General features: G+C 40.9%; 3 protein-coding genes across 4 annotated transcripts; 1 reads left to right on the forward strand and 2 right to left on the reverse strand.

Annotated features, from left to right (window-relative positions):
* Positions 1-14,831: 14,831 nt before the first annotated feature.
* Positions 14,832-17,920, reverse strand: SAT1 (spermidine/spermine N1-acetyltransferase 1). Its single transcript, XM_049871357.1, has 6 exons — positions 17,663-17,920; positions 17,381-17,432; positions 17,211-17,294; positions 15,624-15,725; positions 15,497-15,537; positions 14,832-15,363 (listed from the first exon to the last, which is right to left on the reverse strand). Exons 1-6 carry the CDS (start codon positions 17,726-17,728, stop codon positions 15,193-15,195), a joined length of 516 nt encoding a protein of 171 aa, XP_049727314.1. The 5' UTR covers positions 17,729-17,920; the 3' UTR covers positions 14,832-15,192.
* A 161-nt stretch (positions 17,921-18,081) lies between these two features.
* On the forward strand, positions 18,082-92,698 carry ACOT9 (acyl-CoA thioesterase 9). Of its 2 annotated transcripts, XM_049871351.1 has the most exons (18): positions 18,082-18,457; positions 20,389-20,603; positions 61,074-61,467; positions 66,803-66,900; positions 67,926-67,952; positions 68,596-68,641; positions 71,074-71,244; positions 71,479-71,516; positions 75,004-75,087; positions 75,475-75,578; positions 80,829-80,902; positions 87,801-87,868; positions 88,610-88,721; positions 88,871-88,961; positions 89,130-89,215; positions 89,663-89,750; positions 89,908-90,058; positions 90,512-92,698. In XM_049871351.1, the coding sequence occupies exons 3-18, from the start codon at positions 61,448-61,450 to the stop codon at positions 90,601-90,603; spliced, it is 1,350 nt and encodes a 449-aa protein (XP_049727308.1). In that variant the 5' UTR covers positions 18,082-18,457; positions 20,389-20,603; positions 61,074-61,447; the 3' UTR covers positions 90,604-92,698. The 2 variants fall into 2 exon arrangements, with proteins under 2 accessions (XP_049727308.1, XP_049727309.1); XM_049871352.1 differs by lacking the exons at positions 18,082-18,457; positions 20,389-20,603; positions 67,926-67,952 and having other exon boundaries at positions 61,094-61,467.
* Positions 92,699-107,277: 14,579 nt separating this feature from the next.
* Positions 107,278-121,874, reverse strand: PRDX4 (peroxiredoxin 4). The gene is made up of 7 exons (XM_049872714.1): positions 121,549-121,874; positions 116,620-116,737; positions 115,784-115,900; positions 113,420-113,542; positions 112,021-112,151; positions 111,012-111,046; positions 107,278-107,386 (listed from the first exon to the last, which is right to left on the reverse strand). The coding sequence occupies exons 1-7, from the start codon at positions 121,784-121,786 to the stop codon at positions 107,336-107,338; spliced, it is 813 nt and encodes a 270-aa protein (XP_049728671.1). The 5' UTR covers positions 121,787-121,874; the 3' UTR covers positions 107,278-107,335.
* Between the last annotated feature and the right edge of the window lie 22,305 nt (positions 121,875-144,179).

Below are 144,179 nucleotides of genomic sequence, written 5' to 3' on the forward strand. Positions count from 1 at the left end.
AGAGACTATAGCCACTACAGGATACAATATTTGGAATTATGTTCATTTGCTTCCCAGACAAAACTAAAAATCTGGACTGTTTCATACAAAACCAGAAGCTAAACAGCCTTGTATGTAGTTCCCCTGCAGTATTTACAGGATTCCGCATTACAGTTGTTGTCATTTCATCACCTATACAAACACCTTCAAAAATGTTCACTGTGTTGCTTATCTCTCTTCCCTGCCTCTCGGCACATTTTCTCTCTGACTTCTCACAGCTCCTTGTTTTCCTGCTCACTCTCCTTGCCCTGCCAGCAAGGCATGTGATTATATTTTTAAATGCTTTCTCTATTTCCTCATTTCCTTATCCTTTAGACTTTTCACCGTGTATTGTTTGGAACTTTTTAAAAAAGTAGAACACAATGAAAAACTTTCCTAAAAGTTGTTGGGATGTCGTATGCCACATAGACTGGGAAAATGTTACCCCTGGAGCCACCCCAGACTTCACTTGAAGAGTACAGATGGGAGCATGTAAACTGTAATGATAACATGATCCTGTTACGGAAGAAAGAAGTTAGGCATGAATCCAACAACATCAGCTAGAACATTTTCAGAATGAGGTCTTCTATATAAGTATTCTTATTAAAAGTTTTTTTTTTTTTTCAGCCAGGACAAATAATCCTCTTCTAAACTTTTAAATAGGAGCTCTGGTGGCTTTTAAATAAGCTTTTAAACAAACTTTTAAATAATCCTGAAAACATGTTTGATATACTGTTTTAGTTATCTAGTGCTGCTATAACAGAAATACCACAAGTGAATGGCTTTATCAAACAGAAGTTTATTCTCTCACAGTTTAGGAGGCTAGAAGTCTGAATAATTCAGGGTGCTAGCTCCAGGGGAAGGTTTTCTCTCTCTGTCATCTCTGGGGGAAGGTCCTTGTCATCAGTCTTCCCTTGAGTTTAGGAGTTTCTCAGCACAGGGACTCTGGGTCCAAAGGACACACCTACTCCCAGCTCTTCTTTCTTGGTGGTAGGTGGTCCCTCTTCTCTATGCTCGGTTTTCTCTTTTATATCTTAAAAGAGATTGACTCAAGGTACAACCTAATGCTGTAGATTGTGTCCTGCTTCATTAACATAACTGCCTCTAATCCTGCCTCATTAATATCATTGATGTTAAGATTTATAACACATAGGATTATCAGATCACAAAATGGTGGACAATCACACGATACTGGGAATCATGGCCTAGACAAGTTGACAAACATTTTTGGAGGAACACAATTCAATCCATAACATATAAAAAAAAAAAATACTATTCCCAAAATATGCGTAAATGTGTCCTAGCTTCTTTTTTGTTTATTTTCAGTACTCAAACAGTAAAGGGAAGGTTTATCTGCGTTTTGAACATACTGTTTCCTTAACAGGAAATGAAACTGCTAGTGTTCCACAAAGCAAAGTGCCTAATTTGATGAAGAAATCATGCTGATTCACCAGAAGACAACCATCTTCCGTGTAATCAACAGAACATTTGTGTATGTTTTTAAAATCAAATTGCCTTTCAACAACAACAAAAGAAAGTTTTAAAAAAAGATCATAAAAAGTTTAATCCACAGTTTATTTGTAGGTCATATTTAAATTGAGATGTAATGTTTTCCAGAAATAAATTTTATTTTACAGTTCATCATAACATATTTTCTGTTTTTTATCTGAATGCAGAAGTTTCTTTGGCTTTCTTTATATATTGTTCGCATTCCACATGCAATATTTAATTCTATTAGGGTAATTTTTAAAATACATTAGAAAATAAAACAAACAGTATATTAAGAAAAAATCAAATTGACTTAAAAAAATCAAATCACCTTATAGACAAAGTCATGTAATGTGTGCTCCACAGTTTAAAATCTATTTTAAAAAGACTTTACCAAAAAAATGAAAAGACGGGCTACTGACTAGGAGAATATCTTGAGAAACCGTATATCCAACAAGAACCTAATAACCAAAATATATATAAAACTTTGACAACTTAACAACAAAAAGACAAGCAAATCATAAAATGAGCAAAGGACTTAAATAGACGTTTCACCAAAGAGGACATTCAGATGACCGCCAAACACATGAAAAGGTGCTCAGCATCATAGCCATCGGAGATTCAGATCAAAACTACAATGAGATACCATTTCACTCTCACTAAGATGGCTAAGATAAAAACAACAACAACAAACGTTGGCAAGGATGTGGGGAAATTGGAACCCTTACCCATTGCTGGTGGGAATGCAAAACGGTACAGCCCTTGTGGAAAACAGCGTGGGGGGTTCTTGAAAAAACGAAAAATAGAATTACCATAAAAACCAAAACCAAACCTGTTGCCCTAGAGTGGATTCCACTCATAGTGACCCAATAGGACAGAGTAGAACTGCCCCATAGGGTTTTCAAGGAGCAGCTCATGGATTCAAACTGCCAAGCTTTTAGTTAGCAGCCATAGCTCTTAACCACTGTGCCACCAGGGCTCCAAGACTACCACGTGTTGTTGTTAGGTGCTGTCGAGTCGGTTCCGACTCATAACAACCCTATAGAAATATCATATGAAATTCCAGGGCTCCAGAACTACCATATGACCCAGAAATTCCACTCCTAGGTACATACCCAAAAGACTTGAAAGCAGAGACTTGTACACCAGTGTTTATTGCAGCACATTCAAAATAGCCACAAGGTGGAAACAACCTAAATGCCCATCAACGGATGAATGGATAAACAAAATGTGGTACATGCATACAATGGAATATCACTAAGCCAGTAGGAGAAATGAAGTCTTGATACATGCTGTAATATATTTGGAGCTGGAAGACATTATCCTGAATGAAATAAGTCAGTCACAAAAGCACAAATATTATATGACCTCACTTATATAAAAAGATAAGAAAAGGCAAATGTATAGACAACAAAGTTTATTACTGGTTACCAGGGGCAGGAGGGAAGGGAAGGGGGGGGTAACAGTGATAGGAATATTATGTTGATTAAGGGTAGGGTTGCAAAGCCGATTATTGTAATTGCTGTCAATAAGTCATACGCCTGTAAAAAATTGAATTGGCAAAAGTTGTATGATAGATACAACAATCACCAAAAAAAAAAAAAAAAGTAGCTGCTGAGGCTGCTTATGTACAGCCAAAAACCTCATGGGATTTGGTTTCTTGGTTTGGAGGTTTTTGGGTTGTGGTTTCATGGAACATCCCAGTTAATTGGCCTAATAACATGTTTAATACTTGTGTTCTACCTCCTAGTTTGATGCATAGTGCCTGGAGTCTTAGAAGCTTGCAAGCAGCCATTCAAAGCACAACAGTTGGTCTCTATTCGCCTGACACAACAGAGGAAGAAGGAGAGTCAGGAATGGGGAGAGGATGTGGAAATATGTGGCTAATTGCCTCCATGAACAACTGCCTCCTTTGCCCTGAGACCAGAAGAACTGAATGGTGTCTGGCTGCCATTACTGAACATTTTGATCAAAGATTCCATAGAAGAATCTGATCAAAAGGGAAAATGCAGAACAGAATTTCAAATTCTCGTGGAATCCAGACTTCCTGGAGCCATGAAGGTTGGATGACCCCTTGAAACTATTGCCCTGAGATAGTCTTCAAACCTTAAACCAAAAATATCCCCTGAAGTCTTCTTAAAACCATAGTTTAGCTTAACTAGTTAAAAGGTCTGCCTTGAGCATTATACTCTTTTAAGAACTGTCTGTATGGGTTCAAATTGACAACAGGAACTCGAAAGATTAGATAGGAACCTTAGGGGGCAGTGAATTTATGTTAATGAGGGAGGAACAACTCAGAAAAGGAGGGTAAGAATGGTTGCACAACTGGAAGAATATAATCAGTGTCGCTAAATGGTATATGTAGAAACTTGAATTGGTGTTTTGCTGTGTATATTCTTAACAATAAAATAAAATTATATATGAAACATCTACTTAAAAATTATTTACATGTTGATTAGAAAACATGTGAGTCACAGTCATTTAACATTTTGATACAGTGCAGTTGGAGTTGGAAGTGGGAAGGGAAGTCATTGGAAAATTTTAAGAACAAAATAGCATCAGGCCATATATAATACTTTTTCTTTTTTGAAAGTCTTCATTTTTTTGTGAACTATTTTTTTATTTAACCCAGTTATAAAGATGCATAGTTTTACACAGTGTCAATTTTTTTTTTGTTTTGCTTTTGTAAATAACTACTTTGTTAGCTGATTATTTGGTTTACCTCTCAGTCTTACAAATTACTTTTTAAATTATAGCACGTATTTCTTGGCAATATGTGCTTTATTGCTTGCTCACTTTACACCCATGACTTGCTGTAGTGTAGAAACCAGAAAGCATAAATGCTATTATTCCCAGATTGCTTTGGAGCTAAGTGTTGCCATGTGAGATATTCTGGCTAATATAATATAGATGGAAGTGCTTGGAGATGGCTTTCTTCAGAACTAAAAAAAAAAAAAGCTGTGGTTTTTGCGCTCTACCTTCTTTCGTTCCTCTGCATAGAAAATGGAAACATTGCTTGGAAGTGCTGGAAGCAACATTTAAGCAGTGTTGAGGAAGAGTAGAGATTGATTAGGTGAGAGAACAGAGCTCAAAGAAGGATGGTACTGTGCCAAGAGATTATATTTAATAAAGAATTACTGAAGGACTGGATATCTGGACATTTTTATCTTTGAATCATTGAAAGCCTGATCAGTAGATGGAGCGGGGGTGGTATCTAGCTCCAGTGGACAGAACTAAAGCCACAATTGAGTGAATGGAAAGAACAGAGTGATAGCTTTCGACTCCAAGTTAGCTGAAATTTTAACAAATAGAGCTTTCCAACAATGTTTTGAGTTACCATATAGGAAGTAATTTCCCCATCACTGAATATAGTCAAAGAGATGCTGACCGACCCCCAACCAGGAACAGTAGAAATGGAAGTCCTGCATTAGTGCAGTGATGGTACTATTTCAGTTTTGTTCAAACGTTTTTGCTCACATGTGTCTTAAAATAATTTTGAACAACTGTGTACCCCCTCACATATTCTATCTTTTTCCTCACATATTTCATGTTGATGTCTAATTTTTATAAAATCATAGGTTAACTAGTTAGAATGTAATTTCTGGTGTACTGTACGTTATGCATATGCTTTAAGTATATTTTCGTTGCTTCGAAATTTTGGCACAGCTCATTTAGCTCATTCAGTTAATGGAAAGTGCTGGCCCTATAACCTAGTGGCAAAGCCAGTCCTCACCAGCAAACAATCCAGCTAACTTTTAATGAATTACGCAGAATGTTAGCCCCCTCCCTGCTTAGCAAACAGTGGTGGACCTAAAACTGACAAGATTCTTGCCCTCATGGAGTTTGTGGTCTAATGGGGGAGACCGATCTTAAAGAATTTCACAAATAAACAGGACATCACAAGTGGGAAAAGGGCAATGAAGGAGGCACGTGGTGTTAGTAGAAGGTATAATAGGAGGAGGTGGATGGGTGGCCAGGGAGGCCTGAAGAAGAGTAGGGGTTAATTGGGTGAAAGAGAATGGAGATCTTCAAGGAAAATCTGACTACATTTTTCAATTCAGATAAACATGACATCTGACAAGTTATGGTTTTCCCCAGCTGACTGACCGCTGATACCCTTTAACCAATTGTTCCTTTTTTGTGCCACTTACATGTCTACCAAGAGAGAAATCTTTGAATCCGTTTGCTCAGAAACTTCTCTCTTTGGGAGTTCAAAATAAAACCTTGGCACATGCTCCCCAGCCATCTGTCTGAGAAGCTGGCTTAACTCTTAGGGGACTCTTCCCTCAGGAGTTGTGCATTCTTGAATTATTCTTTGGTTTGGTGCCCAGAGATTCTTACATCTTGAGGTAGTGCACTCTGCTAAGATTCAGGGTACACACTTGTCTCAGCAAGTGGGAGAAGGGCAATTATGAAAGAGGCTGTGGACAAAAGGAGCTGGGTATGACCTCTTGTTAAGAGGAGCATTCTCAGGCAGGTCATTTCCAGAAAGTATATACGGATGTTGAGGTTTGGAAACTGAGTCCCTTAAAACTCAGTCCCCTGGAAAGTTCTTGTGTGCCTCAAGTGGCAAGTGTTTCCCAGTGTGAAGGCCCTAAATTAGATGACTCCTATATGCTTTAGGCCAGCCAAAAACCAAACCCAACCCAGTGTCCTCGAGTGATTTATCAGTGACAATGTCCAGTGATTCATTCTAAGTGCTTTGGATGGAGACCCCTGGGGCAGCATCCTACATCTTACCATCCCCAAAGCCTACACTTTTCAGTGGCTCCTTTGAGGACAGTGATTATTGCTCAGTGGTTATCGTTTGAGAAAGCTCATTTGGTGCTATTAAAAATAGCCTATAAATGGTAGGCTTTGATGAAGTAGAATAGAAAAAAAAAAAAAACTACTGTGAATTAGTCTCCTAGGTGTGGGAGTATACGAAATGTAGGGGTTTGTTTTTAATTTTGAACCAAAATGATTGTGTTTATTTCATCAGAAGAAAGACATATTCTTCAAAAGAATACTTTTGGTTTTGTCTTTTATCGCTTGCAAATGTCAGCTTTTAAATTCTCACTTCTTTCTGTGGTCCAGATCTTATGGAGATACTCTTTGCTACAAGTCATTGCCAAGAAATACCTAGGTTATAAAACCTACACTTTGCTTTTTCCCATTGAGTTGCAGTTAGAAAGAATAATAAACTTCTCGAAATTCAAACCTAGGACAATGTACCGGAAAAATACTAACACAATAACCTGGGTTGCAAAACTTGTTTAGCAGGTTTCAGCTGGAGGTTAATTAAAACCTGCTGGGAAACTTCTTAAAACATGCACTGGAATGTAAACCACACAAGCACTACCACCTAGAGTCTTTCCTCAGGGGCTTTCTCCTGACCACCTTCCTGGATTTTAGTGGGAACATTTTCCCCAGAGTTCGGTCTGGTCTGGCCAAGATCCTGGTGTCCTTGACATTGGTTCAACCCTTTTCCTCCACCCCATGAAAGGGGCAATAGGGCAGTGATCAGGCATCCTCTTCTTGGCAATTTTAACAAATCGCATGTCTACGTGGACTCCTAAGTATTTTAGCCCCTCTGGGAGCTGGGGTGGTATTGGGGTGGGGAGCCCCAGGGGATTGTAGGAATTTCCCCCAGTGTTCCATGTTTTAAGTCTGAATCAGCAGTTCTGTGACATTATTTTGGGTAAGACAAAAGAACACAAAGAGGTCAAAGACATAACAGGAAAAGATAGAAATGCTTTCTGACATTCGACTTGCCTGTAAGAGAATATTGAACTGGTTGAAAGTTCTGGAACATTAGCTGTATATTCTTTCAGAAGTTCCTCAGGGTTACCGCTATTACTTCTTTTGTCCAGGCTTGCTTAGAGTGATTGTCAACTAACAGCCCGTTGGTGGATAAGCATCTGCGAGATTTGCAGGAAACAAGGCCGGGGTATAATTACAACATAACGCTATAACAATATTGCACAAGACTGCCTCAGTACTGTATGCCAGAGTACATCATGACCATCTTGCTGACAGGCATTTGGATGGCAGTTACTCTTGGATCATGTCCAGGAATCAGGCTTGAAGCCAGAGAAACTGGAAAATGATTTTTGTTTTTCAATTCCTTGGAGGCCCATGTGGAAAGTTTAGGAGAGCAAATTGTTTGTTTCTAGTAACAGAACTCATAGATAATTCGATGAAGAGAAAACGCATCAAGATGATTCCTGAACCACTTGCCTTAACGGAGCAGAAAAGTCAAATTTTCTTGCAGAACTGGCTGAGAAGTGTTAAGGCAGGAAATGGTTGATAGGAAGCCCACAATCCCCCTGGCTTCTCAACACCTAATCTAAGCACAGGTAAGGCCTTTTCCAGGTTAAGAAGAAGAAACAGTCTTAGCCACCAAGCACCATCATTTTGCTTGACTAAAGGTCACCGTGGAGCCCTGGATGCCCAGTGGCTAAGAGCTCGGCTGCTAACCAGAATCACCAGCCACTCCTTGGAAACCCTATGGGGCAGTTCCACTCTGTCCTATAGGGTCACTATAAGTCAGAATCCACTCGACTTGTAATGGGTAAAGGCCACCATGTAAGGTTGAACTAGATAATGAGCTGTGGTTCCTGAGGCGGATCTAGAGCCCAGCTGCCCAGTTCACATCTCAACCCCATTGCCTTCTGGTTGTATAACACAAAATAAATTGCTACACATCCTAAAGCCAGTGGGTTTGGTGTTTTGGGTTTAGCGCTTGAAAGACTGGCTTGCCAAATTCTTGAATATTTAACAATAGGCTCTCACCCCCTACACCCTACCTTCTTTATGCACAAAAGGATGGCTTTGTTCTAACTATTGAATGACATAATCCATGTAAAGCACCTGGGATGTAAAAAGTTCTCTATAATTATTACCATTCTTTTTTTTTTTTTTTCGGTTAAATTGTGACTCTCAAAATGAGTGCTTGTTACAAGTCGGGAATGACATTACAGTTGATTTCTGTATCTCAGTTTCCCCTGAAAACTGGGACCGATTTATTCAATTCATTTAATAAATACTTGTTAAGTGCCCACTGTGTGCCACGCATGGAATGAGGCCCTGAAAATACAAAGATTATGGGACATGGCCCCTGCTCCCAAGATGCTTATAATCAAGGGAGGTAAACATTTTTTTTTCATAGTGTTATACCAAAGCATAAATAAATTCATTTGAGGTCAAATAGTATATAGATCAGTTGCTTACAGAAGTGGCAGGAGTCTGGTAGGGAAGCACACATTTGTAGAGGAGCACACCTGCACCCCTGCAGTGAATCCAAGTTGCTTAAAACCCAGCCCACTGTCGATTTCAACTCATAGCGACCCTATAAGCTTCTCTAAACCTCAACTTCTTCATATTTAAAATGGGCGTGATACAATGGTGTGTTGAAGCCGGCTCCTACTGGCTTGGGAAGAGCCTATTGTTAAATATTCAAGAATTTTGCAAGCCAGTCTTTAAAGCACTAAACCCAAAACACACCAAACCCACTGCCTTTAGGATAGAGTAGAACTGCCTCGTAGGGTTTCCAAGGAGTGGCTGGTGGATTTGAACTGCTGACCTTTTGGTTAGGAGCCAAACTATTAGCCACTGCTCCACCAGGGCTCCTTTAAAGGAGTGGTAGCTTTGGTAGCTTGAAATCGGCCCTGTTGGAATATTTACACCATGGAAATCAGCAAGCTATCAAACCAAGACTGCCCCCCACCTAACCCCCAAGCTGGTTTACCAGCATACTGCTGGAATACCTTACAGTATTATTATGGCAATTAATGAAAAAACAAAAGCACAGCATCTGGCACTTAGTAGATGCTCAACATAGGGTTACTATAAATATATCATACAGAATATATTAATGCATGTCCATATTCATAATCTCATTGAGTCCTCACAGCAGCTCTTTGGGGTGGTTTGTTTATTCCATAAATGAAATTTATTTTTATCCCCATAAATGAAAAAGAGCCAAGATCTAATTCTGTTTCTTTTGACTCCAAATCAAGTGTTTTTTTCACCAGACCCAACCAGCCTCTGGACCATTACCCCATCTTTATGTAAACAAAGAACACTGTTGTGGATTTAGCTGTTTTGAAAACACTTAAAAAAAAAAAGATTCACTAGATGAAAGCAGTCGGGTTAGCTCCCTTTGCAATGTAGGTGGAAGAAGGCAGCCCATGCCCACAGCTGGTGCCCAAGGGCCAGTAGAACCAATAGGCAGCTGCTTGGCACCATTCCTAAACTGAATCATGGGCCTGAAGCCAGAGATAAAAGCAAGGGCAGATTATCCAGTAAGCAAGTTACACCCGGACTTAATTGTGTTTACTTACTAATCTGTAGAGCACAATTTCACATGGGTTTCACCAGCTCGACGGCAGTGGGTTTTTAGTGGTTTTCACCAGCTTTGACGTGGTGAAAAACAGGTGAAATTGTGCACTACAGATTAGTAAGTAAGGATGAACAAGCCCGTGCATACCTTATTGGGTAGTCCACGCCTGGGTGCATGTCCCCATTTTCAGCCTCCTTATAAAAGGATCTCCCTGCTGTGCCCCTGTGGGTATCAAAACAGAGAGTTGTGTGTGAATACCGCCTGCTCCCAATGAATGTTGTACCCCCTGGGGCCCTCTGAAGCTCGGATTTGCCTAGCCATTGATGTCAGATCTTGAGTAGGAAATGTACAAGATGACCCTGGGACATCTTAAAAGCAAAGGAACTAAGGTTTCTGGGATTGTGTCCAAAGGACTCTGGAGCCAGCTTTAAGAAGCTCTTGTTGGATAAATAAGGGAAGCCTGAGCTTCAGTAGAATAATAATTGCAATGGATTGAAACACAGGAAATGTTCAAAGTCCATAAGTTAATAATGATCATTTAAAATGAAAAAAAAAAAAAAAAACTAACTGGAAGATGCTAGGGAACTCAATTCATTATTTTGAAAACTCGTTAATGAAAGGGAAGAAGCAAGCATTTATCCTATCTTTTCTGGGTGAACTGTACCTCAGGGTACCACCATTTCACAACTCATAATGAATTAATGGAGCCCTGGTGGTGCAGTGTTTAAGAGCTCAGCTGCTAACCAAAAAGTAGGCAGTTTGAATCCACCAATTGCTCCTTGGAAACCCTGTGGGGCAGTTCTGCTCTGTTGGAATTGACTTGATGGCAATGTTTTTTTTTCTTTTTTTTTGTTTAATGAATTAATGGAGCCCTGGTTGGACAGTGGTTAAGAGCTCAGCTGCTAACCAAAAGGTCAGCAGTTCCAATCCACCAGCCACTCCTTGGAAACCCTATGGGGTAGTTGTACTCTGTCCTTTAGGGTTATTATGAGTCAGAATTGAGTCATTGCTCGTTTTATTTTTGGTGAAAATATACACAGCAAAACCTGTCCCCATTCCAGTTTCTAGACATAATTGTCAGTGACAGTGTTTATATTCTTCACATTGTGTCAATATTCTCATTATTTCTGTTCTTGTTTCATTTCCATTTAAACTCCCTCCCCCCCAGTCTTCTCATCCATGTTTTAAAATAGCTGTTGACCCTTTGGTCTTATATAGATTTTTTTTTTAAAAAAAGCAATATTCAACAATGACAGTCTTTACTTTTTGAGCTAAACTGTTACTTAGTTTAAAGGTGACTTCAGGGGGTAGTTTCGATTCAAGGTTTGAAGACCAACTCAGGGCCATAGTCTGGGGGACTCTTCCAGCCTCAATAAGTCCAGTAAGTCTGGATTCTTTAAGAATTTGGAGTACTATTCCACATTTTTCTTCTTTTTTTAAATCAGGATTCATCTATTGTGTCCCTGATCAGAATGTTTAGTAGTGGTAGCCAGGCACCATCTAGTTCTTCTGGTCTCAAGGTGGAGGAGGCAGTGGTTCATGGGGACAATTAGCTCTGTAGTCTAGTTCCTTCTCTGATTTTTGGGTTTCCTTCTCTCTCTTTTTTTGTTTAAGTAGGAAATGTTTTTTTTTATTCATTTATTTATTGTGCTTTAGGTGAAAGTTTACGGAGCAAATTAGTTTCTCATTAAACAATACACATTGTTTTGTGACATTGGTTGCCAACCCTGTGACATGTCAACACTTTCCCCTTCTTGCCCTTGGGTTTCCCATTTCCATTTGTCCGGCTTTCCTGTCCCCTCCCACCTTCTTGTCCTTGCCCCTGGGCTGGTGTGCCCATAAACTGCTTGTTTCATATCTCAAAGGCGATTGGTGTAAAACACACCTATACTGATATGGCCCACTGACATAATAAAGTCCTATTCCCAAATGGGATTACATCCACAGGTATAGGGGTTTAGGATTTACAACACATATTTTTGGGGGGCACAATTCAATCCATAACAACGGTCTTGGGCTTTGATTTGGACAAAGACAGACCAATGACTCTGCTATGAGCCCTGTAACTGGGTCTGTAGCAGGATATCTTATACCTGTGCATGGGCAATCTCCAGCTACTTCCTGTTTTAATAGTATAAAAATTTTGATTTTATAAAAGTCTTTTAGGGACATAATAAACATAGCAAATAACATATCCTTATTTTAAAAAAACACAGAAAACTAAAAAATACCTTATGTAACAATTGGCAAAGGACCCCTGGTGGCGCAATGGTTAAACACTCAGCTACTAACCGAAAGGTTGGCAGTTTGAACCCACCAGTAGCTCTGCAGGAGAAAAGACCTGACCATCTGCTCCCCTAAGGATTACAACCTAGGTGAAAAGTTAGGGACTAGAAATAAAGATTTTGGAAACAATGGCAGATACATGATGTTTGGAGGGATGGATAAGATCTCAAGAAAGATAATTTGAAGAACAGGGAGAGGAAATCTAAGAATACAATCTTGAACAACACCAAAATGCAAGGTCCATGCACAGCACCACACAAGGCACTGAAATAAAGAAATTAAAACTGCAGTTAGATACTCTTGAAGACAACAGAGGAGACAGGCAAGTGAATAGACAGTTGTATAGTGTCATTATATGAAAAAGACCGTGATATAGGAGCTGTGAGGAGCTAAACTGAGGGGAGGAACATCTAATTTAGTGGAATCTTGAAAAGTTGATCAGTTACTTTCTAGTCGAGCTTTGACCAACCTTAAACAGGTGAGGAAAAATGAGTCTGTGGGGTTGAGTGTCTATGTGAGTGAGTGGTGGTGGTGGAGGGAGTTGAAGTAAGAGAAATGATATTTATAGACTCATGTGAGTAGAGAGGAGGGTGCATGTGGGGACCTACAAAGGTAGGAAAGAGAAATTAAAAATATTTAGGTCTACCTGTCTTCTATTCCTTAAGGCCAGAAGAATTGGATGGTGCCAGCTACCATTACTGAATGTTTTTATCTAAGATTCTGTATAATAATCCTCTTCAAAAGGGGGGGGGCGGGAATTACAAATTCTTAATGGAATCTAAAACTTCTGGAGCCAATAAAACAAAACAAGACTAAAGGGGCACACCAGCCCAGGGACAAGGACTAGAAGGCAGGAGGGGACAAACAAGAAAGCTGGTAATAGGGAACCCAGGGTTGAGAAGGGAGAGTGTTATTTAGTAAAACATTAATTTTAAAGTTATTTTTATGCAATGTTTCTTACCTGGACTTTTTTCTTTTCCAGGCTTATCATTGTTATTTCCTTTCATATAATGTCCCTGGAACACATTTTCTTACATGCCTGGGATTTCAGGCTTTACAGAATTGCTTTATAGTTAAGTCTTTAAAGAGGTGTCTTTGTAATTGAGTTCTGGAACATTCAGTGGACTGCAGCTGTAGTGATTTCACCTTCTAAATTTTAAATTTAAAGAACTTCTCTAAAGTGAATACAAAAACTTTCTAAAAGCTTTCGTCTTGACAATACTGGGCCTTTAAGGGAAGAAAACAAACTTGCTTGGTTAACTTATTCATATAATTAACCATTCAGCATGTAGTTGTTTTCCTCTAGGAGGCCCACTTTCCAAAACCCAATTTTCAAAATTTCTTATTTCCCCACAAGGCTCTTTGTGATTAAAAAAAAACAAAAACAAAAACACAAAACCAGTTGCCATCAAGTGCATTCAGACTCACGGTGATCCCATGTGTGTCAGAGTAGAACTGTGCTCCATAGAGTTTTCAATGGCTGATTTTCAGAAGATCACCAGGCCTTTCTTCTAAGATGCCTCTGGGTAGATTTGAACCACCAACCTTTCCATTAACAGCCAAGTGCATTAACTGTTTGCACTGCCCAGGGACTCCTTGTGTTTAGTTACCCTTGTATTTTTGCCAGTGTTTCTCACATAGCTACTTGCCTTTCTAGCAGGTCCCTGGGTGAGAACCAACTATAAGCCTGTTTTCATGACACGTTCTCTGGATCACCAGAAAATCCCAAAGCTCTCCTGTGTTGAATACAATAGAGGATCACATTTTTTTATATGGAGCCCTGTATTTCTTGGAGAACACAGAGAGCCAGTTTTTCAGGTATCTGAGTTCTTATGGAAATATGAATCTTGGAAGTCAGTACAGTGGTTCTTATGAACTGTTTTCATTACTGGGGAATTAATGGGCTTAGATATTTAGGTCAATATAATCAGCGGTTAAGAAAAGGAATCCTCTTATGTTAGAGAAATACTGTCTTTTCTACAGGTTTCTTCTAAGTTTCATTTTCAGTTCTTGAGAAAGTATTTTACTTCTTTCCTCCGGGTGGTTTTGAAGGCTTCGTTTCTCTACACAGAAGCCCATTGTGTTCAGTGTGGCAAACTTACTCTCCAAATAGGATGCTAATTTATTTGATTGGTGCCTGTGTCCACCCCATCAAGCCTAACAATTCCTTTGCTTTTGTTTCCAAATTTCCTGTAGAAATGCCTGGCGGGGGTGGGGGGGCTTGCTCCTGCCTAATTAGCGAAGCGATGCACTCTTCCTTCAAATAGCATTTGTGTGGGATGAGGTTTTTTGTGGTCAAGATTTTTTTTTCTGATTTTCAGTGTTTCATAATCCCACCTCTACCACTTTTTACTTGTAAAAACAATGGGCTTATTCATCGTGGGCCTCAGTTTCTAACCCTTAAAGTCATTTTTCAGCCCGTGTAAGGGAAAAAAATTGATGTCAGATGAAGCGTACAGTGTCATCACTGTAAAAGTCCTATTTTACATGCTGCTCTGCTACACATACAACCTTGGAATTCAGCTGGATTCTTTCCAGACCTTGATGGTACCAGCACAGCACAGCCAATGAGTAAAAAAACTTTGAATGAGGTTAAAAACAGCTTTTAAATGATTATAAAGTTACCGAGCTAGGTTTGTTGGCTTTTTTTCCTTGGACTCAACAGCAAGAAAAATGCATGAGATAAAGGATTAAGAAAAAGGCTTACACGGAACAATTAAATCAAAGGGCAGTTTATTAAAAAAAAAAAAGAATTAAAACAGAAACTCTAAGTACCAGTGTGTACATTGTACACATTTCAATGACTCACAAGAATGAAGTTTTTTTTTTCACATATAAAGATCATACCACCTTGTTTATCAAAAAAAAAAAATTCAAGGAAAAATCTGACTCCAATCTGAACACAAAATTGCCATTTTAAGTAGACTGCCTTTCAAACATGCAACAACGCCACTGGTAATAAAGCTTTGGAATGGGAGCTCTTTCTATTATTCCACTACAAACAGGTTAGAAAGCAAGAGAAGCTGAGAATTTTTCCTAAATAGAATGGAACTTGTCATTGTCTGCACTGGCGCTTCTCACTCCTCTGCTGCCATTTTTAGCAAGTACTCCTTGTCAATCTTGAAGAGTCTCCATCCCTCTTCGCTGGACAGATCAGAAGCACCTCTTCTTTTGTAGAAGTTGATAGATGGTTCGTTCCATTCTGCCACCAAGAAGTGCATGCTGCTGCAGCGACATTTCATAGCAACCTATTGTTAAGGGGGAGGAGGAAAACAAAACTCAGTGACATTTCACCTGCTTTCCCCAGACCTAAATTTGATTCAGTCATTAAAATAAATCCAGTAATCCTTACAAATTAAGAAGCCAAAGACTAAGACATACCTGGCTTAGATTCTTCAGAATTTCTGATCCTATGCCAAAGCCTAAAAGAGAAGTACAATTAAAAACATTTTAAGGATTTAACGCCCTATATTTCTCTTTAAACCCACTCCTCTGTACTCAGCCATACCTCTATAATCGCTCATCACAAAGAAGTCCTCAAGATACAACAGCTTGCCAATCCACGGGTCATATGTAAAATAGTACATGGCAAAACCAACAATGCTGTGTCCTGTAATAAGAGTATCACATGAGTTCTAGAGAAGAAAAATCCACAAAAGTTGTAGCTGCAAAACAGAAGCCTATCACAGGTTTTAAAAAAAACAGACATGCATATATTATAGAAACAAGTAGCCACTAAATTAAGACTGTCTCCTTTTATGATAGTGCAGCCCAGGCCACTGTTGGACAACCTCACTGTTTTCAGAACACTTATTTGCAAAAAGCACACATTAGAGCTAGTTGAAGCCAGGCTAGAACTGTGGGCTGGCCTCTCTTCAATCTGCTGGAGCTCACACTCAGGAAGCAAGAATGCTTTAATTACTTGCCAGAGCTAAACTGCTATGGTTTTTAAAGTAAACACACATATTATTCACATCCTACTGATATACTGGTATGCTGATTGGGGAATAAGTCAGGTTTACACGGCAGTTCAGAATATTAATTGTGTTGTCTGGAAACTCTGCTTCCTTAAGGTCAGATCAGGCTAAAGGTGCAACGTTTAATTTCAGAACTTGCCTTCCAATTCACACATATCCCAATTTGCTTTCCCCAGTTTTAAAGCCAGAAGCAGCAGCAGTAGCCACGAACAGCTATTATGTAACATCCATAAGTCTTAAAAAGCACCTCATTTCTTCTAGCTTGGGGAACCAACTTCAGAAAAAGCTTAAGAAATCTCCCACCCAAACAACTTCCCCTTTTAGCTCTTATCTTCTGACCAGTCAACAAGGACCAGCAAAAATATGAAAACTAAAACAAAAAAACCAAGCATCGGATTCTGTCTTAACAGGTATCCACAATTCCAAAGGGAGGCAAAGGTTTTAAATTAAACTTTCAAGCCATTTTATATTCCTTTGCAAACAAACAGGAAGCGAGTATAATGAAGTTTCTGATCTACCGTGTTTTAAGTGTGTGATAATAGGGCCTTACCTCATTTATCATGATCATCTACTTTATTGTGTAAAGGATCTTTTAGTTACCTCCCCGCCCATCCATGTACACGGAAGGGCCATGTACATGGCGAAGCTAGAGACTGTAACCTGAAGATTGGGACAAATTAAAGAAAAAAATGCAATTTAACACAATTACAAAAAAGGTTACGTTAGGGTCAAACAAGAACCATTTTATGAAACTGAATTACAACAAAAGACATTATACCTAACTTTTCTGGGTCTTCACAGCACTGATAATTAAACAGTTCTTTTCCTGCTTCCGTAAAGATTACAGCCGAAAAAACCCTAGGGGCAGTTCTACTGTCACATGACGTCTCCACGAGTCGGAAACGACTAGATGGCACCCAACAACATTAAGTGCGGCACATGTATTGTTTTTGTTTTTTCCTCCTCAGTAGTTTTCCACACTGGCTGGCTATTATTTCTGGCCAACTTCTCACTAAGTAACTTGGGCCTGGGTAGTTAGTGGTTCTACACAGCAGACACTACGTTTTACACAACACTCAGTCTCTCTGACCAGCTTCTGGAAGGGGAGGGGTGGCTACCTTCCGGAGTCCAGTGCTCCTTGGGCACTTCTGCAACCAGACAGTGGTAAAAGGGGTGCTCTCCGAAACCATCTTCTAACAGATCTGCAAGGAGGGACACAGTGTTGGCTTCGGGGTGGGTGAGAGGCACCGGACTCTTGTCCCTCCCCCCTGCCCCACTGTTGCGTTACCTTTCTCAGTTAACCTTACTTTCTCTTCCATGTATTCATATTTAGCCAGTTCCTGGGGCGAGGCACGCAGAAGAAAAAAGAGAGAACAGAAAACAAAGTGAGGCCACCGACAACTCAGAGGAAGGGGATGAGGCTCGGGAGGGGAGGGCGGCAGGAGAGGGCGGGGCAGGGGCAGGGGAACCGCCCCGGCTCTCCAGCAGCGACCCAGTCCCAGAGACCCACACTCTCCCCGGAAAGAGGCCGCCCCACCCTGGCCCAGGAGGCGCCCGAGCCGCCAGCTACCTTGATCAGCCGCAGGATATCACTGCAGTCGGCGGCGGTGGCTGGGCGGATCACGAATTTAGCCATTTTCGTCTTTTGCTTTTCTTCCCTTTGCGGACCAAGCCCCTGTACTTGAACAGCAGGAGGAGGTGGTTCCTCATTCGTCTCCCGGGAGCTTCCTTTTCTCAGTCAGGCTGGCACCATGACCCGGCGAACTTCGGCAAGCGACAAAAAACCCTCACCAGAGCGAAGACTAACGCTACGCGTAGAAGCTGCGGCCAGCGCCGCTTTTTTAGTGCGAAGGAGCCCCGCCCCGGGCCGTGAGGCGGAGGCATCTCGCCCAATGAGATCGCGGCCCTCCCCCCTGCCCCCACCCCTTTTCCCCCGGCTTCGCTCTCAATTCCGAGCCCGTGTGAGCTGAGCAGGCGCGAGCGGGGGCGGTGACCGAGAGTAGCCTGGGGCGCGGCGGCTTCGCGCAGCGGCGCTCTCTAGCGGCGCCCTCTTGCGGCGCCTCATGGAATATTCCCGGAAACCGCGCGCCCCAGTAATTTTTGCAAATAATGGAATTTCCCCTGTGTCCCCCAACCTGTGACCTTGCTGCCTTCTCCTTGGCCCGTCGGTGAACCAAATTCTGGAGACCTGGCATTGGACGGTCGGAGAAGGTCTAAGGCAGAACTATTTTCATAATAATAGTAACGTCATTTGACTTTTTAAATCTCGGAATTTTCCAAAGGTGACCCGTTGTGTGATGACGTCATCGCTCTGATGACTAAAGGACTGTGTTCGTGTATCTTGTGTTTTCTAGAACTTTCTAAGGTAAGCTGTTTAGGTTCTTCAGTTTCTTTTTCTTATTCTTGCAATTGTTTTTAGAGTTAGTGAAGTTTTTTCTTTGTTACGTATCCCCCGCCCCACTATTCCTTTTTAAATCTCTGACTTGTGGAAACTCTTTTCTTCTGCCTGAGGTACATTCTTCATAATTTCCTTCAGTGAAGGTTTGCTTTTGTCAAACTTTCTCAGTTTTGCTGAATATGTCTTCACTTCATCTTAAATTTCTTGAAGAATTTTTTTTCATTGCTTATAAAATTTGAGGTTGAAAATTATTTTCTCTTCTACATATTGATGTATTATTTGGCTATCTTTTGGCTTCCAGTGCTGTAGAAAAGTTAATTGTTTAGAAAGTTAATTGTTTAAAATTAATACATAATTTTTCCTCCAAATATTTTTGTATCTTTTATTAGTGTTTCGTGTTCTTCAGTTTCTCTTTGATGTGTCTTGGTATAGATTTTAAAAAATATTCATTCTTCTTTGGATTCATTACATTTCTTGAATCTCCTGGTTAATGTCTTTAATCAGTTTTGGAAAACTCTTAGCCAGTAATTCTTCCTATTTTATCTCCACCCTATTTTGTCTTTCCTGTCCTTCTGTAGCTGCAGTTAAACACATGTAATGCCTACTTGCTCCATCCTCTGTACTATTTTTATTTTTTTAAACTTTATTTTGAAATAAATTCACAGGATGTGTGATGACATCATTGTTTGGATGACTAGAGAAATGTGTGCTTGTGTTTTCTTATGTTTTCTAGAATTTTCTAAGATAAGCTCTTTAGGTTTCTCAATAATTTTTTAAATGTCCTGAGACCAAAATGAGAACAGCTGAATTAGAGTACTGTATAACTTCTTCCTGTTTGTACCCACTGGAAGAAGTATTCAGGCTTCTGCAGAATGAGTTTTTCTTTTACAACCACCTTCCCAGACAAACCTTGCTCCTCCAGCCTTGCCTAGGCTCAGGGTTAAGTCAAAAGATGATTTTCACAGTGAGAGAAAGCAAGAAAAGGGGCTTGCAGCATCTGCAGTCTGTGGAATGAGGAGTTGAACTATCACCAAATGACCACAGGGCTATCACCAAATGACATTCAACAGGAGTCCCTGGGTGGTACAAATGGTAAGCAAGCTCAACTGACAACCAAAGTTGGAGATTCCACTCCATCCAGAGGTGCCTAAGAAGAAAGGCCTGGCAATCTACTTCTGAAAAAAACAGCCTTTGAAAACTTTATGGAGCACAGTTTTGCTCTGACACAACATGAGGTCATCATGAGTCAGAATCCACTCAGAGGCAACTGGTTTTAACATTCAACACGTAATTCTCTGTCTTTGCTAGCAATAAACTGTATGTAAAAAAATCAAAAGTAGGTTCTCAGTTCTCCTTCCCACCCACCCAGGATTGCACACATAGTGAGTCACTGTGGAAATTTAAGAAACGTCTTTCTCAAAAAATCTGTCAAAATCAGGTTGCTTAATCTACTATGGGTAGTATCTTTCCTAACAGCATGAGCTACACCTCCTGAATGATCATTCAGAGGACCTTCCTTCCTCTGCTTTCTAAAATGAGAGAACTTAGGAAAGCTTGCTACAGATTTGGAGCCCTGATGGTGCAGTGGTTAGAGCTTGGCTGCTAATCAAAAGGTCAACAGTTTGAATCCACCAGCTGCTCCTTGGAAACCCTGTGGAGGATTTCTGTCCTATAGGGTTGCTGTGAGTTGGAATCAACTCGATGGCAACAGATTTTTTTCATTACAGATTTACTGATAATTTAGTCCTTCATGACTAAGAACTAATGGTAGCTGCCTAGTTAGAGCACGAACAAGGCCATTTCCTATTTGGGTTGCGTAGTTTTTTAGAATAGTGTTCTATTAGAATTATGACTTTTTGGTTATGAAAAATCATGATTTTTCTTCTCTGCTTTTCCAGTTTGTTTCATGCTCTCATGCTTCCCTTTGCCTTTGTGGACAAGAAGAGCGTGTTCTGAGATGGCCGCCGAGTCGATTCCAATTCGCGGTGACCCAATGTGTTAGAGAGTAGAACTGAACTCCGTTGTGTTTTCTTGGCTATGATCTTTATGGAAAGAGATCACCAGAACTGTCTTCCACAGTGCTGCTGTGTGGGTTCGAACCGCCAGCCTTCAGGTTAGTCGTCAAGTGCAAACCGTTTGTACCACCCAGGGACCTATTCTGAAAGATTCCACTGCTGTCAAGTGACTTCCAGCTCATAGCAATCCTACAGAACAAGCTAGAACTGCCCCACAGGGTTTCCAAGGCTTAAATCTTTACAAAAGCAGACTGCCACATCTTTCTGCCACAGAGCCGCTGGTGGGTTCGAACTGCCAACCTTTCAGTTAGCAGCCGAGCACTTAACCACTGTGCCACCAGAGTATAGGTGGCTAAAAAAAGCCTGTTGTGGTTGTGTATGTGTAGAAGCTTAGAACCCTAAGAAATTTGAGTTTTCTTCATGGCAGTGAATCGGGTTATGCTTTTGAAATTTTAGACTAATTCCATTTTAGATAGGTGCTATGGGTGAGCCATTACTCCCTCCTGATACTGGAGTTTGTATTGAATACTGCATAAAAGGAAACCCTGGTGGTGTAGTGGTTAAGTGCTACAGCTGCTAACCAAAAGGTCGGCAGTTCAAGTCCACCAGACGCCCCTTAGAAACTCTATGGGGCAGTTCTACTCTATCCTGTAGGGTTGCTGTGAGTTGGAATCAACTCAACGGCAGTGGGTTTTTTTTTTTTTTTTTAGTTTACTGCATAAAAAGGGGAGTAACTACCTAGCATTTGGAAAAGTTTTATTTGGTTAATGAGTCAACAAATCAACAAATACAATGAAACCTGTGAGAACCAGAACCCCTTGTTTTTCTGGTCTTGCACATTTTCTGCCCTTGACAGGGTGCAGTCTTACCACTTTTCTGTCCCTCTCTGTTAGTGGAAAATACTTAAATTTTCCTTTTCTGACAGGTTTCCGCCTTACACTGGTTCCACCTTTCACAGGGTTTTACTGTATTTATTAAGCACTTATCCAGCCTTGTGCGAGGTACTTGGAGTATAGAGGATAACTAAGTTTTGAAACCAGCCCTCACCATATACAGTTTACTTTTATAGATGTGTGTGCAGTTTACTACAACAGAATTTAATCTTTGTCAGAAAGAGAATTCCTGAAACTGAGGAGGACTGAGAAGGGGGAGAATGGGAGAAAGGGAAAACACCTAGGTGTTTTGCATTCATTGTCTCATTTAATCCTCACAGTTACTATCATGGGAAGTGGTAATATTACCTCCATTTTTACAGCTGAGAAAACCGAAGCTCAGAGGGATTAAGTGTTTTTTTTTAAGAAGTGGTAGAACTAGCAAAGAAGTTGATTTTGGTGCCAAAGTGAAGCTGTCCAATCTGCCCCATTAAACTCTAATGAAAGGTGTTTTTTTTTTCTTGCTTGTAAAAGCAGTGTACTTGTTGTTGTTGAGTACTATTGAGTCGATTCCAACTCATAGCTACCTCACGTGACGGAGTAGAACTGCCCCATAGGGTTTTCTAGGCTGTAGTCTTTACGGGGGAGCCCTGGTGGCCCGGTGTTAAAAGCTCGGCTGCTAACCAAAAGGTTGGCAGTTTGTATCCATCAGCCACTCCTTGGAAACCCTATGGGGCAGTTCTGTTCTGTCCTATAGGGTCGCTATGAGTTAGAATCGACTCAAAGGCAAAGGGTTAATCTTTACAGGAGCAGGTCACCAGGTCTCTCTCCTGAGGAGCCGAGGAGCGCTGGGTGGGTTCAAACTGCCAACCCTTCAGTTAGCAGCTGAGCATTTAACTGCTGTACCACCAGGGCTCCTTCATAAAAGTAATACATACTTATTAAGAAAAATTGAGAAATGCAGAAATACAAAAAGACAATACAAATAACCCCTATTAGCCAGCACCCACCGCCTGCAAAGTCGCACCATCACCTCCCTTGGTTGTAATTTTGGAATAGCCCCGTATAGTAGAAAAACCAGCTGCTGTGGAGTTTTGGAAATAGTGGTGAGGGCTGCACAACATGGTGAATGTAATTAATGTCATAGAATTGTATGCTTAAAAACGGTTAAAATGGCAAATGTTATATATCTTTTACTACAATAAAATTTAAAAAAATTCTTGTTAACGGGTTGATTTCCTTCTAGTCTTTTTTCTATCCATATATACATGCAGGACTGATACTCAGTTGGTTTATAGTGTGGTGGATTAAACCAAACCCAGTGCCGTCAAGTCGATTCCGACTCATAGCGACCCTATAGGACAGAGTAGAACTGCCCCATAGAGTTTCCAAGGAGCACCTGGCAGATTCGAACTGCCGACCCTTGGGTTACCAGCTGGAGCATTTAACCACTACACCACCAGGGTTTCTGGTGGATTAAAAATGGCCAAAAATTCATTGCCACTCCTCCCATCAAGAGGTGGAGTCTGTTCCCCCCACCCTTTACTCTGGACTGGCTTTGTGACTCACTTTGACCAATAGAATGCAGTAGAAGTGGGGTCATACAATTTCTGAGCAAGCCCTCAAAAGATCGTTCAACTCCTGCTCACATCCTCTTATAACACTGCTGCTGCCATATGAAGGAATTTGAATTAGCCTCTTTGAGGATGAAAGACCCTGTGGAGAGAGGGGTCCAGCTGATAAGAAAAAAAAAAGCCAGCACAAAATACCAGACATATAAGGGGACTATCCAATCCCAGGTGAGCTGTCAAGTGATTGCCGCCACCTGAATGACCCTAGGCAAGACGAGCAGAAGAACCACCCAGCTGATCACAGCCCCCATATCAACCCACAGAATCATGAGCCAATAAAACAGTTGCTTTAAGCCACTAAGTTTTGGGTGGTTTGTTGCACGGCAAAGGCTAACTAAAGCACACGGGGCTGGTCGTTTTGGTCATTTACATCTGGCTTCCATTTGTTCATAGTGTCCATTCTGACTGGTCTGTGCTTTGCTGTGCTTGTTTTTAATATCTGTGTGTGTGTGTGTATAATAGAAAATTGATATCACATCATATCTACAATTTGTATCCTGAAGAACAGTGTGGTTTATTGGCCACTACAAGTTCAGAATCAAACACTCCCAATCTGTGTGATATTTAACCTTACTAACTCACTATTTCTTCATATGTAATAAGGAGTAGGTAATAATAATACCAACCTCATACTGTTAATTGTTGTGAGGATTAAATGAGGTTATAATATAAAGTGCTCAGCATAGCACGTGGCATAATTATTAGCATTATTACTATGAACATTATAATATATCTTCCTGTGTCATTAAATATATTTAGAATTTTTTAAATATTAATGACTGCATAGAGTTCCATTGTGTGCAGTGTATTTTAGCATTCTATTGTTGAAGGTGGAGTTTTTCTTTCAGTGATAAATAATGCTTTGGTGAACATCTTTTCATCCAAGTTTTGGCCCAGCTTTCTGGTTGTTTCCTTAGGAGAGATTCCCAAAAGTGAAATTACTGGATCAGAGGTAATATTCTTGTTTGGAAGTGAGAGAAACACCCTAAACTCAAGTCTTCACTACATCAAGGCGATTGGAGCCGGCTCTCCAGATATGCGCACTCTAACTTGAATTTTTCCTTGTAGAATCATCCATGTGGTTTCTTCTACTTCCACTTCCTTTGGCAGTTGAACACACTTTTCTGCATTTCAAAGCACTGGAGATAATTGCCAGAGGTAAACGTTGCTATATTTTATTCTGAACGGTTCAAGCTATAAACTCTGAATTACTCATTACAACTATTAATGAGTGATTAATGCCACTTTTGAAACAAGTGGCATCCTCTTTATGCTCTGATCCTACCTTGATAACATCTATGTTCCATAGGTTGTAATACTTTGGAGGGACTAGTCATGTCTTTCTCTGAGGGTGGTTTGCTTGCTACGTGAGGTGACAACCTGTGAGGATGATCAATAAAAACAATTCCAAGAAAACACACCTTGTTTTGGGTTAGGATTTTGTTTATTTATTTTTTTAATTATACTTTAGGCTGTGGAAGCAAGATTCACCTTTAGGGATGAACCATCAAAAGTGTAAGATTTGTCTTTATTACATTACTTTAGGCAGCAATTAAAAGAGGTTGGTCACTAATAAATAGGGTATTAGTCAGGACTCTTGTATTTGTAAGTGACCCTACCCAACTAAAACTAGCTAGGCAAAAGGGGAATTCATCGCACACTGCAGGAAGCACAGGTATGACAGGAACTAGGGCCTTGTGATACAGTTTTATTGAGTAAGAGAAAAGGTCAGGGCTTGTAATGGACAGCTGTTTGTTTCTTAGAATAGCATCTTCTGCTTTTGGAAAATTATTTTCCCCCTGTTATTGTTGATGTTACCATCTAGTCAGCCCTGACTCATGGCAACATTATGTCTAACAGAACGAAGCATTGCCTGGTCCTGTGCCATCTTCATGGTCATTGGTATGTTTGAGTCCGTATTTTCTCCCTCCATCCAACTGTATGGTTCTCCTGTGGCTGGGATTGCCGATCGGAGTATGCCACCCTCTGCTCAAAATTGTGACCCAAGCCAGGCCAATCAGAGTCCTCACTGGCACCAAGAAAGTCCTTTCCTTCCTGCTGGCAAATCTGCTGGAAGATGAGAGGGTCTGAGAGAATGAATATGACCTGCCATAGAAGACTGACCACATTTGAGTTTCTGGCACTGCATAGCCACAGTTGTGATGGCTTTTATCTTTCCAACCACCACTGTTGCCTACTTTTGACCATCTCACCGTCCCCCAACAATCACCACACCACACACTCGTCAGGAAAAAGGGAGCTAGATGGTCAAAGTCTCACCACTCACCACAGAAAGAAGTGGAGATAAGAAGCTCCTTGGCTAGAGAGGGAAGTTGGGGTAGTAAATGGATGTTTGGAAGCATTCAGAAATAGGGGTGATTATGCTGTATTCCTTTCTGTTTGGACATGTCCAGCTTTGCTCATTTCTGACCCTCACTATAAGAAATGTCTATAACAAATGAAAGAATGAAAAGCTGTTCTGGTAGGCAGAGGCAGAAACATTCCCCACTTATAAGGAGGTACCTCAGACAGCCCTTACCTATTTATGAGATGAAACCTATTTGCCATCCTAGCCTAAATGTATCCCAGGCTGCATTCCACAGGACTTTTATCCAGGCTCATAAAAAGTTAGGGCCAACAGGGACCATAGAGACCATTCACTGGGGGAAACTGAACTTTAAGAGATATGAGCATGTCTTTTTTTTTTTCCTGTCTTATACTCTTTGTGAGAAGACCAGAGTCTCAGTTAGCTAGTGCTGTTGTAACAGAAATACCACAAGTGGGTGGCTTTAACAAACAAATTTATTCTCTCACATTTTAGGAGGCTAGACGTCCAAATTCAGGGTGCCAGCTCCAGAGGGAGGCTTTCCCTCTCTACTGGCTCTGGAGGAAGGTCCTTGTCTTCAATCTTCCCCTGGTCAAGGAGCTTCTTAGTGCAGGGACCCTGGGTCCAAAGGATGCATGCTCCTGGCTCTACTTTCTTGGTAGTATGAGGTCTCCATGTCTCTCTGCTTCCTTTTCTCTTTTATATCTCAAAAGAGATTGACTTAAGATACAACCCAGTCTTGTAGATTGTGTCCTGCCTCATTAACATAACTGCCGTTAATCTCATCTCATCGACATTATAGAGGTAGGATTTACAACATATAGGAAAATCACATCAGGTGACAAAATGGTGGACAATCACACAATACTGGGAATCATGGACTAGCCAAGTTGAAACACATTTTTTGGGGGGATACAATTCAATTCATAACATTCTACCCTTTGGCCCCCCAAAATTCATGTCCTTGCCACATGTAAAAAACATTCATTCTATCGTATCATAGCAAAAATCTTAAATTAACTCCCAAGTCCAAATTGCAGAAATTCCTCTTCATTTTTGAAATCCAGAATATAAGTTATCTGCTTCCAAATACAATGGTGGAACAGGTACAAGGTAGACATTTGCATTGAAAATGGGAGAAATTGGAGGGAAAGAAGGGATAACAGGCACCCAGCAAGTCGGCAGAACACATTACGTTAGTCCTCAAGGCTTGAAAATAATCCTCTGTTCCCTGAGAGCATTTAGACAATGGCCTTGCCCTCCAGGCTCTAGGTATTGGCCACACTCTCCGGATTCTGAGTAGAGACCCCTCAACCCAGGGCTTCAGCTCTGCCTTCCAGGCCCACTGGAATAGCAACTTGGAGACCCCAGAGGTCGTGGCCGTACTGTTTGAGACTGAGGCAGCTCTGCTGCTTGTGTTCCTTATCTCTTCAGCTTCTGCTTCTTGGTTCCTTGGCCTCTTCAGCTTCTGCCCGTGTCTGTCCTGCTGAAGCAAGTGTTCAAAGCTCTTTAGCTTCATCTATAGGTGCCCGTAGGCACCCCGCTCTGCCAAAAGGCACTCAGCTCTCTTGTTCCGTGGGTCAGCTCCAGCACTGTCTTGTGCTGGTCTCCTTGTTCTGCTGCTGCCGTTTCTCTGCTGCTCTTCTTGCCATCTGTGCTGTCTCCAATGTAACAGCTCTCTTCATTTCTTCCTGAGTCCTCACCAGAATTGTCTTCAATGTCTATAGTTCCACCAATCGTCTCTTCAAGATAATCTAAGCTTTTACTATTAGGCACTTTAAAGCTCTTCCAGCCTCTATCTATTCACAGTTTTAAAACCACTTCCACGTTTTAGGTATCTGTCAGAGCAGCACCCCACTCTCTTGGTACCAAATTCTGTCTTAGTTATCTAGTGCTGCTGTAACAGAAGTACCACAAGTGGATGGCTTTAACAAACAGAAATTTATTTGCTCACCGTTTAGGAGGCAAGAAGTCCAAATTCAGGGTGCCAGCTCCAGGGGAAGGGTTTCCCTCTCTGTTGGCTCTGGAGGAAGGTCCTGGTCATCAGTCTTCCCCTGGTCAAGGAGCTTCTCTGTGCAGGGACCCTGCGTCCAAAGGATGCATGCTCCTGGCTCTACTTTCTTGGTGGTATGAGGTCCCCATACCTCTCTGCTTTCTTTTATGTCTCAAAAGAGATTGATGTAAGATACAACCTAATCTTGTAGATTGAGTCCTGCCTCATTAACATAACTGCTGCTAACCCTACCTCATTAACATCATGGAAGTAGGATTTACAACACATGGGAAAATCACATCAGATGACAAAATGGTGGACAGTCACACAACACTGGGAATCATGGACTAGCCAAGTTGACACATTTTTGGGGGGAACCTCATACTATAAAATGGTGGACAATCACACAATTCTGAGAATCATGGCCCAGCCAAGTTCGCAGATATTTTGGGGAGACACAATTCAATCCATGACAGAAGGGATCCAGGCTCCTGGAGAAAGGACAGGGACAGTCAGAACTGAGGGGCAGATACACAGTATGTAACCCACTCAGTGTGACCTTCTGTCCTAGGTAGCCCTCCATTTCCCCCTCCAGAAGCCACGTCCATAGAAGACTGTGGAGGTTCAGGGATCAAGGCTTTAACTCCTCAAAAATACATAGGCAAACAAATGTACTGTCAACCATCCTTAGGCATCCTAAAGTATCAACTCTTTGAATCTGGGGATGGAGGTTACTCAGTGAGAACATCATAGAAAATAATTGCCTATTAGTGCACAGAGTATAAGACACCCCCTCTTTTCCCTATGGCCCCTGGGTATGTGCAATGGATTTTAAAGTTCCAAACCCAGGTTGCCAGTCTTTTGTACCATTCATAACCTGGCAATTAAATGTTAACAGGAATCCGGGAAAACAGAGGATACTTCAAAGAAGGAAATGTCAGGGATTAAACTCCATGCAAGCTGCCTCTGTTTGGCCTGAGGAACAAGGAACAGACTTGTGTTCTGGCTCTGGTTTGAGTGAATGTTTGGCCTAGTCTGTTAAAAAAAAAAAAAGACCACATATTACCCAAGAACTCATTCTGGGGGTGAAGTATACGGGCATGTGTCATTCTTTTTTGCGGGGGGTGATATAGGTAGGAGAAAGGTGAAAGAAGACCAAAGGTATGTTTGGGGACCCAGAACCCTAGGATTGAGAGAATTAGAATGTGTGTTAGGGTCATCCATATACTTTCACATTTCCATTTCAGAGCTTCAGGGAAAACTGGGAATGAAAGCAGCTATTTAAATAAAGCTGGCCTAGATGAATTTTTTTTTTTTTGGATGAATATAAATCTGGAAGAACAAGGGGTTTTCCTCAAAGCCCCCCAGCCTCTATTGTTGAGATTTTTGTCATCATGGAGGCAGAGAATGTTAGTGATTCTCTAGTCCAAATTCCTCATCTAATAGCTAAGAAAACTGAAGCCCAGAGAGTGTAAAGTACTTGGCCAAGGTCACACAGCTAGAAAGTGGCAGAGTCAGAAATACAACTGAAGTCTCTTGGCTTTCAATCAAGAGATCTTTTTACTATATCACTCTGCAATAGTGGCCCTCATACGTCTTCTGGCAAAAATGGTTATTCTGAACCTGAAATAACAACAGACATTGTTTCAAGTACTGTCTTAAAGCTGGAGTTCAAGCAAAAAACTAAGCAATCAAAACATTTGGTCCACTTCTCATAAGTTTAATGAGCAAATGCCTTGTTTTGATTGCAACAGGGCATGCTTGCTCTTGAAAGTCCCAGTCTTCCCAGCTGCTTCTTCCTATGCTTTCCTTCTCTGGGGTGTTTTTTTTTTTTAACCCCTCCCCTCCCGTCCCAAGAATGGGACTGATAATCAGGACTAGCAGTATAGGTCAGGAATACCTACAGCCAGAAAAAAAAAGTAAAAATAGCCTGCTTGCAGGGAGATTCCTGCTACCCTACGAGGCTCCATGAAGCTTCTCCCATCCAGATTCCTTCACAGAAGAATTCCAGAGTCCATGGGACTTTCTGCTCATGGGAGGTTCCTCTCTGAACACCCAGCCAGTGAATCTGGAGCATCACAGTATCATTCTTTCTGAACTGAGAGCTGTTCCAATGCTTTGAAAGTGGTCCACAGCTTTTCGTTTATGTTTTTGCCTTTTTTTTGTAGATAGAATACACACTCGTAATCTGGCAGGGAGAGCACATTTTCCTATCCAAGCAAGTGACTAACAGAAGGCCCACCTGTTGGCATGAGGTCAAAGGGTAGTTGACTCAGTAAGTATGTTTTGGAAGGCAGAGCTGAGTGCACTGGTGTGTCAGAAAAAGCTGGGCTTTTGGAGGTCAGACAGACCAAGATGCAAATCCCAGTGCTGCCAGTTATCGGCTGTATGATTTTGGATGAGGTCCTTGAATCTCAGTATGTTCATTTGTAAAATGGAGTTAACAATAATAGTTTTCTTCTCATACTGTGGCAAATATTAAATGATGCTGTAAAGCCCTTCTGTTTACTGCTTAGTAGGCACCCTCTAAGTGTTTGTTCCTTTCTATCTACCTGGTAATACAAGGATTACAACTATTTTTGGATTAAGAAGAGTAATAGTGAATGGCTCAGTGGGGAGAGAGAAGGATTGTTCCTAAACATGTTTTGTCCTGCCCATACTAAAAAAATGGCTTATTCTCTTATTCGTTGACCTTTGTCATGAAGCATTGATTTTCCTCAGGAATAATAAATGTGCAGTGATTCTTGCTAATATTTGCCAACCAGTGAGGCTCGCTCCAGTGGTCACAGGATCAGGAGTCATCCCAGAGGCTGGATAATCAGTATCATAATCCCTGTTGCACTTTGCCTGGAGTGTTTTATCTGCCTGACCAGACATCACATGAACAAGGTCCAATCCAGAATACATCACCTAAGATAAATTATTTACAACTCTGTCTCACTTTTGAAGTGGACCTGGTCTATGAGCTGATTAACTAGTAACTATAATCCACACTTGGAGGTTTTATTTTTTTAAAGAAGCAAGCTGGGGAAAAGATGAAAGTAGGAGAAAATGCTGAAAAGACCATGATGCAGAACTTATTAATTCATGTATTAATTTTTTCTTTCTCCTTTCTACAGATATTTTATAGCTATACCAGATAGGGGAAAATTATGTGGTGATAGTGCTTAGAATCTGGGCAGAACAGCAGACAGAAAAATTTCCCAAGCTAGGTTTCTTTCGGTATCTAGTCACTGAAGTCATTAAAGAGCTGTGAATAGTGGTTGAGTACCCTTCATTTGGCTTTAGCAATATATATGAATGAAACACAGTTCACAATTTTGTAATTCTCTTGTTCAGCTTTTAGAATGTTCCAAATTTCATTGAAAACTATAAACCAACATATCTGTGATGGTTAATTTTATGGGTCAGCTTGGCTAGGCTATGGCAAATCTGCTGCAAAAGACCTCTTTCAAGTGTTTAAAAGCAAAGATGTCACTTTAAGGACTAAGGTATGCCTGACACAAGCCATGGTGTTTTCAGTCACCTCATATGCATGTGAAACCTGGACAGTAAATAAAGAAGACTGAAGAAGAATTGATGCCTTTGAATTATGGTATTGGCAAAGAATACTGAATATACCACGGACTGCCAAAAGAACAGACAAATCTGTCTTGGAAGAAGTACAGCCGGAATGCTCCTCAGAAGCAAGGATGACAAGACTTTGTCTCATGTACTTTGGACGTGTTATCAGGAGCAACCAGTCCCTGGAGAAGGACATCATGCTTCGTAGAGTAGAGGGTCAGTGAAAAAGAGGAAAACCCTCAAGGAGATGGATTGACACAGGGGCTGCAACAGTGGGCTCAAGCATAACGATTGTGAGGATGGTGCAGGACTGGGCAGTGTTTCATTCTGTTGTACATGGGGTTGCTATGAGTCAGAACCAACTTGACGGCACCTAACAACAACAACAACTTGGTTCCCAGTGGTTTAGCCAAACACTAGACTAGTTGCTCTTTTATAATGTAATTTGATGCAATGTAATCACTTTCCATATCGTATCTAATTAATGTAATCAATCAATCCGTTTAAAGAGGTATTCCTTATGGTATGGTCTGCCTCCAGATTATAAATAGATATTTTGGCAGAACTCTTTGTCTCTCTCTGCTCTGCTGCAGTCTTCTGTCACCAGATCTATGGATCTTGGGATACAAGCCTGCAGAAGTCTCCAGTCTGCCTCCTGATTTATGAATTTTGGATGTGCCAGCCCCCCCGAGCCAATCACATGAGCCAATCCCTTGAAGTAAATCTATGTAAATATACATAGATCTCACTGGTTCTGTTTCTCTTGAGAACCCAAAGTTAGACAATATCCAAGAATCCAAATGAACTGCAAGCAGCATAAACACAAAGAAAACCACACAAGGTACTGCAGAATCAAATTTTTGAAAAACAATGATAAAGAGAAAAATCTTAAATATGAGACTTTTCACTGGTTTCTCATCAGAAACTGTCGGCCAGGAGACAGTGGAATGACATATGTAAAGCACTGAAAAAAAAATATTGTCAACCTAGAATTTTATATCTAGTGAAAATGTCCATTAAAAATGAAGACAGTTCAGATAAAGGAAAGCCAAAGAATACATCACTAGTAGGCCTGTACCACAGGGAATGCTAAAGGAAGTTCTTCAGCCTAGAGGAAAATAATATCAGATGAAAACTTGAATCTACACAAAGGAATAAAGAGTGTCAGAACTGGTAAATATGTGGGTACATATAAAAGATACTGTTCTTGTTTTTAATGTCTTTAAAAGATAATTGACTGTTTAAAGTAAAAATAATAATAATGTATTATGGAATTTGTAACATTTTAGAAGTAAAATATATGACCATAACAGAACAAAGGACAGGGTGTAGAAAGTGAAAGAATGGCATGGAAGTAGACTGTTGGAAGGTTCTCACGTTGTATGTGAAGCTGTGTAACATTTAAAAGTAGACTGATGAGGATGCATGTTGTAAAGTTTAGAGCAACCACTAAACAAAACAAAAAGAGGTATAGATAATAGGCCAATAAAGGCCAATAGAGGAGTTTAAATCGATTCATAAAAAATAATCCAGGAGAAGCCAGAAAACCAGGATAAAAGGAACAAAGAACAGACAGGACAAACAGAAGTGTAGGACTACTGTTGTTACTGATATACTTGTTGTTGTTAGGTGCTGTCGAGTCGGTTCTGACTCATAGCCACCCTATGAACAACAGAACGAAATGCTACACGGTCCTGAGCCATCCTTATAGTCGTTGTTATGCTTGAGCTCATTGTTGCAGCCACTGTGTCAGTCCACCTCGTTGAGGGTCTTCCTCTTTTCTGCTGACCCTGTACTTTCCTGAGCATGATGTCCTTTTCCAGGGACTGATCCCTCCTGACAACATGTCCAAAGTATGTAAGACACAGTCTCACCATCCTTGCTTCTAAGGAGCATTCTGTTTGTACTTCTTCTAAGACAGATTTGTTCGTTCTTTTGGCAGTCCATGGTATGTTCAATATTCTTTGCCAACACCACAATTCAAAGGCATCAATTCTTCTTCGGTTTCTTATTCATTGTCCAGCTTTCACATACATATGATGCGATTGAAACTACCATGGCTTGGGTCAGGTGCACCTTAGTCTTCAAGGTGACATCTTTGCTCTTCAACATTTTAAAGAGGTCCTTTGCAGCAGATTTACCCAGTGCAATATGTCGTTTGATTTCTTGACTGCTGCTTCCATGGCTGTTGATTGTGGATCCAAGTAAAATGAAATCTTTGACAACTTCAATCTTTTCTCCGTTTATCATGATGTTGCTCATTGGTTCAGTTGTGAAGATTTTTGTTTTCTTTATGTTGAGGTGCAATCTATACTGAAGGCTGTGGTCTTTGATCTTCATTAGTAAGTGCTTCAAGTCCTATTCACTTTCAGCAAGCAAGGTTGTGTCATCTGCATAACGCAGGTTGTTAATGAGTCTTCCTCCAATCCTGATGCCCCGTTCTTCTTCATATAGTCCAGTTTCTCGGATTATTTGCTCAGCATACAGACTGAATAGGTATAGTGAATGGATACAATCCTGATGCACACCTTTCCTGACTTTAAACCGATCAGCATCCCCTTGTTCTGTTCGAACAACTACTTCTTGATCTATGTAAAGGTTCCTCATGAGCACAATTAAGTGTTCTGGAATTCCCATTCTTCGCAGTGTTATCCACAATTTGTTATGATCCACGCAGTCTAATGCCTTTGCGTAGTCAATAAAACACAGGTAAACATCTTACTGGTATGCTTTGCTTTCAGCCAGAATCCATCTGACATCAGCAATGATATCCCCGGCTCCATGTCCTCTTCTGAAACCAGCCTGAATTTCTGACAGTTCCCTGTGGATATACTGCTGTAGCCATTTTTGAATGATCTTCAGCAAAATTTTCCTTGCGTGTGATATTAATGATATTGTTCTGTAATTTCCACAATTGGTTGGATCACCTTTCTTGGGAATAGGCATAAATATGGATCTCTTCCAGTCAGTTAGCCAGGAAGCTGTCTTCCATATTTTTTGCCATAGACAAGTGAGCACCTCCAGTGCTGCATCCCGTTGTTGAAACGTCTCAGTTGATATTCCATCAATTCCTGGAGCCTTGTTTTTCGCCAGTGCCTTCAGAGCAGCTTGGACTTCTTCCTTCAGTACCATCGGTTCCTGATCACATGCTACCTCTTGAAATGGTTGAACATCAACTAATTCTTTTTTTGTATAATGACCCTGTGTATTCCTTCCATCTTCTTTTGTTGCTTCCTGCGTCGTTTAATGTTTTCCCCATAGAACCCTTCACTATTGCAACTCGAGGCTTGAATTTTTTCTTCAGTTCTTTCACCTTGAGAAACACCGAGCGTGTTCTTCCCTTTTGGTTTTCCATCTCCAGCTCTTTGCACATGTCATTATAATACTTTACTTTGTCTTCTCAAGCTGCCCTTTGAAATCTTGAGTAGTTTTACTTCATTATTTCTTCCTTTTCCTTTAGCTGCTCAACATTTGTGAGCAAGTTTCAGAGTCTCCTCTGACGTCCATCTTGGTCTTTTCTTTCTTTCTTATCTTTTCAATGACCTCTTGCTTTCTTCATGTATGATGTCTTTATTGTCATTCTCCAACTCCTCTGGTCTTCGGTCACCAGTTAATACATCTATTATTCAGATTTATGCACCAATCACTAAGGCCAAGGATGAAGAAACAGAAGATTTTTATCAGCTGCTGCAGTCTGAAATTGATTGAACTTGCAATCAGGATCCATTGATAATTACTGGCGATTGGAATGTGAAAGTTGGAAACAAAGAAGAAGGATTGGTAGTTGGAAAATATGGCTTTGGTGATAGAAACAATGCCGGACATTGAACAATAGTATTTTGCAAGACCAACAACTTCTTCATTGCAAATACCTTCTTTCACCAACATAAACGGCGACTTACACATGGACCTTGACAGATGGAACACATAGAAATCAAATTGACTACATCTGTAGAACGAGACAATGGAAAAGCTCAATATCATCAGTCAGAACAAGGCCAGGTGTCGACTGTGGAACAGACCATCAATTGCTCACATGCAAGTTCAAGCTGAAACTGAAGAAACTCAGAGCAAGTCCATGAGAGCCAAAATATGACCTTGAATATATCCCACCTGAATTTAGAGACCATCTCAAGAATAGGTTTGATGCCTTGAACACTAATGACCAAAGACCAGACGAGTTGTGGAATAGCTTCAAGGACATCATACATGAAGAAAGCAGGAGGTCATTGAAAAGACACGAAAGAAAGAAAAGACCAAGACGGATGTCAGAGGAGACTCTGAAACTTGCTGGTGAACGTCAAGTGGTTAAAGCAAAAGGAAGACTGATGTACTTATCAGGTAAGAAATCACCAAGAGAAAAATGTAAGACATTTTGTACTTACCTTTCAAAATTGGAATGAGATAAAGAATTAGTACATGTGATAACTGGACTCCCACAAATGGAATTCTGTAGCTTTTGTTACGGATATCAGTTACATTGTGATTCATACTGCACTGAAACCAGTTCTGTTTATCATGATAAAAGAGATGATTTTAGGAATGGTGGTTGAGAAGTGCCTGCCAGCTGGCACAACTTGGAAAGATTTGAAAGAGATAACAAATCAGGCAAAGGAGGAGTGCTGGGAAAGGAGACTTCGGTGCTGTCACAGTTGGAGTCTTTGCATGATTTGGGTAGTGGAATTGGAAATGAGTGAAATTAGGGTGACCTGTGCAACTTAAGGAGCCCTGGTGGTGCAGTGGTTAAGAACTTGGCTGCTAACCAAAAGGTCGACAGTTCAAACCCTATGGGGCAGTTCAACTCTATCCCATAGGGTTGTTGTGAGTCAGAATCAACTTGACTGTGATGGGTTTTGGTTTTTGGTTTTGGTGCAAGTTAAACTTTAAAACCAATATTAAATGTGTCAAATAGAGATGTTGAAAATGTATCCTAGGTCAGTTACTATTTGACTGTAACCTGACTGAATACCTAAAGAAAGAAGGCATATCTCATAAGGAGCTTGATCTATCACTTAGGACTGCCTTTGACTACAACTGACAGAATACCCTACTTACATTAGGTAAAGCTATGAAAAAAAAAATTTTTTTTAACTCAAGAAGAAGCTGGGAGGTAGCCAGTTACAGCAATTAATCATGTTATCAAGGACCTGGACTTGTTAAACCCTTCCACTCTGCCAGCCATCTACATACAACTCATCTCATGAATTTAAGAGGACTGTTACAGCCCCAAGCATCATGTTCTCACTCAGGCATCCCAAGCAGGGAGGAAAGGCCAGGAGCAAAAATCTTTCTCCTGACGAGGCTGTCTTTTTATCTGGGAAGCTGAATCTTTCTCAGAATATCCCAGAAGCCTTCTCTTTATGTCTCACCAGGCAGAATGGGGTAATATGGCTATGGCTGCAAGGAGGCTGGGAAAATGAGTATCCGGCAAAGGGGAACAGAGATGCCATGTTTGGCCAAGACTAATTACGATTCCTTGTTTGAGGTTGGGCACATTGCTGCCCAAAACAAAATTGGGGTTCTATTAGCAAGAAATTAGAAGGGAATGGTTATAGGGTAGTCAACTAAAGATATCTACTAGGGCAAGTCATGGAAGCATAGAAAAAGAAGAATATCAGAGGCCAAAATTGGCACTGCCCAATCCAGTACTGTACTGGAGCAAGAATAACCTGATGTGAGAACTTCAATAGTTGAATCTTGAAATGATGTCATGGATTGAATCATGTCCCCAAAAAATGTGTTATCAACTTGGTTAGGCCATGATTCCTAGTATTGTGTGGTTGTCCTCCATTTTCTGATTGTAATTTTATGCTAAAGAGGATTAGGGTGGGATTGTAACACCCTTTCTAAGGTCACATCCCTGATCCAATGTAAAGGGAGTTTCCCTGGAGTGTGGCCTGTGCCACCTTTTGTCTTAAAAGAGATGAAAGGAAAGCAAGCAGAGAGTGGGGATCTCATACCACCAAGGAAGCAGTGCTGGGAGCAGAGTGTGTCCTTTGGATCCAGGGTTCTTGTGCAGAGAAGCTTCTAGTCCAGGGGAAGATTGACAACAAGAACTTACCTCCAGAGCCAACAGAGAGAAAGCCTTCCCCTGGATCTGATGCCCTGAACTTGGGCTTGTAGCCTACTAGAGTGTGAAAGAATAAACTACTCTTTGTTGAAGCCATCCACTTGCAGTATTTCTGTTAGAGGAATACTAGATGACTAAGACAGATGAGTTTATCTATTTTGTCGAGATGAGTGCATCAGTCTCTTTACTATTCATTTAGCAGTTTAAAAAAATTTTTATCAGGTGCTGTTATCATCTCTGAAATTACATCAGTGGAAAATCAGACAAAAAATCTTTCCCTCATGGCACTTACATTCTAGTGAATGTGTCTTAGCTAAATGCAACTGATTCTTTGTTCATCAATTAATCTTCTGATTATAATTGAGTTTCTCATGGCCTCCAAGCAGTCCCACCTCTCATTATGAATTAAGTTAATATCCTGATTTCATATATCAGTCTCTTGGTTGATGTGAGTCTCCCTAGAGACATAGATCCACCTTTAGTGAAATGACAAATCAAGTTTCTGACTTGCATAACTGAGGGCCAGCATCTGAACCGTGGTGAATTCAACAGGGCAGTTCAACCCTCTGAACCATCATGAGAAACAGAGTCACGAAGCTTTCTTCAGTTAATAACCCCATAGTACATCTGAACCTTTTCCCTATTTGCAATGTTTACCCTTTATATATATGTGTATATATGTGCGGAGCCCTGGTGGCACAGTGGTTGGGAACTTGGCTGCTAACCAAAAGATTGGCAGTTCAAATCCACCAGCTGCTCCTTGGAAACCCTGTGGGGCAGTTCTCTTCTGTCCTAGAGGGTTGCTATGAGTTGGAACTGACTCGAGGCACTTAATAAGAACAACAACATGTATATACGTATATACACACACAGAACATAAGAAGGAAATATTAAATTCTAAGCATTTGAAATCTTTCTGAGAAAGGACCTTGAAACACTGTGATTTGTATATTATGAACTAATTGGATTAAAAATGATTCCTCAAAGGATTCAAGGTTAAAAAAAAACTTTCTTTTGATGGACTTTTGGATTGTTTCCTTTTTTAAATTACCATTTCAAACAATGCTGTTATGCACATTCTTGTATATGTATGTGTGTTTTATAGGGCATTTACCTAGGACTGGAATGCTGGTTCGAAGGGGATGTATGCCATGTTCAACTATGAGATAGTGCCAAATCCCTCTCCAAAGTGATTATACCATCTTACTATTTCTATTAGTAATGAATAAGAATTCTTGGTGCTCAGTGTCCTCACCAACACTTGGTTTTTGCTTATCTGATAGGTATGGAATAGTATCTTACTGTGATTTGAATTTCATTAATGTGATGTTGATACCCTCATATGTTTATTGACCATTCATTTTTCTTCTGTAAATTGCCAGTCCCTGACTTCTGTCCATTTTTTTTTTTTTATAAATTGTGCTTTAGGTGTAAGTTTACAGCTCAAGTTAATTTCTCATACAAAAATTTATATACATATTGTTATGTGACCCTAGTTGCGATCCCTATAATGTGACAGCACATTCCCACTTCCCACCCCATGTTTCCTGTGTCCATTCAACCAGCTCCTATCACTTTCTGCCTTCTCATCCCACCTCCAGACTGGAGCTGTCCATTTAGTCTCCTGTTTTTTATCTATTTGAACTAAGAAGCATACTCTTCATGAGTATTATTTTGTGTTTTATAGTCTAGTCTAATCTTTGTCTGAAGAGTTGGCTTCAGGAATGGTTTTAGTTCTGGGTTAACAGAGAGTCCGAGGGCCATGTCTTTGGGGTTTCCTCTAGTCTTAGTCAGACCATTAAGTCTGGACTTTTTACATGAATTTGAGTTCTGCATCCCACTTTTCTCCTGCTCCGTCAGGGACTCTCTGCTTTGTTCCCTGTCAGGGTGCTCATTGGTGGTAGGTGGGTACCATCTAGTTCTGGTCTCAGGCTGATGGAGTCTGGTTTATGTGGCCCTTTTGTCTCTTGGCTAACATTTTCCTTGGGTCTTTGGTGTTCTTCATTCTCCTTTGCTCTAGACTTCTGCCCAGTTTTTGTTGGTTTGTTTGTTTCTTATTCATTTACAGTGGCCCTTTTATGTAATTCATGATTCTGATCTCCCTTCTCCTTTTTTTTAAAATTAATTTTTATTGTGCTTTAAGTGGAAGTTTACAAATCAGGTCAGCCTCTCATAGAAGAATTTACATACACCTTGCCATATACTCCTAATTGATCTCCCTCCAATGAGACAGCACAGTTCTTCCCTCCACTTTCTGTCCTTGTGTCCATTCAGGTAGCTCCTGGCCCCCTCTGCCCTCTCATCCCCATTCAAGGCAACAGGTGCCAACATAGTCTTATGTGTCCACTTGATCCCAGAAGCTTGTTCTTCACCAATATCATTTTCCATCACCTGTTCCAGTCCAATCCCTTTCTGAAGAGTTAGCTTTGGGAATGGTTCCTGTCCTGGGCTAACAGAAGGTCTGGGGACTGTGGCCTCCGGGGTCCTTCCAGTCCAAGTCTGACCATTAACTCTGGTCTTTTTATGAGAATTTGGGGTCTGCATCCCACTGCTCTCCTGCTCCCTCAGAGTTTCTCTGTTGAGTTCCCTCTCAGGGCAGTCATTGGTTGTGGCCGGGCACCATCTAGTTCTTCTGATCTCAGGCTGATGTAGTCTCTGGTTTATGTAGTCTTTTCTGTCTCTTAGGCTCATAATTATCTCGTCTGTGGTGTTCTTCATTCTTCCTTGCCCCAGGTGGGTTGAGACCAGTTGATGCATCTTAGATGGCTGCTTGCTAGCATTTAAGACCCCAGACTCCACTCTCCAAAGTGAGAGGCAGAATGTTTTCTTAATAGATTTTATTATGCCAATTGACTTAGATATCCCCTGAAACCATGGTCCTCAAACCCCTGCCCTGCTACGCTGGCCTTTGAAGCATTCAGTTTATTCAGGAAACATCTTTGCTTTTGGTTTAGTCCATTTGTGTTGACCTCTCCTGTATTGTGTATTGTCTTTCCCTTTACCTAAAATAAAACTTATCTACTATTTAATTAGTGAATACCCCTGTCCCTCCATCCCTCCCTCCCCCCTCTTGTAACCATCAGAGAATATTTTCTTCTCTGTTTAAACTGTTTCTCCAGTTCTTATAATAGTGGTCTTATACAATATTTGGCATTTTGTGATTGACTAATTTCACTTGGCATAATGTCTTCCAGGTTTCTCCCATGTTATGAAATGTTTCATGGATTCAACATTGTTCTTTATCGATGCGTAGTATTCCATTGTGTGAATGTACCATAGTTTATTTATCCATTCATCTTTTGATGGGCACCTTGGTTGCTTCCAACTTTTTGCTATTGTAAATAGTGCTGCAGTAAGCACGGGTGGGCATATATCTGTTTGTGTAAAGGCTCTTACTTCTCTAGGATATATTCCAAGGAGTGGGATTGCTGGATCGTATGGTAGTTCTATTTCTAGTTTTTTAAGGAAGCACCAAATTGATTTCCAAAGTGGTTGTACCATTTTACATTCCCACCAGCAGTGTATAAGTGTTCCAGTCTCTCCACAGCCTCTCCAACATTTATTATTTTGTGTTTTTTGGATTAATGCAAGCCTTGTTGGAGTGAGATGAAATCTCATGGTAGTTTTGATTTGCATTTCTCTAATGGCTAATGATCGTGAGCATTTCCTCATGTATCTGTTAGCGGCCTAAATGTCTTCTTTAGTGAAATGCCTGTTCATATCCTTTGCCTGTTTTTTAATTGGGTTATTTGTCTTTTTGTGGTTGAGTTTTAGCAGAATCATGTAGATTTTAGAGATCAGGTGCTGATTGGAAATGTCATAGCTAAAAAGTTTTTCCTAGTCTACAGGTAGTCATTTTACTCTTTTGGTGAAGTCTTTGGATGAGCATAGGTGTTTTATTTTTAGGAGCTCCCAGTTACCTGGTTTCTCTTCGGCATTTTTAGTAATGTTTTGTATTCTGTTTATGCCAGGTATTAGGGCTTCTAACGTTGTCCCTATTTTTTCTTCTGTGATCTTTATCATTTTAGACTTTACGTTTAGGGCTTTGATCCATTTTGAGCTCGTTTTTGTGCGTGGTGTGAGGTATGGGTCTTGTTTCATTTTTTTGCAGATGGTTATCCAGTTATACCAGCACCATTTGTTAAAAAGACTGTCTTTACAATTAACTGACTTTGGGCCTTTGTCAAATATCAGCTGCTCATATGTGGATGAATTTATGTCTGGATTCTCAATTTTGGTCCATTGGTCTGTGTGTCTGTTGTTGTACCAGTACCAGGCTGTTTTGACTACTGTGGTGGTATAACAGGTTCTAAAATCAGGTAAAGTAAGGCCTCCCACTTTGTTCTTCTTTTTCAGTAATGCTTTACTTATCCAGGGCCTCTTTCCCTTCCATATGAAGTTGGTGATTTGTTTCTCCATCTCATTAAAAAATGTCGTTGGAATTTGGATTGGAATTGCATTTTATCTATAGATGGCTTTTGGTAGAATAGACATTTTTACAATGTTAAGTCTTCCTATCCATGAGCAAGGTATGTTTTTCCACTTATGTAGGTCTCTTTTGGTTTCTTGCGGTAGTGCCTTGCAGTTTTCTTTATATAGGTCTTTTACGTCTCTGGTAAGATTTATTCCTAAGTATTTTATCTTCTTGGGGGCTACTGTAAATGGCATTGATTTGGTGATTTCCTCTTCATGTTCTTTTTGTTGGTGTAGAGGAATCCAACTGATTTTTGTATGTTTATCTTGTATCCTGATACTCTGCTGAGCTCTTCTATTAGTTTCAGTAGTTTTCTGGAGAATTCTTTAGGGTTTTCTGTATATAAGATCGTGTCGTCTGCAAATAGAGGTACTTTGGCTTCTTCATTACCAATCTGGATGCCCTTTATTTCTTTATCTAGCCTAATTGCTCTGGCTAGGTCCCTCCTCCTTTTTTAAAATTATTTTCCTTGCACACATATGCTAAATCTGTGGCTTAGATTTTTTTCTTCGTCAGTGTCTTCGATCATGCAGAAGTTTTCCAATTTAAAGTAATCAAATTCATCAGTCTATTTGTAACTATGTATTAGGTATAAACAAGTTCAGAATTTTTATATTTTTATGGTGAATTTTTCCTTTTATCATTATTAACATTTTATCATGTTTCTACCTCTTTATCCTTATAGTGGTTTTTTAAAGTCCTTTTTAATGAAATGAATATAGCTAATACAGCCATATTTTTATAAGTATCTGATACATCTTTTTTCCTAATCTTTATTTTCAACCTTACATTGTCCTTATGTCAGGGCAGGGCAGTAGGAATGGTCAACCCTGGTTGCAGGCAATAAGGCGGTGCATTGACAGCTGTTTTTCATTTTTACTGTGCACAGGCAAGTCTAAGCAATGTTAAATCCGTTGCTGTCGAGTAGATTATGACTCACAGCGACCCTATAGGACAGACTAAAACTGCCCCATAGGGTTTCCAAGGAGTGACTGGTGGATTCAAACAGCTGACCTTTTGGTTCGCAGCCATAACTCTTAACCACTGCACCTCCAGGGCTCCAAGAAATGTTAGTGATAAAATATTCTTCAATCTAATGTGCGCACCGAGTGACATCTCTACTCATTTTTAAAAAATACAAGAAGTATCTATACTCACTCTTTAAAAAATCACACTTTTCTTTTATTGCTTTCCAGTAATTTAGTTCTCCTTTGTTTTCAAATATAAGCCCTGGTGGTGCAGTGGTTATGTGCTTGGCTACTAACTGAAAAGTCAGCAGTTTGAATCTTCCAGCTATTCCAAGGGAGAATGTGGCAGTCTGCTTCCATGAAGATTTACAGCCTTGGAAATACTATGGGGCAGTTCTGCTTTGTCATAGGGGTGCTATGAGCTGGAATTGACTTGATTGCAATGGGTTTGGTTTTTGGTTATTTTTGTTTTCACATGCCCCAAATGACGTACCTTTTTTTTAGTCGTCACTCGTTTAAATTTACTCACCTGTTTATGAAATTTTTTTCTACTCTTGCTTTTCGTATATCATTCTTTTCTTTTTGGTTCATTTTCCTTCCATCTGGATTGCATCCTTTAGTAGGTTTTTCGCAAAGGATTTGTTGTAGCAAACTCTTAGTTTCTGTTTTTCTGTAAATGTCTATTTTATGCTTACTCTTGCTTTTTTTTTTTTTCTTGCATGATGGCATTTAGTTTAATAGCTGTTTTCTCTCAGTACTTTGAGTTTTACTTTTGTCTGACTTCTTTTGTTGGTTGAGAGGTTATCTTTTCTCCTTTAGATGTCCTGCCTTGCAGTGTCTGCTTTAGCTCTCTTGGGGCCCTGCTGCCTTGAAGATAAGAAACCATGGGAAGAGAAGGACCACATGAAGAGAGAGGACTAAAATTTGTGCGAGGCACAGGCTTATGAGTACATATCTCAGGGGAGTTCTTCCCCTAGCTTTTTAGTTTAAAAAAAAACTCAAATTTACAGAAAAGTTTGAAGGTTAGATTCACAAATTGTTTAATGTTTTCCCAGTTTCTTTCTACTCTTTCTCTTTCCATATGCATATATATGTATAATATTTATATAGTTTTCAGAAGGAACCCCTGTGGGCACAGTGGTTAAGCACTTGGCTGTTAACCTAAAGGTCGGTGGTTCAAACCCACCAGATGGTCTGTAGAAGAAAGATGTGGAAGTCTGGTTCTGTAAGGATTACAGCCTTGGAAACCCGGGGCAGTTCTACTCTGTAGTGTAGGGTCGCTATGAGTTGGAATTGACTGTATTTATTTTTGTTTGTTTGGTTTTTTTTTTTTTGGTTGTATGCTTTTCATCCCCATTTGAAAATAAGTTGTAAACATCATTATATTTCTTCTCTTAATATTTCAGCATACATTGCCTAAGAATGACAGTCTCCTACCAACCATACTAATATCCTAGCAACTGAGAAATTAATAGTTCCATAATATCCAGTATGCAGTCTGTGTTTAAATATCCTTTGGGTTATTGTTCTCTGAAATGCATTTTATGGTCATTTTTTAAAATACAGGATTTGATTACAGTTGTGCATTATGTTTGGTTATGTCTCTCTAGTCTTTTTAAATCTAGAACAGTCCTCTCCACCTAGTCATTTTTTGTTTTTCATGACATTGACTTTTTTGAAAGTCCAGATCAGCTGCCTTACAGAACGTTCTACATCTGAATGTGCTTGATTGTTTCCTCATGGTGTTTTTACTTTTTTCCTTATCCTCCAGGGACACTATATTTCCTACCCAGAACCCAGGCCAAGACAAACAAGGTTCTTGTAATTTCCTTAGGTTGGTGCAGATTAAAAGAAATTCATCTTTCCACTGTGGCCACTGTGTGTGTGTGTGTGTGTTTGGTGTCCATGGCCTTATCTTTTGCCCCATATGGGTATTAATTAAATCCCTGGTCTCTAGATTAACACTGTTCAATAGAGCTTTTTATGATGATGGAAAGGTTTGTATCTATCTGCACTGCCCAATAAGGTGGGTAATTAGTCACATGTGGCTACTGTGCACTTAAAATGTGGCTAGTGCAACTTGAGACTATGTTCACATTTCCTCCCTGGAGGGGAGATGAGATGGTAGAGGGGGTTAGAAGCTGGTGAAATGGACACGAAAAGAGAGAATGGAGGGAGGGAGCAGGCTGTCTCACTAGGGGGAGAGCAATTGGGAGTATGTAGCAAGGTGTATGTAAGTTTTTGTGTGAGAGACTGACTTGATTTGTAAACTTTCACTTAAAGCACAGTAAAAATTAAAAAAAAATGTGGCTAATGCAACCGAGGAACTGAATTTTAAATTTTATTTTAATTAATTTAAATTTAAATAGCCACATGTGGCTAATGACTACCATACTGGCTAGCATAGCTCTAGGTTATTTGAGACTGATAACCCCCTGAATCTCCCTTCTCCTCTAGCCCTAGCATCAGCTCACATGCTTACTACCCTGGTTTTGAATTTCATCCTTGCTTCTGTCCCCTCATCATGCATTGTTTCCATGGTGAACAGGACCAAGGGATGGGTAAGGATGATACATATGTAAGGATCTGGCCAATAAAATGGACACATTCAGATCCACTTGAAAGGACCCAATGAAACAGCAATGAGAAGTTCTTAATCTATTTTTGCCAAAACACGGGAGAAAGAAGTAGAAATAGAATTACCTTATTTATTGGATTGAGATAGAAAAGAATCCTAGGTTAGGAAAATTAATATGTAGACATAGAGTTCTGAAATGACAGTTTTCAAGATATTTTGTTTACGATGTATTGGGGAGCCATTTGATGATAACCCATCAATTAAGCTAGAGCCATTTATCATTATTTCATAATCTACTAACCCAAAAACCGAGAAAAAATAAATATAAAATACATTTGGCCATATGGGGAAACAAACCGAAAAGGGGGAAATAATTGTTGAAGACCTGGAAAATGCTGAATATGTATATGAGAGGGGAACTTGAGGATCAAAATTTAAGGTCCCATAATTATTTAGGTTTCTAGATAGTTTCTCACTTCCCATTTTGGTTCCCTTGACTCAGTTACTTCTGGCAGCGATTGCTGTTATAGATGACTGGGATCGTGAGCCGACTTTCCCCAGATGTCCTTCGTCAGTTTTTCTGGGCAAGCCTAGAGTGGAAGACTGCGCCCTCTGGTGGCGAAGGATACAACTTACTGCACATTTGGTAATACCTATTTGGGAAATGCAACCGTTTGGGAAAAATCAGACTTGTGGTAGGCCATGCTTGGGTAATTAAAATGCAACCATTTGGGAAAAATCAGACTTGTGGTAGGCCATGCTTGGGTAATTAAAATAGAGTCCCCCTACTTCTTATGACTATATGTATTTACATTGATAGTCCTCAGTGGACTTGGTTCACTAGCCAAGCTTGGGACTCTTGGAGTCCTGTTCATTGCAGGTTTCATTGCAGTGCCCTGCATTGTTTTAAAAGACAGTGGAGTACCTCTTTGGACCGTTCCTTTCTGGTGGAAAAGACTACAGTTTCACACTGATAAAGTAATTCTGTATGTAATTCAATTAAACCAACTAATGCTACTGTCACTGCCTTGTGTAAAGGCCACTGCATTCAAGAATGCGGAAAGTCTAACTAGTGGCATAAATGGTGTCGTTTAGAAGGAGTATATGGGGTTCCAGTTTGAATTCACAAAGGCCAGGAATATCCACTCTGGACCTAGTGAGCTGACTTTGTAGTTTCTCTTAACTCAGCTTGTAGATTTCCTTAGTCTGAATCCAATTAAAGGAACTTAAGCTTTTTTTTTTTGTGCATCAGGTGAAACTTTTCAGAGCAGATTAGATTCCTATCCGATTGTACATAAAGTATTTCATGGCCTTAGCGTCATTCCCCACAATGTGTCAGCACTCTCCCAGTTTCCACCCTAGATTCCCCATTTCTTTTCATCTTGATTTTCTACCCCTTCCTGCCTTCTCATTTTTGCTTTTGGGCAAATATTGCCTTTTGATCTCTCATAATTGATTGTTTTAAGGAGCACGTTCATCTCAGGTGTTATTGTTTATTTTATGGGCTGATCTGTTTGGCTGGAAGGTGGTCTCCAGGAACAGCTTTAGTTCAGGTCAGAAGGGTATCTTAGGGACAGGGTCTCAGAGATCCTCCATTCTCTGTCACACCAGTAAGTCTGGTCTTGTTTGTGACTTTCATCTTTTATTCTACATTTTACTCCTGCTCTGTATGGGACCCTCTTGTAATCCCAGTAACAGCAGTAGGTAGTAGTAGCCAGGCACCATCTAGTTCTTCTGGTCTTGGGGTCGTGTAGGCTGTGGTTCATGTGGTCCATTAGTCCTTTGAACTCATTGCTCCCTTGAGTCTTTGGTTTTTCTCACTCTGCTTTGCTCCAGACTGGAAGAGACCAATAGCTGTATCTCAGATGGCCGCTCATAAGCTTTTAAGATCCTAGACACTATTCACCAAAGTAGGATGTAGAGCATTGTCTTTAAGAACTATGTTGTGCCATTTCATGTAGATTAAAGGGATTTAATGTTATTTATTACCCCCCCCCCAAAAAAAGAGTTTAGCAAGTTGGAAAGACACAGGCTGGTGACTAATTTGAGATTACCGAATGGTGATCTCTTGTCTTGAGTGGCGTCTGGGGTCTTAAACGCTAGCAAGCAGCCGTCTAAGATGCATCAATTGGTCTCATCCCATCTGGATCAAAGGAGAATGAGGAACACCAAGGACACAAGGTGATTACGAGCCCAAGAGACAGAAAGGGCCACGTGAACCAGAGACTACATCATCCTAAGACCAGAAGAACTAGATGGTGCCCGGCTACAACTGATGACTGCCCTGACAGGGAACACAACAGAGAACTCCTGAGGGAGCAGGAGAGCTGTGCGATGCAGACCCCAAATTCTCATAAGACCAGACTTAATGGTCTGACTGAGACTGGAAGGACCCCGGTGGTCCTGGCCCCCAGACCTTTTGTTGGCCCAGTCAGGAACCATTCCCAAAGCCAACTCTTCAGACATGGACTGGACTGGACAATGGGTTGGAGAGGGATGCTGGTGAGGAGTGAGCTTCTTGGATCAGGTGGACACTTGAGACTATGTTGGCATCTCTTGCCTGGAGGGGAGATGAGAGGGTAGAGGGGGTTAGAAGCTGGCGAAAAGCACACGAAAAGAGAGAGTGGAGGGAGAGAGCGGGCTGTCTCATTAGAGGGAGAGTAATTGGGAGTGTGTAGCAAGGTGTATATGGGTTTTTGTGTGAGAGACTGACTTGATTCGTAAACTTTCACTGAAAGCACAATAAAAATTACCAAAAAAAATAGAACTACTTACAGAGGTGTGGTCAGGGCTGAGGGAACAAAGAAGTGATGATGAGGCACAAAGAAACTTCAACAGCAGGAAGCCATTACCAACCGTAAGTGTGAAGAGACAAGAGGAAGAAACTGTATGTTACCAGAGGCCAGCAGGAGCTGGAATAATGGAGGTGGGGTGGATTGGCAGCAGCTTAGATTGGGAAGACTGGAGCTACTATTTTAGGTTTATATTTGAAATGGCAGTTGGGGTGTGTGTGTGTGTGTGTATTTGCATATTTATATTTATAGAATTTTTTTGGTGGGTGTGGTAAGCAGAATAACGTTGCCTTAGTCATCTAGTGCTGCTGTAACAGAAATACTACAAGTGTATGGCTTTAACAAAGAGAAATTTATTTTCTCACAGTCTAGTAACTAGAAGTCCAGATTCAGGGCATCAGCTCTAGGGGAAGGCTTTCTCTGTTGGCTCTGGAGGAAGGTCTTTGTCATCAATCTTCCCCTGGACTAGGAGCTTCTCCATGCCAGAACCCTGGGTTCAAAAGATGCGCTCTGCTCCCGGCACTGCTTTCTTCGTGGTGTGAGGTCCCTCTGTCTCTTCGCTCTCTTCTTTTTTTGTATCTCAAGAGATTGCCTCAAGACACAATCCAATCTTGAAGATTGAGCCCTGCCTCACTAACACAACTGCTGTCCATCCTCCCTCAGTAACATCATAGAGGCAGGATTTACAACATATAGGAAAATCACACAATACCAGGAATCTTGGCCCAGCCAAATTGATATACACACTTTTTGGGGGACATAATTCAGTCCATGAAAAATGGTTTCTTAAAAATGTCCCCATCCTAATTTCCAGAACCTGTGAATATCTTAGTTTACATGGCAAAGGAGAATAGTGGTTGAAGATGGAATTAAGGTTGCCAATCAACTGACCTTGAAATAGATTATTGTGGATTATTTGGGTGAGGCCAATGTAATCACAAGGGTCCTTAAAAGTGGGAGAGTCAGAGAGTCACAGAAAGATGTGACTGCAGAAGAAAGGCACAGAGAGGTGCAGCCTAGCCAGCTTTGAAGATGGTGTAAGGGGGCCATGAGCCAAGGGATCTGGGTGGCCACTAGAAGCTGGAAAGAACAAGGAAATGGATTCTCCCCTAGAGCCTCTAGAAAAGATTGCAGTCCTCCTGATGCCTTGGTTTTTAACCCAGTAAAACCCCCACGTGTCTGTCAGTTTGTCGTACTGTGGGGGCTTGTGTGTTGCTGTGGTGCTGGAAGCTATGCCACCGGTATTCAGATACCAGCAGGGTCACCCATGGAGGACAGGTTTCAGCTGAGCTTCCAGACTAAGACAGACTAGGAAGAAGGACCCGGCAGTCTACTTCTGAAAAGCATTAGCCAGTGAAAACCTCATGAATAGCAGCGGAACATTGTCTGATATAGTGCTGGAAGATGAGCCCCCCAGGTTCGAAGACACTCAAAAGATGACTGGGGAAGAGCTGCCTCCTCAAAGTAGAGTTGACCTTAATGACGTGGATGGAGTAAAGCTTTCCGGAGCTTCATTTGCTGATGTGGCACTATTCGAAATGAGAAGAAACAGCTGCAAACATCCATTAATAATCAGAACCTGGAATGTACGAAGTATGAATCTAGGAAAATTGGAAATCATCCAAAATGAAATGGAACACATAAACATTGATATCCTAGGGATTAGTGAGCTGAAATGGACTGGTATTGGCCATTTAAATCAGAGAATCATATAGTTTACTATGCCGGGAATGACAATTTGAAGAGGAATGGTGTTGCATTCATCATCAAAAAGAACATTTCAAGATCTATCCTGAAGTACAACGCTGTCAGTGATAGGATAATATCCAGACGCCTACAAGGAAGACCAGTTAATACGACTATTATTCAAATTTACACACGAACCACTAGGGCCAAAGATGAAGAAACAGAAGATTTTTATCAGCTGTTGCAGTCTGAAATTGATCAAACATGCAATCAAGATGCATTGATAATTACTGGCGATTGGAATGTTAAAGTTGGAAACAGAGAAGAAGGATCGGCAGTTGGAAAATATGTCCTTGGTGATAGAAACAATGCCGGAGATCGAATGATATAATTTTGCAAGACCAACGACTCTTCATTGCAAGTACCTTCTTTCACCAACATAAACAGCGACTATACACATGGACCTCACCAGATGGAACACACAGAAATCAAATTGACTGCATCTGTGGAAAGAGATGATGGAAAAGCTCAATATCATCAGTCAGAACAAGGCCAGGGGCTGACTGTGAAACAGACCATCAATTGCTCATATGCTAGTTCAAGCTGAAGCTGAAGAAAATCAGAGCAAGTCCACGAGAGCCAAAATATGACCTTGAGTATATCCCACCTGAATTTAGAGACCATCTCAAGAATAGATTTGACACATTGAAAAGTAGTGACCGCAGACCAGACGAGTTGTGGAATGACATCAAGGACATCATCCATGAAGAAAGGAAGAAGTCACTGAAAAGACAGGAAAGAAAGAAAAGACCAAGATGGATATTAGAGGAGACTCTGAAACTTGCTTTTGAGCGTCGAGCAGCTAAAGCAAGAATTGATGAAGTAAAAGAACTGAACAGAAGATTTCAAGGGCATCTCAAGAAGACGAAGTAAAGTATTATAATGACATGTGCAAAGAGCTGGAGATGGAAAACCAAAAGGGAAGAACACGCTCGGCATTTCTCAAGCTGAAAGTACTGAAGAAAAAATTCAAGCCTCGAGTTGCAATAGTGAAGGATTCCATGGGGAAAATATTAAACGATGCAGGAAGCATCAAAAGAAGATGGAAGGAATACACAGAGTCATTATACCAAGAAGAATTAGTCAATATTCAACCATTTCAAGAGGTGGTATATGATCAGGAACTGATGGTACTGAAGGAAGAAGTCCAAGCTGCTCTGAAGGCACTGGCGAAAAACAAGGCTCCAGGAACTGATGGAATATCAATTGAGATGTTTCAACAAACAGATGCAGCTCTGGAGGTGCTCACTCGTCTATGCCAAGAAATATGGAAGACAGCTTCCTGGCCAACTGACTGGAAGAGATCCATATTTATGCCTATTCCCAAGAAAGGTAATCCAGCCAATTGTGGAAATTATAGAACAATATCATTAATATCACATGCAAGGAAAATTTTGCTGAAGATCATTCAAAAACGGCTGCAGCAGTATATCGACAGGGAACTCCCAGAAATTTAGGCCAGTTTCAGAAGAAGACATGGAACCAGGGATATCATTTCTGATGTCAGATGGATCCTGGCTGAAAGCAGAGAATACCATTTGGATGTTTACCTGTGTTTTATTGACTATGCAAAGGCATTGGACTGTGTGGATCATAACAAACTATGGATAACACTGTGAAGAATGGGAATTCCAGAACAGTTAATTGTACTCATGAGGAACCTTTACATAGATCAAGAGGCAGTTGTTCAGACAGAACAGGGGGATACTGATTGCTTTAAAGTCAGGAAAGGTATGCGTCAGGGTTGTATCCTTTCACCATACCTATTTAATCTGTATGCTGAACAAATAATCCGAGAAGCTGTACTATATGAAGAAGAACAGGGCATCAGGATTGGAGGAAGACTCATTAACAACCTGCATTATGCAGATGACACCACCTTGCTTGCTGAAAGTGAAGAGGACTTGAGGCACTTACTAATGAAGACCAAAGACCACAGCCTTCAGTATGGAAAAAAAAAAAGAAAACAAAAATCCTTACAACTGGACCAATGAGGAACATCATGATAAACGGAGAAAAGATTGAAGTTGTCAAGGATTTCATCTTACTTGGATCCACAATCAACAGCCATGGAAGCAGCAGTCAAGAAATCAAAAGATGCATTGCATTGGGCAAATCTGCAAAGGACCTCTTTAAAGTGTTGAAGAGCAAAGATGTCACCCTGAAGACTAAGGTGCACCTGATCCAAGCCATGGTATTTTCAATCACATCATATGTATGTGAAAGCTGGACAGTGAATAAGGAAGACCAAAGAAGAGTTGACGCCTTTGACTTGTGTTGGCGAAGAATATTGAATATACCATGGACTGCCAAAAGAACGAACAAATCTGTCTTGGAAGAAGTGTGGCCAGAATGTTCCTTAGAGGCAAGGATGGCGAGACTGAGTCTTACATACTTCAGACGTTGTCAGGAGGGATCAGTCCCTGGAGAAGGACATCATGCTTGGCAGAGTACAGGGTCAGCGGAAAAGAGGAAGACCCTCAACGAGGTGGATTGACACAGTGGCTACAACAATGAGCTCAAGCATAACGACGATTGTAAGGATGGCGCAGGACCGGGCAGTGTTTCGTTCTGTTGTGCATAGGGTCGCTATGAGTCAGAACAGGCTTGACGGCACCTAACAAGAACAACAATAAAAATCTGTGTGTCTGGGATTGAATTTTGTCCTCCCCCCGCCCCCCGCAAAAATATTTGTCAGCTTGGCTAGTCCGTGATTCCCAGTATTGTGATTGTCCACCATTTTGTCATCTGATGTGATTTTCCTATGTGTTGTAAATCCTCTCTCTGATGTTAATGAGATGGGATTATTGGCAGTTATGTAAACTCAGTCTACAAGATTAATCTACAGATTAAGCCAATCTCTTTTGAAATATAATAGAAATGAGCAGAGAGACAGGGGGACGTCATACCACCAAGAAAGCAGCACTGGGAGCAGAACGTGCCCTTTGGACCTGGGGTTCCTGTGCAGAGAAGCTCCTAGACCAAGGGAAGATTGATGACAAGGACCTTCCTCCAGAGCTGGCAGAGAAAGCCTTCCCCTGGAGCTGGTGCTCTGAATTCAGACTTCTAGCCTACTTAACTGTGAGAGAATTAACTTCTCTGTGTTAAAGCCATCCATTTGTGGTATTTCTGTTATGGCAGCACTAGATAACGAAGATACCATGTGAGACTTCTGACCTACAGAAGTGTAAGATAATAAATTTTTGTTGTTTTAAGCCACTAAATTTGTGGTAATTTGTTACAGCAGTGATTGAAAACTAATAGCAGTGGGTGAGAAAATAACTGTCCAAATGACAGTCTACCCTTGTTCTGTTTGGAGTACTTTGCATATTCCTGTATTAGAATTAAAGTTCTTAAATTATTTTGATTTGTGTATGTGTTCCTCCCTCCCTCCCTTAGGCTATATGCTCTTCATGGTCCAGGACTATGCCTTATTTGTCCCTGTAGTCAGTGACATCACTACTGGTGTCACTCCTTCATGCTAATTACCACAATATTGTTAAAACACAAGAAAATTTGATAGCATCAGTGACTATAAAAACACTGGCAGCGATGAAAACAGCAGTGCTTGCTTGTAGATCATACAGAAGAAACCACGTGATTCAAAGAGTCATTGTAATTGGGTAATAATGACAGCTCTGCCCGGAGTGCATTAGAAGGTTCAAAAAGTAAATTAGCAGAGTTTAGCCTTGTAGGTATATTGATACATGTAAGCTGGGGTTACGAAATATTTTTGTTGTTATAACTACAGGGATATTTTTATAAAAAAAAATTTCTACTGAAATGCTGCACAGAAATTTTAGACAGTCATTTTGGTGTCACCCCCTCCAACAGTGTCACATGGTGCAGTCTGCACCCCCCACACCCTGCTGACAACGCCACTGCTTTTAGTCTTAGTTCCTCAATTGTCACTGAATCTGTGTGTGCGTATGTGAAGGGAGAAGTGGGGAGGCATGTGGAGAAGAGACGTGATGGTGTCGGTGCCAGCATTTGGGAGGGGAACTCCAAGAACTGAGGTAGGCTGAACTCTGGCTGACGTCAGTTCCTGGCTGTATGGGTTAGCTGGGTTTGGAATGCAGAGAATCTGCAAGGTAGCTGTGGGTATGGAGAGGCAGCACCACAAGCACCTTGGTCCGCGGTGTGGGGCTCTTGGACCAGGAATGTTTCAAGAGAATTATGAACCTCCCAGAAATGCCCCATTGACAGTGAACCATCCTCTAACTCCTCTCCCCCCTCCCCACTCCCTCACCTGCCATCCAGAGTATTTCTAAACCCTTATAGTCCCAGACTGGAACCCACGCGCTTCAGTTAGAAACAAAGCAGCTTCAATCACTAAAGTATTCAGTTTGGACTCTCTGTAAGTGACACGTTTTCTCCAGTTTCCCAACACTAGACGTCAGTATCTTGAAGTGCCCTGAACGTGCCCTTTAATAACAAACACAACCTCTGACAGACTTGGCCTGAGATATTTATTCCAGTACATTAAAGTTAGTGTTGGGAAACTGGAGAAAACGTGTCACTCACAGAAAGTCCAAACTGAATACTTTAGTGGTTGAAGCTGCTTCGTTTCTAACTGAAGTCTGTTTTTTAAAGCTGATTGCTCTCTCTTCCTCTGTCTCTGTCTCTGTGCATCTATACAGACTTTAAAGCTTTCGGGACCTTAATTTGCTGATGTGGCACAATTCAAAATGAGAATAAAAAGCTGCAAACATCCATTAATAATCAGAATGTGGAATGTACTAATTATGAATCTAGGAATATTGGAAGTCGTCAAAAATGAAATGGAACACATAAAGATCGATATCCTAAGCATCAGTGAGCTGAAATGGACTGGCATTGGCCGTTTTTAATCAGACAATCATATGGTCTTCTATGCTGGGAATGACAAATTGAAGAGGAATGGCATCGTGTTCATTGTCAAAAAGAACATTTCAGGATCTGTCCTGAAGTACAACACAGTCAGTGATAGGATAATATCCATACACCTACAAGGAAGACCAGTTAATACAACTGTCTTAGTCATCTAGTACTGCTATAACAGAAACACCACAAGTGGATAGCTTTAGCAAAGAGAAGTTCATTCTCTCACAGTCCAATAGGCTACAAGTCCAAATTCAGGGCGCCGGCTCCAGGGGAAGGCTCTGTCCCTCTGTCGGCTCTGGAGGAAGGCCCTTGTCATCAGTCTTCTCTTGTTCTGGGAGCATCTCAGTGCAGGAAACTTAGATCCAAAGGATGTGTTCTGCTCCTGGCACTGCTTTCTTGGTGGTATGAGGTCCCCATATCTCTCTGCTCGCTTCTCTCTTTTATATCTCAAAAGAGATTGGTTTAAAACACTATATGATCTTGTAGACCTCATCAGTATAACTGCCACTAATCCATCTCATTAGTTTCATAGTGATAGGATTTACAACACAGGGAAATCACATTAGAAGATAAAATGGTAGACACCTATACAATCACATAAGGGAATCATAACCTAGCCAAGTTGACAGATATTTTGGGGGGACACGGTTCAATCCATGATGACTATTACTCAAATTTACACACCAACCACTACAGCATAGATGAAGAAATTGAAGATTTTTACCAACTTCTGCAGTCTGAAATTGATCAAACATGCAATCAAGATGCATTGATAATTACTGGCAATTGTAATTTGAAAATTGGAAACAAGGATTGGTAGTTGGAAAATATGGCCTTGATGAAAGAAACAATGCCAGAGATCATATGATAGAATTTTGCAAGACCAATGACTTCTTCGTTGCAAATACCTTTTTTCAACAACATAAACGGCGACTATACTTGTGGACCTTACCAGATGGAATACACAGGAATCAAATTGACTACATCTGTGGAAAGAGAAACATCTATGGAAAAGCTCAATATCATCAATCAGAACAAGGGCAGGAGCCAACTGTGGAGCAAACCATCAATTGCTCATAAGCAATTTCAAGTTGAAGAAAATTAGAACAAATCCATGAGAGCCAAAGTACGACCTTGAGTGTGTCCCACCTGAATTCAGAGACCATCTTAAGAATAGATTTGACACATTGAACACTAGTGACTGAAAATCAGAAGAGTTGTGGAATGACATTAAGGACATCATACATGAAGAAAGCAAGGAGTCATTAAAAATACAGGATAGAACCAAAAGATAGGGTGGACCAAAACGGATGTCAGAAGAGACTGTACAGTTACTCTTTAATGTAGAGTAGCTAAAGTGAAAGGAAGAAATTATGAAGTAAAAGAGCTGAACAGAAGATTTTAAAGGGTGGCTTGAAAGTAAAGTATTATAATGAAACGTGCAAAGATCTGGAGATAGAAAACCAAAAGGGAAGAACACACTTGGTGTTTCTCAAGCTGAAAGAACTGAAGAAAAATTTCAAGCCTTAAGTTGCAGTATTGAGGGATTCTACGGAGAAAATATTAAACAGCACAGGAATCACCAAAAGGAGATGGAAGGAATACACAGAATCACTGTATCAGAAAGAATGGATCGATGTTCAGCCATTTCAGGAGGTAGGATATGATCAAGAACCGATGGCACTGAAAGAAGAAATCCAAGCTGCATTGAAGGCATTGGCAAAAAAACAAGGCTCCAGGAATTGATGAAATACCAGCTGAGATGTTTCAACAAACAGATACAGTGCTGGAGGCGCTCACTTGTCTATGCCAAGAAATTTGGAAGACAGCTACCTGGCCAACCATCTGGAAGAGATCCATATTTGTACCCATTCCAAAGAAAGGAGATCCAACAGAATGCAGAAATTATAAAACAATTTCATTAATATCACACACAAGTAAAATTTTGCTGAAGATAATTCAAAAGGGGTTGCAGCAGCACATGGATAGGGAACTAACAGGAATTCAAGTCAGGTTTAGAAGAGGATGTGGAACCAGGGATATCATTGCTGATGTCAGATGTATCCTGGTTGAAAGCAGAGAATACCAGAAAGATGTTTACCTGTGTTTTATTGACTATGCAAAGGCATTCAACTGAGTGAATCATAACAAATTATGGCTAACATTGAGAAGAATGGGAATTCCAGAACATTTCATTGTGCTCATGAGGAACCTGTACATAGATCAAGAGGCAGTCATTCAAACAGAACAAGAGGATACTGTGTGGTTTAAAGTCAGGAAAGGTGTGCATCAGGGTTGTATACTTTCACCATACTTTTTCAGTATGTATGCTGAGCAAATAATCCGAGGCTGGACTATATGAAGAAGAACACAGCATCAGGATTGGAGGAAGACTCTTTAACAACCTGCATTACGCAGATGACACCACCTTGCTTGCTGAAAGTGAAGAGGACTTGAAGCACTTACTGATGAAGATCGAAGACCACGGCCTTCAGTGTGGATTATACCTCATCATAAAGAAAACAGAAATCCTTGCAACCGGACCAAGAAGCAACATCAGGATAAATGGAGAAAAGATTGATGTTGTCAAGGATCTCATTGTACTTGAATCCACAATCAACACCCATGGAAACAGCACTCAAGAAGACGTATATTGCATTGGGCAAATCTGCTGCAAAAGACCTCTTTCACGTATTTAAAAGCAAAGATGTTACTTTAAGGACTAAGGTGCGCCTGACCCAAGCCATGGTGTTTTTAATTGCCTCATATGCATATAAAAGCTGGACAGTGAATAAAGAAGACCAAAGAAAAATTGATGCCTTTGAATTACAGTGTTGGTGAAGAATATTGAATATAGCATGGATTGCCAGAAGAATGAACAACTGTCTTGGAAGAGGTACAGCCAGAATGCTCATTAAAAGCAGGGGTGACGAGACTTTGTCCCATATACTGTGGACATGTTATCAGGAGGGACTAGTCCCTGGAAAAGGACATCATGCTTAGTAAAATAGAGGGTCAGCAAAAAAGGAAGTCCTTCTTTGAGATGGATTGACACAGTGGCTAGGACAAAGGGCTCAAACATAGCAGTGCTTGTGAGGATGGCACAGGATCTGGCAGTGTTTCATTCTGCTGTACGTAGGGTTGCTGTGAGTCAAACTGACTCAATGGCACCTCGCAACTATATATATGTGTGTGTGTGTAATTTACATACGTATAAGCAAGAGGAAATCGTTCGGGGGAAAAAAGTATTTCTAAAGACAAGAATCTTTCAACACTTGTCTTTGATGAGCAAACCTAAAAGGAGTTGAGGAAAGGAAGGTGATTAACATCACTGCTGTTTCTGAATCACTTAGCCCGGGTTTTGTTTCCTGTTGGAGCAAGTGAGTTTAATACTGAGCATTTTCATGTAACAGGTCACTAGTCTTTCTGGTTTTTTCTTTAAGGATTGGGAAAAAAAATCACCTTTCTGTTGTTTACTTCCTCTCCCTCCAAGTCTGTTTTGGATTCTTGTATATAATCTCTGTAATCCAGGAAATAAACTAATTTTTAAAAAGTGATTTCTCTATCCCAATGAAATCATAACATGAATCAGTTTGTTTGAAAGTTGATGACATAGTTTTCCAAGAGCCCTTCCTTCGTAACTCAGATATCCAAAAGCATATATGGTTCAGCAGCCCCAGGCCAAGGCAGGATGGTTTCTAGGTACCATGTTTTTCACTCAATAATACTGGATTGAATTGATGACAGATAGTTAGGTTTTGTTACTTGATTTTAGTTTTCTACTTGTAATAATGATATTGATATTATGTGTCTGTTAATGCATGATTGCCTTTTATTTTAATTATACATTTGATATCATCTCTTCCCATGAGACCATATTACAATAGAACTAATGGAAAAGAAAAAAAGAAAGTTTTTTTAAAAAAAAATGGAACATGACAGGAAATAAAAAGGTAGAGTGGAAAATCTATTTTTTAAGGATAGTAATTCTCACCACTATACAATTGTTGCATAGTTCCTGATATGCTTTTGTGACCACTTTGTCTTGCATTCCTGCTATCCAAAATGTGGTATGGCATGTATGCTTTACACCACCACCACCACACACAGAGACATCAGGATTGGTAAACTGTTTTAAGAATTTCATGTATGCTGCCATTTGAAATAACTGTAGACACCTGGGATGAAAGCTGGGCTAGCTGGGTTTAGCAGGGCCTCCCCAAGGTTAGAGCTAACGTAGGTGGACTAAGTGATGAGGTTGTTTATTTTTTCTCTTTAACATCTCTAGTGGGCATCTCTGGGGTTGGTTGCTTGGTACTTCTTTTCTAAGAAGTGCTCCATATCCCCATTCATGTGGTTACTTTTGGAAGTAGCTGAGTTAGTAGATAGTGACCCCAATACCTAGGCAGGACCTGGGTAAGGGGGTACCTGGTAAGTCAGCTGGCCCAATCATATGATTTTTCCCAGTTGCCACAGTTGACTAGTGCAGGGATGTGGACCTGACCCTAATTGGGCCAATGAATCCTTTCTCAGGACTTTTTGGACTTGGGATGCAGAGGACACAAAATTTGGGTCAGTCTCTATGTGTGTGGCTGTGGTTGTAAGATGTAAAGTCCAGGAGCTTCTTTTGTCATGTGGAGAAAGCCACTGTACAGAGAGAAAGAAGAATGAAGCCAGTGTACAAAGGAAAGCAAAGATGAGGGTAGAAGGAAGGAATCATCGTGGTATTGACTCCCTGGCTGTATGTGTTGATGGAAGGTGACTTGATTGCACAAAAATCACAACCTATCCTTACCCATAGGTCCCTGGGTGGCGCAAATGGTTTGTGCTTGACTACAAACCTAAAGGTTGGCGGTTCAAACTTGTTTAGCAGTACCACAGAATAAAGGTCTGGTGATCTGCTTCCATAAAGATTACAGCCAAGAAAACCCTATGGAGCAGTTCTACTCTGTAACACATAGGGTCGCCATGAGTTGGAATGGACTCAACAGCAATGGTGTTTTAAAAAATTCTTATCCATTATTATACCGTATACATAACCTGAAAGATTCTCTTGAAGTTAATTGTTGTCCCAGAGCCTTCCATTGCTTCGACCAAAAGTTCAAGTAAAAACAAGAACAAAAATAGTATAATTTAATCAAATGTTTATTGCACTGTGTTAGGTGTGATAGAGTATAAAGAAATATAGTTGATAGAAAGCAAAACAAAACTATCACTGAAAAGGTCCAGACAATATGAACAAAAGTGAAGATGAGGTCTTAAACGCTAGCAAGCAGCCATCTAAGATGTATCCATGAGTCTCAACCCACCTGGATCAAAGGCGAATGAAGAACACCAAGGACACAAGGTAATTATGAGCCCAAGAGACAGAAAGGGCCACATAAACCAGAGACTACATCATCCTGGGACCAAAAGAACTAGGTGGTGCCTGGCTACAACCAATGACTGCCCTGACAGGGAACACAACAGAGAACCCCTGAGGGAGCAGGAGAACAGTGGGATGCAGACCCCAAATTCTCATAAAAAGACCAGACTTAATGGTCTGACTGAGACTAGAAGGACCCCAGTGGTCATGGCCCCCAGACCTTCTGTTGGCCCAGGACAGGAACCATTCCCGAAGCCAACTCTTCAGACATGGATTGGACTGGACAATGGGTTGGAGAGGGATGCTGGTTGAGGAGTGAGCTTCTTGGATCAGGTGGACACTTGAGACTATGCTGGCATCTCCTGCTTGGAGGGGAGATGAGAGGGTAGAGGGGTTTAGAAGCTGGCGAAATGGACACAAAAAAAAGAGTGGAGGAGGGGAGCAATTGGGAATATGTAGCAAGGTATATATAAGTTTTTGTGTGAGAGACTGACTTGATTTGTAAACTTTGACTTAAAAGCACAATAAAAATTATATATAAAAAAAAGTGAAGATGAGATCCCTGCAGGCCAAAAGGTGTCTTCTGGATATAGGACTGATGAAAGTAGGGAAGGTTAGGTAGAGAGGAAAGAGAAAGTCAAAGACCGTGCTCCATTTGTAACTCATAAGTGATTTAAAAAGCAAAAAAGCCAACTTAATTCAAATAAACATATTTTTACTAAGCATGGGGTATTCAGAAAATTTAGCATATGATGTGGCCCCTGCCTCCTGGGAATTTACCATCTTTTGGGGCAAAGCAAAACTTGTTTATATTCTTGTAAGACCCCATTCCATTACCCTGTTTTATTTCCTCTTTAGACGCTTTACCATGTTCGGAATTATTATTTGCTAACTTTTTTTGCTGATTTTTCTTTCCTTATATAGTAAGCCCCCTGAGAGTAGGGATTTTGGGCTATTTTTGTTGTATCCCCATCGTGTAAGATAGCATCTGGTACACTGCAAGCAGCTCAATAAAAATTCGTTGGACGAAATGAAGAAGGGAATGGAGAATCAGGCCAGAGGGTGAAATCATCTCGACTCTTTGGGCTTGAACCTCTCTGGGCCGGCACAAACTGTCAAACACAAGGGGCAGGCTGAGATTAGAAGACAAGTTTTCTCTCGTTAGGTCAGTCAGTGTCAACCTTTGCTTACGATAGCATCACCTGGGGGCGCCCTTTGGACATCCGGAAGCCCTGGCCGCACCCCAGGCCTCAGAATCTCAGGGGGAGCGGGCCCAGACATTTGTAAAGATGTAATGAGATTTTTTTTTTTTTTTGCAATGTTCAGCCAAGGATAAGAGCGACAGACTGGGAGCCAATGTGCGGCCTCAGGCAAGGCGGAACCGGGTCTCCTGGCGTCTACGTCACGCCCTGGCCGTGGTGCGTGGTGCACTTACTTAGCAACTAGAGCTAGATCGGTCTTCTTGCCAGCAACACGCCCAGAGCTGCTCAGGGACTGGAAAGCGCCGCCGTGGCAGGACTTCAGTTTCCCGCCAAGGAGTGAGCAGGGTTGCCAGGCACCGCCCCAGGCGACCTCGCTGGAGGGTGTGGTCCTGGGAGCGAGGGCCAGGTTCGAGCTCGCGCTCGCGTGTAGCCTCCGCTTCTCTCCGGACCCGCGCGCCGGCCTCGCTTCTCCGGACGCGTGCCCTGCGGCCCAGCACGATGAGGCGGGCAGCGCTGCGGTAGGTATCGGGGCGCGGCGCGGGCGAGGGCGCCCCTCGCCGGCCCTCCGCGCTCCTAGCGGGCCTGGGCGGAAGGAGCGGGCCGCCGCTGGGCTATGACTAACGCCGTGGGCATTTGGGGAGAAACGGGGGCCTGGCGGGGAAGGGCGCCCGCTCGGATGTAGGCACGCCGGCCTCTGGTGGGGGACTCCGCCCCCCACTTTAGTGTCTTCTGGAACGGAGTTAACGTGAAAAGCGAAGCAGCACTTTGAAGCGAGGAAGTTGCGTGTTCGCTGACTGACATTCCTTTCTCGTTGGTCATCAGGGGTGTGGTTGGAAACCGTTTTGGGGTAGCCTCTGGTCACAAAGCTAGTATCTGGAGTTCCAAGAGACCTCTCCAGCCTTTTGCCCTCTTTGGAGAATATTTTTAGGGTTAAATGCCTGGCCCACTTGACTCTGACTTAGGTGTGTTGTAACGGGGGCAGGGGACTTCTCGGGCTCTCAGGGAGGGATCTCAGAGCTGTGTGCTGATTTGAGCTTTACCTTTAATAAGAAGCAAGGCCCCTGTTTGGGGGTCGGGGGTTGGTTGGGCCACTTGGGTTAGGAGGATGCCTTTCCCCACACGGAATCTCCTCAGATGGCACAATTAAGGCCTAATGGCCTCAGACTCCAGGACCTGTCTGGCTCTCCCCCACCCCACTTCACCCCAACCCTCCAGCCCTTCCAAGTAGCTGGGCCCCAGGGGGCTCCCCTGCTCTGGCTTCTGAAGTCATCAGTGTGTGGCCCACAGTGGTGATTGACACTGATCTCATGAATTCTCTTGAGGGTGCTGGACCTCTCTCACTGTCCCTGCCGACCTTGTTGCTGCCTCTGCTGTCACTCTTACCAGTTGAAAAAAAGGTCTCTTGCTCTCTTTTTTGTGTACAGTACTTAAAAAAATAAAAGCTTTGTTACACTTTATTTGAAGACAAGTTGAAAGTCATTACAAGGTGGGCCACAATTGGCATTAGCTTGCATTGGCTGTGATATGAAAGAACTTCTACAAGTTCCGCAGTTTTGCTGTGTGTCTTCTCTTATGAAACCTTTCTTGATCCCCTCTGCCCTAGTTTGGAAGTCCTCTTTCTTGGCACTGAACTCCCACAACCCTGGGCTCCTTTTTAATGAATCTTATTGCTCCTTGGAAACTATGGGGCAGTTCTACTCTGTCCTATAGGGTCGCTATGAGTCAGAATCGACTTGACGGCACTGGGTTTTGTTTTGTTTTTTGGTTTATTGAACCTTAAGTGCGTATACTCTGTCAGTGTCTAGTGAGAGAAAGGATCCATCAATGAATACAGACTTATGTCTGAGATGATTAAGTTATTTGCCTGATGGGCAACATTTATAGCTTTTTTTTTTTTTAAAGACTCACAAAAGAGTCACTTTGTTTAACCTCTAAATTGAGGGATTTCAGAGTGGAGGACTTAATGAATGGCATTGCTTATTATTGAGCTGAAAACTCTTCCTTGCTTGGGACCCAGGACAGAGCCCAGACACTTCTATTCACACCTCTGGGTGACTTCTGTGTCTTCCCAGGCAAGCTATGGAGAGATTGGGCTCCTTGGTCTCCTTCGATTGGAAAGGTTCAATCAGGGTATCCTAGGGCCAGAGTGTCCCACAGGCCTCTTGACAGCTTCTTCTAAAGGTCTAAAGGTTTCGCTATGACTCCCGAGGTACCAAGGTGTTGGAGGGTAATGCTTAAATCATTCTCCCACCTCCTCCATCTCAGTGCTACATATATGAAAGGAAGCAGCCAGGGATTGTGAAAAGAGCCACTTGCCTGTGTGTGTGTGTGTTGGCGGGGGAGTGGGGGAGTGCCAGAAGAACTGGGTTCTATCTGGCTATGCCAGTGTGCCGGTTGACTGGCACTGGGGAAAAGTTATCTAATTTCTCTGGGCTTCAGTTTCTTCAGGAGGTTGGTTTGAATCAGAATTTTAAAATATAGGGACCCATGGAGGTATCAAAGGGGGTCTATGAGCCTTCTGAAATAGTATATACTAATTTGTGTGTCAGTAAAATTGTTTTTCCCCTTTGTATCATGAGTCCACAGTTTTCAACAGATTATCAGTAGATAAAACCAAACTCATTGCCACTGAGTTGATTCTGACTCATAGCGACCATACTATATCAGTAGGTAGGATTCCAAATTGTAGTGAAAAGTTACCATTAGTTGAATCCTATGTTCACAGTATAATAGAGACTTATTATACCAGTATATGAAGGGTATAATCAACAATTTAAAAAAAAAGTGTTCAGATTATGCCTTTGTTGTGCTACAGGGATATATTTCCAAATTTCTTAAGGCAGCATACAGAGAACAAGGCTGTAGGACCACAGTTTTCCAAATAAATTGGCCCAAGTATTTCTCTATATTCATCACCTCCTTTCTTCAATATCTCCATTTGGTTTTACATTCAGAGATGGTCCATCATAGTGCCTGGTCTACCTTCTCTGAATTTCTGGTTCTTTTTGACCTTTAGGGAACACTTGGGAGAAGTTTCACTTTTTGGAATAATAATAGCTAATATTTTTTAGGACTTGTCAGTGTACTAGGAACTCTCCTAAGAATTTAACGTGTTAACTTCTTTATTCTTATGACAGTCTTATGGGATAGGTGCTAGTATTATCTCCATTTAACAAATAAGAAACGGAGGCGCAGACAAGTTCGGTAGCTTGCCTGAGTTGCTTAGCTAACAAACAGCATGGTTGGGCTCTTAATCTCTGTTTTATACGGCCTCTCCCACAGGCAGGGTGGGATGATTTTCATCACTCCTCAGAAAATGCTGCTGCTTAGGATCACAAAATAAAAATGCTTTTGTATATATGTATTTGCCCAAGTATATGAGGTTAGTTATATAGCTCCTGTTAGTTTATGATGAGTACTCCAAAATATTCAGCCATTCAGAGTCAGATCTCATTTCTTATATTGGATATATCTAATGTATCTATTCTAATTGCTAATTAACGTATTGAGGGCATGATTTATTTGGCCTTTCAGCTAATGGTAGTGATGGAAAAAATTAGCCTTTTTTCAGCGTGCTTTTTAAAACCAGATATATTTAATTCCAGAATGCTAGCTTCTGAGATGGCAGAATGAAGGAATAACATACCCCGCTTCCTTCAGTAAGGGGTTTGAACCTACAGAAGATAACATAAAACGAAATAGTGAAAAATAGAAGATTCAAATAAGGTTCTGAGAAAATACAAATTAGGAAGTCAACAACAAGAAGAAAAAAAAAGAAAAAAAAAATTTTTTTTTTTAGTATTAATCTACATACAAAAGTACAGAAATGTAAAATTTATTGTGGGGAAAAAAAGCCAAAATACATGAGGTAGAGGCTTGTTAGCTTTGTGATTGAAGAATAAACACAAAACTAAAACATAAAACGCTTCAGCAAGCATTTTGGTCTTAGTGGACCAGCAGTGATTGTATCGCAGCCAGTGAGATGACTGGATGGGTAAGGAGTTTAATTAGCCAGTGAGGACATGCTCATATTTATGTATTCTTTGCAGTTAGATTAGCTGGCTTGGTGATAGAAAAAGGATTTGTTCTAGCAGCACAAGTGTTAAAACTACATGTGGACTTTACAAAATATTTTTACTCAGAGACTATGCTTGAATGCCATCATCCAGAAGAGTAACCTGTAGTGACTTGGGCTCTAAAAACATACCTTTGTTTTTTTTTTCGTTAGTCATTACTTGTCCTGACATTGGGTAGTGAAAATTTGCTAGGAACTTGAGATAGAATGAGATGACAGTATCTGGGATTCTTGACCTCATCAGTGCCTTGCCTTCAACTGAGCTCACAACCAAACCAAAACCAAACCTACTGCCTTCAAGTCGATTCCAACTCATAGTGACCCCATAGGGTTTCCAAAGCTGTAAATCCTTACGGAAGCAAACTGCCACATATTTCTCCCATTGAAGTCCAATAGTAGTGTTGTGTAGCCAATCTAGACAGTAGTTTGATCGTAATATTAATGAGGTGACGTACTTGGTTTCTGTCCCTCACAAATCTGTTTGCTTCTCTTATTTCTAGTCCAAGCCTGTAATAGCATCGAGATGACAGCCTTTGATCACTAGGATAAGCTACTGTTAACAGGCCAAATAGTTACCATTGCTGTTTACAGATGGGATCTTTATATATGAATTTTATAAAGCAAAGTTTAATATTTTTGTGTTTCCATGGTTAGGAGCCAATTCTTAAATAATAGTGAGCCAAAATCAAGTTAAACAACTTATTTTGGGAGAATAGGCAAATTTGGGGAAAGAGCTTTTATTTTATTCTGTTGAGGGTTTAGGAAATTTCTGTGTAAGTGCAGTAAATACTAAATACTCCCTTTGAGTCTGGAAAGGGTTAATTCAATTTTCAAAATTGATTAACTTATAATTGGAGTTAACTTATTTATTGAGGAAATATGGTGTGATAGTAAAGAGCAAAATAAATGTTCATAATCAATTTGCTCAGCTGTTTACCCAATGGATTCTGGGCTTCTAGAGCTAATGAAATAATAGAAAGAGCAATAATAAATCCATTAAACCTGGTTGCACCTTTTATCTGTTTTGTAGATAATTACCTTAACTGACCTTTGCTCTTAAGAAATGTTTACTCTAGTTGAAGAGATGATTTATGGAGTAGCCCCATATGGAAATACACATATACGTGTGAAACAACTACAGACCCTTAAAAGATAGTGTTTTAGTCATCTAGTGCTGCTGTAACAGCAATACCACAAGTGGATGACTTTAACAAAGAGAAATTTATTCTCTCATAGTCCAGTAGGTTAGAAGTCCGAATTCAGGGTGCCGGCTCCAGGGATGGCTTTCTCTTTCTGTTGGCTCTGGAGGACGGTCCTTGTCATCAGTCTTCCTTTGGTTTGGGAGCATCTCAGAGCGGGAACTTCAGGTCCAAAGGATGTGCTCTGCTCCCAGCGCTGCTTTCTTGGTGGTATGAGGTCCCCCTGTCTCTCTGCTCGCTTCTCTCTTTTATATCTCAAAAGAGATTGGCTTAAGACGCTATCTAATCTTTTAGACCTCATCAGTATAACTGCCATTAATCCATCTTATTACATCATAGTGATAGGATTTACAACACATAGGGAAGTCACATCAGAAGATAAAATGGTAGACAATCATACAAGGGAATCATGACCTTGCCAAGTTGACAGATATTTTGGGGGGACACAATTCAATCCATGACAGTATATACTAAGGGTGTGATATAGCCAAGTGCTCTGGGAAGAGGCACAGGTCTTTGGGGTTGCCAGGGAAGAACCCATGAAACCTACTCTTAAGTGTGTTTTATCTTGTTTTATAGGCTTTGTACCTTCAACAAGGGACTGCTTATCCCTGGCAGAGGACTGACTCAAGGATCCCAGGATCCCAAGGAACAAGGACCTCTCCATATTCATGAAGGCAAGGAAGGGTGTTTACCTTTTCTGCAAAAAAACAAAAAAATGTGGCAAAAATCCCTGGGAGGCTTCTAGCACAACAGTTTAGGGAAAACAAGGCATATTAAAGGTAGAGCTTTTACCAGCTTCTCATTTATAAATGACTAGGATAGCTGCCTAATAGCTTTGGGTAGAAATCACATTCAGAATTTCAGCTATTATTCCTGGAAGCCTTAGGGGCTGAACTCTTTTAGTTAAATGATCTCCACTTCCTGTGCGTTGACACTGAAAGGGGAGGCATGGACGAAAGAGACCTAACATGTAAGTAAGAGGGGCCCTTCAGTTGTACCAACTAAATGCTTCTAGTCCATAGTTTTGTTAGAGGGATGTTGTTAATCCATGCTTAATTGAAACTGATTTCTGTTACTGATCTGATTTGCAAACTATGGATTATCTTTATCAGTTTAGGAATATTCATTATAGTTAAAATTGTGGCTTCTTTAAAGGGCCCAAGTAAATATGTATGTATATATTTCATTTAAAATTTTACTTGCCTTCTTGGCTCTCAGCATCTGCCTCTCTTCTTACACGGACTGAACTAGTACTAATCATTTTATGTCAGTGAGCATCAGTAGCCTGTACTGTTTGTAGTGCTTTCTGAGCATCCTATTTTTCAAGGAAATGAGGAAAAAATCAGAATTAAGACTAATTTATTAATGGTTATTTTTTGCAGTTCTCTATGATTTTTTTTTTTATGATTTAATTGTAGTTGGAGCTTGCATCAAATGTATGGTATATACACAGTTGTTTGGTGGAAAAATCAACTAATTTTACATGTTAATCTAACCATATTTGGCTTTGATCAGTTAAAAGTTATTGAATGAACAAGGATTGCTATTGTTAATAGCAATATATGTATTGCTATAACTGGAATATGTATTTTGAAATGCTAGGAAAAAACAGATGAACTCAACACATTTGAAATACTGTAGATTTATTTTTTAGTTTTGTGTTAATACTGGTTATCTAATTTGTTTTTCCTTCATATAGCAAGTTCACCTATACATGTGAATCATGGTGTGTGGTAATTAGTATCATCTTTTTTAAAGCACTTACTTTTTTTTTGCATTAATTCATGCTTGCATTTTTGGGCTGTGGGCATTAACTAAAATTAAATTGCGTACTTTGCCTTACATTCGTTTCTTTGCTCATTTCTCTGGCTTAAACTTTCTAACAGTCTAACAATCAGGATAGTACAAATAGAGGGAAATACATTTTCATGAGGCACAGATTTGATTATTTTGGTGGCCAAGTATTAGTTCCTGAACTAAGTTATTTGACCTAACACTGTCCTGTAAGAAGATAGGTGTGGATCCTGTTCATAATATCTCCATCATAAGAGGACACATCTAGTGACACTGGTACAGCCCCATTGGATGAGTAATTGGAGTTACCCTATTTCATTTTATATAAACCCCAGTGATTGGCACAAGGCCTTTTATTTTTTGCACTGAGGAATAGGTCAGTAGTAATTTCAGGTTTTCAGGGATCAGAGGCCTGATTCCTTCCCTGAGCTCTTTGTTGTGGCATTAAATGGAAATCCATGGAACTTTAAAGCTTTTGGGCGCATGAATCACTTTTATAGTTCTTCAGCTCATTGCCGTAATCACCTCCTCATATTTCTTTGTCTTATGGAGTGGCCTCTTTATTTTTGTTTCAGTTCGAGTTAAGTTGCGGGAGATAGTAGGAGCGTCCACAAACTGGAGGTATGCAATCTTGTGTTCATTTATTCTTTCATTCTTGAAGTGTTGTGCTAGGCTGGATTTAGACTAGTTGATGGTCTTCTTCTAGGGATGGTGGACCCTATGCTTGAAGATGGGTTGAGAATTTTTTTACTTGTGGGAGATCAACATTTAAACATACTCTTTTTTTTTTCATCAGTTGATGTATCATTGTCATAAAATAATGTGATTTACAGTGTACTCTGTTTTTCATAGTGCATTCAAGTATATTACCTCACTGATTGTCATAACAAAACTTGTGAAATGCTTATGGCATATATGCCTATTCTTTTTTTTTTCTTTAACGCATGATGAAACTGAGTCTCAGAGAAATTGAATGATTAAGTATCAGAGTTTTTCTCTTATGTCATGTAGCCTGACTCCTTTATTGCTTCTTGTTGGTGTACAATTGACCAGGTCTTCCATACCTGGAAGACTTGGTCAGTCTTTCTCTTTCTCTTAGTATTTTCCTGCTGTAAAATAGGGAAATATATTTTTTCATGCACAGAATTTTGAGGCTAAAATGAGATAAAAAGAAAGAACATGAGTGATTGCTAGACATCTATTGTTGGTATGGAAATTGTTTAATAACTTCTTTTTAACTCTTTTATGAAGTTTTTCAAATATAATGAAAAGTAGAAAGAATGAACACCTGTGTACCCACCAACTGGATTCAGTAATGTTTAACATTTTGCCATTTATTTTGGCTGAGCCGTTTCTAAGTAAATTATAGACACCATTACATTTCAGCATGCGTCTCCAGTAAGTAAAGATATTTTCCTGCTTAACAAAATCAACAGTCATGGATCTCCAACAAACGAGACATTATTTTACACAGTAAAATAGTATACTACCTAGTCCATATTCAGATTTCCTCAGCTGTTCCCAAATGTCTTTTTTTAAAAAGCATCAAGATCCGATAAAGGATTACATAGTGAATTTGGTGCTTATGACTTTTTAGGTCCCTAATCTAGTTGCTCCCCTCCTTTTTCCCCACGAGCTTGACTTTAAAGAGGCCAAACCATTTGTCTTACAGAATGTTCTACATTCTGGATTTATCTGGTGCCATTTAACTTATTCCTCTATTTTTTGTAGACTGGAAATTACATCTAAAGGCTTGATTGGATTCATACTAAACATTCCTGGTGATAATACTTCATAAGTGAAGCTTAGAAAGGCATTTAGTAATATTGTCAACATTTTAGTTCTTCATCCCCTTGTCTGTCTTTTCTCTTACACTCTAACATTTTCTTCCATTTCTGTCTACTTTTTATGTTCTCTACCTCTTTACCTTTTGCTCTGCCTTCCATACTTCTTGCGGATATACTCTTATTTTTCTTCCTCTGTCTCTCTCTTCTGAAATTGAAAGCAGAGAGAAAAAGAGAACTGGAACCAAACCAAAAAAACCAAACCCACTGCCGTCGAGTCGATACCGACTCATAGCTGGAGCAGAGAGAAAATGAGAATAGAATAGTCAAGGTGAGATATGGGAATATGAAGTTCAGTGGCCATGTCATTCTTTAGCCCATATATATGCACCATTGTATCCAGCTCTGGGTATTTTTAATTTGATATCAAGTATTCTCTTCTTTGAAGCCGTGGTGGTGTAGTGGTTAAAAGCTTGGCTGCTAACCAAAAGGTCGGCAGTTCAAATCTACCAGCTGCTCCTTGGAAACCATATGGGGCAGTTCTATTCTGTCGGAACCAACTCGACGGCACTTAACAACAGCATCAGCAACATTCTATTCTTTAAAGGAGACTTGGTGGCACAGTGGTTAAGTGCTCGGCTGCTAACCGAAAGGTCAGCGATTTGAATCCGCCAGCTGCTCTGTGGGAGAAAAGTGTCTGCGATCTGCTCCTGTAAAGATTACAGCTTTGAAAACCTGATGGGGCAGTTATGCTCTGTCCTATAGAGTCTCTATGAGTCATTATTGATGGCGTATAACAATAACATTCTATTCTTTAAGTAAACTTTTTGATGAGGGTGAATATATGGTCCATTTGGGTATATATATCTATATTACTTTTGGAGCTCTGGTGCACAGTGGTTAAGAGCTTGACTGCTAACCAAAAGGTCAGCAGTTCAAATCCACCAGCCACTCCTTGGGAACCCTGTGGGGCAGGTCTACTCTGTTCTGTAGGGTTGCTGTGAGTCGGAATCGAGTCAGTGGCAATGGGTTTTGTTTTTTTACATTACTTTTAAGTATGTATTTTTTATCTACAAGCCTAAGAACTTTTACTAGAAATTTTCAATTTCACCATGTGGCAGGAGGGAAGGGAGGGATGGAAGAGGAGATGAAGTAGGTCTAGACCTTCTCGTTCCTCCTGTGATGATATTGACTGGCTTGTATTGTCACTAGAATTGTGTGATAGCATTGATGCTACATTTTTATGAAGTTTGCATCCTTTTTTCTCAGAGACCATGTGAAAGCAGTGGAGGAAAGAAAATTACTTCATAGTTTTTTGGCTAAGTCACAGAAAGGACTGCCACCTAGGAGAATGAAAGACAGTTATACTGAAGTTCTCTTGCCTTTGGGCGGTCAGCCTGAATTACGAGAGAAATATTTGACTGTTCAAAACACTGTAAGGTAATGTAACACTATTTTAATTTGTTTTTCTTTTATTTCCTTTTTAAATAACAATTTTGAGGTATAATTCACCACTTTAAAGTGTACAATTCAGTATCTTTAAATATATTCACTGAGTTGTGTAACTATCACAATAAATTTTAGAAAATTTTCATCACCCCAAAGTATGTTACTTGTTTTTAAAAGGAGATAATTATGATTCTCATTTAATTAACAGATTGCTTTATTTCACAGATTTGGCAGGATTCTTGAGGATCTTGACAGCTTAGGAGGTACTGGTATTACTTCTCTATTTCTAATAGATACACATTGAATCCTGTGGTTGAAAAGGACCTTTTCATTCTTTGACCTGCAGAGATGAGGATCTGTCGTATTTTGTCTTTCAGATAAAGCAGATAAAGAAGGGTGTCTACTACCTCTGAATTGGCACAATTATTTTCTGTAGACATAGATTCCTGTTTAATGGAGTTATATATCTGATTAACCCTTCTTTCTAATAACTTTTTAAAAACAATCTTAAACTTACAGAAAAATTGTAAGTACAGTACAAAAAACCTTTTTTCCCCCTTAAATCGTATGAGAGTAAGTTGGTGACATTATGCCATAGAAAAAAAAAGGAGCCGTTGCCATATCACCCCCAAATATTTTAATGTTTATTTCTTATAAACAAGGATATTCTCCTACATAGCAACAATTAGGAAATTAACACCGATACATTACACTGTCTAATCATCAGACCCCATTCAACTTTTGCCAGTCGTCCCAATAATGTCCTTTATAGCAGAAGGACCCAGTTCTGAATCACATGTTGCAGTGTCATGTCAGGAACAGTTCCTCAGTCCTTCCTTGACTTTCATGACTTTCACGCCAGTTCTTTTGTAGAATGTCCCTCAATTTGGGTTTGTCCGATGTCTCCTCATGATTAGATTCAGGTTGTGCATCTTTGCCAGAAACCTCTCAGAGGGATGCTGCATTCTTATTTCATCCTATCACATGGTGCATGGTTTTGTCTTATTACAGATGATGTTAACTTTGATTACTTGATTAAGGTGATGTCTGCCAGGCTTCTTCACTGTAAAGTTACTTTTTTCTCCTATGTAATTAATAAGTAGTTTGTGGCTGGGGGGGGCACTTTGAGACCATGAAAATATCTCATTCCTCATCAAACTTTCAATTTATAATTTTTGTAAATCAGTCTGGGCTCAGGGATTCCTATTTTATTGACTAGGATATAATCTGCTACTATCAGTTAGCTTTTTTTTTTAAGTACATTTTTATTGTGGTAAATATTTAAGTAATAGAACATTTACCATTTCAACAGTCTTTACATGTACAGTTCAGTGACATTAAATAGGCTCATCAGGTTCAGTCATCACCATTAGCTGTTCCTGAATTTTTTCATCACCCTTGACAGAAGCTCAGTATTCCTAAGCAGTGTATTGTCCTCCCCCAGCCCCCACACTATCATGTATCTTTTTTTAAAATTTATTTTATTTTTGTTCTTGTTGAGAATATGCACAGCAGAACATATTACAATTTAGTAACATTGATTACATTCTTCAAGTTGTGCACCCATTTTCATCCTCCTTTTCTGAATTATTCCCTCCCCATTAAGATAAACTGACGGCCTCCTAAGTTTTATTATCTATTTTGATGCTCAAATTGTCCCAGGACTGTTCGAGTCCCTTCAAGCTGACTTTTTTTTTTTTTTTTTGGTGGGAGTTTGTGGGCCCACTGTTCTTTAAGTACTTCTTCCCTTTCTGGCACAACAACATGTTCTAGACTCATCGTGTCCTTTCCCTGCTCCAGTGTTAGAATCAGCCAAATCTCCAAGGGGCCCTGGTTCTTTTTAATGGACAGAGCTGGGGAATATATGTATATACACGCGTTCACATCTGTCTTTATTTCTTAATCTGTTTATACGAAAACCATGGGTTCGCGCTGATATCACCAATTCAAGTGCAGCACTGCAGGGTTCGTTTTCATCTCCTCCCCTTCCATAGTTGTAATTCCTTTCACCAACTGGCTTCATTATCCTTAATATATTTACTTATTTGATCACTTCCCCTGTAGGTAACCAATTTTCTGTCACTGCCACCTCCAGCCCCTCACAGACACTTCTTCACGTCACTTGGGCTTCTGTACCCTGCACCAGGTCCCCCCTGCAGGGTGGCCCTCCTCATTGTGCTCAGGCTGTGACATACTTGGTCATCAGTCTCATTGCTCTTCTGCATGGACATCCTCCTCACCCTGCATGGGCTCTGACACCCCATGTCAGGTCGTTCTCCCATGCAGACACCCTCTTCACCTCCCCTGGGCTCTAACCCCCTGCTCTAGGCTACCTCACTTGCTCCCATTGAATGACTTTTGGCCTGAAATGTTGGGAAAGTGTTTGAGAAAAGGCTATAATAACTTTTAAAATAAGATCTAAGTCCATTGTTAGGCTTATCCCTATCTACTGTGTTCCCTAGATTAAGTAAACCTAGTTAAAACTTCTTACTGGCCTTTAGATTTACATATGTATATTTAACTTTGGTTTACTTAGATGTCCCTGTATTCACAAACTCCCTTGCCACTGCCCGTTTTTTCCTCAGTACCTCGTCTTGATGACCAATCCCTATTACCTGCTCACTCAATCATATTCCTTCAGTTTCTTCAAGGAACTTACCCCTTAGCATTCTCCCTCATATCTCAAGCCTGTCCTCAACTTCATTTTTCCTTCACCTTATAAACATATTCAAGGCTCTTCCATCTTTAAATGCAAGATAGATAAAACTCCCTTCCCTTATAACACTCTCAAACTGTCTTGCTCACTTTATGGCTAACTTTCTGGAAAGAATTGGAAAAAAAAATCATTTGCTCTCATTGCCTCTACTTCCACACCTCCTGTTACTTCTCAGTCTATTGTGCCCTGGCTTCAGTCCCTATGTGCTACTGGATCTGTTCTTGCCAAGCTCATGATTGACCCCTTATCACACAATCTAAAAGATACTTTCCACAAAGGCTTCGAATCTGAGTTTCTTGCCTTTAACTTCCCATTCTTGTAGTATGCTGTCTAGCAGATGCGTGGAAGGAAGGATTTATTGTCACTCAACAAACAAACATTGAACACAGACCCTGTGGTGAGGGTTGGTGATAAAAGTTTGAATGAATTATGGGAGAAGCAGGGGGACAAACACATATTTATAATACAGTTTTGACTGAGTTGATATTTATAAGGTGTATAGAACAATGCTTGGCACATACAGATGCTTGTTAAGCTGGGACAAGTATACAGATAACCACAGGGTGGTGTAGGAGCTGAGAATGTTATGGGGGAGAAGGGATAACTGAGCAAGATAATTGTTTCATGGTTAGGAAAGAGTCCGGAGGAAAATAGGTAGCTGAATTCTAGTGATTTGTTTCTCTTTTCTGAAGATGTTTGTTTGATTCTGTCAGACTCAGGTGCTGGATTCTTACTCTGATTTAGGAACCGTGTCTCTGTGGAGAGGTGACAAGCCACTTGGTTGGTGGTCCTGGGCTTTGGGCTTGGGTTTCGTTTCCTCACATCAAAAATTAAGGGAGCAGTTGGATTAGAGGATTTTCAGATCTCTTCAGTTTATAAAAGTCTTTGATCATAGAGTAAGATCACTGGTGGAGTGTGGGGAATTAGGTCTTCAAAATAAGACAAGAATTTTTATAGATTTCAGGGAGTAAATTGTAAATGTTGAGAAATAATTTTGTGTTTCCTCTTTTTGATATTCTCCTGTTTTTCTATAGTTCTTATTTGCTACAAGCACAGCAAAATTCAAGCAGCTCAGAGATCTCCTTTATCCATAGTTACAGCCCTGGTGGACAAGATTGGTAGGCAATATTATTTTCTATGTGTACTTAGAATTCTGAGTAAGTAGAAGATATTCTTAAGATTAGGGGAAATAGTCTCTTTTTGTGGGAAATTTTTATGGTGTATATGTGTATGAAAATGTCTACAATGCTATATACCAAAATAGTTTTTAAATTATTTTTGGGTAGAAGAGTTTTACGTGATTCCAGTTTTATTTTTAATAGATTTTTTAAATAAAGGATATTTTTATAAAAGAGTATTTATTTCTTTTGTGTGTCAAAAAAGTTAGTTTTGAAGACAAGAAAGATATGTAGTGGAATTTGCCAGAATTTCAAGCGAAACTGTCCATGTATAGTACAGAAAATTTCTAATATGATTTGGGTACATATTGATTTCCTGTTTTGCAGATATGTGTAAGAAAAGCATAAGCCCAGAACAGGACATTAAGTTCAGTGGCCATGTTAGCTGGGTTGGAAAGACATCCATGGAAGTGAAGATGCAGATGCTCCAGGTGTGTATGTTCATTGAGGGAAAAGCTTCTTTACCTATCTATCCACAGATAGGTATAAAGCTTACCACTTCTAGAAAAACAATCGCAAATCCATGTTATATAGATGGTGGGCTATTAATATCCTTCTCCTGGGCAAAGACTGGCACTTTATTTGGCATTTATAGTCGATGTTTATTTTTTCCAAATCACGTACAGCTCCATATTAAGGTGCTTGTTTCTGGTTTTGCCTAGGAGAATTTCACAAAAGTCTGAGTTATGTTAGGCATGACTGAAAATGTCACATAGACGACTACAGCAGTTATGAGCAAAACTCAAATTATTATAAAGAAATGAAGAAATTTGACAGGAAAAAGTACCCCAAAGAGGATAATAGCACAGAAGTTGCATAGTTCAGAGTATGTTTAAGAGGTTTATATATATATATATGTATATATAGTTGTTGAAAATATACACAACAAAATACACCAACAATTTCTATGTGTACAATACAGTGACATTGAGTACAGTCCAAATTGTGCTGCCATTCTCACCCTCCTTTTCTGATTTGTGCCTCCCCTAATACATAAACTCATTTCCCTCTAAGCTTCTTGTATAACCTTTTGAGTTGATGTTAACAATTTGATCCTGTATAGTAAGTATTTTAAAGGAGCACAAAGCTCATGGCAGATATTCTTTACTAATTAAGCTAGATTGTTGTTTGGTTTAAAGAAAGCTTCAGGGGGATATTTTTTGGTTCGTGTTTTCGGGGTTAAAGATCATTTCAGGGCCTCAGTCTTGGGGGTTTATCCAGCCTCACTGGCTCCAGAAAGTCTGGATTCCATGAGAATTGAAATTATGTCCACATTTTTCCCCCTTTTGATCAGGATTCTCCTGTATAACCTTTGATGAAAATGTTCAGTAATGGTAGCCGGGCACCATCCAGTTCTTCTGGCCTCATGGCAAAGGAGGCAGTTGTTCACAGAGGCAATTAGCCACACATTCCATATCCTCCTCCTATTCCTGACTCTCCTCCTTCCTCTCTTGCACCAGATGAATAGGGACCAATTGTTGTTCCTTGGATGGCTGCTTTCAAGCATGTCCAAGGTTTTTAAGGTGATAATAAAGTTGCTGGAGATGCTGCTGTGATATGTGCATCTTCTTTTTTAATCTTCGTGGTTGATTCATGGCCTGCTCAGTGCCATGCACAGTGGATTCCTGGCATAAGACCTACTTTCTAGGGAATCTTGACAATTTGAATCTTGGAAAAGAGATACAGAAATTATTGGGAGGAGAGAGCCAATGAAAATCAATATCAGATAGACAAGTAAAAACTTGTTTTAAATTTACATTTCTCTTTGACCATTTTGACTAATAGCTCATGACTTGAGTGACCTATTATATTCCAGAGAGGTAGCTGGAAGACAAGTGCTTTGCCTCTGGTGTTGGGCAGACCTACATTTGAATCCCATCTCTGCTGCTTTTTAGTCATATGACTGGGTGAATTCGAACTAGATTTAAATTACTTACCTTCTCTGAGCCAATGTTTTCTCAAGTGTAGCATGAGAATAATAATACCATATTTTATGCAAATAATGCGTGCCTTCTATGTTTGCTTGCCAACTGTGTCCTGCCGCCATGAGATATTTTCATAAGTGCTGCTATGCGAATTTTTTTTACATGTTGCTGTAAAAAAATTAGCATAGCATGCTTACGAAAATACCTTGCGGTGGAGGGAGTGGTTGACAAACACAGAAGGCGCACGTTCCTTGCGTAAAACAGTAGTACCATAGCATGTGGTTATGGTAAAGGTGAAGTGAAAAAAACATATGAAGTGCTTGGGACAAAGCCTGACACGCAGTTACCACTAATCAAATAAACATTAATTTATTATCATTTTTACTGAGACGGTCCCAAATCTGTTCTAGGCTTGACCTTCAGAACCACCTTTTTTGAGTGCCTCTTGTATTTCTCTACCTAGATGTGCTGTAGCTACCTCAAATTCAGTGCATTCCAAACTGAATGCATGAGTTTCCTTCCCAGTCCTGATCTTCCTCCAGTTTCTCCTTTGCCATCCTCCTATTTCCCCAGTTCCAAACCTTTGTGAGAGCTTTACCTTGTCCCTTTCCTATGCATCCTTTTGCCAAGTCTTACAAATTCATCACCACAGCAGCTCACCAGAGTCCTTTCTTTATCACCTCCTTGGTCCCTGTGTTTTATTCAAGCCCTCACTGCCTCTTGTGTGGGTGACTTAAATGTCTTTTAATTAGTTTGCCTCTCTCTAGTCTGCTTTCTTTCTGTTATTTTTACAGTTTTACCAGATAAGTCTTCCAAAGCTGTTCGTGAATCACAAATCTCAAAAACCTCCAGCGACAGTTATTTGTGGTTAAAGTCTAAACTCCTTTGATTGATTAGGATCCAAGGTGCTCCATAAACTAGCTCCAAGCTACCTTTGCAACTAGGTTTCCTCTTACCGTTACATACTTTCTTAATGCTCACTGCTGGACACTGAGCATCCTAAGAGTTGGGAGTTATTCATCTTTGTGTTCCTAATTCCTGGCACCTAGTAGGTGTTCATTATAATAAACAATAATTTAAATAGAAAGTGAATGAATATCATTGCTTATGCCTTTTCCTTTGTCTGACATTCCTTGTACTTTGACTCTGGGTATCCACATTCCACGTGGGCTTCAGGGTCACTTCATGCTCAGAGCCTTCCTTGATTTCTCCCTGCTCATAGGACTCCCGTAGTACCCTTTTTCTGACACTTTCTCCTGGCACCTGTACCCGCTGCCTAACACAGCTGTGTATGGACATCTGTTTTTTCTTCTACTAGACTATATGCTCCTCAATAACAGGATCTGGGTTTGAGTCGCCTAGCCCGCTTCTGGCATCCGTTTTTTTAACATTTGTTTAGCAAATATTTATTTATTGAGTGCCTAGTCCGTGCTAGGCACACAGCAGTGAGCAAAACAAAGTTCTTCTCTTGGAGTTTACATTTAGTTGTCATCTATGTCGGGTGCTGTTGAGTCGGTTCCAGCTCATAGCGGACCTATAGGACAGAGTAGAACGGCTCCATAGCGTTCCCAAAGAGCAGCTGGTGGATTTGAACTGCTGACCTTTTGGTTAGCAGCCCAGCTCTTAACCACTGTGCCATCAGGGCTCCTTACCTTTAGTAGTGCTTAATAATTACCTACCTCACTCATTCACTCATCAGTTAGCAAACTTTGGTTTGTTTGGGTATCTGCTATCTGTCAGTCTTTGTGCCAAGTGCTAGGGATACAAATGTGAATACAAACAGTCTTTGCCATCAGGGAGCTCATGGTGCAGTAGGAAGACAGCCATATAAATAGATAATTAAAATATATTCTGTAGTATTTCTCAACAGGGATGCTGTTGGCATTTGTGTGGGGAAAATCCTTTGTTCTGCAGGACTGTGCCTGCATTGAAAGGTGTTTAACTCTCTGGTACTCCCTTGTTAATGTTGTTAGGTGCCGTTGAGTCAGTGCTGACTCACAGTGACCCTACGTACAACAGAGCGAAACACTGCCCTGTCCTGCACCATCCTCACAGTTGTTGCTGTGTTTGAGCCCGTCATTGCAGGCACTGTGTCAGTCCTTTGTTGATAGTGCTCCTCCAAGTCATGTGATAAACAAAACCATCTACACATTTCCAAATGCCTCCTAAGGGGGTGGTATCTACCTCCCTTCCATTGAAACCACTGTCAAAGGGGACTTTTTTTCCATTAAGTTGGCAGAACAAAGGAAGGCAAGACTGACTTTGCTTGGGGAATAGGGATGGGGCAGGGGAGGGAAGCAGTGTCTTGAAGAGTGAGGCTGTGAGGAAGCCACAGGCAAAGCCACAGAGGGGAGGTGTTCAACAGCATGATACATTTCAGGACCTCTAAGTCATTAGCTGTGGGTAGGGGAAAAGGTACAGGTATGAGGGGAGTGTTTGGTGAATAACTGGAGAGGGCTCCTGGTCTCTCTCGTGGAGGGCTTTATATATAGTGCCGACGGGATCAGACCAGATGCTAGAAGAAAGGAGAAGCCACTGAAAGGTTTTGAACAGGGCAGAGGCACAGTAAGATTTGTGAGGCTGTGATAGATTATTGGAGGGGTAAGACTGTATCCACAGTTGAAGGCAATAGCAGTGAGGACTGGCTTGTATTGTCTGTTGATGAGTGAGCCTAATATATATCCTTAGTTTAAAAATAGCTTCTGTCATTACTTTAAGGAGGTTGGTGGAACAGTGGTTAAGCATTCAGCTGCCAACAGAAAGGTCGATGGTTTGAACCCACCAGCCACTTTGGGAGGAAGATGTGGCAACCTGCTTCCACTTCCTATAGGGCAGTTCTACTCTGTCCTGTGGGGTCGCTGTGAGTTAGCATTGCCTGCACAGCAGTGGATTTGGATCATTACTTTATGATATGACTTTCATGGAAGTACAGACTTCTAAGGATAAACACTTTAAAACCTCGAAGGCCCCTGCATTGGCAATATTTAGCTTAATCTACAGAATTATTACAGACCTTACCCCTTCTTGGGAGCCCCTGTGCTCAGCAAAGGAAACATAAACATGTACCGGTAGTCAGCACCCTAAAGCTCCCTGGGAACACTAATGTCTATGAAAGCCCTTGTGGCACAGTGGTTAAGCCCTCAGCTGCTAACGGAAAGGTTGGCGGTTCAAACCCACCAGCTGCTCCATGGGAGTAAAGTTCTGGTGATCTGCTCCCATAAAGATTATAGCCTAGCACACCCTACGGGGCAGTTCTGCTCTCTCCTATAGGATTGCTATGAGTTGGAATCAACTAGATGGCCCACGACAGCAACAACACCATGAAAACAGTGGGAGGTCCTCCTGGGTATGTGTGCCACTGGGAGGCCAAGTATGCCTGAAGATAGCCAGAATTCTGCATAATATGGGGAAGTTGAATGCCAAGTACGCAGAAGGTACCCTTTCCCTTGGGTCACAGTCATGCATAGCCCCAAACTCCATAGTCCATGCTCCTGTCCCAGCACTAACCACACAGTTCTCTGTTTGAGTTTTTAGGTATCTGTCTCCTGCACTAGACCACAGGCTCCTTGTCTAGTGGAGTCTGGTGCTGTGCCTGGCTCAGGGTAGGCAACTCAGCAGGTGGTGGTTAATAAACAAACGCATTTCCCTTTTTCTAATTTCAGACTTATTGAAAGCATGCAAGATACCTGTTAGAATTGTAGGTTATCCCAGTAAATGCATTTCTTACATCTGCATTTTCTTTGTTTTGTTCTTTAGTTACATGGCGATGAATATACTCCTGTTTTGGGTGCAACATTTGTAATGGTGGCCCGTGATTCTGAAAATAAAGGGTAATTGCTTCCCCCTCCCTCAATTCTTTATTTTGAAACATTTCAAAGATACATAAAACTGAAGAGAAGACTATAATGAATTTCCATGTACCCCTTGTAATTTACCCATTTAAAGTATACAATTTAATGGTTTTTAGTATATTCACAGAGTTGTACAACCTCTTAAGTATGTTTTAATCTAGAGCAGTTGTATGTCCCCTCTGCCCACTTATTATTTCATGTTATTAACTTCTCAAAAGGCTAGATCGGTTGTTCTATACAAGGCCCCACTTTCTGGATTTGTCTCATTGCTTCCTCATGGTGTTTTTGACTGGTTTCTCTATCCCTAGTGTTTTCTGTAAACTGAAGTTTGATCTAAAGCCTTGATTAGACTCAGGTTCAACATATTTGGCAAGCGTACTTCACAGGTGATGCTATATATCTCATATTGTATCTCTTATTGCATCACATCAGGAGGCACAAGTTGTCCCATTTACAGTGATGCTAAGATTAACCCGTGGGTTCAAATGGTGGCAGCCTGATCTCTTCATTGGGAGTCATCAACAGGGTGATACTTTGTCATCCTGTGAATAGCTAGATCCCCCCATCAGTCTCTCTCCACTGCTTTTGTGTTTACTGAGACTTTTTTTTAAATCTCAAATGCTTTTAACATCCATTGCTGATCATTGCTTTAATCATTTTCATTAACCCCCCCCCCCAAAAAAATTGTTTTCATTAGAAAGCGTAAAAGGATTTTCAGATTTCGTCATTGTCATTCCTTCTATACCCATTAGCCGGAATGCTATAAAGAAGAGCTTTCCCTTATCAACTAGGGCAATTTGGTTTGTAAAGGAAACTCAGGATCAGTGCTTCATTCCTGTCCTTTATTTACACATTTTTAGGATAAGGAGTTAGTTTACTAGCTAGTGATGGCATGGTTTTTCACTTTTTCCAGCTTGCTAAAAAAAGTGTTATTATGAATTCATGGATTTTTATATATTCAGTGTATTTCATAAATTACAGTCATTGTTCTTCTTGATGCTCAGAGTATTACCATTTTTGGCCATTGGGCACTCCTTTAAGCCAGCTCCAATGTCCTTTTGACTATCTCCCTTAGTCTTTGATGGCTTCCTTGTTCTGTGGCACAAGATATTTTGGGCTTATCTTATACATTTCCTACTCTGGACCTGGAATTAGCCATTTCTCCAAACATTCCTAGTTTCTTTTAGTGGGAACTGGTATTTAGAGACCAAAATCTGGACACTAGACTGTATATTGTTACTGGGTTGTCATCGTTTCTAGGCCTTTTCACTGGATAGAGCTAGGATGTATGTTAAAAGCCAACCAGATTAAAAAAAAAACTCACGAGTTTATACTGTTATTTTCAAGTTAAATTTAACCATACAGACTAACTTATTTGACTTTATCTTTTTTCTCTTACAGTGAATTCTTGGTTCCTAACGTTTAACAACAATAACAGTTGCTTTTTGCTTTATCCTATGGTATGCATAAAATGGTTTCACAATACTAATGCCAGTATTACCACTAATGAGTCTACTGAATAAAGTTTAAGATTTCTATTCAGTTCTTCTTGTCCTTAGACTACATTCCACTGAGGTTATATAGTCCAAAGACACTTGAAATATTTTTTCTCTGTGTGGCTGTGTTACCAACTTGGTGTACAGTTAAGGTCATTTGCATCTGTTTTCAGTTTTTAGAGGATGCTTTTTTCCTTTTTTGATTTAATTTTATCTTTTGAAAGTTTAAAATATTTACACAATTCAAAAGTCAAAACTATATAGCAGGGTGTATTTAGAGAAGCCTTGCTTCCATTCTTTTCTCTTGCACCCCGTTCTTTTTATCTACGTATAAACCCAAAAAAATGAAACCTGTTACCGTCAAGTCAATTCCGACTCATCGCAACCCTATAGGATGGAGCAGAGCTGCTCCAGAGGGTTTCCAAGGAGCACCTGGTGGATTCCGACTGCCGACCTTTTGGTTAGCAGCCTACGCCTATGCCACCAGAGAGTTTCTTTATCCTCCTGTACATAACTATTATTTTTGGTTTATCCTTTTAGCATTTCTGTATGTGTGCATATTTGTACCCCCTGCCATTTTACATGAAAGATAGCATGACATATATGTTGTACTTTGCTGCTTTTTAAAAACAAATTTGTCCGTATACCCAGAGATTACTCCATATCAGTGCATAAAAATCATCTTCGTTTTTTTTTTTTTACAGCTGTATACTACTCTATGGTAGAGATATACCACAGTTTATTTAACCAGTCTCCTATTGATGAACCTTTGGATTATTTTCATTCATTTGCTAATCCAAGTAATGCTACAGTGGATAATATGGTCATATTAAATTTTCCCCAGTGACTTTTTGGGCCAGAGCTCTAGAATTGGGATTGCCTTCACTGATTTGGCAAGTGTTGAGGTTGCACGTTGTTCCGCACCTTTTGTAATCTTATATCATTTGTTGACTGGCTCTCAGGCTTAAGAAATTTTCCATAAATCATTGAAAGTGTTGTTTTTTAATAGGAATGTTTTTTTAAAAAAGATTTGTCTATATCAAATTCTTTTTTAAGCTTTCCATTTTCCCCTTAGGTTTACATTATGCTGTCAGAAGGGCTGTAACCTTTTTGGTTGGTCTTTATTTGATTAACTCCCTTATCACTCTCCTTTCCTCCCCTCTGCCAGTAGGTTTATGATCTTTAGACTCTCAGAGTCACCTGAGGCACTCAAACTGAGAACAATGCTCTAGTTGTGGGGAACAGATGGGGGTAAGGTGGGGGGAGTGTTATAGGATTGCTGTTTGTACAGGATAGAGAATAGAGGCCTGTGATAAGTCTAATTAGTACCAGCAACTTGCTTTAGGAGTCTGCAATGAGAAATCTTATCTGCTGCATGGAAAGCTGACTTGGGAAATCAGGTTACGATTGAAAAATACTGTGGTGAATCTGTAGTCTGAGTAAGGAAAAACACCCATCCGCTCCTGCTCCCCTTACTAGCCCCAACTGACGTGCTGCTCCTAGTGGCTGCCTGGGGCTCCTTTGCCAGCACTGGGGGCATGGGTTAATGTTTCTCTCCCAGCTGACGCATTTCAATTTTCCAAGCTGCCATTTCAATTCTTTTGTATCCATTGTTGTTTCTATCAGACAGTTTTTTTTCCTTTTTCTCATAAGCATTTTTAAAAAATTTTTTATTGTGCTTTAAGTGAAAGTTTACAAATCGAGTCGGACTCTCATACAAAAATTTATAAACATCTTGCAATATACTCCTAATTGCTCTCCCCCTAATGAGACAAGCACACTCCTTCCGTCCACTCTCTCTTTTTGTGTTCATTTCGCCCAGCTTTTAACCCCCTCTACCCTCTCATCTCCCCTCCAGACAGGAGATGCCAACATAGTCTCATGTGTCTACTTGATCCAAGAAGCTCATTCTTCACCAGTATCATTTTCTATCCCATAGTCCAGTCCAATCCCTGTCTGAAAAGTTAGCTTTGGGAATGGTTCCTGTCTTGGGCTAACAGAAGGTCTGGGGACCATGACCTCCGGGGCCCTTCTAGTCTCAGTCAGACCATTAAGTCTGGTCTTTTTATGAGAATTTGGGGTCTGCATCCCACTGCTCTCCTGGGGTTCCCTCAGGGGTTCTCTGTTGTGTTCCCTGTCAGGAAAGTCATCGGTTGTAGCCGGGCACCATCTAGTTCTTCTGGTCTCAGGATGATGTAGTCTCTGGTTTATGTGGCCCTTTCTGTCTCTTGGGCTCATAATTACCTTGTGTCTTTGGTGTTCTTGATTCTCCTTTGCTCCAGGTAGGATGAGACCCATTGATGCATCTTAGATGGCCGCTTGCTAGTGTTTAAGACCCCAGGTGCCATCAGACTGCTTTTAATGATGGTAGACACTCTCCTCGAAACCACTTCTCTTTAATACCTTTGGGTTCTTATTAACATTTAAGAATGTCTTTCTGTATCCATTGCAATGGAGCACTATGCCTTTTTGCCCAATTTTTTATTTTGAAAAATTTGACCCCTGCAGAACAGCAGAAAGAATAATGCAATGAATATTCATATACCCTTCACCTAATTTGCCAATTAACATTTTACCACATTTGCCTACTTGCTTACTCTAACTTGCAGGTATACATGTACACATTTTTTCCTGACTCATTTTAGAGTACGTTTCAGATACTTCACCCGTAAATAGTTCAGCATATGTATCTCCTAAGAACAAGGTAACACTCCTATACAACCTCAATGCCTTTATTATATCCAGGGAATTTAACAATGGTAAAATAAATGTTAACTAACATTCAATTCATATTCACATATTTCCAGTTGTCCCTTTAATATCTTTTATAGCTTTATCCCCTGATTCAGAATCCAGTAAGGATTGTGTATTGCATTTGATTATTATGTTTCCTTAGACTCTAAAATAGTCCCCCTACTATTTTTGTCTTTCAAGATACTGACGTTTTTTTTCTGTGATTGATGTGTTTTTTGTGTTTTTTTAAAAGTTCCCTTAACTTCATTATTATTATTGTTTTTTATTGTGCTTTAGGTGAAAGTTTACAGTTCAAGTCAATTTCTCATTCAAAAATTTATACACGTATTGTTTTGTGACTATTAGTTACAGTCCCCACAATGTGACAGCACACTCCCCCTTTCCACCCTGGGTTCCCTTTGTGTCCATTCGACCAGTTCCTGTCCCTTCCTGCCTTCTCATCCTGCTTTTGGACAGGAGCTGCCCATTTGGTCTTGTATATCTGATTGAACTAAGAAGCACATTCCTCACATGTATTATTTTTTGTTTTATAGTTCTGTCTAATCTTTGTTTGAAGAGAGGGGTTCAGGAATGGTTTCAGTTCTGGGTTACCAGTGCGTCCAGGGGCCGTTGTTTTGGGGTTCCTCCAGTCTCTGGCAGACTTTTAAGTCTGGTCTTTTTTATGAGAATTTGAGTTCTGTTCTACGTTTTTCTCCTGCTCTGCCTGGGACTCTCACCTGTCAGGGTGGTCATTGCTGGTAGCTGGGCACCATCTAGTTCTGGTCTCAGGCTGGTGAAGTCTCTGGTTCATTTGGTCCTTTGGGCTAGTATTTTCCTTGTGTCTTTGGTTTTCTTCATTCTCCTTTGCACCGAGAGGTATGGGAGCAATTGCTATATCTTAGATGGCCGCTTGCAAGCTTTTAAGAGCTCAGATGCCACTCACCAAAGTGGGATGTAGAACATTTTCTTTTTAATTTTTCTTCTGCTTTAAGTGAAAGTTTACAAATCAAGTCAGTCTCTCACACAAAAACTTATATACACCTTGCTACATACTCCCAATTGCTCTCCCCCTAATGAGATAGCCCACTTCCTCCCTCCATTCTCTCTTTTCGTGTCCATTTCACCAGCTTCTAACCCCCTCTACCCTCTCATCTCCCTTCCAGGGAGGAGATGCCAACATAGTCTCACGTGTCCACCTGATCCAAGAAACTCACTCCTCGCCAGCATCCCTCTCCATCCCATTGTCCAGTCCAATCCCTGTCTGAAGAGCTCTGGCTTTGGGAATCCTTCCTGTCCTGGGCGAACAGAAGATCTGGGGGCCATGACCACCGGGGTCCTTCTAGCCTCAGTCAGACCATTAAGCTTGGTCTTTTTATGAGAATTTGTGGTCTGCATCCTACTGCTCTCCGGCTCCCTCAGGGGTTCTTTGTTGTGTTTCATGTCAGGGCAGTCATCGGTTATAGCCAGGCACCATCTAGCCTTTCCAGTCTCAGGCTGATGTAGTCTCTGGTTTATGTGGCCTTTTCTGTCTCTTGGGCTCGTAATTACCTTGTGTCCTTGGTGTTCTTCATTCTCCTTTGATCCAGGTAGGTTGAGACCCATTGATGCATCTTAGATGGCCGCTTGCTAGCATTTAAGACCCCCAGATGCCTCTCTGCAAGGTGGGATGCTAGAATGTTTTCTTAATAAACTATATTATGCCAATTGACCTAGATGTCCCCCGAAACTATGGTCCCCAGGCCCAGCCCAGCTACTTTGCCCCTCAAAGTGTCTGGATGTGTCCAGGAAACTGCTTTGCTTTTGCTTTGGTCCCGTTGTGCTGTCTTCCCCTGTAAGATACTGACGTTTTTGAAGAGTTCAGGCCATTTGTTTTGTCGAATGTTCCACAATCTATATTTGACTGTTTCCTCATGATTAGATTCATGTTAAACATTGACAAGAGGCAGTATCCTTTTTATAATGTGAGCTTTTTAGTGTATAGATAAGACCATAACCAAGAGAATCCCCTAATTGTTCCAGTATGTTTTGTGTGGAACAGTCAGTAAGCATTACCCAAAACAAATAGCTGAAGACATTAAAAGTAGTGGATAATTGTTCATCTTCACTTTTTAAACGGTTATTTTCTTTTTTAATAATTTATCTTATTTTTGTTGTTGTTGAGAATATACACAGCGTAACATATACCAGTTCAACAGTTTCTACATGCACAATTCTGTGACATTCTTCGAGCTGTGCTACCATTCTCACCCTCCTTTTCTGAGTTGTTCCTCCCCCATTAACATAAACTCACTGCCGCCTAAGTTTCCTACCTTATGTTTCGAGTTGCTGTTGTCAGTTTGACCCCATATAGATAGTTCTTAAAAGAGCACAATGCTCAAGACAGATCTTTTTTTTTTTTTGCTAGTGAAGCTAAACTTGTTTGGTTTTTAGATAACTTCAGGGGTTCATCCAGGCTCCGTGGCTCCAGAAATTCTGTTGTGCGTTTCCCCCCATTTGATCAGGATTCTTCTATAGAACCCTTGACCAAACTGTTCAGTAGTGGTAGCCAAGCACCATCCATTTCCCCTGGTCTCACAGCAAAGGAGACAGTTGTTTGTGGAGGCAATTAGCCACACCTAAACTATATTATTTTCTTTGTTTCTCTTTAGGCCAGCATTTGTAAATCCACTTCTCATTGAAAGCCCAGAGGAAGAAGAGCTCTTTGCACAAGGAGAATGTATGTTAATTTGTTTACAAGAAGATAACTTTAAAAAGTACATTAGCTATACTGCAAAAAATATTATATAAGATTATATGTGGACTCTTTATACATATAGTCAAAGGTCTTATTTATGCCAAGAATTTATTGAAATTATAAAATACCTTTTCCCTTTTTGCTCTGTAAACTAGACCTGTTACTGATGAGTCAATTCTGATTCATAGCAACCCTATAGGACAGTGTAGAGCTGCCCTATAGGGTTTCCGAGGCTGTAATCTTTACAGAAGCAGACTGCTACATCTTCCTCCCACAGAGCGGCTAGTGGGTTGGAACTGTCGACCTTTCGGTTAGCAGCCAAGCGCTTAACCGTTGTGCCACCAGGGCTCCTTTTTGCTATACAGGGTCCATATTTTGAAAAGAATTTGCTGATCAAACAATATTTATTAAGTGAAGTAATTTGTTTTCTCATTTGTAATGAAATGGGAAAATGAAATAACTGCCAGTCAGGGCTCTAGATCAGAATGGTAACAAGTAGGTCCATAATAAGCTGGTGTAATTTCCATTTAAAAGCAAAGAATCACTGCAAGTTTTATGTAGTCCATTCAGCCTTCTCTTGGGTATATGTACAGTTTCCAGTGGGCCTTTTGAAGTCCTGAAATACTACTGCCTTTGTAGGATCCAAGAGACCCCAGGTCAGGACTGCAGTACTGTAGTGAGACCCTCCTGACCACAGCTCCTTTTTATTCATCCATGTTCCAGTGAACAAGGGGAGAAGGATTGCCTTCAGCTCCACATCATTACTGAAAGTGGCTCCCAGTGCTGAGGAGAGGACCACCATACATGAGATGTTTCTGAACACACTGGATTCAAAGTAAGTTAGGATGGTGAGACTGCAGATTGAGAAAGCATTTAAACATTGGCTTTCTCCAGAGCTAAGCTTGGGAGTTGTTTTCAAATGTCTTACTTTTCAGCAGCAAAAACATGGCATTAACAGGGTTTAATAAATTTCCATTTGCACAGGACTATAAGTTTTCGAAGTCGAGTTTTGCCACCTAATGCAGTGTGGATGGAGGATTCAAAACTGAAGAGCTTGCTAGTTTGCCATCCTCAGGTATTGTAATTTAGCGAGAAATCTTCTGAGTAGGATAGCTTGCATTTGTGATACCCATCTAAGATTTGATGCAATTTTAAACTGAGTGCCATTCTGTGGCATTAATTCTTTTCTGCACATGAAGGTGCCCACGTTTGTATTTATTAGTATTTATTTTATGTCATACAGGAGCGGAACATTTTCAATCGGATCTTTGGTGGTTTCCTTATGAGGAAGGCGTATGAACTTGCATGGGCTACTGCTTGTAGCTTCGGGTGAGTTCTATTTAAGGCAGTCTAACTTCTGGGAGATCATTTATACCAACTCACTGAAATGAAACAGTTTGGACCAGCTTGGATGTGTTTGAGAATACGTTGTGTTTTTAAATAGTAAATACCATACTGACACCAGCTGGGTTTGATCTTCATTTTAGAGGGCTGTTGCTCTGACCTTGTAAGTTAGTACATTCACGACTAGTGAGAAAAGAAGGCGATATTACACATAAGGGAAAAGATACAGTGATTTTGGCACTAGTCTGGTCATAATGGCATCTGTTACCATTCCTATTGGTATGCTGTTATGATTTTACTCTTCTCTAAGTTTATTCTTCGTTCATATTTATTTTTCATAAGCTAGTTGTTAGGGAAAAAATAGAGACCATCTGAATTTTGCAGTGGGCAACCAACTAGTCCTTTACCCCAAATTCTGCCTTTCCCCAATAGTGGTTCCCGACCATTTGTGGTAGCAGTGGACGATATCATGTTTCAGAAACCTGTTGAAGTTGGATCATTGCTGTTTCTTTCTTCCCAGGTAGGTATATGATGAGAGATGGAATACTATTTTTTTTTTTTTGTCGTTTGGGCCTGGAAAAGAAGTTTCTATATCCTAAAGCCATTGTGTTTCTTATGATTGCCTTTTTTTCCCTTCCTAATGTGATTGACTGACTATCGTATCTATAATTTCTTAGGTTTGCTTTACTCAGGACAATTACATTCAAGTCAGAGTACACAGTGAAGTGGCCTCTCTTCAGAGTAAAGAGCATACGACCACCAATGTCTTTCATTTCACTTTCATGTCGGAAAAAGAGGTGCCTTTGGTTTTCCCTAAGACATACGGAGGTAAGCAGCAATTATTGCTTGTCCCTAACAAAGAGGAGAACTTAAAAATTTTATTCTCTTTTTAAGTTGTTGTAGAAAGTAAATGGATGCATGTCAGCACAAAGCATATCTTTAGGAGATTTTGCTTTTGAGTTTTCACAGCCCTGAAGGCCAAAGATACGTCATGGCCGACAGGCAGCTGTTGCTGCTCTGCCCAACTGGCTGTTGTCTGAAGGGCTGGTGCCAGCTGCAAGCAGCCATTGGTGGTCAAAGACTGGCCCAGCCAAGGGGAAGGGGTGGGAATTTTGGCCTGCTCCTTTTGGTACCCTGCACACTTCCTGGCCCAAGAGTGCATCCCTTTCTCTAGTTTTGTATTCTCATTGCTGTCCCAGTGTTCCCAAGTAGTCCTGGGTTTGCATGCTGATTTTCTAAGGTGCTGCAAGTTTCTCCAGGGTTATCTTTTTTATGTTTCAGAGTCCATGTTGTATTTAGATGGGAAGCGACATTTCAACTCCATGGGCGCCCCGGTGAACTTGATGACAAAGAACTACCTTGTAGAACCCTAGGAAAAACCTCACTCACTGAAAACCAGCAACCCACAGTAACAAGTGTTTAATGAAGGCCTGATGAAGTGTTTTGGCTTTAGTGTTATTCTCCTGCTGCGTAGAGGGAGAAGAATAATGTACTCAGTTAGAATGACCAGAAAAGCAGAATGAGGGAGTGGCTGGGTGGGGCAGAGGAGAGAAAAGAGTTATTAAACAATAAATTCTTCCAAAACAATTTAGTTGTGAACCTATCAGCTTGGCTCCCGTCTGCCAAACAAGGTAGGGCACAATACCTTTTTGCACAATTGGGCACATTCTTTTCTTACACATATATTGCAGCTACCAATATAGGAGGTTTACTGCCAAGGCTTTGGCATTCTTTAAACCTTATATTTGCTGCAATTCCCCTATGTCATCTAAAATTCCAGCAACTCTACATGATTCTTTTGTGTTTTGCCTCTGTATTTCTTAGCTTTTGTTGTTAGCAGAGGGTAGATGAAAAACTGGGGTAAAGGGATTCAACAAATGATATGTTGCATTTGTAAAGATTTATGGGAAACTTTAGATCTGAAGTCATACCACCAGGAAGTGCTTAGAGATGATCTAGATGAGGAAACGGAGGACCATTTGTTCTTCGTTCATTCACCTCTGCTAGGGGTTGGGCAGAATATATCCAACTAAAAAGGAAAAAAAATAGCTGCTTATACTTACACAGTACTTACCATGTGCTAGGTACTGTTCTAAGCATCTACCATGGATTAGGTCATTTATGTCTTCCAACAATGCTGTGAGGTAGGTTCTGTCACTCCCTCATAGGGTTAGGTCACTCAGGAAACTGAAGCACAGAGAAGTTAAGTAACTGCCTCAAGGTCCCACAACTAGACAGACACTGGTGGTGCTGGGATTCGAAATCAGGCAGTGTGGGTCCAGCGTACTCTTAACCAGTACACTGTACTGCTTTCAAGGACTGTAGCAAGGGAGACCATACCCAATATAACAGTGTAACCTAGGAACACAAAGGGAGGTATTTCCATTGATCAGCAGTTAAAATAGGGTTTCTTCCTTGATGGGAAAAGTCGATCAAGTTCAGAAGAGACAGAAAACAGGCTACATAGAAGAAAAAAGTAATCTCTGAAAAGGCGCTCCCAGGAGCAGTCTTTACTTTGGGTTCTAGATCAGCAACCACAAACTTGACTCTGCATCAGAATTAGCTAGACCACTGCTGTTAAGTCGATTCCGACTCATAGCGACCCTACAGGACAGAGTAGAACTGCCTCGCAGGGTTTCTAAGGAATAGCTGGTGGATTTGAACTGCTGACCTTTTGGTTAGCAGCCGAGCTCTTAACCACTACACCACCAGGGTTTCCAGAATTAGCTAGAGCACTGTTTTTAAAAAATTCATTTCAGTTTATGTAATGTTTATGCACAACTGGCATAATCTTGGAAATAAACAACTATCTCTTTTTGCTGTTATGTGCCATCAAGTGGATTCTGACTCATAGCGACCCCATATGACAGAGTAGAACTGCCCCATAGGGTTTCCTAGGCTGTCATCTTTTTTTTTAAGCAAAATTTTATTTATTTTGTTGTTGTTAAGAACACAACTGTCTCTCAGAGGCTTGCAATTCGACTCATGGAATCAAGCTTCTCTCCGTGCTGTGCTACCATCCTGCTGAGGGCTGGCAAAGCAAGGTGGCTAAAAGGAAGGGATGGGCCCTGGGGACTTTTGTGTGTGTTAAGTGGAGTTCAGTTAAGAGACCTTCTATTGCATCCTAGTGTATAGATTATACGTTATATGTTTAACCATTCATTGCTGTACACTGAAGCTTTTTCTTGGGTTTTTTTGTTTTTTGCTATTATTAATAATGCTGCAGTAAATATCCTAAATAGCTAAAACATTTAGACCCCTAAATTATTTCCTTAGGAACTGTGGTGTCTAGGTCAAATACTGTGCATATGTTATTTCAAGTAACCCCCCAGAAGGGTTGTACACATTCACTTATGCATCAGAAATTTCCCTGAACTTTGTCAAATTTTATCCTTTTCTTTCTTAAACATCTTTGCCATTTTGGTAGGTAAAAAATGACATGTGTGTTAATTGCTTTCTTGGAATTCTACTGAGATTAAACTTTAAAAAAATGTTCGTTGTCTTTTTAGTTAAATTGCTTGTTCAAATAATGTTGGATATTAGAATGTTAATCCCAAATCTGTTATTACTACCAATACTGGTATATAATGACTAGAGGTTTTTATTTTTTTTTTAATAATTTTTATTGTGCTTTAAGTGAAAGTTTACAAATCAAGTCAGTCTGTCACATATAAGCTTATGTACACCTTACTCCATACTCCCACTTACTCTCCCCCTAATGAGTCAGCCCGCTCCCTCCTTCCAGTCTTTCCTTTCGTGACGATTTTGCCAGTTTCTAACCCTCTCTACCCTCCTATCTCCCCTCCAGACAGGAGATGCCAACACAGTCTCAAGTGTCCACCTGATACAAGTAGCTCACTGAGGTTTTTATTTTTAATGCAGGACTTTAGAAAATGACACATAGCAAACAATGAAGGATTGACAGTAGGCTCTTAAGGAACAGATGAGAAGTTTTATCCAGTACCAGAACTGCCAAGAATGGTGTCAGAGTCTAGCATGGATCCTTTTTTTTTTTTTCTTTAAGAGAACTTATTTTATTTTTGGTTGTTGTTGAGAATAAACACAGCAGAACACAGACCAATTCAACAATTTCTCCATGTACAGTTCAGTGACATTGGTTATATCCTTTGAGTTGCGCAACCATTCTCATCCTCCTGAGTTGTTCCTTCTACATTAACACATACTCACTGCCCCCTCAGGATCCTGTCTAATCTTTTGAGTTAGCACGGATCCTCTTAATGTGGATTGGCCCTTGTTTTCAATTGAATAATCCATGTTGAGTTATCCCAGTTTTACTTCAGGCATGTATTAAGTTCTTAGCTTTTGCTTAGGGGTTTCTTCAATGTGCAGTCTTTGAGGATGGTGTCTTTATCACTGATTTCTTTAGAAGAGTTCACTTCAGTCCAATCTGCTTTGCACTGTGTTGGTTGTGCTCGTGTGATGCTGTAGATCTCCTCTTTTTTGCGGTAACCCCAATACTCTGTGTCTACACATTCCCTTTAGCACCTGCGTTCTCTCTGGTATGATCTGCTTTCTCTCACCTCTTTGAATAGAGCCAGGAGTTTGATCCCTGAAGAAGCGAAGCTCTTCCCCAACCCCCCTCCTCAGGTATTTCAACTTTTTATTTTTATTTTTATTGAGTTTGTGAAGAGGCTGACCCTTTATGTTTCTGAAGACATTTGATTCTGTGGGATGGCTAGGCTCTCCTGGGAAGTTCTTCTCCATGTGGTGTTGGCTGGGGTCACTCATCTGTGTTTGGCTGAGAGCTCAGTTGGCAGCTCACCTGGGGCTGGAACATAAGGTGCCTCAGCCAGGGTGGTTGGACTAGGTGAGGGCTGGCCAGACAGATTCCCAGGTCCTAACCGCACCATCTTCCTGCCCCTCAACTAGTGAGACACTCTTATAAAAGTTTTAAGGACAAATAACTTTGGGAACACTGCATGGTACAACCCCCTTTGGCATTTTATAACTCATATAAGCTTGCTAGAGACTCTTTGAAAAGTAGGACCATTAAAAAAACAAACAAACTCTGTTTAATGAGTTTTTGTGAAACCTATTTGACCATGGACCGCTTTTTTTTTAACTCCTAAGAAAAAATTGAATACACTTTAAATTTTTGTAACTTACAAAACTGAGATCATGCTGTTTTCTATTTTGTCACATGAAAAGACAGATATTGTCCAAGGAGTAAGTTGCCATGCCCTCTTTTGCTATGAAGAATCAAATATTAGTATTATACTTCTTAAAACCCAATTTAGGATGACATTTTAGATCTGACTGACCTTTCCAGTTTTTAAGGATTGGCAGTCTTGCTTTTAACAGCAGTATAATTGCTTGCTGTCACTGCCGATATTTTTTTTACAGTGTTAACTTCACAATAAATTCTGAATAATCTTTCAGCATTATGACCTTTACAGATGAGATGAGGGAGGTGAAAGGAACTACATCAGGAGGATGGTAAAGGTTAGTTTATAAGCTACTTGCCTCCATTTTGACACACTACAAGTTTATGTTACTGATTTCTATTTCTGGACAGGAACGTCAAGCTAAAATTCAATAATGCTTGATGCTTTAACATTTGGGAGTAATTAGGGATTCTTTATTTGGTTATAGAACCTCATGACAACTTGTACGTTAGTGAAATGTGGTACAAACGTGAAAAATCAGTTACAAGATGTAATCATAAAATAGAGAGGCGGGGCCAAGATGGCGGACTAGGTAGACGCTACCCTGGATCCCTCTTGCAACAAAGACTTGGAAAAACAAGTGAATCGATCACATACATAACAATCTACGAACCCTGAACAACAAACACAGATTTAGAGACGGAAAACGAACAAACACGGGGAAGCAGCGACTGTTTTCAGAGCCTGGAGCCAGCGTCCCAGTCAGGTAACCTTGGCGCCGGGCATCTGGGCCCAGGGGAGCTGAACTCATAAATCTTGTGACGGTGCAAACAAGGGGCGCAGCCCTACCCCCCTGAACTGAACCTGGGAGGGGGCCCAGCCGGTCCCCGTGGGCGGCGTGGCAACGCAGCTGGTGGGAGAACTCCCAGGGAGGCAGTGACTGGTTTTGGAGCCAGGAGTGCTACGTCCCAGCCGGGGAACCCTGGCGCCGGGTATTTGACTGGGTGCTGTCACGGCGCAAGCACGGGGCACAGCCCTACTCCCCTGAACTAACCCTGGGAGGGGGCCCAGCCGGTCCACAGGGGCAGCGCGGTGACGCGGCTGGCGGGACGAGAAATCCCCGGGAGGCAGCGACTGATTTTGGAGCCGGGAGTAAAGCATCCCAGCAGGGGAACCTTGACGCTAGGATTTGGACTGGCAGCGGAGGATCTGACCGCGGCTTCAGCGGGCCAGACCTCCGGGGGCAATCTCCACACAGCCAGCACACATAGGCGACACGCCCCTCGGGAATCTCAGATATAATAGTCATTCCAAGCAAGACAAGTAACTCTGGCTATATTCCGAGGTGCTACTCTCCTATCTCTCTGATCCCTCCCCCACCCTCCCCAGTCGGCTTCATTAACGTTGGAATTTCCTAAGCCAGAGGGAGAACAGCTCCGGCTCCGCTGCGGCTTTGCTTCCCCCCCCCCCGCTTTTTTTTTCTTTTGGTCTTTTCCTAACCCACTCTTCCGGCCTGAGAGAAGGAACCACAAAAAACCCAGGGACCAAAAATCCATCCCTAATTGGACTAAAAACACAGAACCAGCTACAGCCAAGCATATATGATCCAAATCTCAGACTTTCATCCTTACAGGGAGCAAGGTGGCGGTTATAATCCAAAGGCAGTTCTGATAGGGATCTGACTGCATTTTTTTTTAGCAGAATTTCTGGAAAAACAAGTTTCCCAGTGATGGCTCGGAGACAGCAGTCCATATCAAACCACATAAAGAAGCAGACCATGACAGCTTCTACAACCCCCCAAACAAAAGAATCAAAATCTTTCCCAAATGAAGATACAATCCTGGAATTATCAGATACAGAATATAAAAAACTAATTTACAGAATGCTTCAAGACATCACAAACGAAATAAGGCAAACTGCAGAAAAAGCCAAGGAACACACTGATAAAACTGTTGAAGAACTCAAAAAGATTATTCAAGAACATAGTGGAAAAATTAATAAGTTGCAAGAATCCATAGAGAGACACCATGTAGAAATCCAAAAGATTAACAATAAAATTACAGAATTAGACAACGCAATAGGAAGTCAGAGGAGCAGACTCGAGCAATTAGAATGCAGACTGGGACATCTGGAGGACCAGGGAATTAACATCAACATAGCTGAAAAAAAATCAGATAAAAGAATTAAAAAAAATGAAGAAACCCTAAGAATCATGTGGGACTCTATCAAGAAGGATAACTTGCGTGTGATTGGAGTCCCAGAACAGGGAGGGAGGACAGAAAACACAGAGAGAATAGTTGAAGATCTGCTGACAGAAAACTTCCCTGACATCATGAAAGACGAAAGGATATCTATCCAAGATGCTCATCGAACCCCATTTAAGATTGATCCAAAAAGAAAAATGCCAAGACATATTATCATCAAACTTGCCAAAACCAAAGATAAAGAGAAAATTTTAAAAGCAGCCAGGGAGAAAAGAAAGGTCACCTTCAAGGGAGAATCAATAAGAATAAGTTCAGACTACTCAGCAGAAACCATGCAGGCAAGAAGGGAATGGGATGACATATACAGAGCACTGAAGGAGAAAAACTGCCAGCCAAGGATCATATATCCAGCAAAACTCTCTCTGAAATATGAAGGCGAAATTAAGATATTTACAGATAAACACAAGTTTAGAGAATTTGCAAAAACCAAACCAAAGCTACAAGAAATACTAAAGGATATTGTTTGGTCAGAAAACCAATAATATCAGATACCAGCATAACACAAGGTCACAAAACAGAACATCCTGATATCAACTCAAATAGGAAAATCACAAAAACAAATTAAGATTAATTAAAAAAAATGCTCATAACAGGGAACCACTGAAGTCAAAATGTAAAAGATCACAATAATCAAAAAGAGGGACTAAATACAGGTGGCATAGAACTGCCATATGGAGAGTGATACAAGGCGATATAGAACATTACAAGTTAGGTTTTTACTTAGAAAAATAGGGGTAAATATTAAGGTAACCACAAAGAGGTATAACAACTCCATAACTCAAGATAAAAGCCAAGAAAACGTAACAACAAACATAAAGTCAAACGCTACGAAAATGAGGATCTCACAATTTACTAAGAAAAACGTCTCAGCACAAAAAAGTATGTGGAAAAATGAAATTGTCAACAACACACATAAAAAGGCATCAAAATGACAACACTAAACATTTATGTATAATTACGCTGAATGTAAATGGACTAAATGCACCAATAAAGAGACAGAGAGTCTCGGACTGGATAAAGAAACACGATCCGTCTATATGCTGCCTACAAGAGACACACCTTAGACTTAGAGACACAAACTAAAACTCAAAGGATGGAAAAAAATATATCAAGCAAACAACAAGCAAAAAAGAAGAGGAGTAGCAATATTAATTTCTGACAAAATAGACTTTAGACTTAAATCCACCACAAAGGATAAAGAAGGACACTACATAATGATAAAAGGGACAATTGATCAAGAAGACATAACCATATTAAATATTTATGCACCCAATGACAGGGCTGCAAGATACATAAATCAAATTTTAACAGAACTGAAAAGTGAGACAGACACCTCCACAATTATAGTAGGAGACTTCAGCACACCACTTTCGGAGAAGGACAGGACATCCAGTAAGAAGCTCAACAGAGACACGGAAGACCTAATTACAACAATCAACCAACTTGACCTCATTGACTTATACAGAACTCTCCACCCAACTGCTGCAAAGTATACTTTTTTTTCTAGCGCACATGGAACATTCTCTAGAATAGACCACATATTAGGTCATAAAACAAACCTTTGCAGAGTCCAAAACATCGAAATATTACAAAGCATCTTCTCAGACCACAAGGCAATAAAACTAGAAATCAATAACAGAAAAACTAGGGAAAAGAAATCAAATACTTGGAAACTGAACAATACCCTCCTGAAAAAAGACTGGGTTATAGAAGACATCAAGGAGGGAATAAGGAAATTCATAGAATGCAACGAGAATGAAAATACTTCCTATCAAAACCTCTGGGACACAGCAGAAGCAGTGCTCAGAGGCCAATTTATATCGATAAATGCACACATACAAAAAGAAGAAAGAGCCAAAATCAGAGAACTGTCCCTACAACTTGAACAAATAGAAAGTGAGCAACAAAAGAATCCATCAGTCCCAGAAGAAAACAAAGAATAAAAATTAGAGCTGAACTAAATGAATTAGAGAACAGAAAAACAGTTGAAAGAATTAACAAAGCCAAAAGCTGGTTCTTTGAAAAAATTAACAAAATTGATAAACCATTGGCTAGACTGACTAAAGAAATACAGGAAAGGAAACAAATAACCCGAATAAGAAACGAGAAGGGCCACATCACAACAGACCCAACTGAAATTAAAAGAATCATATCAGATTATTACGAAAAACTGTACTCTAACAAATTTGCAAACCTAGAAGAAATGGATGAATTCTTGGAAAAACACTACCTACCTAAACTAACACAATCAGAAGTAGAACAACTAAATAGACCCATAACAAAAAAAGAGATTGAAACGGTAATCCAAAAACTCCCAACAAAAAAAAGCCCTGGCCCGGACGGCTTCACTGCAGAGTTCTACCAAACTTTCAGAGAAGAGTTAACACGACTACTACTAAAGGTATTTCAAAGCATAGAAAATGACGGAATACTACCCAACTCATTCTATGAAGCCACCATCTCCCTGATACCAAAATCAGGTAAACACATTACAAAAAAAGAAAATTATAGACCTATATCCCTCATGAACATAGATGCAAAAATCCTCAACAAAATTCTAGCCAATAGAATTCAACAACATATCAAAAAAATAATTCACCACGATCAAGTGGGATTTATACCAGGTATGCAAGGCTGGCTTAATATCAGAAAAACCATTAAGGTAATCCACCACATAAATAAAACAAAAGACAAAAACCACATGATCTTATCAATTGATGCAGAAAAGGCATTTGACAAAGTCCAACACCCATTTATGATAAAAACTCTCACCAAAATAGGAATTGAAGGAAAATTCCTCAACATAATAAAGGGCATCTATGCAAAGCCAATAACCAACATCATTCTAAATGGAGATAGCCTGAAAGCATTTCCCTTGAGAACGGGAACCAGACAAGGATGCCCTTTATCACCGCTCTTATTCAACATCGTGCTAGAAGTCCTAGCCAGGGCAATTAGGCTAGACAAAGAAATAAAGGGCATCCAGATTGGCAAGGAGGAATTAAAATTATCTCTATTTGCAGATGACATGATCTTATACACAGAAAACCCTAAGGAATCCTCCAGAAAACTACTGAAACTAAGAGAAGAGTTTGGCAGAGTCTCAGGTTATAAGATAAACATACAAAAATCACTTGGATTCCTCTACATCAACAAAAAGAACATCGAAGAGGAAATAACCAAATCAATACCATTCACAGTAGCCCCCAAGAAGATAAAATACTTAGGAATAAATCTTACCAAGGATGTAAAAGACCTATACAAAGAAAACTACACAGCTCTACTACAAGAAATTAAAAAGGACCTACTTAAGTGGAAAAACATACCTTGCTCATGGATAGGAAGACTTAACATAGTAAAAATGTCTATTCTACCAAGAGCCATCTATACATACAATGCACTTCTGATCCAAATTCCAATGTCATTTTTTAAGGTGATAGAGAAACAAATCACCAACTTCATATGGAAGGGAAAGAAGCCTCGGATAAGCAAAGAATTACTGAAAAAGAAGAAGAAAGTGGGAGGCCTCACTCTACCTGATTTCAGAAGCTATTATACAGCCACAGTAGTCAAAACAGCCTGGTATTGGTACAACAACAGGCACGTAGACCAGTGGAACAGAATTGAGAACCCAGATATAAATCCAACCACATATGAGCACCTGATATTTGACAAAGGCCCAGTGTCAGTTAATTGGGGAAAAGATAGTCTTTTTAACAAATGGTGCTGGCATAATTGGATATCCATTTGCAAAAAAATGAAACAGGACCCATACCTCACACCAAGCACAAAAACTAACTCCAAGTGGATCAAAGACCTAAACATAAAGACTAAAACGATAAAGATCATGGAAGAAAAAATTGGGACAACCCTAGGAGCCCTAATACAAGGCATAAACAGAATACAAAACATTACCAAAAATGACGAAGAGAAACCCAATAACTGGGAGCTCCTAAAAATCAAACACCTATGCTCATCTAAAGACTTCACCAAAAGAGTAAAAAGACCGCCTACAGACTGGGAAAGAATTTTCAGCTATGACATCTCCGACCAGTGCCTGATCTCTAAAATCTACCTGATTCTGTCAAAACTCAACCACAAAAAGACAAACAACCCAATCAAGAAGTGGGCAAAGGAAATGAACACACACTTCACTAAAGAAGGTATTCAGGCAGCTAACAGACACACGAGAAAATGTTCTCGATCATTAGCGATTAAAAAAATTTTTTTTTACCATTAGAGAAATGCAAATTAAAACTACGAAGAGCTTCCATCTCACTCCAACAAGGCTGGCATTAATCCAAAAAATACAAAATAATAAATGTTGGAGAGGCTGCGGAGACATTGGAACTTTTATACACTGCTGGTGGGAATGTAAAATGGTACAACCACTTTGGAAATCTATCTGGCGTTATCTTAAACAGTTAGAAACAGAACTACCATACAACCCAGAAATCCCACTCCTCGGAATATACCCTAGAGAAACAAGAGCCTTCACACAAACAGATATATGCACACCCATGTTTATTGCAGCACTGTTCACAATGGCAAAAAGCTGGAAGCAACCAAGGTGTCCATCAACGGATGAATGGCTAAATAAACTGTGGTATATTCACACAATGGAATACTACCCATCAATAAAGAACAGTGACGAATCTGTGAAACATTTCATAACATGGAGGAACCTGGAAGGCATTATGGTGAGCGAAATGAGTCAGAGGCAAAAGGACAAATATTGTATAAGACCACTATTATAAGATCTTGAGAAATAATATAAACTGAGAAGAACACATACTTTTGTGGTTACGAGGTGGGGGACGGAGGGAGGGAGGGAGAGGGTTTTTTACTGATTAATTAGTAGATAAGAACTGCTTTAGGTGAAGGGAAGGACAATACTCAATAAATGGAAGGTCAGCTCAGTTGGACTGGACCAAAAACAAAGAAGTTTCCGGGATAAAATGAATGCTTCAAAGGTCAGTGGAGCAAGGGCGGGGGTTTGGGAACCATGCTCTAAGGGGACTTCTAAGTCAATTGGCAAAATAATTCTGTTATGAAAACATTCTGCATCCCACTTTGAAATGTGGCGTCTGGGGTCTTAAATGCTAACAAGCGGCCATCTAAGATGCATCAATTGGTCTCAACCCACCTGGATCAAAGGAGAATGAAGAACACCAAGGTCACACGACAACTAAGAGCCCAAGAGACAGAAAGGGCCACATGAACCAGAGACCTACATTATCCTGAGACCAGAAGAACTAGTTGGTGCCCGGCCACAATCGATGACTGCCCTGACAGGGAGCACAATAGAGAACCCCTGAGGGAGCAGGAGAACAGTGGGACGCAGACCCCAAATTCTCATAAAAATACCATACTTAATGGTCTGACTGTGACTAGAGGAATCCCGGCGGGCATGGTCCCCAAACCTTCTGTTGGCACAGGACAGGAACCATTCCCGAAGACAACTCATCAGACATGAAAGGGAGTGGACAGTGGGTAGGAGAGAGATGCTGACGAAGAGTGAGCTAATTGTATCAGGTGGACACTTGAGACTGTGTTGGCATCTCCTGTCTGGAGGGGGGATGGGAGGATAGAGAGAGTTGGAAGCTGGCAAAAAGGTCACGAAAGGAGAGACTGGAAGGAGGGAGCGGGCTGACTCATTAGGGGGAGAGCAAGTGGGAGTAAGGAGTAAGATGTATATAAACTTATATGTGACAGACTGACTTGATTTGTAAATGTTCACTTGAAGCTCAATAAAAGTTAATAAAAAAAGATATAATCATAAAATAAAAATTCTTACATATGGCTAACAAATGTTGGATTCTTACTGTGTGTCAGGCACTGTGCTCATGACTTTCAAATGTGTTTTCTCATTTAATCCTTACAATAATCCTTTAAGGTCAGTACTGTTATTACTCACATTTTGCAGATTAGGGAACCGAGACTTAGAGAGGGAAAGTAACTTCTCAAAGCCCACACAAACTAAAGGATGGGATAGGCCCAGACTAGGCCTAGAATCTTGATCCTTTGCCACATTTCATACATATTTTCTCAGCTGTTGTGATAAAGGGTTACCTAATGCTATATATAGCAGAATATAGGCAAGTGTCAACCATAAAAGAAGAGGATGGCCGAAATATTTTTGGCATTTGTTTTAATTTCCTCTTAGAATGAAACTTTGTCCTGTTGTGATTGACTCTTTCATAGGTCTGGAGTAGGATGTACTTAGTTTTAAATTGATGTGCTTTTTTTTTTTAATTGAGATGAAACTCACATAACTTAAAATGAACCATTTTGAAGTAATTCAGTGGCATTTAGTTGATTCACAATGTTGTGCAGCCGCCTCCTCTCTCTAGTTTCAAAATGTAATTGGTCTGATTTTTTAAGTTGTTTTTTCCAAATTTTTTCTAAGTTAAATTAAGAAAACAACAATTTGAGAATAAGTCGTTGCTGTGAAGTTTAGCCTGAAATGTGGTCTCAGTACTAGCTAAGTTACGGTTTGACTTCTGTGTGCTGGGCGCCATCTTGTGGCTTTTGGGTTATGGTGTATTCGCTCTTCAATAGTGAGAAAACTTAAAAGTCCTGTTTCTGATGCCCTGACTGAACTGTACAAATGGCCAGAGCTTGAAGTTAACGAAATTAAGGCTACAGATTTGATTCTTAACTTCCCTCTAACCTTAGGCACACTCTGGAACCCAGTCCCTAGCCAATCAACTGTAAAGTATTTACCATCTCAGACAACTGTGAGGGGAGACCAGTCTTGAGGTTGGGTCACAAGTACTATCTTTTTGTGTAGAGTACACTCTTGGGTGATATGGCCTTCAGTGGAGAATTAGGACATGGGTTTATACTTTCCTCCTCACTGAAGCCTTCCTTCATCCCTATCTTTCCTTGTAGTCGCTCATGCTCACCTTTGAGCCGTCACAGGTGTTGGCATTTTTAGTATTATATTACTGTATTGAAATTTATTTGCATGTTGCTTTCCTTTGAGACTGGCCTTCTTGAGGGAAGAGCCTGTGTCATATCTCTTCATCCCCATTGCCTAGCAAATTACTTTGCATATGCATAGGTAATATTTTGTGTATGAATGAAATGCATGACTAAGGTGAATTTGGGTGTTTGATTTGGCTTTTGAATCTTTTAATAAATTGTAAGCTTAAACCTCAGGAAGGTGAATATTGTTATTTTTACACATAAGTGTACAAAATTATCAAGCTAAAATTATTAAGTTACTAATGGGATTGGTAAAAGTTGCTTTGCTATCTAAGTAACCGTGATAAACATTTTCTTTCCTTTTAAAAGCTAGGCAAAAAATTTAATGAGTTTATAGACGTGTCCGTGTATATAAGTATATGTGTGTCTGTTTTCCTGACATGAAGGCCTTTATGGAGCTATTTAGCTAAGAAAAAAAAATTTAATCACATTCATATATTAGTAACTCTATTCAAAGATGATTTCAGTGGTATATAATTATATACTACATTGCCAGAAAGTTCATGGGTAATGAAATAATATAAGGATGCAGTCTATGATGTCAAATGCAGGAAGTTAAGGTACAAAGATGCCATTAAATAATAAAATAGTGGTTAATGTGTTTGAGAACAAAATTTACAACCTGGAATTATACTGACAGATGGGAAGTTTAGGATGGAGGGTGAGCTGTGTCCTTGGATGGAGAAGATATGAAGGTCAGGGGGCAGTCAGTGACCACTCCGACAGTCAGCTATGATCATTGGAAAGCTTAGAACACTGGCAAGGCTTAACTGGAAAATATTCAACAGAAGACCAGGAATTTGAGGGAAAAGAAGAGAATTATAAGTATATTAGTGCATTGAAAAGACACTGCCTAGCGTTTCACAGAAATGTCAGGTCACCTCTTGACCTATTATTTTGGATAAGCTCTTAATGTTGGCATGGCTCTGTTCTGCAAAGGCAGCTATTCAACTCTGCTGGCCTCCTCCTTGATGTTAGCAGCTGTCTCTATATCAGGTTTTTCCAATCTTGCCATTGTTGACATTTTGAGCCAGATAATTCTTTGTTGTGGGGGGCTGTCCTTTGCATCCCTGGCGTCTACCCACTAGACGCCAGTAACACTACTACCACAGTTCTGACAACCAAACACATCTCCGGACATTGACATGTACCCTGAGGGGTAAAATCACCCCCAGTTGGAAACCACTTCTCCGGATTATGGTAGTTCAGCACCTTCTGTGAATGTCTCCAGTAGCTGCATCCCAGTCAGGCCCGGGGCCCATCCTTGCCAGCAGAACAGAGAACTGTCCTTTCTGAACACTCTCCAGTCTTTTGTAAAGGGATGGCTATATGAGATCATCTTTAGCATGTAATTTTGGACTTGTGGACTTTCAGTCAGGTGTTTGAAGGGATACTTTATAAAAGGCACTGACAAGGGGTATATTCAATGCTATTTTATTCGTAGACAATTTACATTACCCAGGCAATATGTTTTATTTGCAACTACCTGGAAATTACTCCATTAATCAAATACTAAACTCCTTGAGGGCAGAAATTTGTCATTTAGTCACTTTTTTTCTATATGTCAGCTGTTTAGAATAGGTGATCAATATAGCTGCTGAATATCGAAAGACTGCTTTTTTAAAATGGATCTAAAAATGGCTGCTGTTGTGTAACAACCCAGCAGCACCTGAACCTAAGGTTGGCCACATCTCCAAGAGACTGAAGAAAGACTCCAGAACCAGCAGTCATGACATATGGTTTATTGGGAAGCTCACTTATGGGACCATAGCCCAGGGTGGTGGCTGGACCAGTTTAGTGCTCTGCCACCACCAATCAGGGGACACAAGCTTATATACCGTTCCAGCTTGGGCTAAGACTCACTGTTTTCCTCTCAAGTCCTTGGACAGCCAGCGTTCCCAGGGACTTCACATCCAGGCCCACGTTTTTCTTCTTGTTGCTAAGGTGTTCCTCGGCCTTGGCCACTGGCCATCACGTCACTCCCGGCCTTGTACCTTAGCCCGAGTCCATCTGGAATTCATCCCCAGCATGCTTTGGGGGGAAAACCTTGGTGGCGTAGTGGTTAAGTGCTATGACTGCTAACCAAAAGGTCAGCAGTTCAAATCCACCATGTGCTCCTTGGAAACTCTATGAGACAGTTCTACTCTGTCCTGTAGGGTTGCTTTGAGTCAGAATTGACTCGATGGCAATGGGTTTTTTTGGTATGCTTTGGGAAAGAGCAAAACTGACTCCATTAGGAGGGGATGCATATAGCTGAATAGCATTACCCTACAGCTGTCCTCGAAAACATACCTAAGATGAACAGTAGAGCTACCTAGAAAAGTTCCAAAGAATGGGAATTCTAATGAAGCAGATAGGGGCTTATTTCCATGAGTAAAAAAATGCACTTTCTAGACTGGAAAGAGGAAATCTGAGAATAGGATACCAGTTGTATTGTTTATAAAAAATATTGACAATTACCACAGACCTGTTTACACACTGAAGTACTAGCAGTCTTCAACTTTATTAATAGTTTAGCTTTCTAAAATTTTGAATGTAAGTTAGCCATTTAGAACATTGCTATAGAAGAAGATTGAGGGCTGGATTGCCATGTCCATCTACAAATGCCTATGACTAACCACCAGCCATTTATGACAGAACTTTTAGCCAGGAGGCCAGTAATACCCCAATTTCTAGTGATGAGTTTCCCCAGGATAGGGACTTTTGAGATTGTTGAGAGAGGAGACTACAATGGAAGAGAGGATGAGGTAAATTTTCCCGGGTACCAGGTTCCTTAACTACATGGCACTTCTACAGATAAAAGTGCAATAAATTGCCACTACTAGGGTGGCAAATGGTAAAGAAAAAATGGAGCAGCACTGAAATCCAACTTTGTATACGGTCATTTAGCTATATATACTTAGGGGTTCAATTTTTGTTTAACCATAAGCATATAACTTGTTACTTATAAGTTTGGTACAAATTGAAAATGAATTTAAGAGAAAATGGGCAAAAGGGCTTTATGTTATACAGAGCAGTTAGCTCTGGGGACCAAGTATGCCTATCAGATATTATAGAAGATAAGTATGCTCATAGCCTGTTCTTTAACACGACCCTCAAAATGTAGAGAGGTGAGCCACTGTGGAATGTTTAAGAGCCCGGAAACCAGAATTAGCCTGCCTGGGTTCAAAGTCTGGTTCTGCTTCTACTAGCTAGCTATGTGACTTTGGGTAAGTAATGTACCTGAACTTCAGTTCGCTCGATCTGTAAAACAAAGAACTCATAAGGAGTTGCTCTGAGGATTAGATGAAATAATTCATCTAACCCTGGTGGCATAGTGGTATGCTGCTGACCAAAGGTCGGCAGTTCGAATCCACCAGGCTCTCCTTGGGAACTATGGGTGCAGTTCTACTCTGTCCTATAGGGTTGCTATGAGTCGGAAGTGACTTGACGGCAACGGGTTTGGGTTTGATTTTTTTTTCACCTGCTTAACCCAATGCCTGGCATACAACGTGTACTCTATAACATTGTTACTAGTCTGGCTCAATCTGACATTTCCCACTTTGGGAGGAGAGAGAAGAGCAGCCTGTCTTTTGGCGTCAGTGTCTAACTTGAACACTAAATGCCTTTGGGCTTTGACATGGATTTTTGTATTTTCCAAGAAATTACTACTGCAACACAATGTGGTAATAAAACATTGAACTTTATTGGTAACGTTCAAGCATTGTACCCTGAGGAAGTATTTTTCAATTTAGTTTGTCAAAATACTTCAGTTTTCCTGCTGGATCTGGGATTATCTGTTTTAAAAAAAAAAAGGCAAATTATTTTAAAATCCAAAGTACATCCCTAGTAGTCTGACATTAGTTGTCTGTCTCTTGACTAAAGAAGATAAAAGACTATTTCTGTGTACCAAATTACATGTATTTAGGAAACACTGGATTTGTCCTGCCTACCAATCTCAGCTGTCCCACAAGGCAGATACATGATTTGTAAATAAATTAACGTCTGCACTCAAGCGCCCCAAACTTTATTTACAACTCTTCTCTTGGCCGCCAGGCTTTCATGGCATCTTCAGATTTGATCTCAGTAACTCAAACACATAAAGAGAGCGTGGCTACAGACGTTAATGTATTTAAGATGGTCTGCTGAATAAATGGTGGTGTGCCAAAAACCCTGAAAAGGAGGCAGGGTGTTCACTAAGGGTTTATCAAGAGAATTTTTTTGGTGGTCCAGAACACAGCCTTCTAATCTCAAACTATAAAGTTAAAAACAAAACAAACTCAAATACAGCATCAAGCATTATGTTTACTATCAAATGAGCACATACTCTAAAACAAGTGCTCGCTCTAAGAGCATCACAGCCTTAGAAACCCACTTGACCTTTTCATTTCCAATAAAATTTGATCTCATATCGACTATGTGACTTGCTAGTTATAGGTAAAGGACATCTATACACACACATCTGTATATATAACTTACTGGTTTAAAATAGTTCTATATGCATTTTCTTCAGAGTTTTTCTTCAGCATAAAATTAACTTTACCTATTTTTATGGGCATCATTTTAAGCAGTATTCTGTCTTTGCCAATTTATAATCTCTTTGCATTTAAATCCAGTCGCAAGTACTTACTGAATAGCTATGTGCCAACAGTGCCCTGGGCAGCCGGGGATACAAGGGTAACTACCAGAGTCCCTACCTTTGATGCTCTTACGAGCACGTGGGGAAGATGTACAAGTGCACAGCTGTTTTTGATGCAATGCACAATGCTACCATGTTGTAACACAGGCTGCGTGACCCAGTGGAGGCTGGTGGTAAAATCAGGGAAGGCTTCAGAGAGGAGGTGGCATTTAAGTTGGTCTTGAGAGAGAGCAGAATTTAGAGAAGGGAACAGGCACTGCATGCTGTAGAAAGACCTGAGCAAAGGCACAATGATGTGAAAAAGCAAGGCTCATTTGGGGAATCAAGAATCATGTGATTTGGCTGGAGCACAGCATGCATAAGTGCGGGAATCCTATGGAAGATAAGGCTGGGAGAGGTGGTGGAAACAGAATGGAAAGGCTTGAAGGCTGTGCCCGAGTGTCTGGGCTTTGTCCTGAGTACTGGAGAGCCTCTAAAACGTTCTGGTCTGAAGAATGACATGCACTGGAGAGGAGAGAAACTGAGGTCATGGAGACCAATCAGGAGACCTCTGCAATATGCAGGAGGGAACTGAAGGAGATAGAGAAGACATATTCATCTATCTTCAAAGCAACACCACCGTGAAATTTTTGACCCTACATCCCCCTTTTCCAGCTACTTAATTTTCTTCTCCCCTTCATACCTATATTGCTTGAACTAGCTGTCCATACTTTGTCTCGTTTTCCTCACCCTGCCCCTGTCCCCAACCCACTTCCAAATGGCTTCTGCCCTCACAGTTCTCCAGATGCTGTCCTCACCATGGTCATGAATGGCCTCCACGTCACTGAATCAGTTCTCGTTGAACCTGAACTCTCCATGCCACGTGACACTGGCATTCTTATTTCCCTCCTAAGTAGCGCACTATATTCCTGCCACACTGGCCCCTGTTTCTTGAACATGCTAAGCTGGCTTCTGCCTCAGGACCTTTGCCCTTGCTGTTCTTTCTGCATGGCTCTTTGCATGACTGCTGTCTTCACTCTGGTTGCAGCTCAAATGCCATCTCAGAAGTCTTTCCTGGTCACTTACCCATCAACTATCTCATCAACTCTCATCGACCCATTTTTAAAAGCATTTATCACACTCAAAAATTATAATGTAACTCTTAGGGTAGGGACCTTAGCTATGTTGTTCATTATAGAGACTGTCTGGCTATAGTAATAATTTGAATAATTACCATGTAGCAGGCGCTTAATAAATGTTTATCAAAAGAATGACCACAGTATGTGACAACACAAGGGCATTTTTCTGGAGGGAGAATCCATGGTTTTCACCAGATTCTCAAAGGTGTCTGTGGCCTCCCAAACCTAATCATGCAAATAATCAACACATTTTCTGAAATGTAAAATACTCATCCTATAACATCTTTCACAGTGAATGTGTACTTGTTGGGAGCTCTGCTGATTTCTCAGGACATGGATTCATAGTGATGTTATTCATCAGTGACAGTTTTGCCGCAGCTCCAGAGGGAAGTGCCCCTCACCCTGAAGCTCTATCCAGAAATGCTTTTTAAGGACTCTCAGGTGATGTCAGCAGCTTCTGATGTGTATTTCTATTTGTAAGCTGCACAAATAATAAATGTAAACTAACCTGATGACTAATTTATAACATGAAGTACACAGTGCTCAAAGTACCTTTAATAACTTTAAATCCCCTTGAGGTCCAGATCTGTGTATAGAGAAGTAAATTTGTATCGTAACATTAACTTAGACCCTCAAAGCGAAAGCAGTTTTGCAAAACCATCAGAAGTTGGTTCAAAATCAGTGAAATGTTACTTTACCTAATCTGAGATTCTAGAGTAAATTTCTACCTCTGATTGTCCATGGCTAATGGTACTTTTTTTTTTTTTTTTGCTAAGTCTTAGGATTCTTTATTTCTCTATTATTCTAAGATAATGATTTCTTCCCTCCAATGTGCTAGTAGTTTTTCAATTTCCTATCTATAGTTTGTGTAAAATTCTTGATTTTTAGAAGATAAACATATTATTTTAAAAAAGGTTCATGACAAGCCTCCAAATTGTATTTTAGCTAGAGACTCCTTCAGGGATTGTCTATAAATTATATAGCCTTCCTAAGAGAAAGAATGTAGCCATTTCAACCTTTTCTTCCATCAAAGGAGACAAATGACAAGGAGAGAATCATTAGCTTAAGTATTAATTAAACCAGATTTTCTCAAAAACTTTTCATTATACATACACAGAAAGGTTTTGCTTCCAACTATTTTCTTTGTTCACACTATAATTCCATACCTGACCTCTCAGACTTCTGAATTTATCCTACCAAGTCTCCATTGTCCCCCCCCCCTTTTTTTTAAACAGTGTATTTCTCTGGATCTTGGTGTAGTGGTTAAGTGCTACGGCTGCTAACCAAGAGGTCGGCAGTTCAAATCTGCCAGGCACTCCTTGGAAACTCTATGGGGCAGTTCTACTCTGTCTGATACGGTCGCTATGAGTCGGAATCGACTCGACGGCAGTGGGTTTGGTTTGGTTTTTGTTGGCTTTAAAATTCACAGTATTAAGCCCCATATTTTGCTTTCACAGTATTAAGCCCCATATTTTGCTTTCTCCAGTTTCAGCTACTTTCTCTACACTTCAAAGAATGCCTGTACGCTATGATTTCTGTCTAGCAATGTTTACGTCATGTACAAAATCAAGACAGTGCTATTACAAGGAAAGAATATTCTAAGGCTGGCATTCCCTACCCCCCACACCCCGCCATCCCTTTAAGAGAAAAATCAATTCCACTTACTGTTTCACTACCAGGTTTCCAACCAGCAGGGCAGACTAAAAGGAACAAAAATGGGAAAGACAGTTTAAAAACAGTTCAGTTCTCCTCAGCAACTCCTAACTTTGCTTCTTCCAAATAAAACTGAAAACAGAGCCTATATTAATAACATTTCCAGGCCACCAAGCACTTGATATCTGTTAGCTTGCCTGCTCCCACCAAGGAATTTTAGTCATGGAGCTTGTCAGCATCCAACTAATCTATTTTCATTTTTGCCAATTAATTTAGTTATACTTACAATATAAAAAACCAAACTGAGTGTTCCTCTAATAAAGTTGGAAAGTTTGGGAATCTGTTGACCTAAAAGATTTGGGCAGGGCAAAAATTTCTCTGAATTGACATAAACTTCCAGTAGTCTTGTCTGCCACATATCCTGCAGTATTTTATACTGATGCCAGGGCTCACTGTCAAAAGAGACTTTAAACGTATTTGGAAAGCAGGATTTCCCCTTTATTTAGAAAGCACCCTGACCCAGGAACTGAGTTACACTTTTAAAAGGAATATACAATGTGTTATATTTTAGGAAAATCTGAGTTCTTTCATTTAGATATTGCTAAAACTTAGAATGAAACGATGAACTGATAGGTTACCAGTGTGATACTGAGTAATCCTGAGGATTACATTATTAAAAAAGCTAAATCAAATAATATAAGCATACAAACAAGACCTACATTTTAAAATATTGCCAGATTCGTGTATTTTAAGTTTATAGAAATATAATTTGCAATACTGCAGAAACTTTTTAAGTTTATCCAAAAGTACTATGCCAATAATGAATGTCTTTGCATCTTATTTAGTAAGTAGACTATATTAGTGATGTTTTGTTAACAGCACTTCAATCAATAAGTGCCGTTAAGAAGATCTGATAATTTGCAAACTTCGGAACCATTTATTAGAATAAGAAACCCAACTAATCATGCTATTTCTCAAACTATGATTTCAAAAGGCTACGATGCTTAGAAAGGAAGGGTACCTTCTCCATGTTTGTCGGTGTACTGGAATGCTTGAACCAAACGGAGTGTTTCATCTACTGATCTACCCACAGGAAGGTCATTCAGAGTAATTTGTCTTAGGATTCCCTTGTCATCAATAATGAAAAGACCTCTGTAAAATAACAATGGTAGAGGTAAGGCCATTTCTTCTCAGTTAAGACAAGTATTAGTATTAGCATATGTGAATCCCTGTACCATACACACAGAAGGATGCTACACAGAGCCAACAGTGCATTACCTACCCTGCACTTTACTGGTGTGTGCACACATGCGCGCGCACACACACACACACTCCTATTGTGTAATGTGGTATTATTACTCCTAAAGGTAGCTTTAAAAATTGTTTTTGGCTACGAAATGTACTATAGTATTTACAGTTGCATCTTCATGTATACTAGGTATGGGATTTTACTGCACTGTAAACAAAACAGTGAAGCTACATAGGGAAGCATTCTGCTGAGGGAATGAGTGACCCATCTTTCTTGTCACTGGCTGTATAGGATGCCTTTATATTTCCTTTTTTAGTGGTGGAAAAAGACAACATCACCAATCTAAGTTTTACCTCTCTCTCAATCTCTGTATGTGTGATTCACTTCTTCTCCGGTCTGAATGAAGTACTTTACCCAAGAGACCTGCTATTGAAATGATGAATATTGGGGTGATGAAAATGTTCTAAAATTGACTGTGCTGATGGTTACACAACTGGGTGAATTGTATGGTATGTGAATTATATCTCAATAAAGCTGTGATAAAAATACAGGATTATAAAATATCGACACCTTCACATAAAACAAACAAAAAAACTATTGGCACTGTAAAGCATAGCTAAACAATATACCAAAATGACAACTGTTTTAGGCTAAAACTACCCTTTTTCAAAGAATTCTATTAGCATTTATTAGCTCAGGTGACTCAGTGAGAGCTGCTGGGTAAAACAGTTCCTTAATTTTTCCTACTTCAAAGACACAGACTTGCTAAATATAATGGTACTTGCATTTAGAAAAAACATTACTGCAGTCAGTGTGGAAAAAGAGGAAAAAGAAATGGATGAGAATTTGAGGACCTGGGTTCAAGTTTGAGCTCTGCCATTAACTGATTATATAACCGGCTAAGTTCTATGAGTCTTTCTTTTACCTCTAAAATGACAGGGTTGGTCAAAGATCTGTAAATAATCTTCTAGCTCTGTCTAGTACATTAATATAGTTTAAGTAGGGTACTTAACCTATTATTTTAATGAGTATCTACAATATTTTTGCAAACAGACCAAAATAAACATTTCTTGATCAAGTCTTGTATCTTCTAACTCATAAATAACATCCATTTCAAGGAGGATTACAAATATACTTGAATTTGTCATAATGTAAAACTACTGAAAAGTACCTAAGAGTATGGCCTGAGTCCTCCAGATAGACACCATAGTCCTTTGAGATCTGATGGTTCAAATCTGAAAGAAGTGGAATCCTTATTGGCCCAAGTCCTCCTTGTCTTCGAGGAGTATTAATCCTGTAACAAACAGAACATTTACCTCTCAGCAAAGTAAATGGCATATATCAAAACACTCTTTTTCTCTGCCTACGCACACACGAACAAACACACAGACGTACCCACAAACAGGCTAATATACATTCTATCTTCTTGCTTTTATTTTCCCACTTAACAATATGTTGCTATTCTTTAAACACTATATATAGGTATATACACATATACATTAAAAATATGATTATTAAAAAATATGTATATACCTATATATATAGTGTTTAAAGAATAGCAACATATTGTTAAGTGGGAAAATAAAAGCAAGAAAAAAAAATATATAAAAAAAACACTAAACCTGTTGCTGTTGAGTGGATGCTGACTCACAGCAACCCCATATGTACAGGCATACCGTATTTAACTTATCTCTACTTTTATAAACACTGCTGGAAACATCCTTGTATTCTCATCTATGCACACTTGTCTGATTAATTCCTGGAATTGATGGATTAAGAGATATCCACTGTCATAAGCATAACCTTAGAATTGTGATCACAAGACAAAATCTTGAGAAATAAGCAGAGTAAAACTGGGTGATATTTAAATATTCTGAAAGCCAAAGAAATGCAAAGTCCACTTGAAGCACTGAAGGAAGTTAGTTATAATCTCATACTCGTTGGTCTTCTGTAACTTGAAACCAGGGGGTGTGGACTAGTGTCCCAATGGCAGAACACTGGCATAGCTGCTAGAAAACAGTGAAAGACTGCTCTAGATGTCTGTAGTCCCAGTTCTGACATCCAACTCAGAATCTCTGGTTGGTATAAATCCTCCCCAGCAGAGAAGGTTACCCCCAAAATTCGTTGAGAAAGCAACCCTAAATTATTTGGGATGATATAACTTTTTCCGTAGCAGGTATTTATTTTAACCCTAGGAAAATTTAGAGTTACTATAGGAATGATAAATTAAACCTATAGTTTTAATATTTTTACATTCAGCAATAGTTAAGTACAGATTTGTACCTTAAGTTATTTATAATGTTTAAGAGAAATTGGCATATTAGAATAACATTCATTTTGTGATTTCAATTTTAAAATGTGTAATTTGAAATTTTATTAAGTTTATAAATAGTCATACTTTAAAGGAACTTAAGATATACCATATTCATTTATTAATTTGCAAGAGTTAAATACTTGGGAAGGTTTGTCTGAAAATTGAAAATCTTAAAAAGAAAATAAAAATTTATCATATAATTGCACTTAAAAATACTTAAAACCAAACTAAACCCCTTGCCATTGAGTCTGTTCTGACTCACATCAGCCTTTAGGACAGAGTAGAACTGCCCCCATAGGGTTTCCAAAAAGTGGCTGGTGGATTTGAACTGCTGACTCTTTTGGTTAGCAGCCTGAGCTCTTAACCACTGTGCCACTAGAGGTCCACAAAAATACTTATGGGAATTGATGACTTAAGGGAATGTAATTAAATTGTAGTTCTCCAACTAATTAAAATGTAAGATATATAAAAGAATTTTAAGGGGAGAAAAACTGTGTTTTGAATTTGCAGGTTTAATAAATTGAATATCAAGTTTTAAAACCAAAATAATTCTGAACATCTTTACTGTGTAAAAAAATCTACCTTGACACTATTAAAAATTCACATCAACATCCACATTTCAAATTTTGAAACATGTTGCCTAACTACTCTCCAGAAATGCTGAACCAATTGTGTGGGGGTGAGGGCCATTTCTTTGTACCTTTATCAACATTGATGATTTTTTTTTCAATCTTTTAAATCTTGGCCAATCAGGCAGGAAAAAATGGCATCTCTTGTCATTTTAACTGACAATTCTTTGAAACTAATTAGGTGAACATCCTTTCGTTAATGAATTTTTACATATTATTGCTTCTTGAAACGTAATTATAAATGCTATTTTGAATATAACTTACCATACTAGAAACTGTGTAACAGAGAAATGGTATAAATTTGTTTTCTTCAGATTAACATTACCCAATTTATTACAATAAAAATGGCATTACACAATTCAGTGATTTTTGCTATGGAAATCACATTTCTTGCATTGAATTTTTACCCCTATTTTGAAATGTCCTCTAAAATCCTTAAGGATTTTTACCATAACTTCATTAAACTAGAAGCTCAGATAAATCTATTTTTGAATAGTCTGATAAATAACTATAATCCCATCTTGTTAAGAGTTACCTGTCCATGATTTAAGAGTAAACCTGTTTTTTTCTCCTACAAATATAAGATACTGACCAGGCCAAATGGGTAAACTGCGAATCAACAGAGCAGGCTACCACTTCAGTATTTATAGATCTGAATTCTTCAATTCTATCACCAAAAGCGATAATTTCAGTTGGACACACAAATGTGCTGAAAGTTAGAAAAAAAAATTAATTCAGTTTTTTCAAAATACATTTACCCGAAGCTTCAAACAAGTTTGTTTTCATAAACATCTTTAGTATATAAAAATGCATATTAAGAACAATTTTATATATGAAACTTCTCAAGATGGCATAGTCTAAAAGATTATCATTTTATCAAATTTTTATATTATAGAGTTCCCAATAATAGCTCAATGAACTTTTTTTTATTATAACTTAATGGATCAGTGGTCACCTATGTTCAATTCTCCCTTCTGGCAGCACCCCTCCCCCCATTTTATTAGCTTTTATTTAATACTTTGTATTTATATAGTGTTTTATAGCTTTCGAAGGACCTACACAAATTTTACATCATTTCACTGTTTTTTTTTTTAACATTCCTATACCAACCCTATGAGCTATTTGGAACTATCTATATTTTGGAGATGAGGAAATGTTCTTTAATACCCCCTCCCCCTCTTTCTTGATAAGGTCCTCTTCCACCTTCTTTTCTTTAATGATTACATTATGATAACACAATCATGTAGCTATAAGTATAAAGTACTGGGGTCAATATGACTCTGAAATATACTATAGATGATGCCTTTCTGAATAAATTTCTCATCTCAGCTTGCCTTTTTAAGAACCAAGAGCCGAATAAAAACATTTCTAACTATTTCATTTTTTTGAATAACAACTGAGGCTTCACTGGTCACACATATTACTTACAAATCAAGTGGGTAGAAGAAAAAGACCAGGTATTTTCCACGATAATCAGTCAACTTGAGCTCCTTAAATTCTCCATTTATCACAGCTGTTCCTTCCCAATAAGGTGCTGGCTTGGAAACTAAGAAAGAAAAAGATTACATGATGTTTTATAGCACTGAGAAAGTTGGTGGGATGGCAGAAGGACATCTTTAGGAAATCACCAAATATCAGGGCTTCTTAACCTTTGGATCAATTTGGCAGTCTGGCAAAGCCTATGGACCCCTTCTCAGAATAATGTCATTGAGTATATAAAAGACATAGAATTACAAAGGAAACCAATTATATTGAAATAAAATTATCAAAATATAAAAAAAAACCCAATTGGTGATATAGTAATATATATATATGCTGTTTTTTTTAAAACAATTTTTATTGTGCTTTAAGTGAAAGTTTACAAATCAAGTCAGTCTCTCGCATATAAACTTATATACACCTTACTCCATACTCCCACTTACTCTCCCCCTAGTGAGTCAGCCCGCTCCCTCCTTCCAGTCTCTCCTTTCGTGACCATTTTGCCAGTTTCTAACCCCCTCTACCCTCCCATCTCCCCTCCAGAGAGATGCCAGTATAGTCTCAAGTGTCCACCTGATGCAAGTAGCTCACTCCTCATCAGCATCTCTCTCCAACCCATTGTCCAGTCCAATCCATTGTCCAGTCCAATCCATGTCTGATGAGTTGGCTTCGGAAATGGTTCCTGTCCTGGGCCAACAGAAGGTTTGGGGACCATGACCGCCGGGATTCTTCTAGTGTCAGTCAGACCATTAAGTCTGGTCGTTTTATGAGAATTTGGGGTCTGCATCCCACTGTTCTCCTGCTCCCTCAGGGGTTCTCTGTTGTGCTCCCTGTCAGGGCAGTCATCGGTTGTGGCCAGGCACCATCTAGTTCTTCTGGTCTCAGGATGATGTAGTCTCTGGTTCATGTGGCCCTTTCTGTCTCTTGGGCTCATAATTACCTTGTGACCTTGGTGTTCTTCATTCTCCTTTGCTCCAGGTGGGTTGAGACCAATTGATGCATCTTAGATGGCTGCTTGCTAGTGTTTAAGACCCCAGACGCCACACTTCAAAGTGGGATGCAGAATGTTTTCTTAATAGAATTTATTTTGCCAATTGACTTAGATGTCCCCTGAAGCCATAGTCCCCAAACCCCCACCCTTGCTCCGTAAACCTTTGAAGTATTCAGTTTATTGGGAAACTTCTTTGCTTTTGGTCCAGTCCAGTTGTGCTGACCTCCCCTGTATTGAGTGTTGTCCTTCCCTTCACCTAAAGTAGTTCTTATTTACTATCTAATCAGTAAGTATATATGCTCTTTTATTAACATTTTAAAACTGCAAGAGCTAACCAGGATCTGATATTTATTAACATTTTAAAACTGCAAGAGCTAACAGGGATCTGATAATTACCTAAGACAATAATGAATGTAAATGATGTTTCAGGATACTTGCAACAACCATATTTGGCATGAATATATCTGATTCTATTGGAGACAAAGTACAACTAAGTACTGCTAATGCTGGTGTGGTTTGTTGTGGATGCTTCTTAAGTATACGGTGAAGACCTGAGGCAGACTAGACTACACTCACTACAAGTCAGGCCAGAAGTGTAAAATCCCAGACCACTGGATTATTTTACTAGAAGGCCTTGCAAGAGGAGACCCCCCCCACCCTCTGGACGGGTTTCAAGTGACTGACCTATTCAAAATTTAACAGTTTATGCTGCTCTCTTATAACGGTGTGCTGTAATTTGATAATAATGTACCTTGTTGCTCTGTTAACATTCAGATAGCACTTAAACTTTCAGAAGCATTAGGTACATTGAGGTCAATATTTGCTTCCAAGTTTGAATAAGGTTCCTAGAAAGTAAGGCTTATGCTTTTGTATAATATCCAGCATCAATGGTCATTCAGTAAATAGAGACAAGTTCAAGATGAATTTCTCTGTGAAGTTAATATAAAACATGTGATTACTTATCTTGAGCCAGTAGCTTACCTCACATAAATAATCCTGATTCGATTAGGTAAAGGCCAGGAGGGAGAATTAGATAGCAGAAGGGTAACCAAAACCAAACCCATTGCCATCGAGTCGAATTTCAACTCACAGGGACCCTGTAGGACAGAGTAGAACTGCCCTGTAGAGTTTCCAAGCCTGTAATCTTTACTGGGAAAACCCTGGTGGCATAGTGGTTAAAGTGCTAGGGCTGCTAAGGTCAGCAGTTTGAGTCCGCCAGGCGCTCCTTGGAAACTTTATGGGGCAGGTTCTAGTCTGTCCTGTAGGGTTGCTGAGTCAGAATCCACTCAACGGCAGTGGGTTTAATCTTTACTGGGGCAGTTTTGCCAGGTGTTCCTCCTGCAGAGCAGTTGGTGGGTTCGAACCTCGGACCTTTTCTTAGGAGCCAAACACTTAACCACTGAGCCAACGGGGCTCCTCTAGCAGAAGAGTACTGAACTATATATGCCTTATAGACCAAAAACAAAAACGATCAAACTTGTTGCCGTTGAGTCAATTCTGACTCGTAGCGACTCTATAGGACGGAGTAGAACTGCCCCACAGGGTTTCCAAGGAGCAGTTGGTAGATTCCAACTGCCGACATTTTGGTTAGCAGCCTGAGCTCTTAACCACTGCGCCACCAGGATTCCATGCTTTATATACATTACTTAAAATGCTACTCATTTAATAATTTTCACGATCTACAATGACACTCCTTAATGATTATTGCATATTGGGAAAACTAACTCTGAAAAACAAATTTTGTTCTGAAAATTAATTTTGGAAATTTTGGGTTCTTGATTTAGGAATACCATTGCCATCGAGTCGACATCAACTCATAGCGGCCCTATAGGAGAGAGAACTGCCTCATAGGGTTTCCAAGGACCGGCTGGTGGATTCGAACTGCCTATCTTTTTGATTAGCAGCCAAACCCTGGTGGCGTAGTGATTAACAGCTTGGCTGCTCACCAAAAGTTGGCAGTTGGAATCTACCAGGCACTCCACGGAAACCCTGCGGGGCAGTTCTACTCTGTCCGATAGGGTCTCTATGAGTCAAAATCGACTGACGGCAGTTTTTTTTTTTCCTGGACTTAGGAATTGCAGTGTTTGTTCAAAGAAAAAACCGTCATCCATTTATAGAGCAAAAATACTGCAGTTACTTTGTTAAGATCTATAAATGGAACTCCCCAAACAACCCCTTGCACTATTTAAAATAAACAAAAATTATCCTGAATATAAATTAGTTGATATAAATATTCTGGTAAATGCAGAGAAGTATAAAAAAGAGTATTTAAATCACCCCTCCTTAACTCCACTGGTAACATTTTGATGTTTTTTTCTTCCCAGTCTTTTTTAAACACACAAATTTGGATCATGTTGCACTCCCTCTTCTTAAACGAAACAGTAGATTAATCATGAACAGTTTTTCAAGTTACAAAAAATTATTTGAAAATATGACCTTAATGGTTCTGTAATAGTCCACTTTATGAATAAAAGTTCTTATGTCTTTAACGCTAGATAATCCTAATGTGACACAGAAATGTAGCAAATATCTAAAATTCGAAAAGGTTTGCTGGTAAAGGGAAATCTATTATACTATTTTTTGCTTCCACAAGCAGCCTTGGAATGGATTTGCTTCCTTTGATAAATATATGTAATGTCGGTAAACACAACTGGCTGACACATTTCAAAATGTCTTCCCAGGCAAGTAAAACCAACGGGACTTGGAAATACTATATTAAAAGTGCAAGACTGGCTTTCTACAAACTAAAATCCAAAAGTAGTTAACTTTCAGTACGAAAGAACTGCATATTAAGGTGGCAAAACAGTTTTTCTCATTTATCACTCCCATCCCACCCTTAGTTATAACATCCCCCATTAACACTAAAAAAAAAAAACAAAAAACTAGGGATTCATAATTGTGAAGAATTACTTTTTTCACTGAATACTGGTATGGAACATGCTGTAACAGAACTACAAAAGCCAAATACACACCTACAGGATGTCAAATGATCCGTTGGAAAAGTAGGTTACTGAAAAGCAAGCAAGCAACAGTCTTTTCCCAATAGTTACTGTCTACTTCTTTTTGGCTAATTTAACATCCAGATGCAAGCATGCCACAACTTTCTAAGTATCTTAATCTGACGTGTCCTTCCCTGAAAGTGGCCATTCGCTGTGTACGCTGGACAAAAATGCAAATAATCAAAGGCCGAACTGGCAGAACACAAATTTGCCACGAGGTTTATCATCAACCCAAACGTGTTATCTTGAACCTCCTCTTTTTCCGTTTCCCTCCAAAGTACACTCTGCAATAGATTCTTCATTTCCGAGAAACACAAAGAATTCCCAATAAATATACAGGTTTTGGAAGATGGCTTTTAATAGTCTTCCTTATAAGATGCTACAAAAATAAAAATGAGATGTTTGCCCTCCTGAGTATTTTGTTTACGTCACTTTTCTGTTTAATCAAACTTTCTGGGAATCATTATTCAACCTATCTATGCATCCTCCCCGAATACTAAGATTAAAACAAACAGATAAAGCTCAAATAGTACTTGGAAACGGGCGGGATGTTCGGCAGGAACTAGCGAGGTTTGAGGAAGTGTTTCAGTTTGCACAACACCCTCAATGCCCGCAAGCAAAGGACTAGGACCATCCTTTCTCTTTCATCTGCGGCTTTTGGGGTAACCACAATCTCTTCCAAAATCTGATCAGTGGAAAATATACCTTTCTTTGCAGCTGGAGTCCCCCTCCATTCCTTCGCCCCCCGGAAGAGAACCAGGAGGTAATGCCCAAGCCCAGGCCCCCGGGGAGCTACCGCAACCAGAGTACACGTGTCTCTGGGCCGTCCCCACCATCGCTTGCCTCCGCCCGCCACCGGTCACCACCCTTTGGCGAAGCACCACCTACTCTTGGCTTTGCTGAGGTGCAGGGAGTGGTCGGTGACCGATACCCGGGACGACTCCCCCGGGTACACTTGTCCGCCCGCGTAGAAGTGGCACTCTTCTTCGCGGATCCGGGGCCTCTCCTCTGCCTCCCAGCCCCACACAACTCCGGTCGGCAGTAGGAGCAGCAGCAGCGGCAGCAGGAGCCTTTGGCTCCGGCCCGGGGTTGCCGTGGCTTGCAACTTTGGCGGCGGCGCCTCCATAACCGAGCGAGTGCAGACACACGTCCCTTGGCCCGAGCGCGACTTCTCCCGCCCTCAGACAGAAACAACCTCGCGCACCGCGACCGCCCTAGCCGGGGCGCGGCCTAGGGAGGCTTGCTCCGCCCCCGCCCCGCCCCGCCCCGCCCCGCCCCGCCCCGCCCCGCCCCGCCCCGCCCCGCCACGTGGGCGGCGGCCCCACCTCCTCGTCCCCCCCCCCCCCCCAGCCAGAGTTTGCGCTTGCGCCCTGCGGCGGCCCCCTAGCGTCGCTCAACTCGGCAAAAGCCTCCTCCCGCTCTCCTCTCTTCACCACAGATTTAGACTCTGTCGTCCTTTCAGGCCCATCTCTTCCACAAAGCCTCACCATCGCACACCATCTCCCCCAAATCTGAAACTAAGCTCTCTGTCTCTGAACCGGCTTGCACTTTGCCTCCGGTGGGTAAAGTATGAGTTTGGGGGCCTCTTTCAGCCCTTTCCCCCCACCACGTGGGCGCCGTCCCCGCCTGCTCACCCTCCAGCCACTTTGCGCCTTCGCCCTTGAGGTGGGCCTAGCCTGCCAAACCATGCCTCGCCCAACTTGACGAAGGCCGTCATGTGGCGTCGCCTGTATCTGGCTGCCCACCCTCAGCACTGTTTTAGACCCTGTTTTATCCTTCCAGGCCAATCCCATCTCTTCCACAAAGCCTCACCTGTGATTGGCTTTTCACTGTCGCCAATGACTGGCTTCCTGACAAAGCTTCACTACCGCACATCATCTTTCCTGAAAACTAACTTTTCTGCCTCGGAATGGCTTGTACTTTATACTTCTAAACCAAAAAACCAGATTCGTTGCTGTCGAGTGGATTCAGACTCATAGCGACCCTATAGGACAGAGTAGAACTGCCCCACAGGGTTTCTAAGGAGCTGCTGGTGGATTTGAACTGCTGACCTTTTTGGTTAGCAGCCAAGCTCCTAACCACTGTGCAACCAGGGCTCATTTATACCTCTAAGAGATATTTATCCGTTTTTTTCCTTACAGTGATCTTCATGAATAGAGTCGTGATCCCCATCTAGTTGCAGCCCTTTCAGGTCCTGGGAAGACTTGGAGAAGGTCTAATCTGGAAAGCAATGATCTCTGGACCATTCTCTTCCAGCTGTCAAGGAACTACAGGGCAAGCAGGCAGTTTGGTGACTTAAGCTTGTCTCACAGGTGTACATTTTTTTTTAAATCAAGACTTGAAAAATTCCCCCCAAATCTTTTTTCCCAGCAGTGTTGGTTTATCTATTGATAATTACTCCATTACCTACCCATTTGCTAGGATTGGAGGTGAAGACTGAGGAAAGAGAACACACATCAGTAAGACAAGAGCCATCAGCAGCTTCTGTGCCCCCGCCCAGTCCCCTCTATCTTCCTGTGAACCCTGGTTATCTTTCTGAATCCCACAGAAGCCATCCTAACAGTTTGTCTTTTCTCTATTAGACTGCCAACTCTTTGGGGCCAGAATTGATGTCTAATTCATCTGTTTCCCAAAGCACCTGGTACAGGGTAAGCATTTGATATTGTAAGCACTTAATTTTGTACACAACACGTAATATTCAAAACAGCCTTTCTCAATTCGAGTTGTTTTTGTATATATTCTTGCTCCTCATGACAACCCCCTGAGGCAGATAGGAAACCTGACCTTTTCGAACTCACCCCTCACCCTAGTTCTGCCCATTATATGCCCTGCATCCTGCTTCCTACTCCCTGCCTCTTATGGACAAAGGATGAGAAAGATGAAGCCATCCTCTTCTGCCCAGGGTGGAAGGGCATGCCCTTACCCATAACATTGTCAGGTGCCTCTTCGCTTTCGGGGGGCCCAGAGACAGGAAGTCTCAGACGTGGCAGCTCACGCTCCCATTCTTCTCCTTCCCTGGCCTCCTGTTCCACATGGAGGGGAAATGGGACCCGGGGGGCCCGGGGCTGGGTCCCAAGGGTTCGGCTCAGGCCTGTGCCCCGTAATCGGCTTCGATGATCCATGTTGACCGTTGGACAAGCAGCCACACACCTCAGTGACTTCTAGGCTCAGAGCTGGGCCTATAAGCTGAGGAACTGGGAGAGGAAGTTTAGGAAGATTGTTATTTCCTAATGCCTCTTTGCTCTAGGCTGGGCTGAGATGCCCCTGCCAGCAGCAGGGACTCTACCCCAAATGGGCCCCAGTGAACCTCCCACCCACGGGAGAGAGTGACGAGGTCAACCAGCTCCCAGGCACATCCTGCGCACCCCTCGGTCCCACTGGAGCCCCTTGGCAACTGACTGAGTGGCAGTTGCTCTGAATCCTTTCATCCAATGACATTTCCTGATGCCTGCTTACTTCAGGGCAAACCATTGTTCTGTCACAATGGCAACTTCAAGGAAGCTGGAGTTGGGGGCCCTGCCCTCAAGAACATCTAGAGTCAGCCGCCTGTATTAATAATACAAAACTGTAAGGCAAAGAGTGGCAGCTCTTAACCCATGTACCTCAGAAACACCTGGGGAGCTTAGAAAACATTCATGTGCTTAGAGTGCCGCTCCAGAGGGAGGGGGAGGAGGGAGGGAGGGGAGGCACAAGTGCCTTTGGTTTAACAAGTATGTATGTCTGGTTAAAAACCACCACTGATGGAGGTTAAGAGCATAGCTTGTGGAGTCAGCCATTTCTAGGTTAAATCTGAGCTCTAGCACCTTGTGGACTTGGAAAGTTTGTTTAATCCCCTGAGCCTCAGTTTCTTCATTTGTACGTGGAAGACAATGATACCTTCCCCATGTTGTGAAGCTGAAATGATATGATAAATGTAAAGCCTTACTTTGAATGTGGATCAGACTTAAGGACTCACTTATAAAGAATATGGTGGAAGTAATGCTATCTGACTTCTGAAGCTAGTTCATAAAAAAGATAGCTTCTGTCTGTTTCACTTGGAATATTCTTGGGGGAAAACTTTTTTTTCCCAAAAATTCTGTTGGGATAAAATTCACAAAACATTACTATTTTAAAGTGTACAATTTAGTGGTTGTTAGTGTATTCATGATGTTGTACAATCATCGCCACTATTTAATTCCAGAACATTTCCATCACCCCAAAATAAACTCCATGCCTGTTAGCAGTCACTCCCAGTTACCCCCTCCTCCCGTCCCCTGGCAACCACTAATCTACTTTTTCTATATATGGATTTTTCTGTTCTGGACGTTTCATATAAATGGTGTCATACAGTATGTGGCCTGTTGTGTCTGACTTTTTTCACTTAGCATACTGTTTTCAGGGTTCATCCATGTTGTAGCATGTATGTATCAGTAGTTCACTCCTTTTTATGGCTGAATTCTATTACATTGTATGGCTATACCACATTTTGTTTACCTATCCATCAATTGACGGACATTTGGGTTATTTACACTTTTAGGCTATTATGAATAATGATGCTATGAACATTCATGTACAAATTTTTGTGTGAATATACGTTTCCATTTCTTGTTATATACCTAGGAGTGGGATTACCATATGGTAACGCTATGTATAACTTTTTGAGGACTCACCAAACTGTTTTCCACATCAGCTGCACCATTTTACAATCCCATCAGCAACATATAAGGGTTCCAATTTTTCCAAATCCTTGTTAACACTTGTTATTGTTCACTTTTTTTTATTATAGCCATCCTAGTATGTATGAAGTGGCATCTCATTATGGTTGTGATTTGCATTTCCCAAGTTACTAATATGGAGCCCTGGTGGTGCATTGGTTAAAGCCATCGACTGCTAACTGAAAGGTTGGTGGTTTGAACCCACCAGCGGCTCCACAGGAGAAAGGATGTGGCAGCCTGCTTCCATACAGATTTACAGCCTTGGAAACCCTATAGGGTTGCTATGAGTCAAGATCAGCTTGATGGCAGTGGGTTTGGTTTTTGGGTTAATGACTAACGATGTCAGGCATCTTTTCATGTGCTTATTGGCATTTGTATATTGTCTTTGGGGAAATATCTACTCAAATCCTTTGTCATTTTATAATTGAGTTCTGTATCTTTTTGTTGTTGGGTTGTAAGTGTTCCTAATATAGTATTGTGGACACTAGACCCTTATATATGTGATTGCAGATATTTTCTCCATTCTATAGATTGTTTTTTCACTTTCTTGTGTTCTTTGATGCAAAAATGTTTTAATTTTGATGAAGTCCAAACTTCACATCCATTTCACTTCTGGGGACACCATGATCAACTAACCAGTGCCATAGATTTCAGTGAGTCATACTATTCTGGTTACTGTTTTGCCTCTGATATCCATTATGGTACCATGCCACTTTGTCTTTGACAATTGAAGTGTCAGCTGTTTACTTTGGTTGTTTGTGGTTTTGGTGTCATATCTAAGAATCATTGCCTAATCCAAGGTCATAAAGATATATATCTGTGTTTCCTTCTAAGAGTTTTATAGTTATAGCTGTTATATTTAACTCATTGATCCATTCTGAGTTAATTTTTGTATATGGTGTGAGGTAGTGGTTAGGAATAATTTTTGAGCACCTACTGTGTGACAGACACTGCCATTGGGAGGCTGTCGTAATAAAAATGCCCCTGCCGTTATAGATCCGAAATTCCAGTGGTGCTCACAGACATTAAGCGAATGGTCACAAATGTTTAGAAGTAAACTGATAAGTGCAATGAAGGAAAAATGCAGGCTTCTGTGAGACCTTACAGCATAGAACACAAGAGTTAGCCTGGGGTGGCAGGGGTGGGTGGAATGTGAATGGTCAGGTAAAGTGTACCTGAGAAAGTGATGTCTGAGCTCCTGAATATAAGGTGGGTGGAACTACATAAAGAAATGGGCAGGGTAAAGGGAAAGTGGTTTAAGGACAGGGATGAGCATCCCATAGGTTCAAAACACAAGATGGAAGGTCTTGATGCTGGAAGGGGTAATGTGAACCCCAGGAATAGGATGAAATCCAGGGACTATGTAACAGGATTCATCCACCTTAATTTAGAAATGATGGGACAGTCTAGGAAAGGGCATCATGCTAGAAAGTGGCAGAACCTGGCATTGAGTTCTGGTCTTCTGTGTACTGATCCTTCGGTGCTCCTAATGGTCTACACTCTGTAATATACCCACTTCACATTGTGAGTGGGTAAGGTTTTCGTGTTTCTTTTGTAAAATGTGAGATGTTGATTGTGAAAGGGAGGCAGGAGATCCTGAATGAGGCCCAAGGTTACTTGTAGATAGGTCTACATTAGGAAACAATATATTTGGAGGATGGGGATGGGAATTTGGATTCTATTAGGACTGTGCATGCCTGTACCTCTAGGAATGTCTCCTTGTACCATTAGGGTCCATTACCTGAGTCAGAGTACCACTGCATTCTTCATAGATACTCCTCAGCATAATGATTGAAAACAGGGGGAGAAAGGGAAGAAGAAGTGGAAAACCAGGGAAATAGGAAAAAAATCAAGGGAAAGTGAGGGAAAAGGGAGAAGACAGGTATGTTAGTTTTCTAGGACTGCAGTAACAAAATCCCATAAACTGGCTGGCTTATAAGAATAGAAATTTATTGACTCAGTTCTGGAGGCTGAGTCTGAGACCAGGGTGTCGGCTGTGCTATTCCTTTGAGGCTTCGAGGGAGAATTTGTTCTGTGCCTCTCTCCTAGTTTCTGGTAGCTCTAAGCTTCCTTGGATTGCAGTTGCAGGGTCACATGGTATCCTTCCTCTGTCTCTCTGTTTCTGTGTATCTTTTCTTTTATAAGGACAGCAGTCTTTTATAGGACCCACCCTTCTGTGATATGACCTTATGTTAACCTTACTGAACATTTTCAAAGACCCTATTTTCAAAAACAGTCACATTCACAGTTACAGGGGTTAGGTCTTCAACTATCGTATTGGGGGACACAGTTCAATCCACAACAACAGGGGAGAAACCTAGGGAGTGGAGGGGCGCATAGATGGGAGAAACCTCATTATCCCTTTATCCCATCCTTCTGTGAGTTGTCAGGGTGCATGCCGATTTGCCAGGTTTGTGACTGCCTTTAACTGTCTCTGCATTTATAACTTACTGGTTATTCTTACAGTTTTCAGAAATTTTTATTAGTTTATTTTGTTGTTGTTGAGACTATACATAGTAAAACATACACCAATTCAACAGTTTCTACATGTACAATTCAGTGACATTGATTACATTCTTCAGGTTGTGCAACCATTCTTACCCTCCTTTTCTGAGTTGTTCCTCTTCCATTAGTATAAAGTCACTGTCCCCTAAGCTTCCTATCTAATCTTTCGAGTTGCTGCTGTCAGTTTGATCCTATATAGATAGATCTTAAAAGAGCACAAGGCTCAAGGCAGACATTCTTTACTAGTTAAGCTGAATTATTGTTTGATTTTAAGAAGACTTCAGGGGCTATTTTTGCTTTAAAGATTATCTCAGGGTAATAGTTTCAGGGGTTCATCTAGCTTCCATGACTCCAGAAAGTCTGGAGTCCATGAGAATGTAAAATTCTGTTCTGCATTTCCCCCTTTTGATCAGGACTCTCCCATAGAATAATGAACTAGGAGATAGAACAGACACACTAAATATGTTATTAGGTCAAGTAACTGGGGTGTTCCATGAAACCATGGCCTTAAACCTCCAAACCAAGGAACCAAATCCCATGAGGTTTTTGGTTGTACATAAGCAGCCTCAGCAGCTACTCTTTTTTTTTCTTGTTGTTGTTGCAAGTATATCTATCACACAACTTTTGCCAGTTCAACTTTTTACAGGCGTACAACTTATTGACAGCAGTTGCAATAACCAGTGGTGCAATCCTACCCTTAATCAATGTAATTTTGCCATCATCATTACCACCCCTCCCCTTTTTCCCTCCCTCCTGCTCCTGGTAACCACTCTCAGAGAATCTTAATATTGACTCATCTCCAGTGCAGACTTGCCCCCTAACTTTCAAGCAGGCGTCTTTGGACTGGCTTTCTCAAGGAGCCTCTTTTCTTTCATATATTCAAAGGCCATGAAAAAATACTTGAACCTTAGGCTTGTGCGTAGCTGATGAGTCATCATGTTCCTAGTCTCCTGTCCTGGACTATCAAGTAGTGCAGAGTGGAGTGCTCTCCTGCAGTCCTCATTATGATTCCCTGGCTGTCACATTCCTGTGGAGCATAGTCTGATAGGAATATATTCCTGCATCTGCATTTGGGTTACTGTTGCACTGACATGGATGGGGGCAAAGAGAAAGTAACTTTCTACTTTCCTCCCAATGAAAACTAGCTTGGGGATCTGTACTTCCCATGTCTGAGAGGAAAGCTCAGGAAGGTTCCATAGGCTTTCTGATTACTAAATGTCCTGTGGTGACTCCCAAGCAGTAAAAAACTCAGTCTAGTAAAATCAAAATCCAAAAGCCCCAAAGTTTGGGAAATTTCTGCCTGCTTCTAGCTGGGGCCTACTTATGGTTTGGAATCCTGCAAGTGATGTGCGTACATCTGTATGTGGGGTGGACAGATAGTCAGCTTCTTTTTGCCTTATCTTTTTCCAACTTGATCACGTGCATTTTCTGATCTTAATTGGGGGCCTAGAGACAGAGGGGATTGTGGAAGAAGAGCACACGCTCACATAGTTGGCCAAGTTGTAATGTGGCCTTGGGGTTCTGTGATAGAGGCAATCCTGCCCAGATGGTCTTATGGACACATTTGCAGGTTCCCTTCACATTCCCTGTCTTTCTTTTGACTGGACACTTAGACTCTTCCTTAGCACCTAGACATTTTGTGACACCCCCTCCACACACACACCTAGTGATAGGGTCCTTCTGCCTCTCTGATAGGGTCTTTCGGCCTCTCTGGGTGGCCCACTTGGCAACTTTTCCTTTACAGACAGTCTCAGGTTACTGCCTTTCATGAGGTCCATATTTGTCCCCTGGCAAAATGCAGGTTTTTCTGCATTTTCTGGAAGTTCAGCTTATTCCTAAGGCTGCCCTCTTATTGTCCCTTCTGCCAGGGGGAGCTATATCCCCAGGGGATTCTATATCCCCAGCCTTTTCATATTACTCATGTGAGTCAAAGAGTAGTCACTCTGTCCCTCTACCTCCTGGGGGCATAAATCAAGCTTTCTGAAGCTTTTTGTCATTTGTTTGAGGCAAGGGGAAACAATATTGGTCCCTCCCTCATTCTAGGAGAGGTCATCCACCAAGTCATGAGGATATTTAAGCAGCTTGTGGAGAGGCCCACGTGGGAAGAAACAGAGGCCTCCCACTAATCAGCAGCACCACCTTGCCAGCCTTGCGAGTGCACCACCTTGGAAGCAGATCTCCCAGCTCCAATCAATTCTGATGACTGAAGCCCTGGCTGACATCTTGGCTGCAACTTCATGGGACACCCTGAGCAGAACTACTCAGCTAAGCCATTCATGAACTCCTAATCCATAGAAACTGTGAGTTTATTGTTTATTATTGTTTTAAGTAAAAAAAAAATGTAAAGCCTTAGTAAAGTTCCTGGCAAAATGTTATAATTCTTATTCATTTTAGTCAGATGTCAGACTAATTTTAAAATGTAGAAGTTCAAAAGGGTGAAGGTGGGCTAGGGTGCTTAGCACAGGCTCCATTAAGTCAGGAATCGCGAATGGTTATGTGCTAGACGTTTTGAACATGAAAGTAGTTCCTAGACCAATATGGACTAGCTTTGATGTGTCATTATTTACACATGTAGTCAGGATTCTGTTAAGGCGATGGATGGGAGAAGGACTAATTTCAAACGTGATTATCACTTTAATTTACATTTGGGAGAAAGAGCGAGAGAGGGCGTGCACTGATGTGAAGCCTCTCTAGTGTTCTTCACGAGCCAGGGGCATATGTTTTTCTACAGTAATCTTTAAAAAATGAAGGTGGTAGCTGTTGGTGTTTAGCATACAAAGCAGGCCTTATACATATTTAGACAGACGCTGAAGTGATTCCGTGAACCTTGAAAGACCTATTCACACCCACGTCATCTTCATAGGCCTGTCCCACTGCCTGACATTCTGTCATTGACACGTTTATTTTATGGATTGAGTCATCACCCTTCATGATGTGTCCTGGTCGTACTCATAGAGACTTTACTGCTGAATATGCATCCCAGATTAATTACTTAATTTCAGAAATGCTTGTTGAGCAGCTGCTATGTGCCAGACTCTGCCATTGGAGGCAGCAGTAACAAAACAGACCTGTTGCTGCCATTATTGAGCTAAAGTTTCAGTGGCACTCACAGACATTAAGTCAGTGGTCACATAAATGCTTAAAAGTAAACTGATAAGTGCAATAAAGGGAAAATGCAGGCTCCCATGAGAGCCTATACCATAGAACACGGAGTTCACCTGGGTGGAGTATGAGTGGTCAGATAAAGCTGTCCTGAAGAAGTGATGTTTGAGCACCTGAAGACAAGGTGGGTGGAACTAGGTGATGAAATGGCCAGGGTACAGGGAGGGTGGTTTAAGTGAGGAGGATGATTACCCCGTAGATCCATAAAACAACAAAATGGAAGTTCTTGACACTGGAAGGGGTAATGTGAACCCCAGGAACTGGATGAAATCCTGGGACTATGTAATATGATTCACCCACCTTAATTAAGAGATGGGGAAACTGTACTTAGGAAAGGGCACTGTTGTAACTTTGAGGATTTTGGGGTTGATCAAGGCAAGTTAGGGCTATAAGAGGCAGTAACATACAAGCTTTATTGTATGATGCTTGGACAGAGTTACGTAAGAGGGGAAGTTCCTCCTAGCACAAGACCTTCCAGAGACAGCGGCACAAGGCCATCACCCTGAAGGAGAGTAGGGCAAGGGACCTCTGGGGAAGAAGAGGAAATCAGAGAGGGGACTTTTGTATTTACATGATGTCGCTCAGCAGGAACGTGGTGAGTCTCTGGGTCAGAAAGCTTCCATGGGCAGCAACTATTTGGGGTCTTCTGTAGGTACAGCGTTTGTCTTACCTATGGTTAACAGATGTTGTGTGTAGTTTCATGTAATTTCATGGATTATGTAGATAGACTCTAAATGGCTAAAATATGTTTATTTGGACTATATTTAAAGCAATTAGATACATAATAGTTTGAATTTGGCACTAGTGTGCTTTGGGCTAATGGACCTAGCCAGCTGTGAAGAAGTAAACAATATGGGGTCATTTTAGGCCAATACACAGGGGCCATATCTGGCCCATTTATACAACAATCCATTTCCTGTCCCCATGTTGTTTCGTAATCTAAGTTGTATGTTATTTCATAATGTCTGGGTTTGGAGCCAGCGATAAAGCATCCTAAAGACCCAGAATCCTATAAGAACACAAATAGAATATCAAAGCCTGTTCACAGTCAGCCTGTGCATTTAGTGGTGGAAAACCAGGAGAATAGATCAGAAAAGGGGAACATTTTAACTTGTTTGATCTGTTTAGACTATAGTCACATTATGGCCCCTTTGGTGCATGTCCCAGGCTACCTGTAAAACTTGGTGTTATCTACCCACATGCCACAAGATGTGTTAGCAAGTGTGTAGAACCCTCTTTAAGTAATCTAGGGCTGTGTGGTTATCTAATACCAGGTCCTTGGAAGTATCATGGGATTTGGCCAAGAGTTCCGTTCCTTGGGTCATTTGTTTAATTTGTGGGAATAACTCCTTAAACATGACTTTCTGTGTTTCTTTTAATTGTGTGGTGTCCCACACATATGATGTTTCTACCGCCTCCAAAATTAGTGACCTTAGAGCAGTTACTACCAGGGGAACTGTTGGGAAAGCTTGTTTGCAGCATTGGAAAGTTGCAGCTAGTGTGGTTTCTGGGGGCAAGTACTTGGAGGGTTCTGCTGCTGAGTAAAAATACCTTGGAATTTTGAACCAAACCCAAGTGCAGAAAATATTGTTCAGGGTAGGATAAGGGGAAGATTGTGATAGGTGAAGCAGTTCGATTCCCTTACAGGCCTATGAGTCTCTATTTGTTGCCTGTATCCTCCGTGTTCCTATGCAGATAAGTTTGAGTGGCGTAGGGCAATTACGTGTGGTGTTAATAAGGGTATATAATGTTATAGTCAAACCAACTTGTATGTTATCTGCCTTGCATTTAGCACCTGGGCCAACTAAATTGGCTATGGACTCAGCCTACAACTGTCCACATATTTGTGTGAGATTAGCCTTTGGATATTGTCGTTGGGTGTTGATGGTTGGGAGAATAGGTTCATCTTGGTAAGGGAAGGTTATGGGAGAGCTTGGTATGTGCGCTAAAATCAGGTTGGTGGGAGCAAGCCCAGTATGCAGCTTATGTATTGCAGTGGCTAAGGCTATATACAGGTTTGGTTTGGAGGGCAAGTGTATGTCCCTTCTTGCTCAGAGTGGTGTACATTGGTGATTGAGTTCCCTGCTGATTATCAATAGCAAATAGTACCAGTGTGTTTCCGTAGTGTGGAATAGGTTTTGCAGGTACTTTCAGCAGTTTGATAAAAAGTTGTTAGTTTAGTCACACACCTAATTAGATCCTGAGCTGTGGGGTACTCACATAAGGGGTTTTACGGATGGGCCAAGTTATTTTAAAAATAGACATCAATTGTATTATACATTTGGCCCATTTCTGTCCCTGTTTATTGTGACATTGCTGTCTTTCAGGAGGGATCCCCTGCTCCATTACCTCTGTTCTAGGGAAATTTTTTTTAGAGCTGGCTCTTTGGGAGGAGGTGATGTGACTACACCAATAAATTTCCTCCCAGGTTAGCTTTGTTTGGGTATCCCTGAGTGCCTTTTTCTCTAGCTCTGATAATGTGCGATGAGTCTGGTTTTTGAGGATTTGGCAAAGAGTCCCCAAAAGGTTATTATTGGGGGAAATCTTCCTCAAATATTTCCCAAGTCCTTATTAATGGTGGTTTTGGTGAGCCTGGAAAATTTGTAATAGCTGTAAGCAAGTTGTTACCAATTTAGGTGGTGTTATGGATTGAATTGTGTCCCCCCAAAAATGTGTTTCAACTTGGCTAGTCCATGATTCCCAGTATTGTGTGATTGTCCACCATTTTGTCATCTGATAGGATTTTCCTATGTCTGGTAAACCCTACTTCTATGATGTTAATGAGGCAAGATTAGAGGCAGATATGTTAATGAGGCAGGACTTAATCTACAAGATTAAAAAACCGAAAAACCAAACCCATTGCCTTCGAGTGGATTCTGACTTATAGTGACCCTAGGTTGTTTCCTAAATCATTTTTGGGGGGGTATAAAAGAGAGAAGTGTGCATAGAGACCAAAAAACCAAAACCAAACCCAGTGCCGTCGAGTCAATTCTGAATCATAGTGACCCTATAGGACAGAGTAGAACTGCCCCAGAGAGTTTCCAAGGAGCGCCTGGCGGATTTGAACTGCTGACCCTTTGGTTAGCAGCCGTAGCACAAAACCACTATGCCACTAGGGTTTCCAACAGGGGACCTCATACCACCAAGAAAGTACACCAGGAGCAGAGCATGTTCTTTGAGGCTGGCGTCCCTGCACTGAGAAGTTCCCAGACCAGGGGAAGATTGATGACAAGGACCTTCCCCCAGAGCTGACAGAGAGAGACTTCCTCTGGAGCTGACACCCTGAATTTGGACTTCTAGCCTCCTAGACTGTGAGAGAATAAATTTCTCTTTGTTAAAGCCATCCACTTGTGGTATTTCTGTTATAGCAGCACTAGATGACTAAGACAGGTAGGGAAACTCCCATGTGGAGAGCAGTTAGATTTCTCCATGGGACTCAGTATGTTTTTTGTAGGACTTGCCTTTGCAGTAACACCGAAGAACTATCATTGTTTACTGTGGTCAGCCAGTGTTGCAACTGCTTTAGAGCCCATTCCAATTGAATGTTATAGAAAACTTGCTGTTGGTGTTGTGAGAAGGTTAGGTTAGGGAAGAATTCTCAAGCTGGTTGAAGCCCTTGATTTTTTTTTTAAATTTTTATTGTGCTTTAAGTGAAAGTTTACAAATCAAGTCAGTCTCTTATACAAAAATTTATGTATACCTTGCTATATACTCCTAGTCGCTCTCCCTGTAATGAGACAGCACAGTCCTTCTTTCCACTCTCTATTTTCGTCTCCAGTTTGGCTGGCTTTTGACCCCCTCTGCCCTCTTATCTCCCATCCAGACAGGAGCTTCCCACATAGTCTCATGTGTGAAGCCCTTAATTTTTTAAGACATACCTTGTCCCAGGTAATATTTTGTTGTATACATTGTCCTCTTTGTATATATTGAGTAGTAGACAGGAATAAGGTCCATGGTAAGGGTCCCTTGACCATGTCCCTTCTTGCTCAAATTGGTGAGTACAGTTTCTTTCTGCTTCAGTAAATGGGGCTTGTACTGGAGCGGGGAAGAGATCATTATAATTAATAGGAAAAGAGGCTAATCATTGTAAGGGTGTACATCGTTGGCAGGGTTTACATTCCAACTCATAGCAACCCTATCGGATGGAGTAGAACTGCCCCATATGGTTTTCAAGGAGCACCTGGTGGATTTGAACTGCTGACCTTTTAGTTAGCAGCTGAGCTCTAAAACCACTATGCCACTGGGGTTTCCATCTCATGGGTCAGTAAGGGCCAGTATTTTAGTTTTGGATTTTTAATAACGTAAGTTCTGTTGGCATTGAGTTTGGATTATGGCATTTTAAATATGATTGCACCAGTCATGAGGATCCTGGTTGTAATATTGGGTGAGCATTATTTGGAGGTAGTTTTTAAATGAGACTCGATTATTGGCAGCCCACTGGTTTGTTTGTTTTATAGCATTAGTTAGTCATAGTGTGTTTGGTCTGATTTGATATAAAAATTGGTCCATAGGGCGTAGAAGGCACCTATGAATCACAAGCAGTATCATAGAGCCTGGCTTAGCCGGAAGAAACGTTGGTCGTGGTGGTAGATAGAGGTGAGGAGCACTAACCCCAGTGTTAATATTGGTGCTAGTGTTGACAGAGTTGACTAGCCCGAAAAACCAGCAGCATGGTTCCCATTGTCCCCAATCTGACTTTTGTGGTGTGTCTCCTTGTGAGGTAGATGTAGCATTGTGTTTCCAGACATACCTGGTTAGTAATAAGGTGTAGATTATCAGAGTCAGGGTAATTCACCAATGTACATTTAGATGACGCTGGTGAGGGTAAAGTCCTCCTCAGGTACAGGAGGGGTACCCCAATAGAATAGGGGGCATGAAAGTTAGAGGCAATCAGCAGCTAGCAGTATGGGATCTGACGTCCCCTGGGTATTACCCAAATGGTGTTGCCTGACTGGAGGGGTTAGGAGTAGTTTCAAAGTGCCTTTAAAGGAGCAAAACACACAAATAGTAAGTGAGTGTATCTTTCTCTACAGATGGTGGTGGGTTGTTTGCCTGGCTTGTGCTCGGTGGTAAGGAAATATTGGCTAGGATGGTCCTGGAATCAGTGGTCCATGTGAGGCCCTTGTCAGAGTCAAGGGAAAAATGGTTAGACTCTAGATTTTCTGTAAGAGACAAAGGAAAAGTGAAAGGAACAGGTGGATGCTGCTTTGCTCTGGGAGACAATGTTAGGCCTCTTAAGTCCATGAAAAGTGGTAATTGTGTTATATTGGGCATTGGGGTGTAAACCAGAGGGTTCACAGAGTCTCTATTGGTGGCCTCCTAGCTTGTATTGCTTTTAAATGTGGTGTGGTTATGCTGTAGGAGTGTGAGGTTAGAGTGATTAGGACTATTGGGAGTACTTTTGTCCATTTGGGGAGGGACCATTGCCCTCCAAGTTCAGAAGACAATCCAGCAGCACCTGAACCCAGGGCCAGCCATGTCTCCAGAAGACCAAAGAAAGACTCTTGAACCAGTGATCATGACATACAGTTTATTCAGGAGGCTTACTTACGGGACCGTCAGCCCAGGGCAGCGGCTAGAACAGTTTAATTCTCCGCAACCACCTAGCTGGGGACATACGCTTATATACCATTCCAGCTGGGAGCAAGGCTTATTGTTTTTCTTCCAAGTCCTTGGGCAGTCAGAATTCCCAGGGACTTCACACCCAGGCCCAGATGTTTTTCTTCTTGTTGCTACGGTGTTCCTCGGCCTTGGCCAGTAGGCTAGTCACGCCACTCCTGGCCTTGTACATTAGCCCAAGTCCATCCCCAGCAAGCTTCAGGGAAAAGTAAAACTGACTCCATTAGGAGGGGATGCATATAGCTGAATAGCATTACCCAAAACTATCCTCCTTTTTGTCCCCATTGTGTGAGAGGTGGGACATTTGATCCTGTAAATATTGTTACCACTTTACTAAGGAGGCCTCCATTGCTGTCCTGATTTTTTGGGAGGGGGGAGCTTTTCCATTACCCGAAGCATGATTGGAATCTTAGTATGGAGGGCAGTTGGTTCTGCCCCAATAAGAGCTTCAGTTTCAGTGAGTGCCTGATATGCTGCTTGGAGCTCTCTCCAGTGGTGAATATCTTTGAGCTGAATCTGGGAGCTATTTGTACCGGAAGCCCATCCAAACCAAACCAAACCCACTGCTGCTATTGAGTCAGTTCAGACTCATAGTGACCCTGTAGGATAGAATAGAACTACCACATAGGGTTTCCAAGGCTGTGAGTCTTTTTTTTTTTTAATTTTATTGTGCTTTAGGTGAAAGTTTATAGCTCAAGTTAGTTCCTCATTAAGAAACTTATACACATTGTTTTGTGACGTTGGCTGCAATTCCCTCAATGTGACAGCACTCTTCATTTTTCATCCCCGGTTCCCTGTGTCCATTCATCCAGTTTTTCTGTTGCTTCCTGCCTTCTTGTTTGCTTTTGGGCAGGAATTGCCTGTTTGGTTCCATATAGTTGATTGAACTGAGAAGCACGTTCCTCATGTGTGTTATTGTTTGTTTTATAGGCCTGTCTAATCTTTGTCTGAAAAGTGCGCTTCAGTAGTGGTTTCAGTTCTGAGTTGGCAAAGTATCTGGGGCCATAGTCTAGGGGGTTCCTCCAGTCTCTGTCAGACCAGTAAATCTGGTCGTTTTTTGTGAATTTGAGTTTGTTCTACATCTGTCTCCTGCTCTGTACAGGACTCTCTGTTGTGATCGCTATCAGAGCAATCGGTGATGGTAGCTGGGCACCATCCAGTTCTTCTGGGCTCAGGCTGGTGGAGACTGTGGTTCGTGTGATCTGTTAGTCCTATGGGCTAATATTTTCCTTGTGTGTTTGGTTTTCTTCATTCTCCTTTGCTCCAGACAGGATGGGACCAATAGATGTATCTTAGATGGCCTCTTGCAAGCTTTTAAGACCCCGGACACTACTCACTGAAGTGGGATGTAGGACATTTTCTTTATGAACTGTATTATGCCAATTGACCTAGACTATGGTACCGAGGCTGCAGCCCCAACAACTCGGTCCCTTAAGGTGTTTGGATGTGTCTGGGAAGCTTCTATGAGTGTGCCCCCTTTGTGCTCTGTTACATATATGAATATACATGTTGTACATACAAATAAAAAAAACCAAACCAAACCCAGTGCCGTCGAGTCGATTCTGAGTCATAGCGACCCTAGAGGACAGGGTAGAACTGCCCCATAGAGTTTCCAAGGAGCGCCTGGCGGATTTGAACTGCTGACCCTTTGGTTAGCAGCCGTAGCACTTAACCATTATGGCACCAGGGTTTCTGTACGTACAAATACGTGTATGAAAATACCCACAGCGTAACCCAGGTGATTCTTATGTATAACTTCCTGGGAACTTGTTAGAAATGCAAATTCTCTGCAGGGGTTTGAACCAGAACGAACCAGTTCAAAGCCCTGCCTTTTGGTCCAGAGGCTCCCAGAGGCAAGTTTAGGAGTGGCCAAAATGTCTAATGGTAAATCTTGCTCTCAGGGCACTCTTGGGACAGTGAATATGATTGTTTCTTTCATTCCACTTAGTGCCTGTTGTTTTCAATCACTCCGAAAAGTATAGGATTTATGGGTAACTCCGTAAATGGGGGACAGCAAGTACTAGAGGTGAGGAATGCATTGTGCCAGATACAAACATTCCTACCAGATGTTGAACCTCCTTTACCAATGTGGGAGCCTGGAGTGGTCTTTTACTGGATTTGGAATAGTTTGCCCTTCTGCATTCCAAACATAGCCTCAAAATTTGACAGACTGTGAGGGGCCCTGGACCTTGTGTGGGGTGATTGTTCATCCTCTCTCAGTGAGGTATTTACTCATGGTTGCGATGGCATGTAGGATAGAGTCTTGGTCAGATCCAGTTAGGAGAATGTCATCTATATAACGCCAAAGCTAAGTTCTTGGCGAGAGCACCAGGCAGGCCTGCAAAACCCATGTGCAATCACAGGGCTATTTAAGCATCCCGTCAGCAACCAAGTAAAGGTACATCTTGACCTTCAAAGGTGAAAATAAATTGTGGCTGACTCTTCATGTAAAATTTTCGCTGACTAAAACATGTTAGCTGAATCAGTAACCCCAAACTAATTACTCATGTTATTTTGAATATCATCCACCAGGGTGACAATATCTGGCAGCCGTGCTCTCATGAAAGTAATGGCCGTGTTTAGTTCTCTTCAGTCTATGGTCAGTTGCCATTTGTTTGTTGTCAACTTCAGGACAGGCCATACTAGGGAGTTAAAAGGCAAAATGGTGGGGATTAGAACTCCTTCTTTGACTAAATAGGCTATGACAGGCTGTAATCCTTCAGTACCTTGCTTTAGCTGGTAAGGTTGCACAGTGGTTAAGAGTTCAGGCTGCTAACCAAAAGGTCAGCAGTTTGAATCCACCAGCTGCTCCTTGGAAACCCTATGGGGTAGTGCTGTCCTGTAGGGCAGCTAGGGGTCAGAATCGACTCGGTGGTAATGGGTTTTTTTGGTTTTGGTGGCTTACCACCTACACCAGTAGGACAGGGTTAACTGGTTCCCACCATGTGGTGCCCACTAATAGTTTAAAAGCCTTAGTCTTGTTCCATGAGGTTACCTGCTGACTGAGGAGATCTGTACCAATAATGGGAAAAAGGATACTCTCAGGGGGGCAGGGCTTTGAACTGGTTTGTTCCAGTTTGAACCCCTGCTGAGCATTTGCATTTCCACCCCAGATATACTGAATCAGAATCTACATTTTAACAAGATCCCCGGGTGATTCTTATGAGTAATAAATTTTGAGAACCACTGCTCTATCAGTGGTTCTCAGAATTGGTCCCTAACCAGCAGCATTGGCATCGCTTGGGAACTTGTTAGAAATGCATATTCTCAGCAGGGGTTTGAACAGGGAAAGAAGGGGTTGAAGCCCTGTCAAGGGGAACAACCAGAACAGAAGCATTCTTTAGCAAAGCTGGGACAGTTTTAATAGTTAAAAACCACCATCCAGTTACACACCTATTATCCCCTTAATCCTCTCTCCAAGCCTGTGACCTTTTCGGGGGAGGGGGCTTCTTTTAAGGAATGAGTGATATGCAGAATTAGGCAGATTTAGACACCCATGTCCAACAGAGCCAGCCTATGTTTGGTTTTTGGAGCCTAAACCACAGTTAGTGTGGTGAGAGAGTACTTATCTGCCAGAAGAGACCCACTTCTGTTACCCCTGGATCCCTATGTGGGAACAGGTCTCTGCCTTTTGTGGAGATCAGGGGCAGGCATGGAAGATAAGACTGCCTTCAAAGGTGAAACCTGTCATGAGTTATGTAACCCCAGTAAGTACTCCTCCAGTTTACTAGAGATCGTCCAATTTGGGACCCACTTGTCCCTTAGGGCCATTATAACTTCTCTTGTACATCTCAGGGTTTATGCTTAAGTGGGGGCCTGGCTGTAGGTGGTTTGTTTAACCTAGGAGGGGGCAGCTTTGGTGTTGATAATAATTTTGGTTTAGGCCAAGTGGGAGCATTGCTTGTGTAAAAAAAAAAAATTAAGAGGCAACACTTTGAGTTTATCTCTCATGATTTTCTATTAAATTGAGGGCATTTATGACCTCCTGAATTGTCTTGGCATTAGTCATCATTGCTGGTAGAGAGGAATTATATTTGTCTGGAGCCCCTCTTAAAAACAACTGGGTGGACTTTGGACTTAATTCGGCTTCCTCTGGACTTGCTAAGTCATCCTGCCACACACCATCTGTTGCTAGCCAATGGAGATCTTTGGCCTCAGCCAACATTTTCCACTAGCAGCCTACCCAGGTTGTTATAAGGCCTGTGTTAGGGTGGACAGCCTGCCAGCCCGTCAAGATCCACATTAACAGGGTGTATGTGGACTGAGGTCCAAAGCCTCCTCTGTGGGTCATCCCCACTTTCTGTACCAGTTGTGCAGAATCCTTTAGCAGGGATACCATCTTTCTGTCCCTAACATGGCAGTTAATTGTTTAATTTTAGCCTCAGTAAGATAGAGCTTACTCCTAGCCAAATATATTCCATATAGCCGGGCAACCCCTTTTTCATTTAGTTCCAGGACTAGGTCCTTAAGGAGAGACTGTGCCTTAGGATGAGATAGGGGATGCGTCTCCTCTAAGCAAGAGCTGGCCCTTCCTTCCTGGCCTTCTTTTACCTTTTCAGTTTTTATAACTTTATGAGTGGTTACTGGCAAGGCAGAGGATACATTCTCCTAATCACTGTTGTGATGATATCCTGTTGCTTCTTCTTTCAGAGAGTCCCAGTTTACTTCTCCAGGGTTCTCCCCTCCAGGAGTTTGAGCTCCCACCTCTTCTCTGGGAGGTGTCCTGATGAGAGGCTACGGTGAGCAAAGCCTAAAAATTATCTAGTGGTTTGAAGCACACCTTCAGCTGGACAGTGACCTCCTTCAGAGTCCTGAGAGGAGCAGGAATATAAATTTCCTTGCCTTTGGTAACCTAAGTAATGCTTTAAGCCTGCTCCATTGAATGGTCTCAATATCTTTCCAAGGAGGAAGCAGAATGATGACATCTGCAATAGCAGAGCAGAGTGCCACAACAGCAGAAGCATGATAGTTGTTTACAAAGGCATCTCCCCCAGTTGCACTTAGGAGGCTGGTCTTGGTCCCTTGTCTCTGCCTTATTGACTTGTTTACCTGCTATAGTGGTCCACAGGGATTAGGACGTCCTGTCGTCTCAGAGTCATATCCCTGGCCTGCTGTGGGGAGCTTCTACTGCTATAGCCTGTTAGGGTGTTGGGGATGGCCCACCCTTGATCCAGAGGTTTGCTCCCTCCACTTTTTCTGTTCAGGCCCACAGGTCTAAGAACCTCCAGCACCCGCCTAGTGGGGGACCTAGGAGGGTGGACTGACCTCTGCCTGGGCAGCTCAGCATCTCTGACTTCAAAGATCAGTTCTGATGGTGTGGATTTACTGAAACACTGGCACTGTTGTTTGTTCAGGATAATGAAACACAGGGGAGACCATGAAAAGATAGAGGGCAGTACAGCAAAGAGCAGTGCCACGCCAAACTGACACGAAGGTGGTCCACATTTTGAGCCCCAACTACTTGGGGCCATCCAGGATCAATTTGCCAACTGATAGTCCTACTGACTTGTAAGACTCCATGGATCCTTGATCATCACTGCAATATCATCCTTGTCCCCAGTTGTGGTTAGTTTGAGGATTTCAGGGTTGATCAAGGAAGAGACAGGACCACGAGAGTCAGTTACATACAATAAGCTTTATCAGGTGGCGCTTGGACGGGGTTGCATGAGAGGGGAAGTCCTTCCCAGCAAGAGACTTTCCAGAGATAGTGTCACAAGGCCATCACCCAGAAGGGGAATAGGGTAAGGAGCCTCTTGGGGGAAGAAGACAAATCAGAAAAGAGTCTTGCTTGTCTAGGTGATGTCACTTAGTAGCAAAGTGGGGAGTCTTTGGGTCAGAGAGCTCTGAATGACAGCAGTGATTTGGGGTCTTTCATAGCTACAGGGTTTGTCTTATCTATGGTTAGCAGATGTTGGTTTTAGTTTTTCAGGGTATATAAAGTAGGTAGTCTCTAAATGGCTAAAACTATGTTTATTTGGACTACATTTAAAGCAGTTAGATGCATGAGTATTTGAGTTTGCCACCAGTATGCTTTGGACTAAAGGTCCTAGACTGCTGTAAAGAAGTAAACAATATGGGGGCCTTTTAGGCCAACACACAGGGGCCCATCTCTGCCCCATTGAGATAACAGACATCAAGCTAAAAATTAGCAGAGCCTGGCTTTGAGTTCACTTCTTCTGTGTCCAGATCTTTTGGTTCTCCCAGTGGTCTATACTCTGGGTAATGCACCCTCTTGAGATTGGTAGTAGGTTAGATTTTTATGTTTCTTTTGTAAAAGTAAGAAGTTAATCATGAAAAGGGAGGAAGGAGAACCTTGCTGAGGCCCAGGGTTATTCTCAAATAGATCTACTTTAGGAAGCCATACATTGAGAAGATGAAAATGGGCAAATGAATTCAATTAGGACTCCCCATGCTCCGGTACCCCTAGTAACATTTCCTTGTACCATTGGGGTCCTGGCCCGAGTCAGAGAACTACTGCATTCTTCATAGATTTTCCTCGGCATAATGATTGAGAAAGGGGGAGAAGGGGAAGAAGAGTGGGGTGGGGGGACCAGGAAATAGGAGAAAATCAAGGAAAAGGGAAGAAGTGGGAGTGGGAGACATGGGAGAAAAGTAGGGTATTGGGGTACCATGGAGGGTGAGAAAGCCAGTATTCCTCCATCCTGTCCTTCTCTGAGTTGTCTGGATGCGTACAGACTCTGGCATGTATGTGACAGCCTTCTGCTCTCTCAGGGTTTGTAGCTTCCAAATTGTTCTTGAGAGAATTTTAATATTGGATTATCTCCATTGCAAACCTGTTCCCCAACTTTCAAGCAGGGGTCTTTGAGCTAGTGTATTTTCTCAAGGAGCTTTTTTTCTTTTATATTTCGAATGCCACTTTAAAAATACAGATTGTGTATAGCTGTCAATGTGTCATGAGCTCCTGCCTTGAAGTATAAAATATTAGAGTGGATTTCTCTCTTGCAGTCCTTACTATGACTGCCTGGCTGTCACATTCCTTTGGAGCATGGTCAGATGGAATTTGTTCCTGCAGCTGGGTTCAGGTTATTGTTGGTCTGACCTTGATGGAAGCAAAGAGAAAGTAACTCTTTTTCTTTCCTTACCTATGAAAACTGGCTTGGGAATGTGTACTTCCCATATCTTGGAGGAACACTCAGGAAAGTCCCATAAGTTTTCTGCTTACTCTTTAGTAACTAATGTTCTGTAGTGACTTCCAAGCAGTAAAAAGCCCAGTCTAGAATAATAATCAAATTCTCAAAGTCCAGAACTTTGGGAAATTTCTGTATGCTCCTTAGCTGGGCCTGTTTATGGTTTGGAATCCTGCAATTGATGTACATATATGTGTATGTGGGGTGGACATAAGTCAACCTCTTTTGCCTTTCTTCCTTCCATCTTCTTCCAACTTGACCACATGCTGTTTCTCCCCAAATAGGGGGCAGGGTGAGAGGTGATGGGGGGAGAAGAGCATATACACTTGCATGGTTGTCAAAGTTGTAATGTGGCCTTGAGGCTCTGTGGTATGGAGGAAATACTGGTTTG

The sequence above is a fragment of the Elephas maximus genome, chromosome X (assembly GCF_024166365.1).
Source record: "Elephas maximus indicus isolate mEleMax1 chromosome X, mEleMax1 primary haplotype, whole genome shotgun sequence".
NCBI lineage: Eukaryota > Metazoa > Chordata > Mammalia > Proboscidea > Elephantidae > Elephas > Elephas maximus.

Excerpts from the sequence above, each read along its gene's own strand:
- PRDX4 (XM_049872714.1), bottom strand. The coding sequence starts at position 121,786 with ATGGAGGCGCCGCCGCCAAAGTTGCAAGCCACGGCAACCCCGGGCCGG. Across the intron at positions 113,543-115,783 it reads CAGTTTACCCATTTGGCCTG|GATTAATACTCCTCGAAGAC; the intron begins GTCAGTATCTTA and ends TGTTTGTTACAG. Across the intron at positions 112,152-113,419 it reads GACTCAGGCCATACTCTTAG|AGGTCTTTTCATTATTGATG; the intron begins GTACTTTTCAGT and ends GTTATTTTACAG.
- ACOT9 (XM_049871351.1), top strand. The coding sequence starts at position 61,448 with ATGAGGCGGGCAGCGCTGCG. Across the intron at positions 66,901-67,925 it reads ACCTCTCCATATTCATGAAG|CAAGTTCACCTATACATGTG; the intron begins GCAAGGAAGGGT and ends TCCTTCATATAG. Across the intron at positions 75,579-80,828 it reads TGAAGATGCAGATGCTCCAG|TTACATGGCGATGAATATAC; the intron begins GTGTGTATGTTC and ends TTTGTTCTTTAG.
- SAT1 (XM_049871357.1), bottom strand. The coding sequence starts at position 17,728 with ATGGCTAAATTCGTGATCCGCCCAGCCACCGCCGCCGACTGCAGTGAT. Across the intron at positions 17,295-17,380 it reads AGTAAGGTTAACTGAGAAAG|ATCTGTTAGAAGATGGTTTC; the intron begins GTAACGCAACAG and ends CCCTCCTTGCAG. Across the intron at positions 15,364-15,496 it reads TTCTGAAGAATCTAAGCCAG|GTTGCTATGAAATGTCGCTG; the intron begins GTATGTCTTAGT and ends CCTTAACAATAG.